Source organism: Glycine max, chromosome 18 (assembly GCF_000004515.6).
Source record: "Glycine max cultivar Williams 82 chromosome 18, Glycine_max_v4.0, whole genome shotgun sequence".
In the NCBI taxonomy this organism is placed as follows: Eukaryota; Viridiplantae; Streptophyta; class Magnoliopsida; order Fabales; family Fabaceae; genus Glycine; species Glycine max.
In genome coordinates, this window is record NC_038254.2 from 4259182 (window position 1) to 4387604 (window position 128423).

Here is a 128423-nt window from a genome sequence, read left to right on the forward strand (position 1 = left end):
ATAATCACAAAAACATCTTTTAGCTATTTTGGTTTTTAAAATCTTATTTTGAAAACAGTTTAAAACTTAATAATTTTGGAGAGAAAATGATCCTTAAATAGTCTAAATTTGTTTTAGAAAACTGAAGGGATTCAAACAGGCCATAAAATCCTTTTCATTGTTTGTTAGATAGATACTTACTATCTGTTGTACCTTAAGAGTATGTTCAATTTGCTTGCTTAGTGTGGACAAACTAGCAAAGTTTTCTACTTTGAATTGAAAACTATTACTATCTGTCGTACCTTAAGAGTATGTTTTGAATTGAAAACTATTACTGTTTGCTTGGCCAACAACTAGCAAAGTTTTCTACTTTGAATTCGCTCTACCATGCAGAGCTTAATTGGTTCATGGGACAAGGTATTATATATAACAAGACAAAATTTGCAAATTTAAGTTTTTTTTTCTTCGTGGCACAATATACACCGTTTTAGATTTTGCTAGAATTAAATTTTCAAAGATTAGCATTAGAATATTGTAATTATTTTTGAAAGTAACATTTTAAAAGTACGTTAAAAAACCATCTTTATTTAATTGATAAAATAAGCTCTTCAAATGTAAATAAAATATAATTGAAGTCACCAGAATCATTTCTTTACAATCAAACACTTTTCATTTCTTCCAGCTGAATCATTTCAATTCATCACAAAATTCATTTTGAAAAGTCTAAAATTTAACCAAACATGTAATAATAATGTGCAAACGTCTTTACTTCCCATAGCCAAGATTCTTGAGCTATCCAAAGACTATTAAATGTGAGCTCATGTAATCGTAAAAATTACCCCTTATTTCATGAATGTCCCACATCACACATTAAATGAGATTCAAAAGCTAATTAAACTCCATAATAAATACGTACCATTCTGAGTAGTTTCATAGAAAAATAGAGTCTTCGAGCAGCTAACTGCACACCAGACAGAAAATATAATTGTAGTGATTTCCACCTCAGTTTTGGCAACAGATAAAGTCCGAAGTTATACCCTTTATTAATCACCAATTAACGACAAAAAGTTATTCTGTTATTGTCTATCACCAATCAAAGTTTCTCTGGTCCCTCCAATCCAACATTAATAAAAGATTAGACACTATACTTAGTTCAGCAATAATGACAAGGACAGCTAAACCACCTGTTGAAGTATCCGGTTTTTAGCACATAAAAAATCAATTATATATAAAGTTGGACAAGCCCTATCGCAACGATTGAAGTGCGTCTTGGTGACTAAATGATTCATGGATTTGAATTCAGAAACAACCTCTTGACAACTGCATACAATGACCCCTGCCCGTATCTTCGGTCTATGCTTAATGAGAAGTCTTCTAACACTACATACCTTAGTTAAATTTACATATGAAACAGGCCAAAAAAATATTATTTTATTTTATTACTTCATATTTTTAAAATTTTATATCATTAGTTTTGATTAGTTAAGTAATAACATGAAAAACTAACAATGTCACATCATAGGTTAAGTGATGATGTGACAAGTTAATAAAATGTCATATTATTACTTAATAGACTTAAACTAATGATAAATATCAAAAATAAAAATTTAAAAATATCAGATAATAAAATAAATAAAATTTTTAGATAATAAACTGAAGAATGAGTATATTATATATGTATGAAAAATATATTTAAATTTTTTTTCTATGGGAGTTTTAGTTTAAGTAAATATTACAAAAAATGTGACATGTGCTTGCATTTAACTATAGCCCAAGAGTAATCACCATCCACCAACTATATTTCTTCGTGTGAATAGAAGATATAACTATAGTTCCATCTTTGATTCATCAAATAATTACATATCACATATCAACCACAAAATGAGATTATATGAGATCGTCAATAAAATCAGACAAAATAGTTTAAAAAAAAAGCCCACGACACCCAAAAACTAGCACTTTCTTGAAGTTGACTCAGTTATGTTCGAACCGGTTAAACTTACAAGATTCTATAATTTAAAGCAAGGTAAATAAATTCCTTTACAATTTCTCATTTTAAAAGGGTTGAGGATATAGAAAAACCCTTTGCATATTGAAAGAGAATGGTGAACCTACCATTACCAAAGACATCACCATATATAGAAACAAAACACAAGACATGTATAGGCTAGCCCCTACATAAGGAGAAGGGAGAATAGTATGTAGAGTCGTTTTCCAATCCAACACTGTACTACTCCACCGCATGTTATGGAGCGTGCTATTGGCGCTTACAAGAAACCATGAATGCTCAATTGGGAACTAACAAATATAGGCCATACAATGGGAGGCACATGTAGTGTCATTTTTAAATGGATTCTTTTTTTTTTTTCCCCATCTTTTTCTTCAAACATAAATATATTTATTGCTTTCATTTGTCCTTGCTCCATTGGTGTTTGCCCTATATACGAAATAAAGAATCCTTCATCTGCCTAAGTTATTGGCTCTTGATATTCAGCTCTCTCAGATAACTCATGGTGCTTGCTTGTGTCTTCAGAGACCACTTCTAGCACACCCCACTTGCATATGTACCAGAAAAAATGGGGTCACCATATCAAAATTATTAGATATGCATGCATGCATTCATATGACGAGGATTCAACCTCACTTAGCACGCACATTCAAATTTACATGGGACCACGAACGATGGTGAGACGTATGCATACACTCGTTATTTAAGATGCATTGAGATAAATAGCTTGAATAAACATTTAAATATTTGACAACAGTAAGTAATAAGTTAGCCCAAAACTGGAAATTTAGCCGGCATCTGAAAGTTATTAGGTGAAAACTGAGAGCTATTATCAAGTTCATTTATTGAATCATAAATACTTAATAAAATAATCAAATAAAGTAACATAAATGTATATTGACAAAAATAAACATATATAATATTTTTATATAAATTCTATTTCATTAATAAATAAAAATAGCACACTTCAATAGACAACTTACCTTTCATTGTTGATTAATATGGTATCATTGTATACTTTTGAATACTATTGCATATGTATATTGTGATACTAAGTCCATATAAATATCTTTAAGTATAATTCTAAAATAATAATGTAAGGGTTAAAATAAACATTGCCAAAAACACTTAACATATAAAAGGAATGAGCAACCAGTAAAAAGACTGAGCGAGAAGAGCTGCAGTCAAAGGTGTTCGTAAACATATCCTATCTAATAATGTGAACCAAAAAAAGCAATGTAGAAAACCGATAACTGGATAAATAAAAAATTGAACGATCAAAAGATTAAAAAATTGACTTTTTTTATTGGTTGAGATCGGATTTGAGTTTAAAAATCAATCTAATCTTATTCAAACCAACTTATATACATCCATATATTTTTATTCATAAATTTATAATATCACTCATTTTTATTTTTATTTTCTATATATCTATAAAATTATCATATAACTTACATTTATTTTTAAAAATATATTTAGTTAAAGAAATTATTTTACTACCTATTTGAGTTAAGATGAATAAATATACTATTATTAATTATATAGGGACATATAAATGAAATATTTGATTTTTTAAATTATTTTATATTATATTTATCATATATATTTTATTTCAATATTTTAAAAAAATAAAAGTAAAAATAAAATCAAAAATTGATCCAATTCAAATTTCTTTAAATTTGATCAAATTGGACTGGATTAAAATTATAAACTACACTAATTGGATGATAAATCAATAAAACTAAAATAATTGAATCAAATATTTTTCTTTTTAAAACTGATGATTTTTCTTTTTTAAACTGATTCAATCTAAAGCGAACACCCTAGCTACCCAATGGGTAAGTGCATGGGACCACGTGTAGATAAGTGGAAGTAAAGAAATTAAGAAACTCAAAAGGAACAACAAAATCCTCCAGTTTAAAAGGACTAAAAAATAAATTACATAAAAGGTAAAAAAAGAAATAAAATATAAGATTAGAAGTTAAACATAGTAGTTGAAGTAGCATCTCCTGAAACAAGACAGACATAAATTAACTCCGCGGTGAAATAAAACGTTACCTCAGCTAAAGTGTAGTTGGAAGAAAAAGTTATATAAAAAATCCAAATCTTATTCTAATTGCAAGACAAAATAATTATTTTAAAATCAAAGGATAAATTTTATTATAGAATACATAAACATATACACCCAAAATTAAAAAAACATATAAAAAATCTAAAAAAATTATTAAACGCATTTCTGTAAGTTTTACATATAACATAATTATATGCATCACCCTTTAAATACATGATTAGTTGAGAGATAAAAACAATGCTTATGTTTTAAATGTTTTTATTATAAAAAGAACTGACAAAAATAAACACATTTCTCTAAAATAAGCTCCATCAACATGCAATAAAATGTTATTCTATAAAATAAATTACACACCTATCAATTTAGAAGAACCCAAAACCAGCATGCTAACCAAGCAAACCAAAAGTAGTGGTCCGGCACTAGACTGACATCAACATTCAACAAAGTTAAAATACTAGCAGATTCTAACAAATAGAAACGAAGGAGGAGGTTAGGGCAAAATACTCTTCAGATTTACGAGAACTTTTTTATAATTGACACTAAAAAGGCCCAACAACATACCGGCCATTTCTTGAATCGTCCAGAATTAAATAATTAAATAATAAGTAAAATGTTAAAAATCCAGTTCAAGTGTACTTGCATCTCGAACTCCTCAGAGAACCGACTTAATTTTTAAGTTAGTTCGGTTAAACACATGCAAACTACTTAAATAAATAATATCCTATATTGGAAGTATTGCCTCAAGAAAAGTACTTTTGCCAAAACCTTTTTAAACCCCAAAAATATTCATATCTTAAAATGCCAAAAAATGGTACCCTAATCAACATGTGCCGGGTTTGAGAATAGACATAAATACAAACTCTAAACCCCATATTGATTCATAAAATATAAATATCAGTTAGTATAATAGACATAAATACAAGCTCTAAACTCCATATTGATTCATAAAATATAAATATCAGTTAGTTTAATCCCTTACTTCATAGTATTATCATTTTGGCCCTTAACTTTACAAAATATCATTCCCTATTAATCTTTAACACAATTATTGAAAAACTACAGTTAGAAAAGACTAAAATATTTTATAAAATTAAAGACAAAATATACAAGTTTTTTGTGAGTAAACAAGAGTATACCCCCATTTTTATGATATTTTGGAAGGAATAGGCAAAAAATATAATGAATAGCTCTAATAATTATCAACAAATTAGTAGAACAATATAGCTCCAAGTTCCAACCTCTGGCTAGGCCCCAGCAGAGTAATGGACAAGAATGCAGCGTTTCTGACGCCAATTGCACGTCTAATATTTAAATTCTTCAGGCTCTGCAAAACTAGAAGATTCATCAGTAACTATTTATATATAACAAATTTTTCATGTCTAGTAAAGTTTTTTTTTTTCTTTTCATAAAAGGAAAAGACAATGACAATGGACACTTTACAACCAACCACCTTTTGCTTCTCAAGCATGTTCTTAATTTCTTATATTCAAAATATATATAATGCTATGCTTTTTTGTTATTATTTGTTATCAACTGAGTCCAGGGTTGCTTCTCAATCTCATCAACATCTTTTATGAAGATTGTTCTGGCAACAACACGTACCTGATATTGACACAACACAATGACATGTGTTCCAATCACCGGTAATATGACCCTATATGCTGGTATTTGAGCTCCTCCAGTATATCCAACTCAGAACGCAACGTTTGTGTTTAAACTGACCAAGGTTTGCTTTTGTTTGTGTTTTGGAATAAAGTGATCCAACACACACTACACTGCAATCAATGCAGTGTATGTAGTATATTTTCTGAGGCATCTATGACAGAGTTTAGAGCCAGCTAGCCACCAAATATGAATATCAATGAATCAAATAATGAATACCTCAGTGTCCCAAAACCCTTTGTGCTGTATTCCATCAACATCAATGATGCGCATTTGAAAATGTTTATGAAAAGTTGTTTAAAGAGAAATAATCCTTCTACAACAAATGTAGAACAATGCATTTATAATTTATAATTTCATACAACTAGAAAAAGTAAAGAGAGAAAATTTGAAGACTTAATAAATGATATAATAAAAAACGAAAAAATAACACTATACAAATTGTTGTATCTTTTTAATAAAATCTTAGTGTGTAACTAGTGTATGCCCTACTAGGGAAAAAAATAACATCACTATCTAATTTCAAATAATCATATATAATAAACTTATTAACTTAAAAATAATTACTTTTAAAATCATACAGACAATGATGTCGTATTATTTGACAATATATAATATTTTAACTTAACATACAAAACTTAAATTCATAAAAAAAAATAATAAGTTACATTAATAAATCACATGAGCAAAAACTAACAATTAACAAAAAAAAAATTATCATAGGAATTTGTTCCATAAATAATTGATCTCAATATACATGCATACCTTATATTAAATTATAATATACTTGGGTAAGGGATCAATTTGCATATACTAAAATATAGACTGCCCATGCATGTAAATTGTACTTTTAAAAATTATGCAACAACATTGGGCCCACATTACCATTTACGATAATGACAATATAATGTGGATGTACAAAATCTGAACTACTAAAAACACTACACATAATACAGAATCTTGTGACCACTGGCATCGACCTAGTAGTGAAAGTTTAGAGTAATATGCATTAGGTCTTAAATTCAAAGCTCAACGAGAACATTGTAAAAAAAATACAGAATATTATGCGTGGCAAATCATATGAAAGTATGGTTAGTACCACAATAGCTTACACCGGGGGAAAACAGGCTAATAACATAATTCCATTTCCACCCCCTATACAGTAAAATCGATGCAAAACATTTTTCAAACATAAACCATACATGACGAAATGAGTGACCATAAATTTCAGCAATTCATTCATATACCATGTCAGAGGATTTTCTATCAGAAATATTAATGTAATGTCTGTTTGTACATTTCATTTTTCTATTTAATATTTTTTTCCCAAAATGAAACTAATCATATTGTCAGCTGCGACTGCTACATTTAGAGTAAACAAACATATTTTCCTGAACGAAAATTTCACAAATTGATACAAATGCACAGCCACTTTTTTTTTTTTTGCTTACACCGTGTGAACTAGTAGTATTTTAATAACGGAGGCATGATCAGGGGAAAATTTAAAAGGTACGTGGTGAAAAACGATATTGGTGCCATTAACATGGCGAAAAAAAATCTGGAAATTGAATTTTCCTAGTACCAACTTGTATGTATGCTGTGAACTGAAGTTACCGAAAACAGCTTTCCGCATATATATCCATAAAATTTGACAACCAAAATCAAGGGAGAAAAAACAGCCAAAATTCAAGGTGACAAATTGACAAAAAATACAAACCTTACCAGTTGTTTCTTAATTACCACACTTACATATAAATTGGTCCCACAAATTTTATGGAAATCCAACACATACTAGACTTTTGAATTAACCATAACAGGGTGGAGCAAGCCATTTTTGCTTGAGGGGGCTAAAGAAAGAAATAAAATTTGAGGAAGCCAAACCCAAAGAAAAACATTAAAAATCAATTAAGAGTTACTAGTAAGGCTTTGAAAAATATTATAAATAAACAAACAGTTTTCTTAAAAATTATGAAAATAAAATAAAAATATGTATAGTATAAAAGATTTTGTTTTCCTTTTAAGTTAGCCAATACTATCCCATGAATATAAAAGGAAACGCCCTGAATAATGAGTTCTTCCAATGCAAGAACTAAATCGGGGAAAATTGAATAGCAGAATAAATTTAACAAGAATTTGTAACTATAATTTAAGAATGTGTTATAAGAAGATGAAAATTAACAATAGAATAACAAAATATGCTGTTTAACAATGATTTGCAACTAAAATTAAGATTAATTATTACATGGAAATGAAATGATTAAAACATTAGGTTCAGAGCAGTGATGGATTAAGCATCATTTGATGGAATGCACACAAAAGAATTTATTGAAATGGAAAGGGGGACATTAAGTAAAACATCCAGTACACTATAGATGTAAAAACGGGGAAGAATTAAAAGGTAAACATAATAAAATTGGGAAAACTATCATATAAAAATAATGATAAAAACAGTAAAAGGGAGCTCCCTTCAGTCCAAGCACAGACAAGAAAAGGATGAACTTTACCTCCTGCATCATTCAGGCATTCACAATAGCATACCATGACACCCGTTCTATTGTGTTTGAATGAATGAGTCAGCAGCTAATTCAAACCCTCTATCCATCCATGAGTGGACTGAAGGAAGCTCTCTTAAACTATTCCTCATATTGAAAGGGAAATTGGATAGTATAGCAAGAATTGTCACAAGTCATAATAATTTTGGATTTAAAAGGACAGGAGAATCTTTACTCTAAGCATTTCATTCATGAACACCACATGCAATTAATTAAGTCAAAAACCAAGCGAAAATGCTGCAAACAAAAAAAATATTAAACGTATATAGCTGATTTCATAGTCTATTCAAGAAGGTAAATTTATGGAATTCATACCAACAAAAGGAAATTATAAGAACAACAACAATTAGTACTCCCTGTAGGCACTAAATGAAATCATTAACAATGACGCAAGATTGAGGGGCCTGATCCAATTCATATTACCACTGGCAAACAAAGACGAACATTATACAGATATATTGAATTAGAGCACTGGCATGTGACACTTATTCTTCATAGCTAGGTAAGACTAAACCTGACTTTTCAGGAAGAAGGAATCATATTCCGCTAAGCAGTCAAATTCTTAACAATGTTGATAAATTAAGGGCCAACATTTTACAACTATCTTTACATAGCATGCTGTGTAACTAATACTGGCAGAAATTAAACGACATTATATAACAACTTCAGTGAAATTTGTTTCTAAAATATTGGAAAAACAATTATTTACAAGAACCCTAACCCTAGGACTTAAAGCTATCAAAGGGCACCACTAGAGAAAATGCATGTACGATTCTGATAAACATTTTTCCTTCGTTAAAAAATAGAATGTGCCCTTTCTTCTAACCCTTTGATTATCATGCACAACATATAGATGAACAACGCAAACACTAGCATATAATTTCACGAACATGCCCCAACAAAGACAAAAATCCAATATAATTTCAGTGGTCAAATCACACAGGAGTAGTACCGTAATGTGATATTGATGAGCAAAAAACCAAAGAGTCAACTTTGCTATGTAACATAATGCAACAACAACAATCAAAATCAAACTAGCTACATCTTGAACTTACTACTTCAGCGGTTCTTTCATTGAAGCGAACCTAAAAATCAAAAGTCTTCAACCAAAGAACAATATCAGAGCCACCACTGTCCAAAACGACAGAGAAAGGGGAAACAAAAATATGACTTAGAAGACCGAAGGAGTTCCATATAAGTTAAACTAAAAAAATAACAAGCGAAAGAAAATTGAAAAGAAAAACAAAACAAAAAAGAGTAAAGAGTCAGAAGCAGAAATCACGGAAGAGAAACCGTGTTAAAGAAGTAGCAAAGAGTAGTCAATGTCTTCATGAGAGTCAGAGAAGGGAAAACGATTGAAGATCTCACATCCACACAAATCTGGCAAAGCAGTAAAAGCACTATTTCCAAAAACAAAAAATGAAACAAAGGGCAAGCAAAGATAATCTTTTTCTTTTCCTTTTCCCAGCAAGGGAAAAAATTCTGAGAGGATTTTAAGATTTTCCTCAACCTCACAAACCAGATATACAAAAACCAGAACTAGTAAGAAGGGAGATTTTCCTTCATGTTTCTTCTTCTTCTTCTCATTTTTTTCTTTCTTTTCTGAAACTGATGAAAGAAATTAAGACCCTTATCTCACTCTCTCTCACACACACACACAAACCGACATAAAATGTACTGTGTAAGTACAGTGAATAAAGGGTAAAAAACAGGAAAGTCAGAATGGAAAAGTGGGGTTCCCCTTACTTCTTTTAAGTCTCTCTATGTGCCAGTCACTTCACTCCACTGTTGTGCACTATTCTCTATTAGACTTGGTGAGTGACACTACAATCTAGTAATCTACGCGCTCTCTCTCACTCTCTCTCTCTCTCCTTTTATAGTGGCTACTACTACTGCTATTTCCTCGATCTGGTTTTTGTACATAGAAAAAGCGATGAACATGGTGCGTATATATAGGGTTTGAGCTCACTAATGAGTCTGGCGGAGAAAATCATGAACCAAGGTACTTGTAATTACATAGTTTACAAAAAAGATGACTCACCTGCCATTGACAGGCTTCCATGTCCACGTTTAATAGAGAATATCGCACATTTCTAACTAATAAACAATAGTACTTCTAATATCTTGCTTTTTTCTTGATTATTTCTTAAGTAACATGTAAGTTATTATGAATATTATTTTAAAGTAAAAACAAAATTATAAAACTTTCAAGATACCTCACGCATATATATTTAATTAAATTTCTTAAACAATTAACTTTAAGATATTGGTCAATAAACTAAAAAAATAAATATTTATTATGAAAATTATAAAAAAAAATTATAAATAATATAATTTTTATGCATTTTAATAAATAAAAAATTATTTCTCAACCAATATTTTAAAGATATTGATTAAATTTTCTTTTAATTATATGTTTAATTAGTTTTTAGATATTAGAATTATGTGATTTTATCTCATCAATAATGCTAGCAGGGTTATGAAAATTATCCTAATCATCAACCCGATTTAAGCCCTAGATTAATGAGTTCATAGTCGAATTGGTGAGTTAGTTATTAAATCGGCTAATCTAATATATATTAAAAATTTATATAACAAAATATAATCAACCCATAATCTATACTTCAAAATTAAAATTATTTTCATAATCAAGCTATAAATATTACATATAATTTATCACTATAAATTACTTTGTAGGATATTATCTTAAATTATTAAGTAAACTCTTATTATTTTCCACCACTAAATATAACAGTTGTCCAAGAATCATCAACAACTCTAATAAAAATATATTAAATATATCAGGATCCTTGTCCTTCACACTTCTTAAGTTTTATTGTCCTTTGTAACGCACCACTCAATTTTGAATTACCATTATTTAAATTTTTAATTAAATAAAGTGCTGATTTTCAACTATCATTATTTTAATTTGTTATTATTTTATTTTATTATATAATTCTAAAATATTATGGTGATTTTAAATCGTCATTGTTTATAATTTTATTTATTTAAAATATTATTTTATTTTAAATGTTAAAATAATAATAAAAGTTAAAAACCGTGATCATTCATAAACGAAAATCATTAAAATTTGTTATTTAACGGCATCAAATTTAATTTGACGGAAAAAGGAAATCATATTTAGGCCTTTAACCAAATTTTTGTTGGACATTTAACCAGCTGGTCGCAATTATTATTTATAACACTTATCAGAACTCCATCTAAGAGCTTTTCAATTCTAATAGTACAATCACGTAAAGTTGCTTAACTTATATGTGATAGCCCTACAAAGATTTAAAAGATTTAACATTTTTTTTTCTAACTGTGGAATCTTTAATAAATATAAATAAATTTATTTCATAATTCTTAAGAATGTCATATTATATTACTCTAACATAAATAAAAACTAATTCTTAAATTTCAGAACCCTATAATTTTAGGGAATTAGGGGAACCCGTATATATAATGAACTTTGTATCAATACTTGTCAAAATTTCTTTATAAAAAATTAAAATACTGATTTTTTGTCTAAATACACTTGCTGACATGGAATTTGAGGTCTCGAGATCAACAGATAACTGTTCTACGCGCACAATTATCTGCCATATATTTTATAGGATAAGGCTATATGCATGCATTTCATTTCTCTCTTGTTTATAGCTTCATTATTTTATGAAGTACACTTGCATTATCGTGTTATATTTTTTATTAGATTTAATCATCAATTGCACATAATTACCAAATTTTATAAATTTGTTGTCATTGTATGTCAAGAAATGATCAAACAAATGGAAGTGATTGTGTCTGCTGGTGCCTGGTCACTATTTTTTGGGGAATAAAATCATGATGAACATATAAGCACTAAGAAGAGTATAAGACAGTAGCAATCTAATGAAAGTTTGTTGTTATATGTTATTTATGATTATTGAAAATTAATCACTTTTTTTTCATTTTGATTCCCAATTATACATTTTATTATCACTATTTATTAAATTTTAAAAAATGAATATCAAATATAATATTAATATATCAATATATAACTAATCGTTGGTTTGAGTGCAACTAAACTTATATATATTTCTTGAGTTATGCTTGAGTTATGTTTAAATTGATGGAAGAAAATTGAATAAAATGAAACGAAATATAATAGAATGAAGTGGATTGGAACAAACTGAAATAAAAATATCATTATATATTGGTTGGATATTTTATAATGGAATAAGAGTTACAAAACAAGTATTCCATTTCATTATTTGAAAAGAGACGGAACAAAATAAGTTAAAACTATTTAATTCTCATATTATTATTATTTTAAGTATATTCTAATTAGTATTATTATTTTAAGTATATTTTAATTAGGAGGTTGTGATTAGGGTGAATTTTGTAAAGGTAAAATAGTTGGTCATCTTATAATTTAAAGGTTTTATTTCATTAGTGCATCCCAAACTTAGGAGGATAGGAGAAAATTAAAATAAGAAAGGAAATAGAATGGATCATGATATATATATATATATATATATATATATATATATATATATATATATATATATATATATATATATATTCTTTAATTATGTTGATGACATAAGCTACCGTATGATAATTTGTGTATGGTACACAAATTCTTTTAGTTCTTGAATTTATCAAGGTGTATACTGTTATCATGAACCTCCCCTCAATAGAACATTTATTCTATAGTGTTTTCTTCCCTCATATCTTTCATGATGTCTTCGACAATTGTGCCTCTAACAACTGACCTAGCTTTGTTGTCGCAAATCCATCTTTGTCATGACTTCATTATCATCGCATATCTATATATCTCCATCATGATAAGAAAGAGAAAACATTATACCACTCACGACCTTCCACTCCAATCCCCTCTCAACCTCGAATTGAAATACAAAATCCTTGGCGGCTCCTCCTTGCCCACAACCTTCAAAACTTGTAACTTCATCATGAATTGTGATACCATCATTGCAATCTTTAGGTCCCTCTCGGCGTGGGCCCACCACCGTCATGTGCAACCAAAGGGTCAGCCCACATGGTAGGACCATCACCCCCTTGTCTCAAAACTCCACCTTGAAGACCGACAATCGAATTTGACTTTAATTTTTGTGAAGCTCTTCACTTTTTTGTTCTCTATTTACCCCAGAGCTTCTCCTCCGCAACCCATGCTTATCACGCCACCTTGTGCAGCTTTAAACCCTCCGAGAAACTCTCATTGAACCTCAAGGTGTATGTCTCTACGCTTTTGGGTTGTGCTTAAGTTTTCGATGAAGGTTTCAAAAGTGGCAGAAATGATAGTTGTTGGAGGTGTCTGTGATAGCAACAGAGTCATGATGTAGATGGATATGTAGGTCATTAGAGGCGTCGTTGTTGGAGACATCATGGAAGATACCGGAGAAGGAGACATTGTGGAAGAAATGTTATGATGAGGGAAAGGTTCATGACAATATTATTCACCTTGGTGAATTCAAGGACTACAAAAATTTGTATATCATGCACAAATTATCATATTAGACCATAGTAGCTTGCGCAATGTTTGATGCGTACTTTACAAATAAAATAATGAAAACAATTTTTTCTTATAATTTATCCCTCTATTTTATCTATTGTCATCCATCCAACCATAAGTATAAGTAAGGTCTCAAATTTAATGAAAAAAATAATTAAGAAAAGAGATTATATTAAAAATATATGATTTTTCATGAAAATTAATCATTAATAAAATTAACTGATATGAATTAATTATCTCAAATTATTAATTATATATCAATTGAAAGAGTTATCTTTAATTAATAGGGACATACTTTCTCAAAATAAATTTATTAAAGTGTCAAATAAGTAAATAATAAAGTAAAAGCCTAAAGGGTTAGATTGTTTAAACATTTTTAAATATAAATCTGAGTCTTTATTTTATATAAAAAAAGATTTAACTTTTATATTTATCATCTTTTTTATATATCTTTTATTTTTGACACATGAGCTTTATTATCATATCCAATGACAGTTATTTGTATTAATATAACAAGGTTGGATCCATGAAAAAAGTTAGTCTCTTACGACATCAGCATTAAATTTCAAAACTTAATTTAGAGAGGCGTTCAATGTCTCAAACAAGATTATTTTTGAATGTGTGTGTAAATTTGTTAATTTACATTTAATTTGTGATTTAGAAGGATTAAATTAACAATTTAAAATTATAATTATTCTAAAATACATTTAACGTGTAGTTTATTAATATACTCATTTTAAACATAAGTGAATGCATATTAATAAATACGTATGAGATTTACTAAATTACATCAACTTATTTTTTATGTAATGAAGTCAGTTAGCTAGCTATCACTACATATTTCATAATCTCAAGGTATAGGAATGATTTATTTAAACTTAAAAAAGTTAAAATAAATATTTTTTTTAAAATTAGATAAGATTTTTTCTCCAAATAAGCAGAAAATAATTTATTTTAAGCAGATATACTAAAAAAAGAAAATATTTATTTTAATAAAATAAATATTTTAAAAAATAAATAAATTTAAATAAATTCACTCAAAATTTATTAACTATGTATTTGTGTGTGTTGGATTTGAAAAAGTACAAATATTTCCCCCAATTTATGCCATAAAGTAAACTTCAGTTCTTTTTTAAGACCGAGCATTACTAAAGTAATATTTTTATAGCAAAAAGTCATTGCTAAAGTAGTATATAAGACCAAAAGTTGATGATTTTGACATCATAAAATATGCATTAAAGCATGACAAAGTAATTATAAAAGTTCAATCCATACATTAATTAATTCCTAATTAAGGATCTAAACTCACGGCTAGAAACTTTCTCTCTTGAAAAGAGATGGAATATAACAAGAAAGAGTAGGGACATCGCGCATATGCAGCTAACCTTTGTGCCATACATTAATTTAATTTTCTTTAAACTTTCATAATATCCGTGTACTTTCGAGATTATCTTGTTTATAAGTTTATATGCATTTTCTCTTTTTTAAAATTATGAATACGGTTTGATTAGTTAAAAATTCTAATACTAAATAGAATAAATATTTGTGTTTCAAATTTGATATAAAAAATACCAATCAAGCAAATCAAAGACATGATATAATGTTTAATTTTTGCTCCCCAGAAAATCATGAGATAATATTTTGTCTCACGTATAAAATATTAATATATATATATATATATATATATATATATATATATATATATATATATATATATATATATATATATATATATATATATATATTCTTAAAAAACTGAAAAATAATAACTACCAAACATAAGAAGGAAGTACTGTGAACTTTTTATTTTAATCTCTCTCTATTATTTATTTAGATAAATTCATTAAATTTGATATCAATTATATTCAGATAATTAATATTAGATATTTTAATAAATTTGATATTATTTGTATTATTCACTATTCGTCAAATGATATATGAAATAAAAAATTGTCGTAATTTTTATCCTCTCATATTTTTCTTATCTTATCAAATATCATAATTTTAATGAATCAAACACACTCTATTTAATTTGAAATACCTCTTTCGAGATTCCTTATTGATGCACACTCGAGTCAAGCATGTGATCCTAAGGCATGTTCATGTGCGTTGCGATGCATTTTATTTTTAATTAAGGGCAGCATATATATGTATATATCATATATCTCTCTGTCCCTCTGTGTACATTAGACAAATGTTTACAGTTTTACATCAAATATCATAATATATGAAAAATTTGTTGATTTTTAAAATAATTCAAACAGTAATGTAATTGTATATTTATAATTTGAATTTAAGATTATTATATTATTAAACAGGAACAACATAGAAATGACATAATATATAGTTGATTCACACTTTTTTATTAATAAATGTTAGTTATTAATGGTTAGTTTGTTAGGGTTTTGTTGTTGAAAGAAATTCAAATCCCATAATCTCTTTATTTTTTCCATTCTTCCTTTTAACTATCAAAGTAGTCTTATAACTCCAATTGATACAGCTCATTGGTTATTACATATTGAAATGAAATTTTAATTCTAATTAAAAAAAAACACGTAAAATACCTAAACAATTGTAGGCAAAAGTTGTCTTTAATTTTTGTTGTTTTCATGTGAATTTATAAGTTAATTCCTTAACGGGGATTGCTTGATGCCACTGGCACGAGAGCCAGACCATGTTGGCATGTCTCACAAAGAGGTAGCCACGGCCATGTATCTTTACCTACCAATCCCCAACAACAACCAAGTTTCAATTTCAAATGCACTCATGTCGATCATCATGTAGATTATTTGCGCATAAAGTAGTGTAGACATAATCTTATATTTGGAGCAATACATGGCTTGTAGTGAAAAATAATGTCAAGTTTTGGTGCGCCGGTGCGTGATGTAGTTTGCTTTCCCCTTGTGGCCTTTGAAGTTAATTGGCCTATGAATATAAATATATGAATAAAAGATGATCTCACAGTTTGAATGGTCAATTGATTACCTATAAAAACAAGCAGATTTTAAGCACGAACCACGGGGCTGCTTGTTGGTAATAATGTTCATTTGAATACATATGTTGGTGTACTTAAAAGCTGTAATGAATGAAAAGTGTGATTAAAGAGCAGAAAGGAATTGGAAAAGAAACCAAAGTGCTTAAGAATTCTATTTAGAATTTAATTAATGGAAGCTGCTCATACATGCATGGCTTGACTTTGTTGTCAATTGACAATAAAGTTTTTTCATATTAAGATGGTCTAACTAAGATGATTGAACATGATTTAAATTGTTATAAATCTTTTGATATTTTTCTTTAATTCTTATGAATAAAAAAAACCTCCTCATAAAATTATTTTTATTTATATATTATGTATGTATGAAGAGAAATACACTTTATTATAGTCGATAATCTTGAATAGTACTTTCTTTTTTCCTTTTAGTTACATTTTTTAGACATAGAAGTTCAGAGTGATGAAAGATTATCTTATTTGTTTCATAAATCTAATTAAAAACTTGTAGTGAATTATACACAAATAATTAGTCAACAAAGGACAATTAGGGAAATTATATTTGAAATAATTATTTTATACTAAAAAAAGAGAACCAACAATGCGGTTTGCTTTCTTTATATGTCAAAAATAATTAGATTACAAGATTTAATTTGCTTATGCTTTGTTTGAAACCAATGCAAATGGAGTGAAGGATTCACGGTTGAGGAAAAAAAAGACATCAATTTTAATCACTTTATCGTTTGGAACTAATGGCACTAGCTAGAAAGAATGAATGAAAAAAAAATATACATGAGACTTACAACCATCCTTCCATTTTGGGAGTTTTGGTGTTGTAAAAAGACTAAAATATCCCTAATTTTATTAAAAAAAAATTGATCATGATTTTATTTTATAGCTCAAAATGTGGTTTTCTTTCTTTATATGTGAAAAATAAATAGATTACACAATTTCATTTACTTACTCTATTTGAAACCAATGAAAACATAATAACATATTCAAGGAGGAAAAAAAAAAGGCAATCATTTTAATTATTTCGTCTTTTGGAACCAACGAAAAATGAAAAAAATATGTGAGAGGCACTCATACAACAATCCTTCTACTTTGGGAGGGAGGAAAAAGGAAAAACATTTTAGTGTTGTAAAAAAATTGAAATACTCCTATTTTTTTTTTTATTAGATATGCTTATGCTATAATATATACATATTTTTTTTATATTTTTTTTCACCTTCTACACAATAAAACAAGAGAAAGGAAAATTTTAACCTTTTTTCATTATTTTCTTTATCAAATACCTAATTAATAAAATAATTGAACATTTTAAACTTTTTTTTACACTTTTTTTCTTAAACCAAACATAGAAGTGGTGTATAATTTGTTTTTTGGTTTTAAATCATACTATAGACTAGTAAACTTATTAAGTATAACAGTAGCTAGAACAGTGTGAAATTATATATATATATATATATATATATTTGTGGGCCTTGTTGCTACATTGCAGCCGAAGGAAGCCCAGAATCTTGAGAAAATGGGTCAGTGGTATTGGACAAATTGGAAAGAAAATAGCAAAAAAGTGCCTGGCCCAGAGAGAGCGTGATTGAGATACTTGAGACATTTTGATGACAGAAGTGCATGTTAAGATAGTCAAAATGCTCAATAAAGAATGTGCTTGGACCAACTTGCCAACTGAGTCTTTTAATACTGTTTTCCTTGGAGATTATTTACCTATAATAACATGTCACCAACTTTATCATGGGAGCTTATATTGTGCAGAGAATCAGCATGATATTTATTAAAGTGGAGGTTAGCTTTTAAATTTCATTCAATATGGGTGGTGTGGGGCATCCATGAAATACGGGGTAACTTTTACCAGGCCCAAATGGAAGAAGACCTATAAGCCCTTTTGCTAAAAGATTACGAATGAATTGGGCCCTATTTATTTTGTTGCTTTTTCCCCTAAGGTGTTGGCTATCATCTAGCAGTGAGAATGAAATCAGTTTATTTTCTTTGATCCGTGTGTGAATCTAAGACAATATTAAAAGGAAATTTATAACAATTTAGTATTCTGTTTTCTCAACTAATCGAGCTAAATCCCCTTGATAAATCTGTCTATTAAAAGCTTGTTTTATTTTGTTTTTCTGTATTAGCATAGCCATCAAATTGACACCCCTTTCTCCCCACCCTATAGAAATGGTTCAGTTCTAGGCCACACGTGTAGAACTTGAATTATATTTTATTTACATTTCAAAACCTTATTTATCAATTGAATAAAATTAATTATTTTCACTTACATTCAAAATATTGTTTTTGTGCACAAATAAACTCTTCTAATGTTGATTTTTAAGTTTTAATTCTAAGAAAATCTAAAACAGTGTATTGTACCAAGGGGAAAAAAATTCTTTTGCGCATCTCATCCAAATAAAATCCAATTTGTTCCATCTCATTGACCAATCAAACTGAGAAAACGTTGTAAGTTGTTGAAAGCAAACAGTACTGGTTTCCAATTCAAAACATCATAAGCTATTCCAAACTAACCAACCAAATCAGCATACTCTAAGGTGCAAAAGATAGTATCTATATAAATAACAAAAACTCAAAGGATTTGATTCTTCCTTGCTTTAACAGACCAGTATCATAGATGTACTCTGTTTAGAGGCCAAGATCCAAGTTAGGTAGCTGATCACCCTCCCAAGGAAGCTGTAGAAGAGCCTCTTCTGGCTGCCCTTGTTCTCCATAATGATTTATTGCCCCTCCTAAGACCATTTGTAGAGAAGATGATGGATCTGGTTCTTGTAAAGGAACTGGTCCATCTCCATGAGGCCCCATTTGAGCTTGTGGCAGAACCTGGTCATAACTTGCCAGCATAGGGCAAATGTTATTGTTGAAATGTTGTGCATCAAACATGACTTGAAAGTTCCCTGCATGATCATATGAGGTGCCTAAAACCATACAATGAAGTGTTTGATTCATTAGAAAATTTTGTAGCTAGTGAAGGCAAAACAAATAGTTGAGCCTAAGAGGTTCTTGCCTGGAATTGATTCTCTTTGATTTGATTGAGACAAATGAGGCCATAGGGGATTCTGGCTAGAAATGGAACCTGCAGGCCATGGCTGATGCTGCTGCACAAGAGAATTCCCTGTAAGGATATTGGCAGGCATGTCATACATTGAGGATCTTCGCCTTGTCTGAGACATAAGAGACAGATCAGAGAGGTTAACAGCGCCTTCAGGCCTTGGTTGAGGCCCCGAGATTAGGTGTGTTGGATGCACCATGGAAAACGCATTGCTGGAAGACAGATTGGTGTTAACATTGCCAACATGAGTGTTGACAATTCTGTTTAGCGAGGCTGCAAAACCAGGATTTGTGAGTGGCCTATTAAAAATGGGTTGGGCAAGAGCAAGTGTCTGAACATTGAAAAGTTCTGGCAGTGTTGGTATCTGCGGAGTTTGCTGCTGGATAATTTGTGTCCCAGAAGCATTTTCGGGGAGGTTCTGCAATGTAGTGTCATCATTCAAACGTTGTTGATCTTCAAGTGCTTCTAGTTTTTTCGCTGCAACTCTTTTAGCTGTTGGTCCCAAATGCTCCACGAACCTTAGTAGACTTTCTTTGTAGTTAAGCTGATTTTCATTCAACTGCAATACCAACAAGCATTATGAACAATAATAATTTTTATAGAACAAAATCTAAGATGGGGATTCTTGGTAGGTGATAAAGAATTGAAATGAACAGCTACATGGAAGTAATATTTAGTTGAAGAGTTATGTGGATGCTGTATAAGGAATTAAGAATGAACTATCATGTTTCTCTTTGAAATCTGTATCCATCACCAAATAATTTTTATGCAGTGTGTGAGATCCTCTGATAAGGAAGTTTATGTGCAAATGTTACCTCATGTTGTACTACTTATTATCAGTTTTATGGTTGTTTGTATCACCAATTTGAATAATTGTTTGGCAGAAAAACAGAACTTACTTGAATGTTTGGCTTGTTACCACATAGCACTTCTGCTACCAATGGCTTATTTGGAGGCCAGTACATGTGCCTCTTTTCTGTTTCAGTAGCATTTGTTCTCCCTGCATTAATAGGAAAATACAATTAGGTGTTCTTATTCATTAAAAAAAAGAAGAAAAAAGACGAGAATAACTTAAAACTTAAAACAAATTTGATTTACTATTTATTCACGATTTTTTCGTTAATTAATATGTAATTATGTAAGTAATTTTAATTGTTAAGAAAAAGCTAACCATTGATACTAAGTGCACATGAATAACAAATAATTGATGTGTTGCCGAAGCAAAAAAAAATCATTGATTTGTTGGAATATTACACATTTGTTACCACAACAAAAGGTACAATTGATTCCTCCCTCCATTAAATATTTTCAATCCATATTTTTTTTAATGTAGTGAAAGGAAAAGCTTTTCATTCTAACTAAAAAAACAACTTTTATTTATCGCCATGACAGAATTAAAAAATGAGGATTAGCACTACAAGATGGCAAGCAATATTTTTTTCTAAGATGAAGGCACATATAACATAATGGTTAAGATGGTTAAGACTACAAAAAGGTTATAAAGTGAGGAACAGGTTTCCATACCAGCAGGTTTAGGAGAAACCCTCGGTGAGGTTCTTCGTTGCCCATCTTCTGACTTTTTACTTGGACGCCTCTTGTTTTGGGAAAATTCTTTCAATTCAGAATGTTGAGGCTCTTCTCTTAAAGCCTCAAAAATCTGCTTGGCATATTTACTAATACCTTCAGCCTGAAAGAAAATAATTTCCACAAAGCTTATTCAAAATTTCATAGTGAATAAGCATGGTTTTTTTTTTCTTTTTATAAAATGAATAAGCTTGGTTTAAATATTTTTGTTTTATATGTTCATACCACTTGGTGATATTTTGAGGTTGGGGGATTGACATTTATTGCGTTGGAGCATATTAGGAAGACATCACGCTGTAAAACATTGAGATAGAACGATGAGGGAAAGTGTTTAACAAGTAAGTAATAAATAAAGAGGTGAGATAAATAATATATTTAAAAAAAGCATTTGAGACATGGAGCTATAGCTACCTTACTCATATTATTCTAGACTAGTTGTAGCTAGGCAATTCAAGTACAATGTGTAAGTGGTGAGATTCGGAGTTACAAAACCAAAATAATACAAATGCTTGTTCTCAAAATAATTTGAAGAATGTGTTATTTTTCTCCAATGTAATTATTTAGTTAACATAATAAAGAGTGTTAAATGAGTGTTTATGATATATAGATGTTCAAATATCATTATCCATTTTTTATTTGTAGGCCATATATCATTATCCGTGAAAATAAGAAAAACACTAAATAAATACCCCTTTTTTTTAGTGTACCAGTGAAAAAAAGTGAGATAAAAAAATAAAGATAAAAAGAGAAAATCATAGGTGTGATAAGAAATATGGAAAGAGATAAAAGAAATGAGAGAGAAATGAATCAAAATGATAAAATGAATGTATGATAATAATAACTCTTAAAATAACATAGTTAAGTTAAGTATGATGATTTTCAAACCTTGAAGTGATCGATGTTTGTATACATGCCCTCATGTAATTTGGCCCTCATGGTACCAAAATCCATTGGTTGCTTTACGATGTCATGATAATTATCCACCTTTCAGAGTAGATATTGAATATAACTAAAAAAGTTTAAAGATCTAACAAACAAGAAGTAATTAATTAAATCTTTAAAGTAAAGGTAAACGAACCACATCAAGATTGGCTGGTTCAGCAAATAACTCATATGTATCTTTCCTGCACATTTAAAAAGTATCATAATTAGTTATACATGCATAAATTCCAATGAAATATTATATATTCCATCCATTTATAGGCAATTAAAAATAATCATAAATTAATATGGTTTTCACCTCTGTAGGAAATCAATGATATTGTTAAGAATTTTCTTCAATGGCATACCATTCAAATATGAGCCTGCAAATGAAAAGTTCAACAATTGTTATTATGTCACTATACTAATGAAAAATCAGATGTAATGGCTAAGGATTGACAAGTACAACTGCAAAAACCACTTGTGCTTATCGAAGATAGTTTAGAGTATACCATTTGTTTCCAAAGCACTTGCATTGTGAGTGTCCCTTCCAGATTCCTGTATTAACTTTGAAGTGATAGAAAAAGTGAATACACAAAGGAAATGAAAAACATGTGGTTTTATCAAATGGAAGACTTCGAGCTTGTCATGAGGAAGGGTGCAACCATGCAAGTGAAATATCATTTTTTCACTAAAGCAATCTTAAGCTTGGTATTCCAACAAATTTACTAAAAGAAAAGTTGAGATCGAATTTTACTAAATTAATATTTCTAAGGAAAAAAGTGGATGATGGAGATGGATAAAAAGAAACAAGTAAGAAATGAATCAATACTTCAAGGCATGATCCAGGTTTCTTTAGATAATCCCTTATTCTCACAAGATTTACTTGATCATTGAAGTCGCTGACAATATGTTTGATATCTTTAGTTTAAAAAATAATTTGGTTTTTTTAACAGTAGTATTTGAATTTTGTATTTAACTTTATTCTATGTACAGTGCTAAGAAATAAAAGTTTAATAAGCTTCTCTTGATAATACATTTTCTCTTCTTTTAACAATAGATAGATTCTCTGTGTAAAAAAAACAACAACAACAAAAACATAGGCACACCTATTTTATTTTGAAGAATTCCACACTCTTTTATATTTGTGTTTATGATATATCTTATAAGCTCCAGTAAACCTCATCAAAGTTGCTAAGATATAGTTGTCTTCCACGGAATAGTTATATTATCTAAAATAGGTTGCCTACCTATCATGTACTTAATTAAAAAAAAACAAGTGTTATATCTCAAATTTGTAAATTCTTTCATATATAAAAATGATTTAAGTGTGAAAAAATAGTTTTTTAACAAGAATGTTTTTAAATCCACCAAAATAAGTCCATTGACTATCTATGTACACTAAATTGTGAATAAAATTATAAAGAGATGTTAGTTTTCAAAAAAATAACTATATTAACCAAAAAATGTTATCACTTTATCTAGACCAATTCACATAACTAAAATTTTGACATTAATAAACTACCACAAATTACAATATTGTTTCCAGCAATGAGTTCACATTGTAAAATTCACAAATCATAAATGCTATAAAATCAATGAAATAATCAACAAAAGAAAAGAAAGTAAATATACATTTGCATTCAAGAAGTGACATTTATAATCTTTTTGCTCTGTTAAATGAAAAAAAAAAACCTCAAATTAAAAAAGTTATGGAGACACACCTTAATTGAAGAGATCAATTGATACACTTCTTTGTTCTTGCGCCCCTTATCATCTTTATTAAAATAACTCAAGTCATCTCCTACCTCTATTGTCGCCTTGCCTTTACCTTTATCTTTCATCTCAGGGTTGACTGAGTTGTTTTTCTTTTTCATTTCCATTGCAAGTTTTCTCTCTCTTTCTTGCTTCTTCTTCTTCTCCTCCATGGCAATAATTCTACTACTTTTTCTTCTATCTATACCTTCTATTTCATCTTGATATCTTGTATGTTTTCCTTTATCCCCTGTATGTATCAAAACATGCATTTAAGAAACTAAGCTCTATATAATAAGTTCTATTTAAGTCATTTGCTTAAATATGTTATTTCTTTCTTCAAATTTAGTCAAATTTGATATAAAAAAGTATTTGATCTTTGATTTCATTGAAATGTGTGTATTTAGTCTATCATTAATTTAGTTCTCTTAAGAAATAATAAGGTATAATTATGTGATGTAATGCTTCAATAATTTTATTTGTCATGTCATTACTTACATGAGTAAAACTATAAATAATACGTAATACGGACTAAAAACATTATTTCGAAAGTAAAATGATGCATTTACACCCTATGTTATTTAGAGAGAGATGTATGATAGATAATAAAATGCGATATGAAAAGGGGTAGAGGAAATAGTAAGTGTTAAAAAAAGTGTTAATAGGTTATCATGTATAGGTGTCCATATATCATTATTCATTTCAATAAAATCACCAATTAAATAGAAAAATTAAAGTAAAATTAGTCAAATTATCAGGGATAAAATAAATAAAAAATTATAGAAATTTAAAGTAAAATTAGTCAAATTATGAAAGATAAAAATATATTTAAACAAAATATTTTTTAAAACCATGTAATGTGTTGTGTTGTAGAATAGTGCATCAATAAGATTAAATGACAACAAATACTTATAAAAAAAATATGACAACAAATGTGTTCTAGTGTCAATTGTGCTACACACACTGATGATATTTATGTAACACGTGTTACAAGAATATCTTTTTTTTTTTAGTGAAAAGGGTCTAAAGGCCCAAGAACAAATAATCAAGGATTAACAAGCTTGGGTCTAGACATGCCTATAGCATTCCATGAGCTAGATTAGATAAGGAGTTAGAAATTTTGTTTGTCTCTCTATAAATATGAGAACCTTGTTGGATTAAAATAAAATTGGAAAATAAATAAAGAACTTTAACCTATATACTATGTGATCAATCTATAAAATGATAATCATAACATTTCAATTATATAATCATTAAGAAATAAGGGTGGACATGGGTTAGGTTGCTCGGGTTTAAAAAATATTTAGATTTAACCAAATTAATATTAATCAGAAAAAAATTATATAGAATTAAACAAAAAAATTATATATTATAGAATCATACAACATAAAAAAGTATATTTTTTCTAAAATGGTATAGGCTTATGTTGGTTTGGGTCTCCGTACCTAGATCTGATAATTGAATTGATATTATTAGATTTACAATTTCAAAATATAAGTTGAACCAATGGTCCAAACCGATTTGGGTTTTCCCCTGTTGTTTGGTTTGGATAGATTGGGTCACCAAGTTAACTCAGATTTGTCATCATCCCTATTAAAGGATACAAATGGAAAGACATATAAATTGGGGGATGGTTAAGGTTTGAATGGATTAATGTTAATCCAAATTAGATCATGTATGAAAATCTTGAAATAAGGCAAAGTGAGAAGTCAATTAAACATAATCATCAAGGATACATGTATACAAAGAAAATTCTTTTATGAGGGGAATGATGTTTGAAGGAAATTTGATGCCATCAACAAGTCAAATCAAGCATGAAAGTCATGTAAGGAGGCAAAATGAAAAGGAAAGGAAAAGAACAAAAAGTTTGGTAGGAGAATTAAAAAAATGGCTAGGGTAAATGGTAATAAAAAAAATTGAGCAACCAAAAAATATATATAGTATTCATTCAAAGAGAATTTTTAGTGAAAAATTGCCTAAATGATGTTGAAGACACATACCCATATAGATAGACCGCGTCAACCTGGGTAAAAAGTTGAACAAGAAAGCATCGTCAATACTTCATAAAAAAACATAACATTATTCTCCAAGACACAAGGGAAAGGTAAAAGGTAAGAAATCAACCAAAGCTACTAATCAAACAAAGTAAGAAGAAGAAACCTCTTCTTTTGAAAGCTCAGAATTTTCCAAGGATCACAAATCTCTGTTATTGCCCAACATGCAAGAACTTCACATTTGACTAATAACATGTGAGTCTTGAGATTAACAAGAGTGGTTTTTATAAGATTAAATTTACAGATGCTAGTATCATTGTCGGTGGCAGGTTCATTGATAGTTTGTAACGTAAATTTGACAGCTGGTCAATGAATAAATTCTCCATTTAACATTGTAAAAGACTTCTACAGTTTATTTCTAAAAAATTCTCAATACGACAAACTTTATATATTAATTTTAAATAATTTCAATAAATAAATAAATAAATGATATTAAATGCAAGACGTTTTGTTTATTTTTGTGTTGAAAGTCAAGAATTCTCACGTCACAGGTCAGGTTTAGCAGGGTATAACAGTAAAATGCATGAATTGCTAATAAATGATTATTTGTTTAAACTTAAGCATTTCAAGTAAAGTGCTTCTCACCTTAACAACTAAAACTAAACTTTACCAACAAAATATATGTTTTAGATTTAGTTTAAAAAAAATAGCTTGGGACAAGTTCTCACAACTAAAAATTTACAAATTAGCTAGCAACAAAATTTAAAAATTTTGATTTTTGCAACTAATGCTACTTTATTGTAAAATATGTATCACTAATCATTTTCCACCAAAAAATTGTATTTCAGTGAATGATTTTTTATTTGTTGTTTCTTATTTTTTTTAGTAGTGCTGATAACTGCGAAATTTGAGTTAATTTGATAGTTAATTTTGACTAAGAATGATTATAATTTCTTCACTTTACCATTGTTTTTAATGAAATAATGAATAAATTAATATCATGGTAATTTTTTACCAGCAAGAATCAAAAGAAGAAAATTTCAAGTGCTTTGAAGGAAAATTGACACAAAAACGTGAAGAAAAAGTTAAAGATTGAGACAGCTCACTTAGCGCACAAGACAGACCCAACGTGTCTCTTTGCTTAGCAGTCAGCTCATGCTTAGTGCGAAGAAGACCTATGAAGAACCTTAAAGGCGCGCTTAATGCAAAAGTCTGCGCTAAGTGCGATGTCTCGTGAAAATTAAGCTACCTTAGGCTTATAAAGGAGTAGGAAGCAAAGGAGAAAGACACCCCGAGACACACGGAAACTCAGAGCTCTCTAATGAATACATCCTAAGTCTGAGTATCTTTAATAGGGGAAACTCTCCTTCTATGTCCATTATTCCCTTCTCCTCCTCTATTCATCTCTCTCTTCTTCTATCCACATCAGCCCCTAAAGTGTAAAGTCTCTCATGACATTGAGAGGGTAAATCTCCATTGTTGGGAGCCTAGCAGCCAAATGTCCTTGTAATGTAATCTTTCCTTACTATCTATTTAATGCAATGCTAATTTTTATTGTTTCTTTTTTGTGTTTTATTATTATTGTATGGCCTGATCATCCATGCATTAATTTTAGGGGTTATACATTAGGAAATGATAATTTCTAAAGAACTAGGAAATGGCATCTAAACAATTCATTGCTAGGGATAAAGTGACTTTGTTTTGTCTCTGCATACATCTTCATACTTCATGCAATTTACTATTCTATCTTTACAAAGGGATTTGAGAGATAATAGATAAATTAGGTTCTTCATCGTGAGAGATCATGGTTGAGTGTCTTAGTAGATTGATGAAAATTGAGAATGCATTAAATAGAGAAAAACATTAAAATTGCATCAAGGGTAGTTAGGCATGCTAGGCCTCAACATATTTTAAATTCTAAATGGACCTTTAATCATCATCTATATTTTCTATCTTTATCATCTTTTAATTTAAATCTTTATCTTATATCCCCGTCTTACACACTTGCTATTCATTGTCTATTCTTTGTAATCTTTTGAAGATTGAAACTGAAACTCTACAGGTAAACATAAGTCATAAGGAAGTACACACATTATCTTTTAAATCTCTTAAGTCTCATGATACTTTTCAGGTGATGGGGATATGATTTTCATAGGAGGGTTTTACTTAAGATTGATGTACATTGTAAAAGGATAGAATTTTATATTTGGTTATATAGCAAGTTGGTCGTCTAAACTTGACTACTTGAATAAATAATATATTTAATTTTTTATAACTGCTATGTATAGGTATGTTTTGGGATTAAATTATATAGGAATTAATAATTTTTCTCTTATTTTTTTCTTTTTGTGCAAATAATTGGAATTCTAACATCATTTAAGTTTTTGTGCAGAAAATATTAAAAGTTGATGAATTTATTATGCTTAATGAATAATTTGAGCAGGAAAATAAAGTAAATCCCAAGAAGCAAATTGAAGATGTGAAGCTACTCGCTTAGCACGTCTCAGGCGTTCAGCGCGATGCACAGGCTCAACGGGAAACGCATGATTAGCACCAAGAATATAATTTTGGAAAGTAAAGGCGCACTTAGCGTGAGACACGCACTGAGCACGAATACCGCCATACTCGTTAAGCATGGTCAGTACGCTTAGTGCGAAGGTTGCGTGAAAAGTAAGCTAATCTGCAACTATAAAAGGAGAGAGAAGAAGGAAAAAACACACAGAAATTTCAAGAGAATACAATTTCTTATAGAAGACAAAGGATAGAAGAAGAAGAAGCAATCATTAGAAGTAATTCATTACCTTCATTCCCTTTCTTATCTATCATTCTTTACTAAATATTTTCCTCTTGCAATTATAAAGCCTCTTATGACAATGAGAGGTTAAACCCCCTTTGTTGAGAACTTGTCGGCCAACTACTTTTCATGTAATTTCTCTTCCTATCTATTTAATATTATTACTTTTGTATTATCCTTTCTTGTGTTTATCACCTATTTGCATGATAAGTTTTTGGGGTAGCGTTGGGAAATATTATTTTCTAATAGAAATGAGAAAAAATATCTAAATAAAGTCATCACTAGGGATAAATTGATTTTTTTTAGCCTGTTACACATCTCTATTCTTAATGCAATTGAACTATTTTATCTCTGCAAAGGGATTTGGGAGAGAAAATAGATAAATTAGACTCGTTCACTTGAAGGATCTTGGTTAGAGTATATAAGTAGATGTTGGTGTAAATTGGAATAATTATAAATAGAGAAAAATCATTAATATTACATCAAAGAACAGCTCTGATAGGCTAAGTTCCCAACATTCTCATCTTCTAAATCTAACTTTTATAATATTGGTTTTTCTCATCTTTCTTGTTTTTACATTAGGCTAAGTATTCATTGCACCCTTTTTTAGCCTAATGTAAATTATATAGGCTAATTTCCATACTTGTTAGTGGTGGGGACAAGGAGGGGATGTGAGGGCAGGACATGTACAAGGAACCATATATTGGTCTGCTATGTCTACTTTAGGCTTGCAAAATCTCTCTAAGTTTCACAAAATTTTCATTACACCACTTGAGGAAGTAAGCCTTACCATATTTTTCACTTGACGACCTTTTTGCATATTCAGATAATCATGTGAATAGTAAAATGGGACTTTTAGTGTTAAAATGAATTTATTTTGGATATGATTGTTGATGGTAGGTTCATTTTAAGTTTGTAATATAATATAAAATATGACAACTAATCAATGGTTAAACTCTTCTTTCTAAAAGTGGTAAAAAAATCAGATTTTAGTCAATATAAGAAATCATTATATTTGGCATAATTCCAATAAGTTTGTTAATGTCTTTTTCAAAAAGACAAAGTTAATAGGTGGTATCTCTGGTACATAAATTTTAAATTCGGGTACCAATATACTAAGGGTAAAATTGAAATAATGATAAGATAAAAATAACCCTACAAAATCTCTTAACCCCACCCTAGTGACTGTTAGTGCTCTTCGACAAGTGTACTGATTCGCTCAAGTAGTATAAAACGGTAAGATCGAGTATCGTATTCTCAGGGAATTTATTTCACTCAGCCATTGTACATCCAATATGCAAACATTTGTATGGATTAAAAGCAAAGTAAATATCAAGTTGATTTTTGTACTAAAGTCTATTGGAATATAAACTAAATATCTAGAATTTTGGAAGTGAAAACTATCAAGTAAAAAGCGTTGGGTCGTTCTATTGAATTTCTCTTGATGTTAATGTGTATTTTTCTCTATTTAACGTTATCCTAGTGTTCTTATACTGAGAAGCTACTCAAACCAAGATCCCTTTAGTGAATGAGTCTAACTCTCTTTAAACTTCGTCTTTGATCCCTTAACAAACTTAGTCTAAAAGAGTTGAATTAAGTCTCAGCATAATATGAACTAGATTACTGCACTCTATTCCTAGACATACATATTTCTAGCTTGCTCTACCAAGTTCTAAGGCTTTAAAGCATTTCCCAATGCTAAAAATCCTAACTATACATACAAATGAGTGATCAAGCCACAAGCATGTAAAAAAGCATAGATAGAAGCAATGAACACATAAAAATAACATTAAATAGATAGTGAAAGAGTGTTACATCAAGGTTTCAACAGAACTCCCCAACCAAGAGGCTTAGCCTTCCATTACAAGTAATGCAATCCCTCAATACAAGGAAGGAATAGTTTTGAGTGAAAGAAAATGGAAAAGGATGGTTGAGGATGTCTCCTACAACCTCTAAACTCTAGACTTCACTCCTTCTAACCTAAGCTCTCTCAGTTGCCTTCCTTCTGTCTTCTCAGCTTCCTCTTGTGTGCTTTCTCCAACTCCCTATAACTCTCCAAAAAAAAACTCTCCTATTTCTGCCAACTTCAATGTTTTAAAGGCTTTTGGACCTTTCAGCTTTCGAAGGCTCGCTAAGCGAGAGTAAGTGAATTTTGGCTTAGCGAGCTAGGCACGCTAAGCGCAATAAGGGACAACGACCTCGCTGGGCGGACTGGCTGCGTGCTAGGAGAGCACATCTCTGATCCTCTTCTAGGGTTTCCCAACCCGTTAAGCGAGTTGTATTCCTCGCTTAGCGGATAACACTCGCTGAGCGGATCTGCCTTGCTGAGCGAGTCATCAGCTACTTGAATCTTCTCATCTTTTGGCCTAAAATTGAAGTGGTTTCAACATTAATTCATAAAATAGGAGTATCTATTCTATAAAATCACACTAAACATAAAAATATGTACAATTCCCACACAAAAAACCATAAATTGGAGGTAAAGCACCATTTTCTAGCAAATATTTAATATAAAACTAACTCATAAATAGCGACTAACAGTGACATATCATGAAAGTCCCCAAAAAACACCATTACTATTATCTTTCGTATCATTGTCCATCCACCATCTCTAATAAGTTACACCACTCCTTGAACCTTAGATAATACACCACTAAATCATGTGGAAATATCAAAACCCTCCACTGAGAACCAATGTGTCTTTGTTGACTTTTGTTGCCAACCTAATCCAACATGCAAAAAAAGCAAGTCATTATCAATAAAACATGGTAACACTGTCTCTCTACTACCTCTCATCAACCTTGTGCTTCGAATAAACCAATTGTACGTATTAGAGAGGAAGGGAACATCAATGATAGGGATGCAATAGAAGGAGTAGGAGTGAAGGTTGATGGGGTTTAGGAAAAGAAATGGGTTGTAATAAAGGATAGGTTGGCAATTTTTCCATAGAATTTTTTTAACTCACTGGGGTTGGCCTAATGTGGGATTAGGGTACTATGCATAAGATTATAAGTTCAAACCTTAGTGCAACCATTGTACAGACACACAAAATTATTATTTTTTATTTATAATTATAATAAAAAAAAGGTTCAATTCATTAAAAAATACTTGTTTTCTTAAGTTTGAATATGAAATTTAATAAATTGTTTAGCCATTCCTAATGAATTATCCTTTCTATCATTATCACAAACTCTTATACTATCAAACTTTTAGATGGCTCTAATTGATCCATTAACTCTTAATCATGACATAAATAATGGAAACTCCTCTTATTTATCCTAGTATGTCTATACATGATAAAACAATCCATTCAAGCTTATCCTACCATCACTCCCCTAAAAACATACCATTTTGGCTCATCTCGCCATCAACGCGCTGTAAACGGGGTGAGCTAATTGACCCACTTAGTGTATATGGTGGAAAAGTAAAATCTAAAAAGAACTATAAAATAAAAAACATTATCAAAGAAAATAATTTTAGACTTCTACTAATTAGTATATCTTTTATGTATCCACTTAATATTTTTAACCACCTTATTCCACCTAATTCATTGATAATTTGTAAACTTAAATACACCAAAATGTAATAAAAACTCAAAATCTTTCACTATTTTTTATGATTTGTTACTTAATTAAACAAAATTGTTAATATGAAGGAATCAATGTTATGAGAATTGAACTTATCTATTAGGTCAATGAGTTATTGGTTGAACCAATACATCACTAGTTGAACCACATGAACATTACATGAAAAATATATAAAATATATTATATTTGTATTGTATATTCAAATGTAAATGTAACTTAGCGGTACTTGTTAAGTTAATAAATATTTTATTCTTGCATTAAAAAGTTGTTTTCCGTGTTTCCTGTCCAAAACTTTAAAAATTGGAAACAAATTAAAAATAAGGTGACAATTTTATAATAAAGAGAAAAAACAAAAAATATCATAAAATAAAAGTGCAAGTAAACGCCTTCTCATGAAAATAACTTTGTGAAAAACAGGTAAAAATTATATGGAAATAATATTTTTCAAAATCTTATTTTTTAAATAACAAATCAAACATAAAAAGCAAACATTTTCCACTTTATATTCTTGAGAAACCATATATTTCCCTCATTCCAAACATGTGAAATATTCCCTTAGATGGATGAAAATTACCTTATCACATTGGGTTGTTAAAGTCTCAGAGGTATTATAAGAATAAATAATAATTTTTTTGTCATTTTTTTATTTCTCTTAAATTAAATAATTTTATTTTTACTTTATTTTTGTCATATTTTTAGTCTATGTATTTCTTTTTGATTTTTATCCATCGTGTGTTTTTATCTATTTTTTCCTTCAAATACCAGGAAGAAATGTGAAATTATAAAGTAATAAAATATGTTTTATTCTTAATTATGGTCCCTTTTATAAAAAAATAAATAATTCTATTATTTTGATTCTAATTATAAGAATCTTGAACTCACTTTAAGATATATTATTTGCTAATTTTTTTTACATTTTAAATTTATTGTGAAAGATGTTGATTTATTCTTAGTACAACCCCATATTTATTGACTTATTAATCATCTGGTGAAAAAAAATCAAAGTTAAATTCTTTATAATGTTATCAAATATTATTACTATTTTTTAAGAATATTTTTGAAATAATTTAATATTATTAATTAATTAATAAATTATTATGGAGGCACTAAAAGACAAAAGACAAAGAAAGATGAAGACGCAGACACTATATATCATATATGTGATATCCCATTTTTTATTGCATTTAAAAAATAAATTTAATTCGATTAAACGCTGTCACACCCACGCAGTCACTGTGCTGCGTTTCATCATTCGGCGGTGGTTCGCGATCGGATCGGGATTCGAGGGCGGAACGAAGTAGATTCTGGAGGCACCGACACGGTGGCGCTAGCTCCGTTCGTTCGTTTTGGTGCTTTTTTTTTTTTTTTTTTACAGTGATTCGGTCGATCCAGAAAATCGACGGTGATTGATTGGAACGATGGCGTATCGACGGAGACAGCAGCAAGGGTTTTCGAAGCCTTCTTTTTCGACGTTTGAAGAAGAAACGACTCGGAACCCTAACAACCCCTTTCCGCTGCCGAACGACGACGTTGAAGGTTCCGCTTCGTCGTCGTCTTCGTCTTCGCTTGCTGCGAAAGCTATTAGAGCTTCTTCGGCCCGTCGCGACTCTTCGTTGTCCTCTCTCTACGGCCTCTCCTCTGCTTCTTCTTCTCCGGTTTCTTCTTCTCAACCTACTCCAACTCCTCCTCCTTCTTCCAAGGTATCTCTCTCTCTCTCTAGAAATTTTGAAAATTCGATGGATTTAGAGTGTAATAAACTAATATATTCCCCTGTTCGTGTTTAATTTGTGTGTTGTGTATTGGTTGTGAGGTTTCTATGGGATAGGGTTTATTTAATAAAGTTTCTGTTTCACATTGCAATTGCAACTTGGGCAATGTGAAAATGGTATCAAATCGACTTAAGCAAAATTAGTCCAAAACTGATTTCAAGTGTTGACTTAACATTAACTCTGCCAAGTGTCACTGTCAACTTCACATCCTTAGAATACCTTCATATCAGCAATTTTTGGCCTTTAGGGTTGCAGTGTTTTTGTATAGCTCTGTATTTTACTGAGGATGTCTTCTCGTCTTTTTCATAATTCTCTCTCGTTTGATGAATTCTTTTATTAGATGTTTGCCCAGATGTTAAATCTACTTCTTTTAATTGTTGATATCTGTATAATTCCAGTTCCAAATTTTATTCATACTTAGAAGTAGAAACTGGATGAAATATCTGCTACGTGTATCTGTTATAATTAATGCTGTTTTTTCTTATATGTGTGTGAAGTGCATTGAAGGTTGGAAATGCATTTTCAGATATATGCTTACTTTCTCTCTGTTTCCTTTAATTGGTATTCTTTGGATTTAGCTGAACGTATCATTCTGTTGATTCAAAATGGTGGTGCCATGTTGCTAAATGTGGTGCTTTGTATATGTAGGATTCAAGACCCTATGAATATACATCTATGAAGAACATGAATGAGTCCAAGAATGGATTTTGGGGTGTTCTGGCCAGAAAAGCCAAATCAATTATTGAGGATGATAATGTACCCCAGCAATCTGAAATGTCTGGGACTGGGAGGTCCCAATTTCCTGGTGTAGCATCTAGGAGCAAGGTGAGTGTAGAAATTAGAATTATATCTCAAATTCTCAGCAGAGATGCTGCTTTGTATGTTATGTCTGGAAAATAAAACTAAGTTTGATATGATTTCATTGATTTGAAACTTTTTTGAATGAGGTCATTATTTTGGAAGGCTAATGTAGATTAATCATTGAAAATAATCATATTCTAGTCAAATCTGTAGTTTTTAACTGCGGCCGCTTTTGATTGAAATAATGGTCATCTCTTTTGGTTTAGTGTGCATGAGTAAAAATACCTTTTTTGGTTCTGGAACCATGCTATTTGGTGCTGTTTTATGGGGACAATTTTGGAATTTGCCTCCGCTTTCATATAACCAAATCAAATCAGAAATCCCATTCCCTCCCCTCACTTGCATGCCCTGTCTACTCAGTAAGGAATTCCAACCCTTCTCTCCGACAAAGACCCACATTCTCCAGCAAGATTTCTGACATCACGCAGCATTTTCTGGCCATTTACAGGCAAGCTTGTAACTGTTCTGGCAACCAAAAATCTTTGCCATATGTGGGCTTTTCCTAGTATTTTATTGTTAACTATTGTTATGATGTTTTCGCTTGATTTGTCTATTCATCAAATCAATAATAGTTCTTTTTATAATGTGTATGGTCTTGGACCATAAATAATGATCTTTCTTTAGATCTCAAGTTCAAAATAGTGGTTATCCTGCCATCCACTATTCCACTATGGCACTATGGCATTTTTGCAGTCAGCCACTCTGCCACTGTGTGGGATTGACTGTTATGGACACACTTCTTGCACACTTGCATGTTAAAGGCTAGTCTGCCAGAGAGTCTAATTATTTATTTACTTTTAAATTGAAACAAAAGGTTTGTCCATATCAGATAAAACAGAAGAAGGGGAAGTACAAATAAAAGATGGATAAGGAATCCTACAAAGTACATCAGAGAACCCAAGGAAAAAAAATGCTGCAAAACTGCCCAATCTGTGTTTGAAATGGCAACTCTGTTGAGATAACTGATAACTATTATCAGAACACCAAAGAGGGGAAATATATATACACTTCAATTTTCTGAATTTGAAATGTTGTGATATTCTTTCATTGGACTAGCAATAGCTGCCTGTTCATTATTTTTCGAACTGTAAAATTGGATGCTGTTTTCATTCTTTGTAGTTCCAAAATTCAAATCACTTAGAGGATAGCAATCTCAAAAGGGACGGTCCATCATTTATAAAGGGATTGGATGCTATCACATCTTCTCTTACTCATATTGGTGGTACCATTGGTAAATCCTTGGAGGTGAGCTTTGATACCAGCATTTTTGCTTATGTATGTGTATCTCTCCTGTGTAATTATAATTGTTGTTCTTTACTTAGTGTCTTCCATCTTTGAAAATGTATTTGATATTTAGATCTATATTAGCATTCTTAGTTGTGGTCAGGATGATGTATGTGTCCTTTTATTTCTAGTTTAGATTTTTTTACTTGTGCATTTGCCTTTTGGGCTTGGGCCTTGGGCCTATGTAGATAGGAATGGGAATGTATTGTCGTGGGTTGTTGGTTATATTATTTCTTGTCAGGCTTCAAATACAAATTTCTCTTTCTCTCACCTTCTCCCTCCCCAAAAGGATGTGTTGTGATCTTCTTATCACCTGTGCTAATTCACTTGTGCAGGAAGGTTTAACAATTGTTGAGAATCGGACTTCAGATATCATTCAGGAAACTCGTAAACATATTAAGAAGAAGCCTGGAAACTCTGTAGGACAAAATCAGGAGACAAACCATTCTACTACATTGCATCAATCCCAACTGCGGAACCAGATGTCACCGAAGCAAACAGACCAAGAACTTCAACTGAAGGCATCTCGCGACGTAAGGTGGCAACTGTGTATCACTTTTTTATGTGGTAAAAGTAACTGCATGGTTAAGTTGTGCAGCATCAAAAGTGTTCAACATTCTAACTCTTTAAGTTTTTTTTTTCTTTTTTTTTTTAGATTTTCTGTTCCATTTTTACTTGTGTTCTTAAAATATACTGCATAAATATTTGTTTGTCTATAAATATCTTGCTTTATCAGATTCAGTTGATCAAATAATTGAGATATGATTGGAGAATTTTGAATGTATTCATTTATTGAAGCTTCTATCTTAGGATTCATGGAAATCAACACATGGGGTGTGAAGATACAATTTGATAATGTACATGATGTGGAGACAATCACATCAAAAATACATTTATCGATGAAACTCTTTTTATCCTTTTAAATTCCAAAATTACAAATTGATGTGTTGGTGACTTGGTGTGTTGTGTTAACTGTTGAGTAACCATGTCAATCAAGTGACATTTGAAATTTGAATCTGAAATGTGTCAATTTTTTAAAAATTTTGCAATGATTATTCAGTTTGGACAAAGATTCAGTAGTGCATCAGCTAGTTTTTTCTAAAACAATTATTTTTCACAAACAGTTATGTGTTTCTTACAGATGAACTTGTTTTATGAAATGTCTAGCTAAAAACAAAAAAGAGGGAGAAGATATTTCTATAGAAGGGTACCCTTGATGCTCAAACTTCAAAGGATTGTAAAGTTAGTGTTTTTTAAGTTGTATTATCTCTTTAGTACTCTTCAACTTGCCATGCTTTTATGTTTGTGATTCCATAATGATGCTTATGTCCTTAGTTTCCATTGAATATCTCTTCTCACCTTCTAAATTCTAATCACTAATTCCATCTCCCCCAAAATTAATTTGCAAACCTATAATCATTTATAAAAAAAACTTTGGTGCCCTAAAGCTTGAACATGACCATAATTTTGTTAGGTCAGTCTTATGGACATTACAGCCGAAGCAAAGAGTAATGCCAAACTAATACTTTGGTGTTACTTTTCAGGTTTCTCTCAACTCATTCTTTTGCCTTTACTATTGTATAGCATGTGTTGGATTCTTTCAATAACACATTATTTTTTGTATTTCCTTTTGTGTACTTTTAAAGATAAAATATCATGTTTAGTATTCTTGATTTATATATTTCCCCCTTTCCCCAAAGAAAAAAAGTTGATTTCCAGTATGTTCGTTTCATAATCAGAAAATGTCAAACCTTATGACAAACTTATTCCTAGCATGGTACCAAGCTGATATCATCTACCTGCTTCTATGATATATCTTAATCTTCTCAATGGGATGCATCGTTTGCATTTTGGTTTATGTCACAGGTTGCAATGGCAATGGCTGCCAAAGCAAAACTACTTCTTCGGGAGTTGAAGACTGTCAAAGCTGATCTGGCTTTTGCAAAGGATCGATGTGCTCAGCTAGAGGAAGAAAATAAAATCCTCCGTGAGAATCGGGAAAGGGGAGATAGCCATGATGATGATGATTTGGTATGGATATTGTCTCCTTTTATTACTTTTTTTTTTTTTTTTTTATTTCATTAGTTCTTGTATGCATCTTTCACTGACATACAGAAGGTTATCACTTATCATCTGATGTTTGTTTCTCATATTTTATGTCTCCCCTATGATAGAAATGCCTCTTTTTTTCCAAACTCATTTTGTAAGCAGAGTTATCAATTACTTATGTTTTGGTTTTGAATTATAGTATGCCTTTTATGACATGGTGCCCAATAAACTCCTCAAATTCTTGGCACATAAGGGTAAAGCTGCTTATTTTTAACTCACTTCAAACGCTGTAATGGTGGGAGCCTTGTGCATTGATTTGATTATGATATTTAACTCACATTGAGACCTCATGGAAAGTGTACTATGAATATACTTTTATTCTCATTTCACCAAAACTCCTATATTTTTTCATGATAGTGTTTCCATTACAGATACGACTTCAACTTGAATCTCTTCTAGCTGAAAAAGCTCGCCTGGCACACGAGAACTCGGTTTATGCCCGTGAGAATCGCTTTCTAAGGGAGGTTGTCGAGTATCACCAACTTACAATGCAGGATGTTGTCTACCTTGACGAGAGCAATGAGGAAGTCACTGAAGTTAACCCTCTTAACCTTCCCCCAGTGCCTAATATGGCCCTGGATTCTATTACTCCATCTGCAACCTCCCTTTTGCATTCTCCTGAACCGAACCTTGGCATGGCTTCAGAATTAACAAGAGGCACCTCATCTACTATATCTGGAAAAGATGCAAAGAGTAATGAGATTACTATAAAGGATTCACGGAGTTCTGAAGCGACTAGATAACTCTTCTGTCACAGGACATGATGCAAAATAACATGAAATTCTTCTGTTACAACTTACAATGGTGATGCACCGCGTTTTGATGCTTCATTTGTTATTATTTGTGTGCTGCTCGTTTCATGTATCGTGGGTGACATTACCTTGATGTAATTGTGTACCGTATATTGTGTAACTCGAGTTTTATTTATTTATTTTTTCCATTATATCAGCATACGTTTATTTGCAAGTGTCTGTATAGCAATACTTGTCAAAAAAAGTTTGTGTATCATTACAGTCACTTGTTGACTATTTCTATTTATTTTATCGTCACTCTTATACCATCAAATTTGTATTTTATCTATCACATTCACACTATTTATTTCATTTTTCTTAGACCGAATCCAAATCTCTATGGCAAAAAATTTACAAGTTTAGCGCAATTTTCTAATTGAAGATATTTTAAGAAGAAAGAAAACAGCGTGAGGCGTGAGAATGGACAAAGCGTTCTTTCGTAAGTCGAATCCATACATTCGTGTGAGCATCATAATGATGTGAAGCATGAGTAACCGAGAGAGTTTCGTTTTTCTTTCTGTTTTGTTTTGTACTGAAGTTTTGTGATCACAGATATTCACGTGTGTGGATATTCTAGACCCTTCCGTTGCAATTTATACAGTTTTACCTTTATTTTTACACAAGACTCAGTGATTAAAGCCTGTGACTCATTTACCTTCATTTTTCCGGTGTCAAATGACTTTTGTGACAAAAGTTATTCTACCGAAGCATCATTTGTTGAATCTGTATTGAAATGTGTATTACAGTAATTTCAATTACAAATTAAATATACACATAAAGATGTACCTAAATGTTAAAAGTGTATTTTTAATTTAACTTATTTAAATTTGATAATATATTAATAGTTATTTATTTTTGTGGAAAAAACTTAGTTTAAAAGAAATTTTTTCTTTACTAAGATATATATTCTTTTCTGGACTTACAAATAAATTAAATTAATTTATATGCTAATTAAAGAATAATTAATATTATTTAATTTATTAATCATATTTAAAAATAATCTTCTTCTTAAACTGTCGTTCATTAGAGCTTGACATCTATAATAAAACATGTTAAATGGAAGTGGAATCTTAATTTAATGAATATTTAGGAGATAATATAATTAGATAGAATAAAATTAGTTACGATTTATTTATATTTTGATCAATCATTTATGATATTTTTTTGTTTATAATTGAGTCCGAAAAGAATTTATGTTTTTTTAGTTACTATTTCGTGTGCTGATGATCCATCAATTTTTATTTTTTTTTTGGTTTTCTTAGCAATATGAGATAATTCTTATCTATACATCAATTCTGGAAATTATAGTAAACAGTAAAATATTTAATAATTCATTCAGATTCTGGTATTTACTATTTATTTTAAATAAAAAATTACGTATCACAACAGTATTGAAAGATACCTATTACAGTATTATAGATTCTAGACGCAACTTTAAGGCTCTCGAGATATTCTTGACTTGTCTTAGTTCTATACGGAGATTGAAAACTGTATCTGGTGCTTGATTATGTATGTCAATCATTCATTTTTTTTATAGTGCCTTTTCTAAAATCTAAATCAAAATCCTTGTCAATTTTCAAGTGTTGAACACTTAAAGGAGAAGTCCAATCAGCAACCACGAACCAATAAACTCTGAAAAAAACAACAGAAAAGAAAAAAAAAATATGTCCAATTGTTTGAAGAATAAAGTTGAAGGAAAAGATAATTTCAGGAGGACCAGCACTGTATGACACAGGTTTATGATCGCTGTCAGCTCTTAAAAATTTAATTCCATATTAAGTTTTTATTAATGTTCAATACTTGTTGATCCAATTGCTTAACTTTGTCACATCCGTTTTTTTTCCTATTTAGGCAGTTGAAGAAAGCCACCAAGACAGGAAGTTAGTTGTGGCATTGACTATTATATGTGTGCCATAATGCCATTAAATCACAGTTGCAATTACCAGCTATTTGCACCTCTACCAATGTAACAAGTTCACATGCTTTGTACCTTCTTGATTTGACACCCCCAATTTGCAATGCTTTTCACCTTTTCCCCTCACTTTTCCTTCAAGGATTTTATTGTATCCATTTTTTTAACCACCATTATTAAAAAATTTGCCTCTTCCATGAGATTTCTCAAATATTTTTACAACTTTTAATCTTTAAAAAACAAAAATCCTTAGTTAAAAAATAAAAAGTATAAAAATTAAAAATCCTAAGTTCTAATGTCTTTGGATTAAATCAATCTTAAGTTTAAAACTTAATCACAGTTATGGTTTTGACATCCAGTCTGGATTGCCCGGTTCAATTCAGAACCACTTGTTCAACTTTTTTCTAAAAATCAATATATCCTTTAAAATTGTTTTTTCTTTAAAAAACTTTCAAAATACTGTTGTTTTAGTTTAAAAAATATATTATAACTAGTGACATTTTTAAGTGAAATTTACTTTTTATTATTAATAATTTATCATTTATGTATATTATGTTATTTTTTGTTTAATATTACTAAGATATTATATTAAAATATTGAATAAAATTATTTTATTAAAACTGGTTTAGTCTGATTGAACCATTGATGACCGATTCGATTATGTGAACATTGATCACAACTAATTCATAATGTTTAAGAAAACAAAAATCTAAGCTATATAATTATGGAAAATATTAAATAGTGAAAAGACTAGAACTACAATTTTTTTAAACAATAAATATATCTAGAGAACAGATAAAGGCTAAGATGTCTGAATAAAAAAATATATATATGACTGAATCAAAAGATAAAGATGTACCAAAACATATACATAAACAGAAAAGCAATCCAGGTAAATTGTAAAATAAGGTAAGTTAGGGGTCCCCATAAAGCTCAAAACAAAACAAAATAGCAGAAGGGAGGAATGTGCATGCATTAACATGTATATTACTGTGAGCATTCCCCTTCCCAATCTCAAACGGCAAAGGTGCCCCCTACATTTCCTTATTCTCACATGATATTTTTCCAATTTGTTAATCTTGCTTTCTTTTCTCTACCCATTTTTTTTTTCTTTCCCCCCCCTCATTTTTTCCTTCTTCAACCAGATTCTAGAAGAAAGATGTGCCCATTTCTGCTTACTTAAATCTCAAACACAAAACCGAATCTTTGACAACAATTTCAAGATTTTCCCACCAACCCACCCCAGCAAAGCACCTGGTCGCTTCAAAGATTTTATTTTTAGTTCTTGGGGTGGGGTTTCCACCGTTTTTCCCTTTCACCATTGGCATCTGCAGCATCACTCAATTGCACAAACAGAATGGTCAACACTTTATGGTCTTTTTGTGTGGTTTGAACTGTAAAGTCTCTCTCTTTCTCTCACTCACTTTTTTCTCTCTCTATGTTGCATTCTTTTGTGTGGCTTAGTCTCTGGCTGTGTCTTTCAGTGTTAGATTCTTGGTGGGTTTAGTTTAATTTTGACTGAACGAATGAGATCTTGATGAGGGTTGGAACCAGTTTCCTTGCACTGCTCTCATTGTTGCCATTGCTTCTTTCTCCGCAATTTTCAAGTGCTCAGCTTCCACCTGACACTGGCATCTCATCACGCACCCTTGATGCCATTCTCCAAGATTGTGCCTTTAAGGCATTTTTGAGGCCAAAAACTGGGGTACCCTATGGTGGCCAAGTTCCCAGAAGCCTAAATGGAATTAGAGTTTCAGCAATGAGGCTTAGGAGTGGTAGTTTGAGGACCAGAGGTGTTGAAAGATACAAAGAGTTTCAGATCCCAATTGGGGTTGTTGAGCAACCTTATGTGGAGAGGCTTGTTTTGGTGTACCATAACTTAGGCAATTGGTCTGAGAAGTTTTACCCTTTGCCTGGTTACACATATTTGGCTCCTGTTTTAGGTCTAATGCCATATAGTGGTGCCAATTTGTCTGCTTCTGAGTTACCTGAATTGGACATAAGAGCTTCTGATAAGCCAATTTTGATCAACTTCCCTCATGTGAAATCAGCACCATTAGGGTCAGTGCCCAAGTGTGTGTACTTTGATCTACATGGTTCAGTGCAATTTGACATCCTATTACATGGGAATGTTTGTTCAACAGTCCAACAAGGGCACTTCTCAATTGTTGTGGAGTCTAATGCCCCTTCCCCAGCACCTGCTGCTGCGGCTGTGGCTGCGGCTGCGGCTGCTGATGTTAGGAAAAGTGGTAGTGGGAGGAACAAGTCCAAGGTGTGGGTAATTGTTGCATCTTTGGTTGGTGGATGCCTCTTGTTGATCATGTTGAGTCTTTTGGTTGCTAAAGTGAGGAGAACAAAAAAAGGGATGAAGATTCAGCAATTGGAATGGGCAGCTGAGAGCAATGAAACTTTGCAGATAGCATCTATTGGGGGCACCAAAGCACCATTGGCAGTAGGGACTCGCACAAGACCAACAATTGAAAATGATTACATACCTTAGATTTGAGGGATTCTTGTAGGACCAATTTTTTTCACTTTTTTGTTTTCTTGTTTGGTGTTGTAATTTTTGTGTTCATAATGAGTTAAAAAAAATGCTTTCCTTGTCTAATTGTCTTGTTCAGAAATTCAGTTTCATTGGTTTAGTTTGGTATGATTTCAATGAACCTAAAAAGACAAGGTTTTATAGAGCCCTCATTTCTCTCATCTTTGATCTGTTTGTCAGCTATGAATTCCATTGTGTTGATTTAGCCGTTTGTGGACTCACTAAAATAGTAGAATCCAGAAAGTTAAATAATTGTGATCGATGTATGCAAAAATATTCTCGCATATGCGTAAGAATATCTCCTATGTTGTTGTCTCCTAAGCACTCAGTTGATGTCGTAAGCTTTTTTATTTTAAAAAGAAGTGAAATTCATGCGTCTTGGCCAAACTATCTTCATTGAAAGCTTGCACCTCAAAACCTGGCCCCAATATACATCACAAAGAATTGAGATAAGACAAAATTCGCGTGGTTCTCATATAAGAATGGTATTAATTTTTTTTTTTTTTATAAAACATAAAACTTAAGGGTCGGACTCTATGCCTCCATGTCAAAAGATTTGCCCCACCTGAAAATCTACCGCTTTTTTTGTTCGAGCGTTTGTTTTATTGAATTTTAATGGAAGACAGAAAATATATATTCTGATTTTTGTTCTAAGTTTTTTTTAAAAAAATTGGGGATTATTGATTCTTGAGAATGGTATAATTTTTTTTATCATGTTTTCTTACACTTATATTCCCATCATGAGAGTGGAAAAGAATGTGAAAATTTATTGGTTAATACACATGTAACTTTTTTATTTAAATTAATTTTAATTTTAATTTTAAAAACTATACCCATATTATAATGTAATCAAATATTTTTTTAAAATACCTGATAATTGTATTTCCATCTTATATTCTTGGGAATAATGTTTTTAGAAATGTAAAAAGATTTCATAAAACAAATGTTTCCTTGTACAAAAGAGAGGAGTTAACCTTAATCATACAATTATACATCAACAATTAATATTGTTTTAATTAATTTTAATAATTTTTAAGAGAATTAATTTTTATCTTAATAACAATTTAGATTCACTCTTACAAATTACAATACTCTTGTCTCTCACATGACACGCTTTCTCTTTTTCTTTCTCTCTATATATCCTTATGTGATGTACAACATATACTCATCTGATTTATTCTTTAGTGAAGCTTCTATCTGTCTTTTTTTATGCATGCTCAAATCACTTCAATTGAGATTTTACTATTTTTTTTAATAATAGATGTTATAGCAACTTTTTATCGAATCCAACATTTCTATCCCTAAGTGCTTAGTGCATTTTCCTTTTCATATTTTTTTTCCATAATGCCCTTTTATTGTAGAAAATTGAAACAACTGCAAAATGTTTCCACTCCCCCCTAATTGCCAATTTATCGTCCAAGAACTCTCACCCTTTAATTCCTCCTGAAACTCTTGGTGATTGAAAGAGAGGGTGGTGTTGTAATTTCCAATATTATGACACCTATTTTATTTTTTCGCATCATCAAACTGCACTTAACACTGCCGTTCTCTTCTCATCCTCTCTCTCACACACACAAGTTAGTCTCGGTTGCATCTATGCACACATTATCGTTCCTTTCTCTCATCTTCAGTTTCTAAATCTATATTCCAATGCAAAACCATCATTCAGTTTCTAAATCTATATTCCCATTTTTCCCAAATTTCACTTTCAAACTTGTCTGCACACCACCGTTAAGTTGGGCTTCAGCTCCATCATTGCCTCCGATTACATAGAACTTGTATGCAACACATTTAGTTTTTGCATGAAAATGCAATTAAATTAGCAAAAATTAACCTAAAATAGAAAAACAAAGTGCCCAGGCACGCTAGGGTCGCCACTCCTAAAAACATTGTAACCAATGAAGACCCAATTACATCATGAGGGCAGCGTTGGAGGGGGTTGTGCTACCGACAATGAACTGGCCAACGAGGAGATTCTATCAAATCTGATAAGAACATTTAGCGTCCACCGTGGAACCAAAGGAAAACTTCTCCTTTGACCACTACATCAACAATGGTTGCAAACAACGACAACACCAACACCAATACCAACACCAACACTATCATTCAAGGAAATCGACCATGCGAGCAGGAATCCACCGTAAAGGGGATACCTATTGTGGGTGCCTCTGAAAAGGGGAACCCAACAAACATGACGAGTCCCTCACGTTAAGAGCTTGATGATTACTCGTTGATCATCGTCTTGCAAAGAGAGATGCACTCCTTGAAGAAAAAAAATGCTTACGAGTTGTAAAATCTTCGAAAGGAGAATGTCACTCCTAGAGAGCAATATTTGAGGATTCAAGAGGACCAGAACACAAACTCAGTTGCGACAGTGGCAACCCACCAGACCCATCCGACTAGAACATATGCGACTGATACAACGTGGAGAGAATGAACCTTTTTTGTCATGCAACCAGTCTAGAGAGCAGCAAACATTGACACTCGTTAATTTGCATCCTTTCGTCGATGGAATTATGGAGGCCTAACTCCCACTTGGATGGAAATCGCTGAACATTGATCGTTACGATGGACACTTGGACTCGGATGAACATGTGGATTCATTCGTCACATAGATGAGTTTGTTCACGAATGAATACGCAATCATGTGCCGAGTGTTTCCTACAACGTCGAAGGGTGTAACACTCCATTGGTATACTTGACTGTTGAAAAACTCCATTGATTCATTCGCAAAGCTTATGACGCATTTTGGAGAACAATACGTGACAAGCAGACCACATCATCTGACGGTTGTGGCACTCACTAACATTATACAAGAGAAGATGAATTGCTTTACGAATTCATGGAGAGGTTTTCATCTGTCTCTGGTCAGATTTAGAACTTAAGCCCCGAAGTCGTGCTCACTTCAATGATTATGGCACTAAAATTTGGTCCCTTCTCAAATAGCCTATGCAAGAAATCGTTGACAACATTGGACGAGTTGATAGAAAGGTTGTCGGATTCATTCAAATGGAAGAGATGATTGAGTTTAGAGAGAAAGTGTGGGGAAAATCCTTAAGGAAGCCGCCTAACTAGGAAGTGAAGATTGAAAGCATCTATAGTCGAGGAAAATTCAAGACAAATAGCCCCCCCCCCCCCCCTTAATCCAAATTCATTCACTACACTCCACTGATGAAAAGTTGAGGTCAATTACTAGAGGAACCTTACAGTACAGAGTTGATTCAGTTGCCAGCTAAAAATCGTCCTTCACCAGGAGCTGACAAGTCCAACTACTGCTGATATCATCAAGTCCTTGGTCACAACACTGAAGATTTCACTACTCTTAAGGATAAAATAGAAAGATTGATCCAAAAGAGGCACATGCAGAAGTTTGTCAAAGATTTATCACGTGATAAGGAATGCAAAAGGGAGTGAGATTGAAGCCGAGAATGCAATAGGAATTATGTGGCAGTGGAAACACAACTTTAGGGTGAGAATCCCCCACCCGAAACTCAGTTGTAATAAACACAATAGTTGGAGGATTCACGAAGGGAGGAAGTTCAAACTCGACACACAAGCACTATATTGCAACCTTAAGTCTATTAACTCGGTCGCAGTCGAAAAGAGACCCACAAGGAGCCTACCCCCATCACTTTCTCAAATGAAGATTTCGAGGGGATAGACCGATGTCACAACGATCCCATGGTAGTCAAGATAGAGGTTGCTAACTTTTTAGTATGCAAAGTCCTACTTGAAAATGGAAGCTCGACTGATGTCTTGTATTGGACGATCTTTAAACAACTAGGCATATCAAAAAGCTTGATTGAGCCATTCCTAGAGCAATTCATAGGTTTTGCAAGAGAGACAACAGACACGATAGGATATGTGCACTTGGTAACTACATTGGAGATGAAAGGGGTTAAAGTCCATCATGATCAAGTACCTCCTAATTGATGCCTTGACTTCTTACAATATATTGATAGGACATCCTTTGTTCAACGAGTTAAGGGCCATCATTTCAACTCCTCATTTGGTGATGAAGTTCCTAAGTGAGGATGGGAAAATTATCACTATCAAAGTGTTTTTGGAAGTACACTTCACCACCGTTCGTAGATAAGCCAAATCTGGTAAGAACAATAATTAAAAGTATAAAGTACTAAAAGTATATTTTAGCCTAAAAATAACATATAAAACCTATTTTTATTTAAGTATATTCATGTATGACCTTAATTTTTATATATGTAAGAATTAAAAACATGTATCAAATAGTTTATAACAACTCACACACGTACTAAATCAACTTAGTTAGCTCCATTAATTTTTTACCTTAATCTTTAAACTACATCCTCTTATGTTGTAATTTCATGTCAATGCATTTTTAAGTATGTTAGTTCTAGATTGATATAAATTTTACTGAGTCTCATGTTTTAAGTTTTTATATAATTATTGTGCTTTACATTAAAAAATAAGTTTCAATTAAAAAGAATAAAAAAGTTAAAATAAATATTTATTTTTTAAGAAAATAAAGACTGATTCAATTCAAATTAATTCAAATTAAATTCATTTTTAAAACTAAACCAATTAGATAATACATAAAATTTAAAAAAAAAAGTGATGGAACTAACAAATGACAATCCTCATCTAAAAAAAACAAAAACAAATGATAACCCTCCTTAATATAGTAGTCTAATTTGTAAACATCCCTAGCCTTTATGCTATAAGGAGAAAATCAAAATTGAAACCCATTCAAGGATTAACACTAAAAGTTTTAAAAAAAATTAATTGTTCGGTAAGGTAGTATTAGTAGCTCAAGAATTGGCTACCTCGTAGAAAGAAAAAATTCATGATCAACGTCGATCAATTTTAAGTCAAGATTAATGTGATGATGAAAGTCTAACAATATTTCGGTTTGACTTATGTTTATCCGTTAAAAAAACATGCGAAAAGTAAAGGTAATACCGTAATGGTTGATTTTGGTAAGTTTTCAGGTATTGGCATCATTTTAATTTTTTAAAAACTGATTTTAATTAGAACAGAATAAAGCGGAGTAAACTTTTTTAACTAAGCACAAAAATTATGCTTATTACTTTTAGTCACATATACCTATGTATATTTTCCATAGTTGAACGCAATCACACACATAAAAGTCAAATAAATTAAATGTGGAATCTTAATTTCATTTTTATATGTGTATTGATTATTGTCACTTATATTTAACTTCTCAATAATTTATTATATTTAATTTTTTTTAATAAATGTAATATATTTAATGAATATAATATTTATCCGATATGATAAATCTGATAATATGTTATTATATTTAATAAATATTTATATTTAAATTTTTTATTATTATTAAAATTAAAATTTTAAAATATATAATATATTTAATAAAACATAAAAATATTACAATTAATAAATATAAAATTCAAAAACTTTAATCATTTTATTTAATTTGATTATATATTATAATTAGTAAATGATTTGATATTATTTGACAAAGAAATTTACTTATATTATATTATCTCCCTGTTGCTTTTTATAAGAAATAAGTTATAGTGTAAAATACACTAACTTATTTCTTATAAATAAGAAACACAGGTAGTATTAATCACAATATATTTTATTTTGAATATAAAATAAAATTAATTTAAATGATATTATTATATATAATGTTTTTATTATTTACACAATATATTTATTAAACATGTACTTATTCAAAAAGTTAATGTGCGTGCTACAATATCCATTAAAATTTTATTAATTGTATTATTGTTCAAAAATTAGCTTATAAACATATTTAAAAATAAAATATATAAATATAATATAATATAATATTAATTAATTGATAAATATATAAAATATGTACAAGAATTTGTCTCTTGATTTTTATATTTAACAATTTGACTACCTATTATATTTTAAAGATTTTGAGCAATCAATTATATTCATATTATATTGATTATGATATTTATTGAATTTAATATATTGCATTTGCAATATAAATTTTGTTCTTATATTATTATTTAATCACAAATTACCAAAAATGCACACCTTACCAATAAATTATCATCTTGTAATGTATAATAAGTTTGTTACTTTTTGTAAGAACTAATCTTAAAAGTCATAAGGAGAATGATTTTTAATTGGTTAATAATGCAATAAATTTTATGTTGATAGTTTATGTCTATTTTTTAACCACAATAAATAGGACTTATGGCTTTTGGATGGAATCCTAAGGTAAGTTTGACCTTTTGGATGTGAACTAACTAATCCTTCATATGAAATTTAGTCACACTTAAAAAGGATGTTCATTAAAAATTTTATTTTTAAATTTGTTTTATCTTTTAATAGATTAAGAATTTTGTTATTTTATATATTTAATAAATTGATTATATATTGTATTTAATGTTATTGGATAGTAAATTTTTCTTATAAATAATATATTACATATGATATTTCTAAATAAATATATTCAATAAATTTAATATATATATATATATATATATTAAAAAGTTTACTTTTTAATTTTAAAAAATAATTATTTGATAGAAACATATTTGAAAATAAAAATTGAAAAAATATATATAGTAATTTATTCCTTAATTTTTATTTTCAATAATTGACTACATATCATATATAATAAATATAATATTTAATGTTATTATACAGTTAATTTTAGTTATAATATATTACTTGAGATATTTATTAAATTTAAATAAATTTAATTATTATAATAATTAAAACCTACAAACACATTAAAAATATATTACCTTATTATTGTTTATAATCAATAATTAATAAAACATATTTTAAAATAAAAATCTAACATATATATGTATATAATATTAATAAATTGACAAACATAAACAATAATTTGAATCGTAATTTATTGACTTAATAATTGAATATGCATTATTTTTAATAAATATAGTAGTTAGAGTTATTGAGTAGTCAATTTTACTTATAATGTTTTACTTATGATACTTATTAAATATGATATAATTATTAAGTTTTATATATGTTTTTAAATTTGTGATTTTATTATACTAGGATTTATTATTAAATGAAATTTAATTATTAGAAAGTTTAATATATATATATAATTTAAATAATAATTTTGTGACGCATTTTTTTTAAAATTAAAATAGTGTGTATTTTTACTTCTGTTTATTATCTTTTACTAGTTTTTATATAAAACTATATATATTTACCAATTTTGAAGAGTTACATTACTAAGAGCGTTATGATTTTTATATATAAAAGGAGAAATATATAAATTACATTACAAATGTAGTCAAGAATGAAATTTTTAGTAAATGAATTCAACTAAGTATAATATTTGATTTATTTCATTTTTCAATCATAATTGTAATAAAAAAGTTGACAATTCATATTATCAATCTTTTTTTTAAAAAAAATACACATTTTATCTTTAAAATATTATTTACAATGAATCATTTATAATAAGCTATAAGTTAATAGAAGTTTAATATTTTCTTGTATTTTTTTTCTTCATATTTTCTAATATATGTAGATTTTTTATAAGAATATATGCATGATTTATTATACATATACACATAATATTAACCGTTAATAACTTTTATTGCTTATTTTATCATCTAAAGTGAATAGTTGGGTTAAGTATATAATGTTGTAAGATGTCATTATACAAACTCTTGAATGTATTTTAATAAGTGTTGTATACTGGTATATATGAAGGGATCCCTTATTTATCTCTTTTCACAACATATTCGGATCGGATGTGATGCACCCACATTGTGCAAGATTTTTCAACATTACTAACTTGCGAAAAAATAAATACAAAATAGCATTGTAGGGTGTGCATGACCATCATAATTGTCACCTATCTTGTGGCTTATTTGCTCCACACGTTCTTGTCACTGGCCCAACATTGCACATTATCATTTATTTATTTAATTTGTTTTTTGCAAGCACCCCTCGTTGTTCTAGGAATCCTATGCTCCCTCTCCTTCCCTTCTAAGTTCCAGTACATTTTATTTGTATGGTTTTGATTTACTTACACGTGATATGGTAAGCATGCCATCTATCTACACATTGTTAATTTTTTTCTCTCGCATTAAAATAAGGTAAAGAAAGAAGATTTCTTTCTATTTGTGTCATTTTGCAACTCATGCATAGATGACAACAAATAAAGGAATAAAACCCATTAAGGAATCTAACACAATTACACGAGCGTTCAGAGTCTCACCTCCATTCTAATATATATATATATATCCTTTTTCTAATGGTAAGAGTACTTTTGAATTATTTTTATGCCAATTAAATTAAATACCAAATAAACATATTAAGAACTCATTTAATATATGCTATATGGAATAGTATTAGTATAATATTTCAAACTTACATGCATGTGATAAGTTTATTCCAATTTTATATTATTCAGATTCAGATATTATTTATTTTAAACTGACAAGGACCATAATAATAATAATATTCAAAAGAGGGCTATGAAATTATTATTATTTTTGGTTGAGTCCATAGTAATGAGAGGTATGAAATTTCCAATCAAAAGAGAATTGTTTTGGTAGGTGGGTTCGAGTAAGACAAGAATAGGGTGACAGGTGTTTAGAAAACAAATGGCATAACATTAAATACAAACCAGATTTGAAACAAAATGTAAGCAAGTTGATTAGAGTAATCAATAATAGCGGCTATTAAGCTGTCAAAATTAATAGCAGTATAATAATAAATAATAGCCCGATATTTTTTTTCCCTTCTTTATGAGATTTTATATGCTAAGCAGAAAACGAAATTACAATTTTCTGATTGATTTGAAGGCAGTTGGAACATATTTTTCTATGTTTCTGTTGTTGTTGCTGTTAATGACTAAGTAAAACTTCGAGAGACTTCGGAAGAAGAAATATTTGATTTCATTTGATTACTGTTTACAATATATGATATTATTATGCTATAATGTATAAATAAATATATGCTAATATACTAAACTAAATTAACATATATATACCTATGCGTGAAGCATGATAGTGATTGGTTACAATCTACATGCTCATGATCTGGTGACAGAGAACTGGTGACCCACATTGGTCATTGGGGTGGCCTCTTTCTTTGCTTCTTCTTCCCAATTGATTGAAGCAAATCCATCTATCGGAGTCTGCATGATTGCTTTAGCATTTTTTAAAAAAATTCTTCTGCAATCTGCTTAAGAATTCAAGTGAATATCTGAGGAGATTTCTTTTTGTAGTTTTAAGTATATAATCCTTTTATCAATCTCTACAATACTTTGGTTAGAGAGTTTTTCTCTCTTTTTTTCTTTTGTTTTCTAGTAAAACCAAAAAAATCCACATGTTTGTGTTTGTTAAGGAATTAGGAAAACACACAAACATGATAACACAAGCCAACAAAACAACAATTAAAACACACCCAGAGAGAGAGGTACAGAGTGAAAACACCCTTTAAGGCTTTGCTTTAACTACTGAGCTACTACAGAAGTGGCCCTCCTTTTTTTTTTTCATTTCTAGTTTTGTACCTTCCTTTCTTTCTTGTTTCTTCTCCCTAACCATTTTTTCTCTCGTCTCTCAAGCATAATAGGTTATTAGGTGATTGATTCTGTTTTCTTCATAGCAGGATTTTCAATAAACCACCATCCAATACAATCTCACTCAAGCAACTCTTTCTTTCTTTCTTCTTCCTTTGTTGCCTTTGAATTTTCTCTAATCCTTGTGGCCAAACCAAACCATATTACAAATTGATGTCTAATTTGTACAATCAGATTTCCTTACCTTCACCCCAAAGAGCCAATTCACCAAACATAAACATGAGAGGCAATTTTGATGTTGATAGGTATGTAAGGGATAATTCTTCTGACATTTATTGTGCAAGTTTTTAATTTCATTTACCAACATATATATTCACGTTAATTGATTTCTGGGAAAACATGTTCTTATTTACGTTTGTTCTAGTCAGTACTTAACAGAGCTGCTAGCAGAACGACAGAAGCTTGGACCTTTCATGCAAGTTCTACCCTTATGTACGAGACTCATTAATCAAGGTCCGTTTATTCCATATCCGTGTATTTAAGGATTTTGCTATGAATTTTCCACTCTTATTTTTTCATTCATTTTAACTGATCTTCATTGTTTCATTTGAATTAGGCCAAGTCATAACATAAACTTAGTTTTCTGGTTACATGGTAGTTTTTGACAGCTCTTTCTCTTCAAAGGTTTTAAATTGTGGCAGCAGGTTCGTCATATTTGGGACAAATGCAGGTTGATGCAGCCACAATTGTGGTTGCAGAAACTCTAAAAACCTTGAAGTTGCGGTTCTAATTTGGGTCGTGGACCGTTTTCTAAAACATTAATTTAATCTTCTTTCAAATGCACAGAATGGTCAATTTCTGACCTTCTCACCGGCCTGAACCAGCTAATGGTTAAATCAATCATTGTTACTAAATGCCTAAGGAATTAAAAGTTTAAGCATATATGTTTTGAAATACAATCAACTGAATTCTTAGCTATGGTTCTCTAGGATTCTTATCTGTTGATCAATCATGAAAAGGAAACATCTTAGACTGATACTTTTTGGATGACCCACAAAAAGAATATATGGTGCTAAAAGATGGTGGCAATTTAGTCATTGCTTCCTTTTAGACAAGGCAAATTCTTTCTAACATTGGTTTTAGGCATCCTCTAGTCTAGAAAAAAAAATTAGGCATTGTCTTTTGCATGACTGGACCAAACCTTCAGATGATCAGCTTTATGTTAATGCTACCTTTCTATAACATTCTGTTTTGAAAATTAAGATGTTCATATAGATAGCATCCACTTTATGCATATATATATGTTTGATACTACACTTCCTAGACATAATTTACAGTTGGTTTACTACCTGAAAGGTTGCATTATCAATATTTATGTTCTTTGATTCAGTAGCTTTTGTACAAGTTCTTATATTCACTATTATCTTATTATTATCAGAGATTTTAAGGGTTACCGGAAAGAATGAATCATTGCAGAACCAAGGATTTAGTGACTTTGATAGAATGCGATTCATAAATCCGAGTCATATGACTTCTCCAAACTCAACATCAAACTTCACTGGCTGGAAAAGCCTGTCACATGAAGTAAGTACCTCAGTTTTAATGTTCTATTCAGCGTAAAATTCTCTACCACTTCACAGTCTCCATTTCCTACTTTTCCTTGTCCCCCCAACATAAAATGTATATTTCATTTTGAATTTTTGTAAAAAAAAAAAAGAAAAAAAAATCTGATTCTTAACCTATCCAGTTCTGGTACTTAATTCCCTCTTCTCCATTTTGTTTAAAGTGGAAATATTGCCACTATTTGTGAAATGTGTATGCTTAAAACTTTGTTATATAACTCACAGTAACTACAACTTGATTTTTTCCTATCATGTACCACTATACCAGCATTCCTCTTATGCTTCTGTTACATTATAATCTCTAGTTTCTTTTACTGATTGGTTAAACTTGTCATCCATCAGAGGTTAGCTGGTGTACAAGGACTAAGCATGGATTGGCAAACTTCACCGGTTGTTCCAAGTTCTCCCATTGTGAAGAAGATATTGCGCTTGGATATTCCGAAGGATAGCTATCCAAATGTAATATTTGTAACATACTTCATAGCATTTTACTGAAAGCAATAAATCATGCTTATTCTTATCATGTTTTGATAGTTTTATGAGTTTAATTTCTATGTACAATCAATGTAAAAATTTTACATTGTCAATCAATCAGAAATCATGGTAGATATAAGTATGACTTTTAAGAAAATTATTGCAAAAGTCAACAAACTTATCATATATGATGATTTGTGATTGGATGACAATATAATTGATATTTACTCTAGTTTTATATCCTGTTTGACCTTTGAGTTACTAAGGCTACTTGAATTTTCAGTTTAATTTTGTTGGCCGGCTTCTTGGCCCTAGGGGTAATTCACTGAAGCGAGTGGAAGCTACTACAGGTTGCCGTGTATTTATCAGAGGGAAAGGTTCAATTAAAGACTTAGACAAGGTATCATCTCTAGCTTATTGCATTGTCCTTTAATTCCATTGAGTTGTTTGTAACCTCTAAATTTGCTTTACCTTTTTCACACTAAAGGAAGAATTGCTACGAGGAAGGCCTGGCTATGAGCACCTGAATGATCCACTTCACATTCTAATTGAAGCTGAACTACCTGCCAGTGTTGTTGATGTAAGATTGATGCAAGCTCAAGAAATCATACAAGAGCTACTTAAACCAGTGGTATCTCTCTACCTTTCTAACTCTGTTGTAGAGCTAAGAATATATTCACTAATGAGATTTTCCCCCTTGCTTCTCTCCCTTATCATATGGTTCACTCTCTATCTACTATTACTACTTAGAAAAAACCATTCCCCACTAGTCCATATTTTATGGTTTTGAAATAACATATCAATAACATAAAAGTTAGGAGAAAACTATAATTTTGGTTATAGTTTGGTCTCCTAAATTTAAAAAGTTTCATTTTGGTTTCTTAAACTATGTTAGACCAAATTGGTCTTTCTTCCAATTTTTTATACTAATGATGTTAATCTTAGTTGACGTGCCAAATGCTCATATGGTGTGGTATCTCCCACAAATTGTCATGTGTCACCAAATTGATCAAGTTAATTGTAGTAACTTTTTTTCCCCTTGTTAGTTACCTCTTCCACTTACCAGAGTGTGGCTAATGCTGAAAGGCAATATTGTAAGCTTGTTAACTCATGCCCTTTTTTCTGCACTCAATTATGTTGCTTTTCTTTTCCTCGAAGGGAAGCCTGTAACTGGAAAACTGCTACTACTCTTTTGTTGTGACTTTTCTTGAGCCAAATTTTCTATGAGCAAAGCCTTAGTGCAAAATAACATTATGGGGTCTAGTTAAGGAAGTGTTTCTGATTCTTCTCTCTTTTCATGTGCAGGATGAGTCACAGGACTTTTATAAAAGGCAACAACTAAGAGAACTTGCTATGCTTAATTCCAACTTCAGAGAAGAGAGCCCTCAACTGAGTGGTAGTGTCTCTCCATTCACTTCTAATGAAATAAAACGGGCCAAAACTGATCAATAGTGATTATATGTTGAGAATTGTTGCATTGCTTTAATGCTTCCTGTAACTAAATTTTGTAAAGCTGCAATGGAAAGACCTTGCTGATTTGATGCTGCTGCTTTGGAGAACAAAATAAAAGGGAGAAAAACATATTCATTGTCACAATGTCACTAGACAGAAAAACCATTAAACTATATTTTGACCTATTTATTACTCTATTTGTAATGCGTATCAATATGATGTTGTTGGGATTTTTATTATTTATAAACTGTTTATTTATAGTATTGGAAAGATGTGTTTCCATATCAGATGTGTACAATTTACTTTTTTTTAATCCTGATATTCTTTGACCAAAAGTAAGAAATTAATCTTTTGAGCTATTAACATTCATTTAATTCGTTAACCTTTACTAATATATTATTTTTATATGCACAAAGTAGAGAATCAAACTTCTAAGTGTATACTGAAAAGACATGATTATCTTGTAACCATATGTTTGTTAGATGTGTACTTTACTTAGCATCTATTATAACACTTTGTTCTCAATATCATGAGACAAAGTTTGGCCACATGAGCACCTTCCTGAGCATAATATTGCACCACTTTGTTCTCAATATCATAGGCCACTTCTTTGAGACAAAGTTTGGCCATATGAGCACCAAGCAAAAACAATTATGCGAGGTGTACTTTTTAACAAACCCCTCTTGAAGCACAATGCCATGTCTTGGGGGGATAACGTCATATGGTGGGGCCTTAGAATTTATTGTAGATGTTGATGTTATTGACCGTAACTCTGCTGAGAGCCTGAGACAACCTAGCCTTCATTTGCGTTGACTTGTAAATCATTGTCTCTGTAAAGTGGGGATATTCTAGATTTCATTTGTCCACCATGGAGCAATCATGCCACTGCTCATCACTAGCTTTCTTCATCTCTTTATTGGACCTGGTTTCCACCATAAAGATACACTTTTTCTTCGATGGGAATAAAGAGGAGCTTAAAGTTGCTTTATAACAAATTAGGACTCAAGAATTCAGGTAGGCATATCAACCATCACCATTGGATAATATTCTTTTTGTTGTAATTGTGTCTAAGTAAGTTCATCAAATTCATTTATTTCAGGAGTAGATTTTAAATAACCTTTTATTTTTCTTTATATTGATGTTTAACCACCTGGATTAGATTTTAGTTTTAAATAGCATATTTTGCTTAATTTTTTAGACATTGATTTTATTAATTCAACTATAGGATCAAGAATTCTTACTGAATACATTAAATTTACAAGTATAATTTAAAGATTATTTCATACTTCATCAATTAATTTTTTATTAACAATTATTAAACTTTTTAAAATACAAGAAATAAGCTGTAAAATTAGATATTTATAAATAATTAACTCATCTAAAATTTAATATACATGATTGAGATAATATTATCGTTGTTGTGTAAAAATTTAAAGTTAGCTAAAATACCTATTAGTTATCCTTGCTTCAACACGATCCCAAATAATGATAAGTCAATTTGTGTTAAGAATGAGAATATCTTCTTGACTATAGGTTTCTAAGTTGCTCCAAAGAATGATTAGTATAGGTGAACAAAGAAATAGGAAAAAAGTTATGTGAAGATAAAGGTGTTATAAAATGAATATTGTGTGAAGATAAAACTTGCAAAGGAAAGTAGTAAATGAAAGTTAAAGCGATAAAAGATAAAAATCATTAAAGATAAAAATTGAGTAAAATAGACTTGATTTTGAATTGATTGTCCCTTCTGAAAATTAAGTATAAGACCTATTTGTGAACTAGAAATTCATATCCTCTATTGAACCATATTTTATTACTTGCTAATGTCTAAAACATGATTTGGGAGTCATTCAACTAATTTTACATTGATTCAGCTAATTTTGATAGTTGATTTCGAGTTAAAATTCAGTTGATAGGTGTGAATTCTTCTAATTGTGACTTATCCACATTTTGTTGGTAACTACTCTAAAATCTAGGTATGATTTCCTCCTTCCACAAGCCAACTTTTTACATTTTAAATTTTGCAGAAACTAACAATTGCTTCCTATTTTTAAGAGAGAGAAGTACTATCATTGATTAGTTTTAATTGTTGTAAGTCATTTAAAAAACCAAAAAATTGTGAAAATATTTCTTATCTTTATTAAATTAAATCTAACTAAGTTCAACTAGTTTCTTTTATGTGCACTAGGTACCCATTCAGCTAATATTGCAAACAACAAAATTATCAATTATCCTTATCCACATTCAGTCATGTATAACCTAATCATGGAATGCTACGTAGATTGCATTACAATTTAAACCTGAGGACCTTATAGTAAATTTTATATTTTTATTTTTATTTGGTTTTAATTTAATGTTTTATTAATGGTATGTTTGGTTGGATGGAAGAAAATAGGAAAGAATGGAAAATTTTAAAATTTGAATCAGAAAAAAAATGAAAGGAAGAAAAAATTTTAATTTTTGTATTTGCAAAACAACTTTTCCTTCCATCTTCTCTCCAAACAAGCAAATGAAAAATACTTCATTAGTTGTGTTTTTTCCTCTCTCTATTTTGTTCCCTCCCACTTTCTCTCCTACCAAAGATCATAAAAGACTATTTTATCCCAAATCTTTCTAATTCAATCAGATTTCTTATTTTTGAATCTCGTAGTGACCAAACAACCAATCAGGGGCATTTTTTTTTTCAAATTTACCATTTGGGGGTAAAATTTAAATTAATACCCAAAAAGGAACCTGTCACCTCCTTTCCCATTTTCATTTATGTACCCCACCTCCAATATTGCTCACCCCCAAAGCACCTCCCCGCTATTATCCCTTTCCTGGTTACATTTGTGCACCTAGCTGCAATCACCAAAGCTCTCCCCCATGACCATCGTTTTAGGTAAGTTTTGTCTTTTTCCCCCCCACAAATTGCTTAATGTTTGGTTGGTGTCTGAATTAGACATTTTGGAACTTATTTCTTTTGTCCAGCATAAGTGTTCTGAAATGCATACTTGTATTTTAGAAATGTATTCTACCTGTTCCAGAATACATTTATATTTCAGAACAAGTGTTCTAGAATCTAGAATATATTTTGGCAATACAAATACGCATTCCAGAACATCTATTCTAAAGATGGTTATATTTATTAAGAAGATCCAATTTAGGGAGGCCTGTATCCTTTCCCTACGCTGATACAGAGTAGTAGATGGGAGTTCATTGGCTGGGGTGAGGTTGTCCATGTATGAACTTGAAGAAAGGGCAATGTTGGAATATTACAAAATACAGAGGTGCACAAAGCAAAATGTAGGGTGCAGGAAGCAGTGCCTGTCCCAAGGCCTAGCTACTGATTCTCTTTTTTTCTTGTTTTCTTATCTTATGTTACAAGAAAAAAAAGTATCATAGGTTCAATGCCTTAATCCGAAAATTTATGTGCACTATTTTTTAGTTTTTTCTTGTTTGGCATGAAAACTAGAGGGTTCTAGGGTGGGAAACTTCACCAAATTTCCAACCATGAGAAACAAGAGGGAAACAAATATGATGCCATAGATACGTACTCTTTACCATCAATGACTAGGAAAAATGGAGACTATCATAAGTATACATGCATTGAAATATTTTTTTAAAAAGAAAACCACACATATTTTTTTCTTTTTCCCTCTTTCCAATTCTTCTCCCCGTTTCAAACGGCGAGGTAAGGGAACCGTAGAGATGGAGAGTCTTCTCTCAAAATACAATTTTATTTTTGTATTATGTATACAAACTTACACTTTAAAAACAAGAACGGGAATATCTTCTTCATTTGACCGGCGATTAAATCATCATTTAAATTATTTATTATTTTCAATTAAATATACGATTACATTAAATAATTTGTTGGTTTGTTACTTCACGAAAATAAAATACACGAATTCACAATTAACTATAAGTTTCCCCTACTATCTACATCATTGGCACAGTTTCAAAGTTCCGATTTCAAATGGATGAATAATTAATCATTATCAGTGATGAACTATATGGGTAGTAGTCTTTAAAATTAATCATTATCAATGATGCATTATATGGGAAGTAGTCTTTAAACTTGACTTCTGACTTTTTATTGTTAATGTTAATTTTATGTAATGGTTCAAATCATGCTATTAGTGTAATTAAGAAATAGCGCATTATTACACTAACGAAGAGAGAGACCAAAGCTATGATATTAACAATGAAATATATTTAAACTTCTGCTCCAATTATTAATTTGAAATATTTTATCTAATTAATAAATTATATGTATATAAAAATATTTAATTTTAATAGTAATAAAATGCTAAAGGTCCTTTTGACAATTGACCCGACCCTTATATTTTAATGGGTCATAGGCATTTTTTTTAGGACCACAGTATTTTTTCTACTTAAAAGAATTTTATTTCAAGCAAAAATATTAATTTACTACATGATAAAACTAACTCTTTTAATATATATATTTTTATACATCAAGTTTAAATTTAAAATTTTATATAAAAGAAGACAAATATATATTACCTAACGGCCAACAGTTGGTATACAATCTTTAAGATCACCAATATGTTCATCACACATGTTTATTTTTTATTAGTGAGATATGAAGAAAAACATATGTAAGGTCAGGTTACTGATAATATACTGACACTACTTTAGCTAACATCTACAGCCTTGTTTTATTTATACATTAAAAGGACATTTTTTAATTAGTAATTAGAGATTTTTTTAGGATATAAAAAGTATTTTAAAAGTGTTTTCTTTTCTTTTTTATGAATGAATTTTTTATATGTCTAAAACTCAGATCTGTATCAAAATATTTAAAGAAGTTAAATTTAGAGCTGACTTCCTTCTCACTCGGGTCACTGTCCTGCTCTCTCATCTCAATATCCCATGCTTTCTAGTGCATATCATCTCAATAATAATTTATGCTTTGTTTTTTTTATAATAAATAAAAAACAAAGTAGGCAGTTTTTATAAAAGCATAAATTATTATTGAAGTATTTTATATAATGAAAACATTTAATTTTTTTTTTTACAATCTCCTCCAAAACTAGTCCCCCCCCAATGCAACTTCGTTTTCATACACCTGTTTTTTCCCCATACAACACCATCAACAATAATGCACCCAATTTACTACACATGATATTCTTGTCAAATATGCACCACCAAAACAATATGAATAAAATATGCTTTCAATATGATTAAAAATGTTTTCATTTTTCAAAATTCATCCCGTTCCTCCATTTGTCACCATTAGGCCAAATCAACGATATTATATACGACATAAGCTCTTTTCCCTTTACACGACATTAGGCCAAATCAACTCACCATTCAGTTCTGATCCTTTTAAATGAAAAAAAAAAATAGCGTTAACAAAATAACATACCTATTTTGAAATAAGTTGTAGAGCAATGATAAGTAAGCATCCATTATAATACAAAAGCAGTATATCGAATTCATGAATAAATATATGCAAGATTTTTTTTAATTTAAATATATAATTACATTAAATATTTAAAGAATTTTTTTATTGTTTATAACAGTTTTATTTCACTTAAACGTGATTCCTATAAAAGAATCCAAACATGATTGTGACATTATTATTTATTTTCATATCTCTCCTCTTATTAAATTTTACTACCAACATGATTAACACAATTTTTTTTTATCTCTCTTCTTATCATATTTTGACACGTGTTATCAAGTTAATCAAATTACTCTAATAAACTAATAGAAGTACCATGGAGTATATATAATATAAGCAATTTGAAAGATTTAAATATTTTTAAAAATTAAAAAGTCAAACTAAAACCAAATATATGTTCACATAAAAAAACCAGTAATTAATATTTTGTAACCTCAATTATAACTTTCTTTCTTCCATCACTTTCTCACCACCTAGTACATGGATATTTTTGTAAGTTAGAAACTTCCATCACACAAATAAGTTATCTCGCATTTTAAAAAACCGAAGTGAAAAGAGAATCACTTTCTTGCTATAGAGGTTGTATTGTAGTACATACATACATGGATATTTTTGTTAAAAGTCTAGATCACAAAATTAAAAGAACACGCCTATTATATATTAATGTGAGACGTGACGTGACCTTAGTATCATATTAAAGTCTTGCATGAATATTCAAAGTGAATTAAATTTCAACTTTAGACTATAGTATTATTTTTATCTTTGCATGACGTGTATATCATACGATGCGGGGGGTGTTCCTCCTTTTCAGTATCTCTGTGGGCGTTCTAAGTGTCTTATGATTTTCTTTGTCGTAAATCGATTCTTCAGCAATTATTATCATGGAAGGAAATTCGGGTTCGGATCCTGCGCGTCCTCTTCTGGCTAATCGTGACAATAACTCCGCCGAGAACGGTGGTCAGAGAAGCCGGCTCAGTCGCCGGATATCGGTTAGCTCGCTCAGAGCCTCTTTCACGTCCAAGCTTCCCGACAAGGTCCGTTCTGGCCTTGACTCCGAGTCTCCCTTCGACGTTGATCTCTCCTCCACCACCGCCTTAAGCAAAGGTCTCCCTCTCATTCTCTCTCTCCATATCTAGTTGAATGAATGTTTTTAGCGTGTTTGAATTTGCATCCACATAATCCAATTGAAACAATTTTTAATTGCTTTTTTGTGTATTTTAATTTGAAAATTTGATCATAAATGTTTTTGAATGCATGTTTATGTATCTGTTGAGAACGGACATTGGTGGCAAAATGAAGTTTGTAAAAACATCCTCACCTTCCTTTTGCGTTTAGTTTTCGATGAACCATTGGATTTTGATCTTGGAATTTATGCACAACAAGTTGGACTAGAAATCAAACATGCTCTGATATGATTGGTGTTTAATTTTTTACAGAATAATCATTGTTCATAAGACACATAAGAGAAAATAAAATAAAATATAGGTATAGTAAAATTTATGATGTGATAAAAAGAAAAAAGTAGAGAGAAATTAGAGACATTAATGAGATATTTAAAATAAATAGATGCTTGTTTATTATTGTTGTTAAGAAAATCTATGATTAGATCCCGTGGAGTTTGTGTTGTACTTGTATATAAGTGAAATGTTAATACGGGAACTGTTTAATTAATGCTGTAACCTTATTCTCGAATCGCGTGTTCTTTTTATTAGTTAAATAAATAAATTATTCACTTAGTCACTCTTCTTATATAACAATATGTAATTTATCACGGTCAGGAAGTTTTTGTGGTGATTTTACAAGCTAAAAATTCTTCTTTGGTGTTTCTATGATGGAACAAAACACTTTTTATGTATGTGTAGAGACTAAAACTTATAATTTTGGACTACAACTTAAAATGGAGACAATTATAAGGATTTAACCTTTTTTTTTCTTTGAACTTAAAACGTTTTTGAATTTCATAGGGGAGAAAGAGTACTATGAAAGACAATTTGCTACTCTCAAATCGTTTGATGAAGTGGACTCGGTGGAATCATCTGACTGCATTGAGGAAAGCGATGAGGAGCAAGCTCAGCAAGAAAGAGCAATGAAGATCTCTAATTATGCAAATGTAGCTCTGTTGATATTAAAGGTGATATTTGATTTTGTGTTTCTGTCTAGAATGCATGTTTAGAATCAGAAGTTTCATATAACAAATGATTGTTTGAACTTGTTTAATCATGATTTGGTTCTTAAAACTCACCAAAAAAATGATTAGGTTCTTAAAAGTTTGTTGTTTTATCGTACTTGCTGATGATTCTTCTCTTGAATAACAATATGCACATATCTATGTCTAGATTTATGCCACTGTAAGGAGTGGGTCAATAGCTATTGCAGCATCAACTCTAGATTCTCTACTTGATCTAATGGCTGGTGGTATACTTTGGTTCACTCACCTCTCAATGAAGAACATAAATATTTATAAATACCCAATTGGAAAGCTAAGAGTGCAGCCAGTTGGAATAATTATTTTTGCAGCAATCATGGCAACACTTGGTGAGTCCAACTGACTTAAACTGTTTTTGGTTTCGACACTGTTCATTCTGTTGCTACTTATATGATTATATATAAAAAAATGTTTCCTTCCTCTGGGAGGTGCATGCTACAAAATCTGTTTCATTTAAATTAAACTTACATAAAAAAAACTCCTTTTTGTATGAGTTAATTACTTCTGATTCAGATTTCTGTTTGGATGAACATCTGTACCTTTTGCTCATGCTTAATGTAAACCAACATGAAGGAATCAAATTTGATTTATGGTTTAATCAAATTTCTGTTTGGGAAACTAAAAAGGTATTATTGTTTTGTAAACGAATATCAAACAAAATTTCCTAAAATGAGTAGGCTTTCTTATTTACCAAATTTAAGAAAAGGATTCAGCTTTTGGTTATAGCTGATGACAGGTTATTTGCAGAATTTTGAAATGATGACGGGCAGGTTTAGAAGCATATTTTTTTCATTAAACCATAAATCAAAAGAATGCTGCAGGGGGTTCGTCTGTATCTTCCCCTAGTTTCATACCTCAGAATTGACAACATACAGCTTTTTGTCATACTAGAATCAAAGTACTTTAACTTAACTTTGTTAATGAAGTGATGAATAAAAAGTAAACTTTAAGATATTGAAGTATACATTCAAGTGTTAAATGGTTAGAATCCTACTACTTTTGACATCACATATTTTATAGTACTTTATAGTTTAAGTTTTCACGAACTTGTTCCCTTAGAAGCACTAAAAAGTATTTGTACATTGACATGCAAAAGAGTACATGATACATTGAACTAATCTATTTCGCTGCAGGCTTTCAGGTATTAATCACAGCTGTACAACAACTAATACAAAACAGTCCTGCTGAAATGATGACCACTGAACAGTTAATATGGTTATACTCTATTATGATATTTGCAACAGTGGTGAAACTTATGCTCTGGCTTTACTGTAGAAGCTCAGGAAACAAGATTGTCCGAGCCTATGCAGATGTATGAGTGGTTTTCTTCTGATGTTTGCTTTATGAATGAAGTTAAAATACAATTGAAGCATCTGAAAAATGCCTACTTGCAGGATCACCACTTTGATGTTGTAACAAACATGGTTGGACTAGTTGCCGCTGTTCTTGGTGATAAATATTACTGGTGGATTGACCCAGTTGGAGCTATTTTGCTTGCAATTTACACTATTACAAACTGGTCCCACACTGTCATGGAAAATGCAGGTATATCCTTATCACTATCAGTATTCTGAACAGAAAAATGTTACAAGTATATATGCCCATGAGAGAAAACAATAAACGAGCATTGGTAGCAAATTAGCTATATTTATTATCTAGTGTTTCTGTTGGGGAAATGGGATATTAAATCAGGGTTTTCCAGAAAGCACAAGTCACGTCGATTCTGGAAAGTAGAATTTTTTTCGTCTCTTGCTCACACTGCTTCAACCAGTTTTCTCAAGTCTTGAGGTCTGTGAAAAAAGTTTTTTAAAAAATTTCACTACCATGAAAGAACCTTGTTTTTTGGTCTGCCATGAAAGATTTTATACACTGTTCTTTGTCAGTTTAACTTACTAAACCAGCTGAACTTTGTTTGATAGTTATAGCATCAGTTTTACGGTATTTTACACAATGTGTTAGGAAAAGCAAGGTAGGAGCAAGAGAGGACTCAGAGAGCGAAGGACATGATTTTATGTTTATTTGAACGTAGGTGAAAGTTTAGGACTTCAGGATAGTTGTTTCTATAGAAAGTTCAGCTCTTCATTTCCCATGAAACCCCTCTCTCCCCCAAAAAAAAGGATAAAGAAGGACAAAGTCTGTTCTTTGTAAACAAAACCATGTATATTCTGATTCTGGATAACTTTCTATGCAGTTTCACTGGTTGGACAATCTGCACCTCCCGAAGTTTTGCAGAAGCTGACATACCTCGTTATAAGGCACCCTCGAATCAAGCGCGTTGACACTGTCCGCGCATACACATTTGGGGTCCTATATTTTGTGGAGGTATGTTGTATTAATACAAAGTCAATTTATAAGAGCACTAGCTACAAGGCTAACAGTATTTGCCAAAAATGAAATTATATAAGACCGATCCTATTTTTTAATTTAGCATTTTCTATTAACTTAGCAATCCCTATAACTTGAAACTAAATCCAGGTCTACTGGAATTTATGGAGCACAGGCACTATTAGAAACATTTTTACATCCAGTTTTGCCCCAGAAAATCTTGCAGGTGTCATATGGCATTTAAATTGAATATAGAAATTCAAAAGAAAGAAGGAAAAACTGCTATATTAAAAGTTTAGTATTTGATAGGGTCCAATAATGCCATTTTAAAGTTTAAACTTTATAGTCGATCGCATCTAGAGAGACTTGGTTGTAATTGTTATACAGAAATATGCTTAATGGAACCATTCAGGCTTCTCTTATTCTATGCTAGTTTCTTCTATGTACTTAACACTTAGAACATATTTGTGATGACTGAAGGGCTGGGTTTTATTAGCAGTTATAGTCGGAGTGTTGATACTTGCACATGGTTTATTCTTCCAGACCTTTTTCCTAACGGTTCATATTTGTCCATTTTATAGTTTTTTGAGAGATAAAGTATGTGCATGCATTAGTCTTCACATTGATTAGATTCCAAGTCTCATAATTTGGATTTGATTTGAAACAGGTTGACATTGAACTGCCAGAAGATTTACCCTTAAAAGAAGCACACGCTATTGGAGAGAGCCTACAGATAAAGCTTGAGAAACTTCCAGAAGTTGAGCGGGCATTTGTTCATTTAGACTTCGAATGTGATCATAAACCAGAGCACTCAGTTCTCATCAAACTGCCCAACAATCAGCCTTGAGCACATTATTCAGGTCCCATATATGAAGAATATAACTTTAATTAAAAGAGAAGGATTTATTTAGTTCGGAAGAGTTCTATCCATTGGAATAATAAAGAGTGTGTTTGAAAGAGTGTGTTAGAGAATGAGCAGGTAACATTTCTGAATTGAAAAAGATCTTGAATGGAAATTATTTTCTGTGTTACCTGTGTTGTTCTATAAACTTTAAAGGAAAAGGTGAATTACGCTAAAAAAAACAAAAAAGGGGGTATGTGGACCTACTTTTTTTGGGATAATAACGTGTACTTTTTTACTCCATTTCAAAATGCCAAGGGTAAAAGCGGCCTTACCATAGCTCAGAACAATATACAGTACACAATAAGGACTATGTATATTTATTTCCATTCTGTTCAAACTCTGACAGCATAATGAGATTTAAATACATCAAATGTGCATCTTTCAAGCCCGCAGAACATCTTGAAGACAGATAGATACAAAAATTCAGATATCTTCTAACAAAATACAGTACACAATAAGGACTCTGTATATTTATTTCCATTCTGTTCAAACTCTGACAGAATAATGAGATTTAAATACATCAAATGTGCATCTTTCAAGCCCGCAGAACAACTTGAAGACAGATAGATACAAAAATTCAGATATCTTCTAACAAAATGCAGACAGAGACACAATTTTATTGTTACAGTTGAGACTGTAATCAACAAGAACATACCCATTCACTAGGTGAAAAGAAAACCATGTATTCAATGGATTTGCTATTGCTAAATGGCCTATGCAGTGGCTGGTAAGAAAGCTCTTCCAGGCTCACGATTTCCCAAAGGTCTGTGACACCCAAGAACCTCAAAAGGACACACAAATAAAAAACTTTAATACACTGATCCAAAATATAGTCAAAATCTCCAAGTTCCCTTATAAGCAATGAATTTAACAAAGAACTGTGAATCAAATTGCTGGAACTCTTTTCAAAACCATGTATCATAGTCTAGAGAAAAACCTTGGCATTGACCCCATCTGGCACAATTCTGTTCTCAGACCTCAACTTCAAATACTGACTTCGGCTGAACTTAGTAAATCCCCTGAAAATTGAAAAATAACTATTAAGTGCATGTTTGGTTTGTAGTTGGAATTGTTATTGGATGCATTCCAATATAATTCTAATAGATAAAAACAAAATGAACCCCAAAGCAAAAGTCCTGATTGGTTTGTAAAATTACTTTTGCCTTAAATGTAATTTTGTAACGGATAATTAAACATGCACTAAGTCAACACGCATTGCTACTAAATTCAACCTTATTCAAGCTTCACAGACTTTTGTATTAAAAAGTTGTTACATACTTACATGCTTTCTGTTGAAAAAAAAAAAGGACAAATAATTTTTTAGTACCCGTACAATAGGCGATTTTGATTGTCACCTAAACTATCATTTATTTATTTATTTATTTTAGTACCCACTTTATGCTTGATTTTACTATCCACTATCATTAACTGTTGTTGAAGTGACTAACCGATCGTCATATATCACTTAAAACTTATTGATTAACAATTCAAACAAAAAATAAAGATTAAGTACCAAAATCAAAATTTTCATATTTTATAAGTACCATAAGATTATTTGTCTATAAGAGAAGTAAGATGAGATCTAAGGTGGTCAAACTATCTGCATGGATCACCATGGTCCAGTTTATCTAACTTCCAATAACCGTTTTTTTTTTACCAGTCACCAGTTATTTTAGTTAAAGATGCATTGACCAATATAACCTTAATGAAAGAAGGTGTTCAATGACCGTTTTACCCTTATTCTTCCTTCTCCCTTAAAAAATTTGACCTCATCCTGAACATTAACCTAATTTCCTAATTTACCTCAATTCGCATAGTGTCATTTGTGTAGAACATTCGCTCACGAAGGAAGGTCGTCATTTTTCTCTTTTCAACATGCAAACAACAAAAAGTAAGAACCTTTGTTTTTTTTTTTAGTTTTAAGATGAGCTTGAGACTTGAGAGAGAAGCATTTTTTTCCAACCCTGCAAACAACAAAAAGTAAGAACCCTTTACTTTTAGATGAACTTGAGAGAGAAGCATTCTTTTTTTTTTTTCATCCAATGCTCTACAAAGCTGCTGGAGAAGATATTTTCAGGAGAAAATCCAGTCTCCTATAAGTATTTCCCCACAATTTAAAGTTTCTGAATCCCATGGGCCATTCCATGACCTTTATCATCAATTGGTTCGTCATGGAAGTGAATCGGGTGACTCTTCCGCGTTGATCTTATCGGAAAAAACCCAAGTCTCACGTCTGCCAAAGATAAAGTATATAAGTGAGGAATAATCCTAAAAACTAGTTTTTAGAGTTGAATTAGATCCAAATTCAGATTCTATAACATCTCTCCTCCACCACCTCCTTAAGGGTCATGTCAAATTTTTGAGTTACCCGAATTTGCTTCCATGATGAATCAATTGACGACAAACGTCGTGGCATGGTCTCTCTTCCACATTGATCTCTCCTCTACCACCTCCTTAATCAAAGGTTTTTCTTTTTTTCTCTCTATATATACATCAAGTTGAATGAAGGTACAGAGGAATTTTTTACTTCTGTAACCTGTGTTCTTATTTCTTGAAAGATGTAAGGGTAGTTCTCTCATGATGTTTGCTTTATGAATGAAGTTAAATACAATTGAACCATCTCAGAAATGCCAACTTGCAGGATCACCACTTTGATGTTGTAACAAATGTGGTTGGACTGGTTGCAGATGCTCTTGGTGACAAATTACTGTCGGAATGACCCAGTTGGAGCTATATACTGTGTTTGCAATTTACACTATTACAAACTGGTTCCACACTCATGGAAAATGTAGATATATCCTTATTATTATGAACAGAAAAGTCTTGCAAGTATACATGTTCATCAGAGAGAGAAAAATGAGCATTGGTAGCAAACTAGCTATATTTACTATCTAGTGTTTCTGTTGGGAAATGGGATATTAAATCAGGGTTTTCCAGTAAGTACAAGTCACATCAATTTTGGAAAGTAAATTATTTTTCATCTCTTGCTCTCACTGCTTCCACCAGTTTTCTCGAGTATTGATGTTTGTAAAATTTCCGTACCATAAAAGATTTGTATACTCTGTCCTTTGTCAGTTTAACTTGCTAAACCAGCTGAACTTTATTTTTTAGTTATCTCCTATTAAAACAAAGAACTTTATTTTTTAGTTATCTCCTATCTAGCATCGGTTTTACTGTATTATATTCAATATGTTTTGGAAAAGTGAGGTAGGAGGCTTAGGGCAACATAGAAATTAGAGTGTGAAACACCAGATTTTATCTTTATTTGAACATAGGTGAAAGTTCAGGTCTCCTGGATAGTTGTTTGACTTGTTTCTGTAGGTATGTTGTTTTAATGCAACAAAATCCATTTATAAAAGCACTATCTAGTAGCTACAAGGCTAACCCTGTTTGCCAAAAATGAAATTATATAAAACTAATTCTATTCGTTAATTTAGCATTCTCTATTAGTAATGAATAAATATCCCTAATGTTTTCCGTTTTATTATTGAATGTCAGAAAAGTTATTGTCTAACTCATTTTCCCAATTAGATTCACACTGAGGAATGCATGGCACTCATGGTTATTAGTTTATTGATTCATGCGATACTAGCAAAAGGTTTATTCTTACAAACCTCTCTTACGCATCTATGTTAAATAGCTTTCTTACAAACCTTAATCCTACTGTAACTTTTTTTCTTAATGGTTCATATTAATCTTAGAGTTTGTGAGACATAAAGTATGTGCACGTATTAGTCTTCACAACGATTAGATTATATGCCTCATCGTTTGGATTTGATTTGGAACAGGTTGACATTGAACTGCCAGAAGATTTACCCTTAAAAGAAGCACACACAATTGGAGAGAGCCTACAGATAAAAGCTAGAGAAATTCCAGAAGTTGAGGGAGCATTTGTTCATTTAGACTTTGAATGTGATCATAAAGTTCTCGTCAAACTTCCCAACAATCAGCCTTAGCACATTTTACAGGTCCCTTGAAGAATATAACTTGAAAGAGAAGGGCAACCATTCATTCTCTTGGAAAACTTCTACTCAATTTTAGTTAAATTGTTTTTTAGTTCTGAAGAGTTCTACCCCCTAAAACTGCGTGTTACTAGTATTGTTACAGTGTGTTACTCGAATGAGTTCCGCGAAAGCTTGATGTAAATAAACGAATTTTTGTCCTCTGCATCTTGAATGGAAATTATTTTCCCTTATGTATCGTACTCTATAAACTTAAAAGGAAAAGGTGAAGTACGCTAAAAAAAATAACAGAAGGGAAGTGTAGAAACAATATACACAATAAAGACCATATATATTTATTTCCATTCTGTTCAAACTCTTACAGAATAATGAGATCTAAATACATCGAATGTGCATCTTTCATGCCCCCAGGACATCTTGGAAGACAGATAGATACATAATTCAAATATCTTCTAACAAAACGCAGACAGAAACACATTTTATAGTTACAACATATCCATTCACCAGGTGAAAAGAAAAACCACATATTCAATGAGTATCCTAGTGCTAACTGCTAAATGGCCTAAGCAGTAGCTGGTAAGAAAGCTCTTCCAGGCTCACGATTTGCCAAAGGTCCGTGACACCCAAGAACCTGAAAGGAACAAAAAAAAAAATAGTCAATCCTTTGATCCAAAAATCACATTGCTTGAAATCTGTATCATAGTCTAGAGACAAACCTTGGCATTGACCCCATCCGGCACAATTCTGTTCTCAGACTTCAACTTCAAATACTCACTTCGACTGAACTTTGTAAATCCCCTGAAAATTGAAAGACAAGTATCAACTCAATGGCCATTACTACTAAATTCAACCATATTCAAACTTTACAAACTTCGTATTAAAAGCTGTTACATGCTTGAGTTTAAGAATGTTAATTTTAGATTGCTAGCAATTGTTAAGTTAAATTAAGTTTTAGAAATATGATAAAAATTTGATTTTAGTGTTTTGAACATTAAGAATTTTGAAGTTATCGCGGCCACAAGTGCAAACACATGAGCTGTATTTGTTTGTAATTTCTCTCAACGTTGAAGATAAGGCTGTGCAAAATTTGGAGATTTTTTAAAGATCCGAATGGATCCATTTCCGATCCATCTTATAAAATCGGTTGGATTAACTGAACCGTTTTTATAAAGTGAACCGGTTCAATTTTTCTGAAACAATTTGGATTTTTAGATTCAATTGGGTTATCCATTTTTTTATCCGTCTATAGATTGATTATCCTAAAGAATTTAATTGGATTGATTAACCAAACCATTTTTATAAAGTGATTTCCTTTGACTTTTCTCCGATGAGACATTAAACATGAATGAAATATAAGATTGGTAGATAGAAAACAGAAAAATGTGGTGGATTGGAGCACTAGTGAGAAAAACTAACAATTAAGATATTAAACATTTGAAGTTTGTTGAATATTTAAAGTGAAAGTATGAAACAAACCATTTTCTGCTAAGAATGATCTTCTGGCGGCCGGGGAACTTGAACTTGGCCCTACGAAGAGCCTCCTGAGCATGGTGACTGTTAGCATCCTTACACCTCACCGAGAGCAGCACCTGACCAATGTTAACCCTAGCGCACGTCCCCTGCGGCTTCCCAAAGGCGCCCCTCATGCCGGTCTGGAGCCTGTCGGCCCCGGCGCACGATAGCATCTTGTTGATGCGGAGCACGTGGAAGGGATGCACCCTCACGCGCAGGTGGAAGGCATCTTTTCCGGCGAACTTGGCCATGTACTTGTTGCATGCGATGCGCGCCGCCTCCAAAGCCTCGCTGGAGACGTTCTCCTTCTCCCACGAGACCAGGTGCACGCAGAACGGGAACTCGTCCACGCCTTTCTTCTTCATTCCCACGTCGTAGATTCGGATCTTCGGCTCCGGCACGCCGCGGCAGAAACGGGATTTCGGGTACGGTTTGTTCTTTATCTGCCGGTAACACCTCGCCGGTCCTGAATATACATACACCTTAACCGTTAACAGAAAGATAACACATAATCCATTATAAGATTAACTCAATGGTACTTCCAACAGATATAATAGGGAAATTGAAAGAAGAGAGAGGTTGTTGTGGCTTACTTCTTCCCATTGTGGTGTTGTTGGAATTGACGAAATAGTAGAACGCTTGAAGATGGAGAAGGGAGAAGGTGGTGGTGCTTTTATACCCTTTGGAGGCACACGCTTTGTGTTTGATTGTGTGCGTATGAGCATGCGTCATTTTTTTCTTCAAAGTGGGGCTAGTTTGACTTTTTGACTAGGCCCAAGTCGGCCCAGAATGTTCGAGAAGGGGTTAGTTTGTTGGACCCGCTACTTCGAGGCCTAATAGGCTAATAATACCACCACCGACCCACCCGCTCCATTTGTTAAAGTTAATTTGATGGGAGTTACTATTCACCCCAATTCCATTTGTTATTGGTCTCTACAAACTTGACAAAAGACCTTATTACCCCTTTCTCTTCCCCTTCTCCTTCTTTTCACCGCCCAACCCATCACCATCGCACGAAGACCGCGAGCCACCACCTCTCCACGCGACATTGGTCTCATCACACTACCACCTCCTCAAACGGACCCCCTCACTAGCCAAATCTGAATGCAACATCACCAACGATGTTGTATGTCGTTCCCAACTTCAGATCCACGAGCACGCGACTCCTCACCAGCTCCACCAGCACCTTGCGTCCTCACCATCGTGTCCAACACCATCATGCCGCCGCAACTCCTTGCCTTGGTTCGCGCTCCCCCACCATCATCAGATATGTTCTCGTAGAGGAAGAAGAGGGAAACGAGCAATGAAAGTGTAGTTCCCTTTTTGGGTCCAAAAATAAATAAATAACAGAATCATGATTTTATTTTATTTTTTTCACCCTTTTTGAAAAATAATGAAAACACAATTTTATTATAAAGTGTGCAACTGAATTTTGTTTTCATTGTTTTTTTTTTTTCACCCCCTTAGTCAATAAAGAAAACACGATTCTGTCATACAATTATACAATAGAATCTTATTTTCATGAGAGAAAAAAGGTGCAAGTCCCTTAGTAGGGACAATAACAGATGGAGTTGGGACAAATACTAATCCCCTAATTTGATTTGTAAAATAAAAATGTTGATCAGTAAAAAACACTGCCGATAAAAATTATAGATAAAAAATTACTGGGAGACCGTAATTTTAAGTTAGCCTTCAAAATAAGCATCAACTTTTAAATTCCTTTTAGTTTAGATTTCAGTCCCTATTCTAGAAAACTTGCAGTTTTGGTCAAATCTTCCATTTTCATATTTTGTTTCGTTTATTCTTTATAATTAGTTAAATTATTTTTTATGATATTTTAAGTGCATATGTTAGATTTAAAGTTCAATTAGATCAACAAAAACAAATACTCAACTGATAATTTTACCAAAATGACATATTTTCTAAATTAGAGATTAAAAAAAATAGGAATTCAAATTACAGATTTGAAATTAAAGAGGGATCAAAATTTTAATTTAACTTTTAACTTGTAGTATAAAATATTTGTAATATATAGTATGAATATTTAAACTTTTAATTTATGAACATGGTTCAAGAAAAAAGTCATAGCTTAATTTTAACCATTATTACGATGAAATAATATAAGCATCCTTTAAAAAAAAACACTAGCAATATATATATAAACAACCCGTCAGCTTAAATGGTGACAAAATCGATGTTATTAACCAGCCAGAGCTCTATCAGTGGATCATATTGTACAAAGAAGAGAATGAAAAGTAGTACCATATGGTCACATTATTTAATGCACAGGGTAATGGCAAACTCACATTGGATCTACCATAACTTATGAAGGTAATCATTTTCAACTTCTATAGTTCTATCTTGGCTTGATGCTTGGTATCACTCCACTAACAAGGTCACTACCTGACACATCTCCTGATACAAAAGGTGTCTTCATAATAGAAGCAGAGGCAGAAGATGAAGATGGTGTACTGTGACTGTCTGCTTTGCCAGAATCACTGGACATAAATTCAGCTCTCTTGGTATCTGATTCTGGCATTGTAGACCATATGTTTTCAAGCTCTCTGACCACTTCTGCCATTCTAGGCCGAGCCTCTGGCTCATCTTCGCAACACTTCATGGCCAAAGTCAAAAATTTCTCCACATGCTCAGATGGATAAGAGCCCATTCGTCCATCGATAATTGAAAATATCACGCCAGATTGGTACGCAACGTTAACCTGAAAAAGATTCAGAAAAGTGACAGTGTCAAGAACTTTATTATTTTGGGAAAAATCCAAGGTATTCCCGGCTGAAAGTCAAAGACTAATCCCTCAAAATACTGACATCATTCATTTAAGGGACTGAAAGATTCAGAGAAGTGATGGTGTCAAGCACTCTATTATTTGATATCTTAAGATATAGGAAAAGATTGAAGGAGTATTTACATGAAAAAAGCATACACATTACTTGGAAATTGTTTTTAACTTGATTCAACCTATGATGTTGGCAAATACTTACTCAAGTGTCGTCTATCCAAAACCTTACAATAATGGAAAAATAGTTGGACATCACTAAGAAAAAAATGATCCAGATAAAGATTTGACAACAAAAAACAGGATCAGTGTTGATCAAGAGACAGAAAGAATTGACATTGACAACAAATGGATCTTCATGATCCTATAGGGAGGAGGGTGAGCCTCTATCTCTCTCTATTGAACAACAGATGTACAAAATAAATTGCATAAATTGAACTTTCCAACTGTTGATCACAGTTTGATTCAATCACACTTGATAGGGAATAGGGAGAGAAAATAAGTCCTAAGATAAGCAAATACCTCTCTAACAATATTTTTGCCGTGTGAGATAGGATGCATCCCTGTCAAAAGTTCCAGAAATACGACACCAAGACTATAAACATCACTCTTGTCAGTCAATTTGCGAGTTAGGAAGTACTCTGGATCAAGGTAACCCTGCATGTTCAAAACAGTGAAAAAACAATAAGTAAACACTCATTAAATCAATAAAATCAACCTTCCAAAATCTATACACACTTCCAAGTGGTCATGGTTGGGATACTATTTGTTACACTCAAGCTTAATTGGACCACAACAACTGTTGGGGTGAACATGACATGACATGACCTACAAGGGTAGCCCAACCATTATTCTCCAATTCATCCAATGTAGGACTTGGGGCTACCACACCAATCTCTGAATCTGATACCATTTGAATTTGGGACACTAGACCCAACCGTTCAAGTTTCAACTTGAAACTTGAAAGGTTGGATCTAGGGTCTGAACACCTGTTCTTTTCCTCCCATAGAAACACTCCTAACATTGGCCATTATTATGTCAGCATTCTCTATAGTTTTTTTCAAAATTGATATCCAGGACAGAGATTTAGAGACAAATTTATAGGTAACAAGTGTTGGAATATTGAAGTTAAGAACCTTTTCATGCTAGTGGCATTACAGAGCTGGCTTATCTTAGTAATACAAAACTAGTGCAGTTAATAATGCAACAATATGATTGCTAATCTTGTATTTAGTATACATGCGCACAATTTAGCAAAACCAATCATGAAAGCCTTACCGGGGTCCCCTTTACCACTGTAGATACATGACCAGGCACAACTCCTTCCATATCTGGAACTGGAGCAAGCCGTGAAAGTCCAAAATCAGCCACTTTTGCAGAAAACTTAGAGTCCAATAATATGTTGCTGGCCTTTACATCTCGGTGAAATATTGGAGGATCAGCTTCCGAGTGTAGATACAAAAGACCTTTAGCTGCCCCTAATGCCATCTTCAATCTCATGGCAAAAGTCAGAGGATCTTTAGCTGTAACTGTAAACATTAAGCACACTCTTAAGAGAGATAACATAGAAAGGCACTTAGGCACACAATTACTGTAAAACAAATTATCTGCATCATTGAGCTTAGAGAAATGGAAGATGTACACAGCATCTGTGACTACTAATTCATCAGAACAATGCAATGAAACCAAGAAATTAATTAACAATTTCAGAAGATTGGAAAATAAGAACATAATGTATACCAGAAAGGTGATCCCTCAATGTGCCATTAGACATAAATTCATAAACCAGCATCTGCAAGCATGAAGCAACAAGCGAAATGGAAGAAATTCAATAGTCAGACAAAGAAAGAAACGGAGTTCATAACACCAAAATTTTCTGAAAGGACAACAAGGACTAGGATGACACATCCTCCCAAGGTTAGAAGCTAAAGAAAGTTTGTCATATGAAATATCAAACAAACCCTTGTTTTATGAATGAGTCTTCAAAATCCAAAATTCAAAAGCAGCTGGGTGTGTTGTGACTGCACATAACTTCTTTTTAAAGTCATTCTAGCAAAGCTGTTAAAGTGTTTATATCCTAATTTTGGTAAAATAAATAATATCCTCCTGGAGTTAAAAGGTGGCATCGAGCTATGGGAATAGTGGGATATTAAAACTTCCACAAATGAAATCAAGAATCCAAGATAATCATTAAAATTTCAAAAATAAAATATAGCAAGGGTTAAATTTTCTGAATGTGGAAACAAAAATTACCTGTTCACCTTCTTCATCACAGTATCCAATCAGAGACACAAGATTGCGATGATGTAACCTTGATAGTAATGATATTTCTGTAAGGAACTCCTTCTCACCTTGCAGGGATCCCTCTTGTGCACGTTTTATGGCAACAATTGTGCCATCAGAAAGAACCCCTTTATAAACCTTCCCATAGCCCCCTTGTCCAACTTGAGCAGAGGTGCTGAAATTGTTTGTGGCAGAGGACAATTCTCCATAACTAAAGGCCCTTACACCATCAATTTTTATAGAGATCTTGGATGCTGCAATTTTTATAGAGCACTTGAGACAAGTTAAAGAGAAAAATAGCAATACACTTGTTAATTCATGATATGAAAACTCACCATGACGTCGCCTGGAAACGGCATGATAATCTCTCAATCTTATTCTCAATATAAGAATGGTAACAATTGCAGATAACGTCACTGCAAAGGCAATTGCCCCTATGACTATGCCAACCAGCGCACCCGTACTTATCCCTGATTTTGAACTCCTGCCAATCTCTGCAACAAATGAGCAGTATGAGGATGGTCATATCTCATATGCCAGTTTCCAAATATGAACAACTAAATTAATAGAGATGAGATTTGAAGGGGGGTCAGCGCATCTACACTGTCTATTTTGTGATTCTCTCATCTCTAATCTTGTATTCCATTGATACAGATCAAGAGATAAATATTTCCTGTCAGCGCTGTTTTTCTTTCTATAATATTCTGACCCGTGTTCATCCAGCTAAAGAAAATGCAAAGAAGTTTCTGAGACTTACCATCCTGGTAAGGACCCAAAAGATTAAAACCCATCAGTTCATAAGGCCCAAACAAATCACTGTCTGGAATTAGCCATCCTGTGAACATGCTTGTGAGCCGTAGGAGCTCACTTCTATTGAAAGTATGACTACTACTGTTATCAACATATGCAGGAAAAAACTTCAAGTTCATTCTCAGCCGAGGTCCTACTTGCCAATAAAAATCATATTGTAGCTGATTGGTAGATATTTTAACACCAGAAGCCATGTAGACCTCAAAATCATTCAAATATGGAAGAAAGTTTGAAAATCCAGGACTTTTCAGCCGATAGTCAACAATCAATGGAAGCCCACAGAAACAATTCACAGAGTATTCATAAGGAGGAGGGCATGCTTGAGGGGGACAGGAACTGGAATTTGTTGTAAATGAACCATCTGTTACATTAGCCCCTTCAGATCCACAGAACTGAGTCAGGGTTACATTTGAGCAAAGGGGATTTCCATTAAGCCTGAAATACAGTAATTTACAAATAGTAACATGTGAAGCTCTTTAAAAATGATGGAATATATGCTTAATCTAATGACAAATTCTTGACCTTCAGCAAAATGACACTAATATTCTGAACATGCATAACAAGAAGAAAAAACAAATGAAAATCTTCTGTCTCAACTACAATGATTTCAGTACAAACTGCACAATAGCTTGTAAGTTTAGAACCGTACCCAACTGTGACATTTGGAGGAAGATCAATACTGCCTGATATGGTTGTAAGATTATTATTTTCCAACTCCCTGCAAGATTAGAAACTCATGCTCAACAAACTAAAATACAAAAACCCAGTACTGGGTAGCATCTATGGAGAGGAAATACAGAGGAACCAATGATATTAGCATTGTAAAATTCCTACAATTATGGAATTCATCACTTCAGATCTTACAAGAGAAATGTTTTTGTTCCATTTGAAGTCTTATTCTGCCAAATGGAGGAAGAAACAGTGCCATCCAATGAATTGTTTGCAAGTGACCTGCCCCATAGATGACATTAGTAAAACCATTTATTTTTTAACATGATTGATTAAATAAGAAATATAAAAGTTTAATAATTCAATATAAAACATATCAATAGTAATTCAATACATGGTCTGCAAGTGAGATACGGTGATAGATAGTGGTAACTCTTGTTTGGCTTATAGTATGTAATATAGCTTTACATAGAAAAAAAATAGGTTAAAACAAGAAACAACTTACAGTTTCTGAAGACGTGGAAGATCAGCAAAGTAGGATGGAATATTTCCAGTAAGGCGGTTGCTTGATAAATCACTGCACATATCCCAGGAGGTAACTAATCATATTATCACATTCTTATATATTTAGTTTGACCAATAAACATACAAGGAAAATATTGACAGAATGACATGAGGAATCCAAAAAATTAAATGTAAAATCAATCAATGAAAGATTAAATGATAGAGATTCTCACATGGTTGTGATATGTTCAGAAAGCTTATTGGGAGGAATTGATTCATTCAACTGGTTCAAACTGAGGTCACTGGAATTTCACAAATAGTAGTCAGTTAACACAGTTAAAAACTACACTAGACTTTTTCTTCTCCAGAAATATACATTAAAATATTCACTTTTCTAGGCAACGGTAACTTCTATTAATACAGATAACTGAACTTACAGGTAAAGAAGGTGAGGTATCCTGCTTAAATCAGGAATTGGTCCTTGCAAGCTGCAATTCCTAAGGCTCCTGATAATACCAAGAAACCAATAACAGCATTTAGACAGTCAGCCTTGACACCAAGCCCTTCTCCTTGACCAAATTAAGTTTTCTTTGTTGAGAAATTTTATTAAGCAGAGGATAGGAGAAGAGTATGCAGAGTGATAGGGTGCCATCCTCCAGCTAGGGGTGTTCAAGAACCAATCCAAACCATTCCAAACCGCCAAACCAATCCAAAAAACGAAAATCAGACAAACTCTTAAATGAATAATTGGAAAAACCACATTTTATTATTAAATTAAGTTTGGTTTTCAGTTCTCATGTTCAAAACTGATCACAAACATACTAAACTTATTAGTTTTCATATTCTACTCTTGAATAAACTTGAAATTATTTTGACTTGTGATTTGTAATTTAGACTAAGTTGTGATTTATGATGAGATATGGTACTTTGACACAGATTTTTATAAGAATTTTATTGTGTATTTGATTTTTATCTAATAACTGTTGTCCCATAAGCGAAAAAGTAGCCACTAGAGGAATTCATGTATTGGTTGGGTACTCTACTCTTACTATAGTTTATGAAATTCCATTTGGTTGCTGAGCAAAAAATAGTCTCTTAATTTTTCTATAAAAAAAAAGAGAAAAAAGTAAAATATCCGATCCAATCCAAATGATGAAGATTGGATGGGTAAGTATGGATTGGATATTATTCTAAAACTTATCCAAACCAAGTTGCAAGTTTTCTTTTATGATTAAATCAGATGATTTTTTTGCCACAAAACGGATCCAAACTAATTGAGTCAAAATACTAATACTCTATGTGCACGACAATAAATGGTGTTCTACCAAGTAGTCAACTGTCTAGTCATGATTTCCACAAGCATTTTTTTAAAACATTTTTTTCCCTGTGTTTATATATCCTGGTCAACATTTCTCTCTTGTATGATTTCCTCTCCTACATATAAGAAGTCAATCACAAAGGTTGTAGTATCTCAAATTGCTACACCACACCTAAAATTTAAAATGAAGGCTCAGGCACCTCAGCTTCACTCCTTGCACTTGCAAAACCCACTTAAATAGAAGGAATCACAGAATTCACTTACATCTTCAACAACTTTGACATGTTGGCATATGTATCAGGAATGCTATTTCCCTCAAAGTTGTTGTTATCAAGTTGACTGCAAGAACAAGAAGATAAAGAAACACTTTAAAAATCCAATTACACAAGAAATAATTATTGAAAGTTTGAAACAGTCAACAATTTAAAAGCAGTAAACATCAAAAAATGATTAAAAAGTTCTACGATGACAAAGGTAGCAATTTTCCCATATTGATGTATAAACAAATCTATGAAATAGCTGGCAAAGCACTCAGTCCTACATTTTCCACCACTTGCCTAGAAATTTCACTTCTCACAACCAAAGATTGATCTGGAACTAAACCATCAAATGACATTTCTTAGAATTTGGGCATGAGACCTAATTCAACCCCACAAGATCAGCTTATAAGATAGGGATTGCCCATGATTTATAAGAGCTACATTGCCCATATCTCTAGTGGATATGAGACTAAACACACACCCTCACGCCCAAGGCTATGGGTCTAAAGCATGGCAATGCAGGTGGCCCAACAATGGATCTAGGATAATCTTTGATATATACCATATTAGAATTTACGCTTAGGGTCTAACTCAATACCACATTACCACAAAACCAACTTGTAATGTGAAGATTGCCCAAACTTTATATGGACTATATTGGCAATATCTCTAGTCAATTGGGACTAAACACACTCCTCAGAGCTATGGAATGAAAGTGTTCCAAAGAGACCGCAATTAAGGCAAGCTAGAGATGACCACAATTAAGGCGGTTTTCCAACAGCATTGAAGGAAAAACCACAGCTTTGCAACTTTTCAATCAGTATATATTCTAAACATATAGTAACATAATTGTTGTTGTTGAAATTATTGGGATTTTACATGTATAGAGAGTTGAAGGAGAGAGTAGAGACCAAACACTCCAAAATTGTTATTAACTTAATATGATGTGCTATAATATATACATTAGAGAAGGGTTTTTGTACACATAAACATTAGAAATAGTTTATCTATTTGGGTCAGCCTGTTGTGGTTCTGTTTTAGACTATTATAAGTCTCATTTGGAACCATCTACATGGCCACCCAACCAGCTGTAATTCAGTACCCCTGGTACTCTGTTATTATTATAATATATACCTTTGCTTATCAAAAAAAAAAATATGATGTGCTATATGTGTCACAACATGCAAAACATAAAGTACTAAACCTTATTTGTACTAATAGTAGATCATAATCTTAATTAAACAAGGAAACCAATCCTAAGAGATAATCTAAGATACTCTAAATTATTCTTAAGATATATTCATATATTCTAACAATTGAAATGTTGTAAGTTAGAGAAATCCTTATTTCCTTCTATGTGTTTATGAAGATTGAAAAAGATGACTAGCAGTCCAGCACACATTAATTAATTAGGTGGAAAGCAATTAAATGGAAAGAGACATGACAAGTTCCAATAATTTTAAGAGTAATTTTGAAAAATAATACAAATTGTTAATAAATTTAATGCTACTAACTAAATTTCTTAATAGGTGTGAATTAGTTAACTGAGTCTTACATTTAGGGATGCAGGTAGAACTAAGTAGAACACCATAAAAAAAATTGGTTCTTTTACCTCCATGATTCATTTTATTTTCCACTCCTGCAAGTTCCTGTTGAGATGTTTCTCCAAACTAGCTCTATAGTTTTTTCATCCAAAAATAAATAAAACTATATATGCTCACACTCATATATTACATAAAGAATAGGAAACCTACATGATAAGTAAGCTTGGCATATCAGCCAGCTCACGGGGAAGATATCCTGACAAGTTGTTGTTGTCGAGAAGACTGCAGGGCAAGAGATGCATCTTGTGAACAAGATATAGGCATGATAATTAAGGTTTAAAAAGACACTGAAAAATATGTTAGTAGCTGCAGTTATGTCAATGATAACAAATTACCAACTTACAGGTGAACAAGATTTGGTAATCGGGAAAGCTCTGGTGGGATTTGTCCACTAAGTGAATTATTGTTCATGTGACTGCTCCATTGGAGGGGGAAAAGATAAACATTATTTTCTTTCCACTTTTTTGGTCATAATAAAAATGTTCAGAAATAAATGAGTTCATGTAAAAATAACAAGAGAAGTCATTCTTAAACTACTTTTTCATTGTAAAGAACCTTACAAGTGCTTTGTTTTGTTCAGGTTTGCAAATGACGTAGGTATAGGTCCTGATATTTGGTTCTGATCAATTTGTATTCTGTCCAAGTTTGGAAGATAGCCAATCTCCTCTGGTAGTGAACCTGTTAATTTATTTCCATTCAGAAGCCTGTGAAAAAATATATTTGATGAGAAAGAATGCAGAGATGATGTAACTCTTCTTGTTAATCATCACTCCTTTACTTATACAAGTATACAACCATTTAAATTTATCTTTCTACCCAATAGGAAACAGTATTTAATTCAATTATTTATAAGATCAATTCTGAATTCAGGCAATGACAAGGATGTTTGTGCATTAATAAGTCTAAAAAATGTAAAAAAAATAAATATACCAAGGTAATAAAACAACTGACTTATTAATCATATGAAGACTAACATACATGCCTAACAGGAAGGCTCAACTTACAAGAGTTCCAAAGATGTGATATTGCCAACTTCATTTGGAATACTCCCACTTATGTTGTTCCACATAAAGTTCCTTTAGAATACAAAGAAAACATGTATCAGAGGAAGAAGGTAATTAAAAGCTGCAAAAGGGAGAAAACACTCAAATGAGTGAAATCTACTACAAAAGCGTAAATGGCATCTAATAATGCTAAACTGAAAGTTGTTCAGAATATTTGCCATTTCAAACATCAAAGCAAATGCCGTCTTACAATCTTTTCATATAAGTTAATTTGCCAAGATCTGGTGCCAAAGTTCCCAACAAGTTCAATCTCAGTAATTGCCTACAGACAAGAAAAAACAAACTTAATAAAGGAGTAGCAGTGAAAAAAGAAAGCTCTCAATTCTCAAACAGAGATTGATAGCTCTGCATTAAGTATTGAATTAAAAGGAAATTGATGAACAAGATTGATCAAGACATGCAAACTCATCAAAATATGCTAAAAAGGTCATCATAAAGAAGTACACTTGGCCCACAATTCCCATCCTGTTTAGGTGATTATACTGATTTCCACTATACGTAGTATAAACTATTGAGTAAGAAAGTGCTTGACCCACAACATAAAACTGTTAATCTATTTGTAAGATAAAAGAAGAGAAATTAATAAAAGATAGACAAAGGAAATGGAAGCCTGAAAATGTTAATATGTCATTTATGAAATAGAAATGTCAAGTAGAAGATAGAATTCATACAATTCTTCAACATGCAGATGGCCATCCTCTTTTGTTTCATTGAAGCACAAAACTCCTTTCCACCTTGACGTACATGGGTCTCCATCATTCCAATTGCTCAAATTTCCATTAGGATCAATCAAACGACTCTTAATGGCTCTCAATGCATCAACTGCATGTTAATTCAAATGAGAACATATCATCAGTAGAATCAACAAATACAATACACATTATAAGCAATACTTTACAGCTAGTGCCCATTTTTTTTCTTTTATTGTAGTAATGGGTTCTCTGTTCTCATTTCTCAAATTTTGTAATAAATCTGGATAATGGATATTATTGTTATAAGGGATACATGAATATTGTATTGTATTTGCAGATTTTTTACTTTTAGTAATTTTAATTGTGATCTTTTAGATGATAATTATACATAGGGAGAAATTGTTAATATGCTGGAAACTTTTATTAGGGTCTTGCTAACCAATGCCCTTAGGGGAAAATATTTATTGTATAAATCATAGGAGAGCATAAAAAAGAAAAAGAACATGGACAGCGTAATTTTTTGCCTCCCAATAAAATATTTCTACTTTAAGTTCCTTAATCAATGCCCTTAGAGCACTGGTTAGTATATTCACTTTTATTAATATATGCCATGACATATCAAAGAAAGTGCTCCCCCAGAGTAGAGCTACCACTTCTGCAAACACTTGTATACTATCAAAGAGAAGCTATCATGAACCAAGTATCTCGAAAGCTTAAGTTGTTAGGCAAAAGACACTTGAATGGCTTTTAATAGCACATCCCTAACATGCCCCCTCACATAAGGGTCCTCTGAACTTAAAGCATGGTTAAGGCACAAATCCACCTACCCAGTGCTTAAATTCAACCTTTTAATTCTATTGTATTTAGAGGGATATGGAAGACAAGAATCAAACTCTAAACTAAACAATTTAGTTATAGAGATTCTTATATCATGTTATGAACCAACCGGCCAAAAGCTTAATTTGTTAATTTGTTACAACAATGGTTTTAAATATAAAGTACATGCCTAATAGAAGCAAAGCAACCAGGGAATACCAAAAAAAAAAAAAGGAGAAAATCATACCTTCAACGGGATCAGTGATGTTATTCTGCCCAGCAGCATGTAGCAAATAGCAGCAGAACCACAAGATGAAAACAACTTCATGCTTGAAACACTTTGAAAGATACATCCTAGGAATGCAAAAATCACTAGAACTCTAAAATATCTCTCATGAACTAAGCAGTGTACTTTTCACTCCCTGATAACAACAAAAACCAAGTTATGAAAAATCAAGAGAGAAATCTTTACCCTTCATTGATATATACAAAAGATTCTTGTCAATTAACTCCTAAGTCCTAACAGATTCTTAGAAATTTGCTTCACAATGATGCAGGCAATCAAAGCATATTTGTGCTGAAATCATGCTGATAATATTATCTCATTCCAAGTAAGAAACATTCATTGATATGAATCCAATAACAACCTCATGCATGCATCTAACTCAGTCCAAAAACAATCGCAGCAGCTATATGAAAAACTAAAGCAGAAACCAAATTCAGAAACGACCATTTGAAACTAGAGAACAATACCTGAGACAAGAGAAGTAAAACTGAAGCCAAAATGCAAAAAGGCTCAAACTTTGAAACAAATACTAAGAACTAAGCAGAAAGTAACACATGGGTGTGTGACACAGGTTAAGTACCAAGAGGGTGGTGAGGCATCAATGTGAAAATGAAAAAAAAAAAGGTGTTGTCTTGTCTGTGTGACCAATTGACCAGGTCGCAACAATAAACTGTAGCAGAAAATGTGGGTGTTGATGATGTTGGAAGGCCATTGCTTTCAGAACTGTGGGTTTGAACCAAATGCAATAAAAAAATGGTGAAAGAAAAAACAAAATAAAAGAAGATATGGTGGGCGAATTTGACTTTGTGTGATACATGAATGAGACATTCACTAGTACAGCGAAAATGAACATAAAGAAAGGCTAGTGGGAAGGAATAACGTTCAACTACCACCGTGCCGGAGAGAGAAAGAGAGGAAGAGAGAGTAGTATGATTACTACGAGGTAAAGAGTGTCACTCCGTGCCTAACCGCTTTTTTCATGGTTTTTTTAATAAAAATTAATGGGTAATTTGTGAAGGTGATTATAGAAATAAAATAATAACTTATGAATATAATCATAAACATAAAATGGATATAAAAAATTAAAAATGCATACATCAAAATATTTTATTTTTTATATATATATTAGGCGAAGAGAGGCACCACGTGCCTTCCTAAATTTTTTAAATAATAAAAAAATAAATTTTAAATATATTTAATAAAAAATGACAAAATAAAAAAAACTAATGATATAAAAATAATGGAAAGTTAACGAAAGCTATAAAAAATTAAAATTTTAAAAAAAATTTAAAAGTAAAATTATCTAATGAAATATGTATATCAAATAGGATAATCCTCATTATTTAAATATATTTTATATATATGTATATAATAGATTTAAATAACGAGAGTTTTTATTGTGCTAAAAATTGTAAAGATTTTAGTCTTTTATTTTTTAAGCCAATAAAATTATTTAATTAATGAGAAGATGTGATATGACAATTTTATCGGTTAAAAAAATAGATATATCAAAATCTTTACAATCTTTTGGGACACCTAGAAACTTTCTTTAAATAATAGTAATAATAACATTATTTATTAGGTGTAAAATATTAATTTATTAATTAAAACAATATTTATGTAAAAATATAATACAAATAAATTATAAATGTAAAAATAGTATAAATTAATCACTATGCATAAAATTTTCAAATAATAACGTCTAACAGTTTTACAGTACAAGAAATATTATAGTGATTTTTAGCACGAAAATGTTTAAAGTCAAAGTTATTATTGTCATGCTAACAGGGGTAGAATTAGACTAAAAAGGGTAGAAATAAACTAAATTGATATAAGCGTGTGTTTAGATGGGTAGTGAGTTAAACTCACCGCAATTTTAGAAGGGATTAATAATTGATCTTATAGTAACTTCATCATGCTTTTGCATTCATCATAGTTTTATACCACCAAACCAAATACACTAAACTTTGTTGAGTGTGAGTTTAATCTTTCTTAAAAAATATATTGCTCGATCCTAACTTGTTTACTTCACATAAACATTTTATAAAGGTTTGGAAAACTTATATAAGAGTTTAGTCTCACCTATAAGTCTACTTTAAAGCTTTATTTTGTAATAATTTAAGATCCAGAGAGAGGTTTCATAAAATAAAAAAACATCAGGAGAGAGGAAAAAAATAAGTATGTTAAGTTTTATAAGAATCAATTCTAATTTGTTTATATAATATAGACATCCAACAACTTATTTAAAAATATAAAATATATAGGACATAAATAAATTTATATTTCAATAAAATTTTAAGCTTGAGCTTGACTTTTTTTGTAAGTGAGCATGCTTAATATTTTAAAAGATAACTATATAAGATTTTAATACATTATAATAAATTTAATTCTTTATTCAAATAACAGAATTGATACAATAATACCAACAACAAATATTTATTTAATTAGTTTAGACTTAAAAGACTTTTTAGTGGTGATGAATAACCTTTAATAAAATCTTTGAGCTAGTTTATTTTTTAAAAAAGTGTGACTTGACTTGAGTGTAATGTAGGTTAAGTTAATAGTAAAAAACCGATCAAACTTTTCTTAGAGACTAAAAGTGAAAAACATGAATAACAACAACCCATTATACCACTTTTTATATATAATCACATGTCAATCTTTGTTCTCACATCTTATATAATTTTTCAGGCCAAATTTCATTTTCAATTAAACAAAATATTTATTTTTTAATTTAATTTATTTGATTAATGTTCAAATTTCTTATATTAACATTGATGAAATATTTATAAATTATTAACAAAACATTTTTTATGCATTAAATAGATTTTAAATTAAAGAATTAAGAGCGTACACTTTATATTTTTATACAAAATAATAATTAATTAAATTAATATTCTCCTAAATATTTACAATTAAATATTTTAATATTTGACCACCATTTTATTGTACCTGTATAACATATGAAAATATTGACTAATTGCTATTATTGAAATAAGTACCTTGTCGTAACAAAAGAAGAAGAAAGTAAACGTACATATAAACACAATTTTAATAATGATGAATAAAAAAATGTTCTGCTTAGACTAGGTTTCATTAGTTTTATTCAAAAAAAAAATGTTCTGCTTTTTTCTGTAGAGGAGGTTTTCTTGTTCGGTGTCGCCTACAAAACTTACAATGTAGGTCGGCTTTGTTTTTTCGTGGGAGCTCAACCGAAGCTGTGTTTCGACCGACACTGGCGTGTTCTCATTTACTCGGCTAGAAAAACATCAGTCCACCTCGGTAATTTTAATGTCACACATTAAATTTTTATTTTTAATTTTAAGTTATTAAAGAAAATCACCATCATTTCATGAAGAGTAATCGATCAAAGGCACAAGGCTGCGGTCACCTACAGGAATCATTGAATTAACTTTCCAGATTCCTGGTTGAAAGTGTTCATATTGTTTCACACTTTCGATGACGACCTAATCCTATGAAATAGGTGAAAACTTTGTTTTTTTCTAAAGAGAAAATAAAGTCAATTAGGTGAACCCATAGAAGGAAATTACGCAAATCTAAAATAATTCTACTACTTGTGTTGGAAGCAACTATAACTAATCACAATACGTAGTGTTACATGATTTATAGTAATTAAATTGGGATTGGCCTATCTTTTTTAATCCCTTTAATTTTTTGCGTGAAATATCCAGTTTTGTCAAACGTGTGCGATTGCAGAAAGAGAAAGTACACCAAATACCACCCTGATAGGCATAGCCAATATTGAGAAGTCTTCGCCACAAAAGTCAATAATTCAACTTCAATGAATATCGGGTAGAGTTAATAATATAATCCCAGAAAAGAAAAATTAGAGATTAACTCATAAAAACTTGTTTCTGGAAACCTCTTGCATGTCCTTGGTCTTGGATTGAGTAATTGTGTTTGTTGTCCTGCCTATTTTTAAATGGATTACTTGTAAAGAAATTTATGTAAAATAATATCGTACCATGAATGAGTCTAATTGATTTGTCTCAAGTTGTCGGGTAACCTTTGAAATGTTTGATACTTTGAATCATAGATAAAATTTAACCGAGTATATCATCATTTTAGTTATTGAGAGTGGGATGCTGTTTATATTAGTCTCTAAAATGAACAAACTAACCCACCTCAACTCACTTATGGTTAAAATGAGGATTTTTTTTTTTTTAATAATTCTTTTCAATGGCTAATCAAAGTGGGTCAATGTTCTCAATTTCTAAATATATTTAGATAGAGAATAAAGAAAATAGGAAATTAAAAAATTTGAAATCTTAAAAAATTTCTCTTGTTTGTTTAAAAAGTAAAGAGAAGAAAAAAAGAAGATAAAAGTCTATTTTAAGAAGAAGAAAAAATCTTTTTATTTTTTCTTTTTCTTTAACTATTTGATTTTCTTTCATCTCATCTAAAGAAAGGGTTGTACTTATGCTAGTCAATTAGCCAAAAACCTCACTAATATGTTTGTGTGAACATTATGTATGTTTAATACATGGTACAAGTTTGATCAAATTATAAATCACCAATGAATCATATATCTCAATACGAGTGAGCTGAGTTTACCTAAACTAAACCAATTAGTATGGGTTTGAAAACTTATTTGGACCACATTGAACATATATAGGTTTTCCAGATTAGAATGCACAAACGTAAAAGGAATTTTAAAGGTAGATTGAAGTTACTTTAAATTGAACTGGTTTTCGAACACCCTTAATGATGGACATTCAACTACTCACCTCAACCATAACCATTCGCATAAACCTTTGACACCAACATGATTTAGTCGTAGTGTGAGCAACTCACTAACCATTAGGCATTTATCCTCGATATAAGACTCACTTATAGCATGTTTAATTTGAATTATCTACCAAACATACCTTCATGTGCCAGTATATACGCCACAAATTCTCCTTTTCAGGTTTTTTTTACTCTCTATTAGATATTGTTACTTGTTGGTCTAGGCTTATGCATCTAAATCTCTATAAGTAATCATTATAAAGGCCTTGTCGAGGTGGGTCAATGTTCTCAATTTCTAAAATGAGGGCATCCCACTTGTCATTGTGACATTTGGGCTGTAACTAAATGAAACACCCACAATCAATCTTAAAGAGGCTGCGTACGAGAATACAAAGTTGAACAATGCAATTTAGTGCCAAAAAATTCCCATGTGTTAATATATGTGTGGATCGAGTTATCTTAAAAGAGAACATTATACCTTTACAAGATAGGCAAATTCTATGGTGCACAAGTGTGTTAGGTCTGGTACCATGCACAAGTTATTTTAGGTTGTATGATCTGTGGTTTAAAAAAATAGATGGACTCAATGCAAGGCCTTGTCGTGGGGTTAATGTTGCAAGTTATCCTTTTTGTTTTGTTTTGTTTTTTTATTTAAATAACACCCACCTGGATTTAACAAATAAAAAAGACGTATCTTTTCTCTATTCTTCTGGAAAAAAAAAAAGCCAGAGAGAGAAGCATTGTGTTGTTGGATTCCATTTCCGATTGGAATGTGGTATTTTTTGGTTGCTGATACGAACCAATTCGTGATGTTTAGTGTCCAATGTTTTAGTTTTACATCAATTATTTTTATAGCTTTGCGTATGTAACAAAAAACTCAACTCATCCCCACTATCACCACAGTACTCTTCTGCTTTAAAATAAAATCAACATAACAGTGTGCAAAAAAAAGAGAGAAGAAATAGAGAGGAAAAGCACACACAAAAGAAAAAAACATTAGTCACCGGAAAACTCCATAAAACACCACTATGGTGCTTTCCTTCGCCGTGTACAGCAACGACCTATTATTTGTCTCTCCCCTTTCTTCATTTCCTATTATTCGTTGGCACCACCACTAGTGCAACCACCGTGACCAGATTTGTGACCGTTACTACAAGATTTTCGATTTAAAAATGGTGTCCTCCTCGTCTACTCTCACTTCTCCCCGAACGGACACCACCATAGAGGGCAGTGAGTGTGGTTGGCGGTGACAGAGGAGGTCATGGCATGGTGGTGGTGAAAGTTTCCGGCGGCGATGGGCGATGCGGAGGAGAGTGCGGAGGAAAGGGTTGCATTGGAAGGGATATGAAAAATACAGAGAAACTTACGAAACAAAGAGGAGAGAACTTTGCCATAAAAAGAATTATCAATTAAAATAACTATTATCTCATGCTTTGTTTGCATGGTACAACCACAAGATACTATTTTATTGTTATATCCAAGGGTTTGAAAAACTTGTGCATGGTACCAAACCTAACGAATTTGTGCACGGTAGGACTCGCCTACAAGATAAAGAATACATAACTAAAATAATTGATTATATTTTGCAGGTATATTTCAATATTAACTCACTTCAGTGGCTTGCACCTACATTTTCTGATTAATACTAATTTTAATCCCACTTCAAAAAAAAATCATTTGTTTTACATAAATTATTTCCAAAATAATTTAATTAGTGATGCATTTGTTGGAGTTTTAATAAACTATATAAAATATCAAATGAGTACCAAACACATTACCTTAAATTATCGAGATGAGGGTTTAAACAATACCTGGATCGATTGAGCTTAATCAAACAAATGCAAAAAAAAAAGGCAATGATTACGAATAATTGATTTAACGATCTTCATTTATCAAATCACTTTATTCATTACGGAACCGTCATTTTCTCTTTAAATGAGAAAAGGAGACATTATTTCTTGATTTAATGTGTTGGGGGCCATAACCGTACCTTACGTTTTAAACCTATTATGATTTTCATTATCTCCTGATAGATCAAACCGGTTTCTACTCATTAAGCTCATATCAATTTTTTGTTAGCAGTCTAATGGACTCACTAAATTAGATAACTTATATTAAGCTCACTAAATGTAAATAATTAATATAAATGTTATAATATAATATGTAGCTCATATTAATTAATGAGGAATTATAAAATTCATAATAATCTCCTACTTGGATTTCATATTAACCTTAGATATTTATATTACAAAATTCTTTAGGAGTGCAACCGTATGTTATTTCCTTTCAGACTCCTCTCTAAAAATCTTATCCATCTCATATAACAACAAGAAACCATTGGGGTTTTCATCACAACCTAATGTGACTAAGCCATAATGATCACCATTGTCACTCACCTGATGACATAAATCAAATATGGATAAGCGACAAAAATTATATGCAATGTGATCTTAATCATATTTATTTTCAACTAGTTCAAACTATATTCTTCATAGAGATCGATCCAAATGCAAATAAATATTGCACACAGAACAAGCTCAAAATATAATGATAAACATCAACTTTATTTTTGTAGAAAATCCAAACAATACAAATAACTAGAAAACATAGAATATAGAACATAAATGAGACTCCAACTAAGATACTATAAGAAATTATACCCATATGAGCAATGTGCTCATGAAAAACATTAGATACCAAACCTTAAATAAGTGGATTACCTAGCATGAGATCAGTCTCTATATGCTTTATGGAAATTCTGAACTCTTTCCTTAACAACCAGAAACATGATGTTAATAATTTTGATTTGGTTATAGTCCTATTATTGTTGGAGTATTGAACTACTAAATTATTATCACAATAAATCCTCAATGATCTTTCAATGTCATCGACCACACTCAAGCAATGACAAAGTTTCATGACCATATCCCATGGTTGGATGCCTCAAAACAAGCAATAAACTTTGCAGTCATGGTTGAATAAGTTACGAGAGCCTGTTTAGCAGACTACTAAGAGATAGCTCTTTTAGGCAACATATATATGTATCTAGATGTGGAGAGTTTGGTGTCATGACATCTAGCAAAATTAGAGTCTGAGTATCTAATGATATTTAAATTATTAGACTTCTGATAAGTGAGCGTGTACCTTTTTGTTCTCTTCAAGAAATGCATCACGCATGTTACTATCTTCTAGTGCTACATTCTAGGATCACTCAAGTATTTGTCCAGAACTCCTATCACAAATGCTATGTCGGGACAGGTACAAAATTGAGCGTACATTAGACTTCCCACGACTGACGAATAAGAAATCTTTTGCATTTCAGTTTTTTCAAGGTCATTATTAGGGCATTGTTTGAGACTGAATTTCTTTCTTTTAGCTATTGGGATATCTCCTAGTTTATTATCTTTCATGTTGAATCTATCTACTAAAACCTTATTGATATAGCTCTCTTGTGACAACCTTAGGATATCTTAAAAACAATCTCTTAATATCTTAATACCTAACAAAAATAGGCTTCCCCAAGATCTTTCATTTTGAAATTTTTCGTTAAAAATCTAGTGGTATCATGTAAGGGGAGCTTTTTTCGTTCTACCATGATTTTGGCTATATAATATTCGGTGTTGCTTTAAGAATCACAAAATATCACAAGGTTACATCAAGGGTTGTACGTGATGCAAGAGTCTATGTGAAAACATCTTATGCGATTAGGTTTTAGGTTTATGACCTCCTTTATGTACAAGTCTATGTGTAGGGGTGTGGCACATTAGCATTTGTACCTTAGCTTAGTCCAAGTCTATGTGTAGGGGTGCGGCACATTAATATTTGTACCTTAGCTTAGTCCAACACTGGCATCTAGGATGTATGTGCCACCACATAATACGTAAAAGGATATGGGAATATTATACTCATGTAATATTGTGTTTGTGGGTGACTAGGCTGATTTGTAAATCATGTACTTTTTCCTGGTCTAAAGGAGTTTCAATTAATATATATTATCATGTATTTTCTTCATCTACTCTTCTTCCTTGCCACTTTTGATAGATTAATGATGAATTTCATAAGGCTTAAGTTAATTTGCATAGGTTCATATAAATAATTTTATACGCAATTACAAAAATAAAAAATAACTTTAGTGCATTGCTTAATTTGTTATTTTCTGTTTGGAGAGAAAGTTTGATCAACAAATATATTATTATAATAGATATTTATAATATTTTTATAATTATTTATTTTATATCATATGTTTCTCTATCTTCTCATTTTATATTATGAGATTTTTTTACACATGCACTAGAGACTTTTATTGCATAAGAAAACAAGAAAAAGTTAAATAAATAAAGAGAATTTATTCAATAAATAAAAGAAGAAAATATTATCCACGTATTATATATAAACGCATAATGTGTTATAAATTTATCAAATATTTTAAACATAAAATATTTTTAATTTTTTTATTTAACTCTCATTAGTTTTGTTTAAGTTTTCAACATATTACTTTTATATATACATTTTATGATTTTTAGTTTGCAGATATTTTAAATATTTGAAAAATAAAAATAGTCTTTAAAAGAAAATTTACTTGATAAAGTACTATTTTCCATGTTTAAAATTCAGATGATTTATATAAAATTATCACTTTCTTTAAAATATGCAATGTTACCGGTGTTTAAAATATTTAACTTTAAAATTTTATTTTATTTTTATGAAGATAATTTTTTTTATCTTAAATATAAAGATAAAATGAGCCTAAAAAAGTATATCTATCCTCATAGCCCATATAACAACTTTGAATAACATATTTATTTTTTTCAAATATAAACTTCTAAAAAAATTGAATTATTTTGTAAATATTCATTTTCTCTTTAGATATAATTATTTATATTACTTATTTATATGAATTAATTATATTTTTTAGTATTGAATTATTTAATTTGTATTTTTAATTTTTTACTTAAATTAGAAAAAATATACACAAAACATGTATAGTAAATCAATAAATAGAAAATAAGCGTATATACTATATATAAATGGGCCATTAATATCTTTATTTAGTTTTATTTAACTTTGATTTTTTTTTACAATCAATGTATTACTTTTTTTATTTTATCATTTTAATTTGTTGATATAATTTTAAGTATTTTAAATTAAACCACAAAATATGTGGATCAACTGCAAATTTGGTTTAATATGTAGTCTCAACTCAAATTTGAATCTTGCTTGCTAAGGCAGAATTTTATTGTTGATATTGGTCCTATAAGGACCGAGCAAGATATCCCGTAAAAAATACATGTGATATCTATTAAAAAAAAATCTAATTAATTCACATCCACATTATTATTATTATCATACAAATTTAAATATAAAATAGTATTATATCAAAGTAATTAACTAAATATAAAAGTATTGTTTTTGGATTTTTTTTGTTTCATTTTCTATCATGTTAATTATTTCAAAATTTAAATATATAAGTAAATTTCTTTTATTGTTTGATTTCCATCAAAACGTTTGATTTTCTATCAATTTAAAAAAACAAAAAAAAAACAAGTAGACTTTTCAAATTACTTAGTTATAGCATAAATGATTGGTTCTATCTGATATATTATATTATTTATTTTTTAAAAAAAATAATTATACACATTAATCTTTTTTAAACATATATACAAACAACAAACTTGACCCTGCACATACACACATGATCGACTAGTTATGTATAAAAAAAAAATTCCTCAAAATAGATTAGGGTTCATATAATTAAAAAGATTTAAGTATAATAGAAATTAAAAAAACTTTAAATCCTAATAATCTAGCAATAATGATGATTCTGATTTTACTTGATGAAATTTTAACAAATTATATAAAATATAAAATGAACACACATTATGTTAAATTATTGAGAAAATAATCTAAAAGATATATGAATTCATAGATCTTAATTAAACAAACGCAATAAAATCTTGACAATGATCATGAATTAATAATTGATTTAATAATATTTTTTAACTAAATTATTTTATTCCTTACACAGTCATTATTTATTCTTCGGATGGAAGAGGATAATTTTTTTTCTTAACTTAGAGTGTTTGGAACCATAAATTTCAAGTTTTAATTAAATTTATTAGAGTTATCATTATCTTTTAATAAAATAAATCGATTTTTACTCATTAAATCTATATCAATTTTTTATTAATAATCTAATAAGTTGACTAAATTATATTTATATTGAATCCACTAAATATAAATAACTAATATAAATATTATAATATAATATGTAACACCTATTAATAATTATAAAATTTAGTAACAGTGTTTGTAGCCAACTACTACTTAACTAGGGTTTCGAGATTTAATTATTTTATACCTATATCTATCGACGTGGAAAAAGTGGCGGGTGCATAATTGATATTTGGCAGTTGGCACATGAAAGCACAAAAGTCAAATTTCTATCCAAGAAAATATCATGAAGAAGATACTTCTCTTTGATAAATATCCAAAGTTTTTTTTTTTTAAGAAAACAAATATCCAACTGTTGCATCAAGTTAGGTTTCGACTTAATTAATTAGCCATTCAGATTTGCTAGGGATAAAGAGATTCACCATATAAACCACGGTTTTTTAAACTCTGAATTGCTATCAACTTGCCAAGTGTATATTAAGAAAAAGAAATGTCGATCGGGTCCAGATAGGTTTTATATATAAATAAACTAGTTTTTTTATCCGATCGATTCATCTAGTTTAAAATTTAAATTAAACTAGGTTTCATATAGGTCTATATAGTTAAGTAAAATGTTTTCAAATTTAACGTGAATAAAAATAATAACATAAAAATGTATAATATGTTATAATAATAAAGTGTAAAATAGTTTTACATTTTTATTCAATTAAAAATCACAATTTATGTTATTTTTAAGATAATTTTATAAAAACATATTAACTTTTGACAAATTTTATAACTTTTACGATAACTAGCTATCTTAGGAGTTGTTTCAATTATAATTTCTGGTTGATACAATGTAAAGATAGTATGCAACTTTTTTTTAAAAAAAGACCAGTATATAATTATTAATTTCCTATAAAAAAGTTAATGACTTTTTAAATTTTATACTTGTTTACAAAGAATAATAACTTCTAAAGTTTCTTTATATTATATATTTTGGTCTGTCATAAAAAATATAAATAAAATATTTAGTATTTACACATTGCAAAATTTATAGTAAATGAGATGTCATCCATCTCAATAAATTGATCTTTATACATAAAACAACTTCAAAAAGGATAATTCTTTACAAATAATTTATAATACACTATTAATAATATATATAGGCCCACATATTAAATACACACCTATATGATGTACAATAAAAATTATAACTGGACTTCTACACTAGTACGTACTTCAGCAAAAAGAATTAAATTATATGCTATTGGTTGCCATCACATAATACTTACAATAAACCTGCTCATAGCCGGCTGATCCAGAGAATTCAATATTCCTCATATGAATATCCAATTAAAAGCTAGCTGATAAAAAAAAAAAAACAAATTATATGCAATTGAATGCATGGATTAATGTTCTTTATTCTTAGTACCAATATTTTTTTAATAAACTTAGTTAAAGACTTCTTATTTGACACCTAACTAATTTTTTTTCATCAGAATAATTCATTTGAAGATAAAATGATATCTCCAATTATAACTTTATATGTAAGTTAGGAATAGAAGAATCTCAAACCTTGATTAAGGAATCTAAGTGAATCACTTGTGTTAATAACTTTTAGTTCTAAGTACCAATATTTCCACAAGAAATGAAAAATAGTTTTAAATTATCTTATTTGCAAAGTTTCTGGTTCCCCCATCGGTTACAAGTCACAATTAGACTGATGGCACATTTGAATTTCACAACAAAGAAGTGCTTCTAAATGTGCTCATTAATTTCAAACTCGAATGCAACCAAATACATGCAACTGTCTCCAATTTCGTTCATATGATTGTGTTATATACTCCTTATATTCAAATTTCGTATACTGAATATGGTGGTCCCTTGCAACAGTCACCATTAAAAAGCAATGGTTACATGTCACAAAGTAAATAGGTTTCTATTCGCATTTCCATCATAAGCCAAGAAAAATAAGTGGATAACACGAATACGAAATCGAAAAGATTCGTGGATGGGCCTGGTTTGTATCATGGCTCAACAAAGCCCAGCTGCCATCCCAAATGGAATGTTATTTTAGGATTTATAGAATAGATTTTGATGGACACAAAAAGTAAAAGAATTAATTTTGAATTAGTTTAATTTTAAAACATTTTTGTTATGACAAAAACGAGCTTTTTTGTTTGAGTCGAATAAAATAATTATGGATAACAAAAAAAATTCTTTAAGTATTTAATACAATTATATATTTAAATCTTAAACTTAAAATTATTGGTTAATTTAAAACAACTTTGATAAAAAATTCTTCTAAATCTTGAAATTTTTTTTTTTATGGTGTGAGTTCGAATACCTCAACAAAGGAAATTAAGTTTACTCGAGTCTAAATTTTGATAAAAGTGAATGCAATAATACACAATGTGGCATGATGAGGCATCACAATAGGGGGCATAAAGGTTGAACCTCCACCTCTATTGATCTTTATGCCATACACACATCCGAATTCATTGAAAGACAAAGGATGAACAAGACTTGGGGGTACTCACAAACGTTACCTTCACAGTAAATATGAGAAATTCTAAAATTTCTAGTAAATAAAGAGATAAAATAGTTTAACGATTGATTCTATGCAGAGGCCAAGGAATCAACTGAGAATCATCCACAACTTTAACCAGCAAGAGCTAGAATAAGTTTCCAGCCACAAGTGAGACCAATTATTATCCAACTTTAAAATAACTCACTCTAAGTAACTAAACAACATGGTGAGAAATAAAAGTGGATTGATAAATGATCAAATCAAACATTCGTCAATATAATACTCACATTTAAAATATTTAAATGAGTATTTGAAAACTCATTAGAGAATAAGAAATAATGCCTATCATATAAAAATTATAACTACTAACTTTGCAGTAAATGTAGATAATCACATATGAGATCTGCACCCATACATACTATAAGTTTATGCAATTGAAACAATTTATTTAAATTTTAAATTATTTTATTCAATAAAATGCTCAATTATAATCAATAAAAGAGATAGCCCAGCCAAAACTAAACATCAGTATCAAAGAGGATTCAATAAAAGAGATAGCCCAGCCAAAATTAACATCATTATCAAAGAGGATGCAACTCAGAAAAAAAAAAATCAAAAATTGATTTAGGTCATTTCCTTCTGGTCATATTTTTTTTTCTTCTTTTTTATCAACATGGCCCAACGTTGCCTAGCTGTTAGATTTAGATAGCGAGGACCACATAGTTTTCCATCCTCTCTCTATCCATTGATTTAAATGCTGGGTTTGAAAATTAAGAATGGCCCCAATTACGATGCCAATGAACAAAGATGTATCTGAACTTAGGAACACCACAGAAAATGCACTTGAGGAAGTTTATATTGGGAATTATTTTCATATTGTACACAAATTTTAATATAAAAATTATAATTAAAATAAGTAAAAAAAAAACTATGTAATATAAAAAATTTGATATCATCATTCAATCACAACTCATAATATAAGTTTGTTAACTTTTATAAATAATGTTAAAAATTATATTAATTATGATTTGTAATTAAATAATAATATAAAATAATTTTATATTGTTAGATTAAATTCAATTAAAATTAATTTAGATATATATTTCGGTCACATTAAAAAATTTAAAATTATTTTTATTTAAAACAAAAGAAGCTAAGAGGATAGGAGCAGCATCAGTCAACTCTCCAGTGACCTTTGGGACTCGAAATGATCATTAATGGGATGATACTTAATATCAGTCCATTTTGAATTATGCCGTTTACTTAAATATTTTTTAATAGTACTAGAAATTTAAGGACGGCTTGTTTGTTTCTTTTCTTTCTAGAAAATACTTCAAGTTTTTTGTTTTAAAATATTAAAAACTAAAAAAAAATTAATAAAGATAATTAGTGATAAGTAATCTTCAAAATAAACACCTATTTTTTGTGAACATTTCTAGTTAAGGGTGAATGATTAATCTCTCAAAATACTAAATTTATTTTAAAAGTTAATCTTTAGTAACAAATATTTTTATATACTATTTTTAGTTTTTAAAACAAGAAAAACATAACAACTCATCTTTTTTTTAATCTCATTAAAAAGAATTCTTCTACAATATTCTCATAACCATTGCTCACGTCTTTTTCTTTGAACATTCTCGTGCCTAATATCATTTCCTCTTTAACATTTTCAAGCCCCATGAGGCTTTCTCTTCCTCACCATGTCTTGAAGAATTTCAACATTCTTCGTAACTTCGCTTGCATGTATCCTTGGTGGTGAGCATAAAAGAAAAAGTTGTTGCTCAAATGGAGAGCCCATTTCAAATCCATTAACCAAGTAAAAGATCTAGAAAAGTGAAATTATTGTCCATTAGTTACCAACAAAAGCTGGGTGAAATCAAAAGCAAGATTTAAAGATGAATTTTTTTTATCAATATGATATGTCATGATAGACAAATAATCTTATCTCTATAACATGTGATCAAAGTTTGATTATCAATTCATGCATATATAAAAATATCTATTGGAAGAAATAAACTTTATTTAAAAAATCCTATTACCTTTTGGCATAGAAAAAATTATAAGATATCCCTACCCTACATAGAAGATTTTGACGAAATAAATAAAATTGCTACAAAAGCAACACCTATTCAAATTAACAAATTGTACCTAGACTTTTTTTCTTGGTATAGAAGTATTTTTTATTGGAAGTAATTTTATTGAAGGTAAGATCACTATGTGTGTACGACTAAGTTTTTCCTTGGAGTATTAAAGATAATTGTATACTAAAGACTCAAGCTCGATATTTTTTATTAGGTTAGAATAATCTTATGTTTAGTTGATTGACATACTTGGTGATAATTATGGAATGTAATCAAATAAAATATTATATAATGACACATACATGTTACCTAAACCATGTAATTTGACATGTGTACTCCAAACCTTGAAAGGCACCATAGACTCCACACATGTCATCTAAATTGTTATTGAATTCATAAATTTATTAATAATGATTTAAATTCAAATGTATATAGCAAAACATAATTATTTAAAACTCATTAATTATAAAAGTACGTTTGATTACAAAAATTATAATGATCATAATAATAATTTGTAACACAATCAAATATTTATGAAACACTACATATATAAAAACATGTGTTATATGAACCAACTGTACTTAGAAAATTGAAAAAAAATCAATTAAGAATATTTAGAAAGAGGATAATTAATCTTAACGGATCCCCATTGAGTTGTACCAAAATTAGTCAATAATTATAAACCTTTAAATAAGTATTAAAGTTGATAAAATATTCGGTACCAATAATATATTGAAGTACTTTTGAACAATATGTATGGAATATGATGCCACATATACTTAAAAGTGCTCCTAGTGAATTCTTAAATATTATAAATGAATGGCACACTTAATCAATATATGAAATTCACCCTAGTATTTCTCGATGCTATACTTGTTTTTCTGAAAAGTAATGAGTCGACATACTATAATTAATCACCCTGAATAAATTTAGAGATACTGAGAGAAAATGGTTTAACAGTATAAAAAAATGAAAATCTTTTAAACCAAGGTAATAAGATTTTAGGATATAAAGTCTATATAAATGAACCATAGTCCCCATCCAAGGAACAATAAAGTTTGCTGAAAATTTTCTCAATGAAAATTAAGGATAAAGATACAATTGCAAAGGTTTTTAGACTGGGTAAATTATATGGCAAAATTCATTCCCAATATTGGAATTATCTGTTCACCATTATATATACAAAAGACATAGAAACAATATTGTTAAGAATAGTGTCAAGAAACTCTAGATCTCTTGCTTAGGAATCTGATCTAGAAGCCTCGTTATTTTTAAATAAAGATAAAATAAAATCTCTTTGAATATGTACTATAATATTCATTGAAAACTAAAGATTTATAGTTTTGAATATGTATATATATTTCCTAACCCCAACTCTCCTCGTGAGGTAAATATAACACTGACTTAATATAAGATAGGCAATAGCTGGGATAAGTCATTTTCTATCAGCAGTGAATCAAATAACTAAATAAAATAAGATAAGACTAACTTAATTACCTAACAGACTCTTACTCATTATTGACCTGATTAGTATACAGTTTTAAATATAATCAGTTATGTCATTTTAAAGTTAAGAGGCCTTAGAGATTCTAGGATTTAATATCTTGCTTTACTTAGTTAACTGATTTAGATAATAGACTTACTTCATTGGTTTTGATTAAAACCAATAAAATAGGTTATACCTTTGACATACTTTCTATATTGATTGTTTCTAAATATAAAATGTAATTTCGATATCAATTTTAAAATTAATGTTGAAAATTTTTCACTTTCAACATAGACTGAAAATTAATATTAAAAATCTTTTTTAAACCATGTGGAAAGTTTTTTTTTTTTTTTGTAGTGGTTTATGCCAAAACCTACCCCTGAACTTAAATCCATATTGCATACATCCCTTTATTGCATCTGTACAATGTGACTATAGAAAGTAATTTTAAACCAACTTGTTTTTTTGCCATATTCTCATTCTTTTCTTTTGTTCTAAAAACTATATAAGTATAAAGAGAGGCACAAAAATTAGGAGCCACACATTTCTTTGTAAGAAAATCTGCCTATAACTTGCTAGTTGGGTTGAGAGCCTTGATTGTGTGTTTTCAGTCAAATAAAGGAAAGAAGAAAATTATCTAACTTTGAACTCATTCGAACACAGTGTCCTACACTATGAGACACACCAACCCCACCCAATACGTACTTTTCTGTCTTAATGTTTTAATACATTCTTTGGATATAAGCCTAATTCAAGGCATTGAACTGTTACCATTCTTTGTACCAATGAGATCAATCCAGAAGCCGCTTCTCAGAGGAGTTAACTTCTTATCTTAATGCAACAACCTGTATACACTAATAATTTTCTTTCAGACAATGCAATTCAATACGCGTATGTTGTAAAGTATCTACAAATGTCACTATATGTAGTTACTATACTTAATGCAAAGTAGAGAAAGGGTGTTGGTGGCCGGTGTCCACACAATCAATGCGAGTTTGACCAGCAAAATAGCGTGGTGCCTTTGGAGTTAAAATTTGGGTCGATGTCAGTGATTTTGTCCACAAGAAGACCCACCCTCTACTTGGAACTTAGAAGAAGGGCAGGGACCGTTGAGGATGAGGACCAAGCTAATTTCTTCCTAGTCTAAGGCACTAGGCACCCCACAATTTTACATTGCCCGGTTTCCACGTGAAAAACTTCACTCATTTCACATCATTTGTCCCTTCACCTCTTTGCAATCTGCATCCCAAGGTGGGCTGTTTGCAACATGTTGTTGTAATCAAATAAAACAGTAAGAAAGAAAAAAGCAGATTTATGTCATTCTTATAGTGACAAATCATTGAAAATAAAACTGAAATAATCATTTTTATATAGTTGTGTTTTATTTCATTGGAGTATTAATATAAAATATTTACTGATGATTAATATTTATTAAAAAAATTGATTAAGTTTTTCTCTTCATTAATTACATTTTGTTCATCATCTTTCAAATTTAAATTTAATCTTTACTTAAAGATAGAGATTGAATTCAATAAAACTCGATTTTGTTTGTTATATAGTTGTGTTTATTATCTTTGTTTTTCTCCAACTTTATTTACAATTATTATGTTATAGTATGATAGATATATCCACTTAGTTACATCATTCGCCTCTTTACCAATTATTTAGCTTTCAGTAAGTCTTGTAAGTATCATATCCCTACCCTATTAATTACATCATGTTTTTAAACTTTGCTGGCTCTTGCGTGTTTTGAACTCAGAATTCCAGCGTTTATTTTATTTAATATTGTGTTTGGTAACTGGTTCTATTTGTTTTAGGAAAATAATCAGTTGTTTTTGTTCATCAGTTTTTTTTTTTTACTTTGTTTAGAGAAATAAAAAATATTTCTTAAAAACAACTTATTACAAAAATGGAACAACTCCACGTTGCCGCGCACACTCGAATCTTCAACATACATATGCTTGTTTGATTTTGTTTCAAGGCAAGCAGTGGAAATTTGGGTCCCCTACATTTGACCATGATTTGGGATCCATGAAAAAAAGAAACTGCAGCGAGAAAAATGTAAATAAACATACTTCTATAATAGTCTAGCATATAATGATACAAGTTCACAGTAGTAGATCACTATATTTTAAAAACTTCTAGTTTTGGGTCTTTAACTTTGTTAACTCAATTTAAGCCAGCAGATATTTTTTATGGACATCTGAGTTGTTTCTCGTGTACACTAAAACGTGGAACTTTCTATTTGAGATCAAAATATCTTTGTGTACTATTTTGTTGCTATTGTTAATAGTTATACTCTATACAATTAATGTTGAACTCCATGTTGTATGAGCCTACCTTACTTGCTCTCATAAACTCAACACATTAACAATTTCTAGCTCTCAATATCGTCTCTACTACCAATTTTTATATTAGTAAAACGTGAGATAAAACGAGTGATGTAATAGAAAAAAAATATATAAAAATATCTTATATAAATAATATAACTCATTTTATTATATGCTAATTTTTTTTTAGTCTGGGCACGAGAATTTCCCCATGACTAGTTGTCTTTTCTACTTTTCTCAGTCATTTGAACAATGATAGGTACCTTCACTGTGCGAATGGGATTATCATGTGCACGGGTTCCTGATCTTATGTACCCGCCGAGCATAGCTCAATGTAGGGTAGGGATCAACCATTGTGAACAAATGCACTTGCACAATTAGTAATGTTTGGTGGAAGCTGATGTCCCATCAACACCTTGAGAATTAGAGAGAGAGGTGATACATATAGATATTAATGTATTATATAATGTGACATAAAAAAAAAAAGAGATAAAGAAAAATTATGATAGTTATTTAGGTATTCAAAAAGTGTGGATTATATATATATATATATATATATATATATATATATATATATATATATATATATATATATATATATATATATATATATATATTATTACTTTTTATAAAAATGATTTATATACACTCAATAACTTATTTGATATTTAGTGAAAAAAGAAAAAAAAAATAAATACAATATACAGGTGATATGATATAATAGAAGGAAAAAATTAAAGAAAAATTATGAGTGTTAATTCTATGAATTCTATGCTTTAATCTTGCATGTGTTTCAGTTTTGGGGGAAAAGCTAATTAATTTCAAATATATATTCTTATATATTTCTAACATTATTCATGTCTTAGATATCTAAGCTTTTTTTCAACTATGTGATGGCTTATTGCTTATATAAATAATATTTTTTTACTATTGTTTCCTTAAAAAAGTATTTTTCAGGATAAGAATCAACAAAAAATGAAAAAATTAAATTATTAAGCACCCATTTCAATAACTTCAACATTAAAGTAATTTTTTTTGTTGAATTCATAAATATATCTAACATTTATAAGATTCACAAATTTAAGACAAATAATGTACTTAAATAACTATTTAAATACTATAATTTGAAATAATATAAAAATTGTGACATATCTTCCGTGGGTATTAAATATATCATCACTATCCTCTCAAAAAAAAAATATCATCACTAGATTGTGGTGGCTTTGTTGATAAATCTACTTAGATTGATCATAATTTATTTCGTTCTTTTGTTTATTTTTTATTTTAAAATAGTATTGAATATATGTGAATATTATAGTATATAAAACATATGAGAAAAATGTTATGTATTAATAATGTAAAATAACTACCTTAAATGTCATATCAACAATAATTTATAATTGAATGACTAAATAAACTATTTTATATTGTTAATATATGATCATTAAATTTAATATATATATATATATATATATATATATATATAATATTTGTATGATAAATTTGTACAATTTTTTAAAATATATTTATAAAATAAATATCCTTAAAACATTAGTTAAGAAGTTAACATTAATTTTTTTTATTGTCATTTACAATGCACGTGAAAGAAAATTATTAAACATTTCAATTATTAATTTCTTATTTTATATTTTTTATAACTATGTGTATTTTTTGCAATATATATAGAGAAATTAAAAATAAATTATGTGACAGAAATGATAAAAAAAAAATATTATTGATTTAATTGTATAATTTACTACTCTATTATCATTATTTTGTAAATCTATCATCTAAGTTTTTTTTGTATCTTATTATCATAATTTTCAATACACAAAATTTAGTAAATACAATTGTGAAATGCACAAAAAAAATTAGGGAATATTTTTATAAAATGATGATAGTTGAGGAATAAAATATACAAATAAGTTAATTTTATACAAATAATATATCTCAAAACATTATCTTCCCAATCGGGCCTACCTACTTCATCCAAAAATTATCTAGTAGTGATATGAAATGTTTAGTCTACTTTAGGATGCACTGATGAACAGTAAGGTATGATTTGGTTGAAGGAAGGAAATTACTATCCAAGAAAAAAATAAAAAAAAATAATATAAATCTCACGTCTCTTTCTTTTTATTTTAATTTAATTTTTCTATTTGTTTTAGACAAAATGTGATGTTGTTTAACTGGCATGGGGAAGCTAGCTGCTATGTGGGGCCATCGAAAAACACTTTTGAATTTGGGGATAGAACATATATTCCTTGAAGGTGATTGGACAGTAGGAAAGAATGAGGAACGTGGCAAGGTACGATTGGGTGACGCAGGAGCTGGGAATGTCCGTACGACGTGGCGGATCTTCGACCTAGTTAAGCTGTGAGGTCTACGGCTATCCAACTCGCTGTCTGACGCTGTCTCACCGTCTCCCATACACTTCACGTCCCCTCCCCCCACCTAACTCTGTCCTCTTTCCACTCACTGCTTAGTTACACTGTTTGCAACTTGCATGAATGCAAGAACGTCAAAACTTATGGACAAATATTTGCAGACAAATTGGACTTTTATTTCCATCATTCATCATTGGTATGATAAAGCTTTTTTTTAGCACAGATTAACGTCGATTGTTGAGAAATTTTAATATTAATTAGAAAATAGTATAAAAATATTTAAGAAACTTTACTACTCAAGTTTTTTTTCTTCTGAAATTTAAAAACAAGTTTCTTAATTGTTTTTGACTGTGTTTCAATTAAAATCAAGATTTTGCTATGTTATGTAGCTGTATTTTTTTCTTGAATTGTTAAAATAAAAGTATTTAAGATGTTACAGTTGATTAAATTTTTTCGGACATAATCAATTAATAATCCTAATTAAGCATTTTTTTAATGAATAGTCTTAGTAAGTGTTTGAATATCCATTACAATCGAACATTAAAGGTAAAATAAAGTTTACAGAAACATTTATATCTTTTTTTTCATTCATCTTAAGGTGAATCATTAAATTTGATCTTAGAATTCTTACACAAGTTGAATTGGAAATCAAACATCGTGCTCATAGTAAATCATATTAAACTACTTTTTATAGATTTTGTAGGTTCAGATCCTCTCTAATGATGTGATACTACTCATTAAACTTATTTTACACTAGTAAAAAATATTTAAAAAAATAATGTTTAAAATTCATAAATGGGTGAGCTGATGAATTCAATGAACACTCTCATGCTAAATTTGAATGGGGAGAATTCGTGTACCTATTCCTTCCACTTAATTAACACATCTATGAAGAGATATATTGCTAATTAATAAGCATTAATTCAACAGATATAAAGTGATACGATCACCAAACAAATTCAAAACAGCTGAAAAAGACAATTCTTCAAGTAATGGATACGGTTGTCACTCACAGTAAACGAAAAACATACCTCCCCAAAACATGCGTATGCATACAGATGCACTACATGATCAGAAAACCAAAGAAGATGAGGGAGAAAAGATAAGATACAAAATAGGATATAACAGTAGCTTTTTAATTTTAATGTCTCTACTTAGAGAAAAAGGTAAAGATGTACATGCATGTAAATTAAGGCCACATTGTTCTGCTTGTTGAAATAGAGCCAATGGGCAACTTGTTGTCTGCACTATTGCAAGCAGATTAAAAAGGACAACACTCAGGTGAAAATGACTTGTAAAAAGGAACCGCCTCACATAAAAGATAACAAAAGTAAGATACCGGATCGATTAACATCACAAAACCTGGACCACAATCACAAACTCTCAAGTTCATCCCATGAACATTCAATCATAATAACGAAGTGAGGCTACAGTGTTCAAAATCCCTTTATAATAGCCCCCACCATGGAACCTATAGTTTATCCCAATCTCATCAGTTCCATTCTCTTTGCCTGCCTAGTTTCTGTCCAATTCCCAAAACCAAAACCAGCCACACAAGCTCATGGCAACTCCCAATAACAGACTCTCTCTTGCCATGGAGAGAACTGGGCAATGGTACACATACACAAGACACTCAACAAATTAACTCCATTTTCGAACCCATGCCCCATGCATCCACACTTGCTTATTATATTATACGTACTCTCTAATATCAATCTGTATAATGACCAAATTCTTGGTTTTTTTTTTTGCAGGGTTTTCTCTCAAGACATACCAACTGATGTTATAGTTGAAGTTGGAGAAACCATTTTCTCTCTGCACAAGGTTAGTAATACTGTGAATTTTAATTTGTGAATGATTTTAAATTAATGTGATTATTTGTTCATGCATGTGATTGAAAAAGGGTACGTTTTCTGCAGTTCATGCTAGTGGCAAAGAGCAACTACATAAGAAAACTGATATTGGAATCAAATGAGGGCGAACTCACCAGAATCTACCTCTCTGACATACCAGGAGGCCCTTCAATCTTCGAGAAAACCGCGAAATTCTGTTACGGCGTCAACTTCGAGATAACTGTCCACAACGTCGCCGTTTTGCGATGCGCCGCGGAGTTCCTCCAGATGACGGATCAGTACTGCGAAAACAACCTCGCCGGCCGGACGGAGGAGTTTCTCACGCAGGTCGCGTTCTTCACTCTAACCGGCGCCGTTACGGTGCTCAAGTCCTGCCGCCACCTCCTCCCCTACGCCGATGAAATCAACGTTGTGAAACGCTGCGTCGAGGCCGTCAGCGCCAAGGCCTGCAGCGAGGCCAACTTCCCCAGCCGCTCGCCACCGAACTGGTGGACGGAGGAGCTCGCCGTCCTCGACATCGATTTCTTCGGCAACGTCATCGTCGCCATGAAGCAGCGAGGCGCGAAGCCTCTCACCGTCGCCGCTGCGATCATCACCTACACTGAGCGCGCTCTACGTGATCTCGTCCGCGACCACACCGGCAACGGAATCCGGTACACAGATCCCGGCGATTCCGATTCCAGATCCAAACAACGGAAGCTTCTGGAAGCAATCGTGGATCTATTCCCCTCGGAGAAAGCCGCGTTTCCGATCCACTTCCTCTGCTGCCTCCTCCGCTGCGCGATCTACCTCCGCGCCTCCGCCACCTGCAAAACCGAGCTCGAGAAGCGGATCTCGGAAATTCTCGAGCACGTCACCGTCGACAACCTCCTCGTCCTCTCCTTCACATACGACGGCGAGAGACTCTTCGATCTCGAAAGCGTGAGAAGAATAATATCAGAATTCGTAGAAAAAGAAAAAGGCAACGCGGTTTTCACCACCGCCGAGTTCAAAGAGCCTTGCTCCGCCACGATGCAGCGGGTCGCGAGGACCGTCGACACCTACCTCTCCAAGATCGCCGCCTACGGCGATCTCAGCATCTCGAAGTTCAACGGCATCGCTATTCTGGTTCCTAAGAATGCGCGTAAGGTCGACGACGATCTCTACCGTGCCGTTGATATCTATCTCAAGGTACGTTACGTAATATAGTATTATCATCATTCAGCTAACTTCTACTAAAGGAAAATTGCTTATGGAGAAAACGACGGCGGTTAACGGTTTACCGTGTTTGGTTTGTTTTCTTCAGGCGCATCCGAAGCTGGATGAGATAGAGAGAGAGAAGGTGTGCAGCGTGATGGATCCGTTGAAGCTTTCATACGAGGCGCGTGTGCACGCGTCGCAGAACAAGCGGTTGCCGGTGCAGATTGTGCTGCACGCGCTTTACTACGACCAGTTGCGGCTGAGGAGCGGGGCGGAGGAGCGTGACGTGGAGCCGGAGAAGAATCAGCTTCAGATGGACGTGTCCTTGGTGAGGGAGAACGAAGAGTTAAGAACTGAACTAATGAAGATGAAGATGTACATTTCGGATTTGCAGAATAAGAACACTAATAATGACGCGAACCCTCAGGTACATGGAACGACGTCGTCTGCCACCCCCAAGAAGGCCACGTTCTTCTCTTCCGTGTCTAAGACGCTGGGGAAGTTGAACCCCTTCAGAAACGGGTCCAAGGATACGACCCATTTGGAAGATGCTAGCGTGGATTTGACCAAGCCCAGAAGGAGAAGGTTCTCTATGTCTTAGACCAAGTTAGAATTGAATTAAATTATGAGCATATATTATGCGAGGTTCATCATGGTTTCCTTTTTCAGAATATGCAATTTGTGTTGTGTATGTACAGAATTCATATAGTTTTCACGGTACGTTTCTTAGGGATCATGGATCATGCCAATATTCATGATATTGGGTGCTCTGATTCTTGCGATCTTCTCATCATAGTGTGTGAATTAATTGTTTAATACACTGTGTATATGTTATTAAGGAAAAAACTTTTGCAGTCACTTCATACATTTCTTATGCTTTCAGTCTCTGGTGCTTGTGTAAGAGGAAAGAAAGAGAGAGATTTAATGAATATGGTAACCTCGTCATATACCAGATCGATCCCTTTTTTCATATGTTGTATACCCTCTAGATTAGGTCTTATGCCAACCGATCCCGTGAGGGTTGACGCTTTGGCTTTATTCCAAAGCATGTCAACGTTACGGTGGAATTGTTTATCCGGTCGAAGATCTTGGGATAATGGTCAGTTATGAAAAATTGTTCATGAAATATCTTGATCCGAAAGTGCGGTTAAGTTACAGGATATAAGTGACCCACAATCTTGTTATTTTATGAATTAATTTTTGGGGTTAAATTAATTTTAAATTCACATTCTAAAAATCTACCATGCTAAGATTTATTTAAAAGTTACCCACCATATTAATCACACATCAATTTCAAAAGAATTAGACTTGAGGAGATATATTAAAAAAACTCAAATTTAAATTAAAACTAAACTCATATTTTAAAAATATAAGATGATATTAGAGTATATTCAATATTCATTTAAATGATGACTCACCGTTTTATTTACACATCAAGTCTATCAAATTTCAAAGTGATGATTATCCCTGTGATGTTAAATTGCTAATATTCAATTCAAGTAATATATTACATCCTTTCAGGCTAACATTTCACACTTTAATTTTATACCTAACTATTTTTTTTTATTCTCTTATCACGTCTATTTTGATCTATAATTTTCTCTCATATTTTTTTGAAGTCTCTTTTCTTACTTGATGTATTTTAAAGATGAGTAATATTACACAAATATTCCTTATTTCAAACAACATTAGATTTTGTTTACTAGTGTGATACACAATATAAAAAGAGAATTCGAGCATTTTTATTTAAATTTTATTCATTTAATTAATTAATAAATTGAGCCTAGACATCTGTTAAAAAAATATGATAATTTTTATTGATTTTTTTTACCATGATTAAATGTTCAAATTTATATGTCTAGAAGCAAAACTTCATGAGCACATCTAAAATTTTGTCACATTTTTTAGGATTTTTTTTCATCCATGGATATAAGAATACTTTCTTGACTTTCAGAAACTTATGATTATAAAAAAGAATGATCACTCAAATCGATTAGTTGTAATATGGTTATTCTCATGGTTATCAAACTCTAGAGTTAACTCGCTAACTTTTACGAGTTTACAAGTCCATTTGTCCTTTGCGAGTTGACTCTTGAGTAAATTCTTTTTTTAGTAAACTCTGGATAAACTTTGTGAACTCTAAGTAAACTCGGTAAACTCTCAAGTTTACTACCAATTCAACAAGTTAACAAGTTAAAAAAATTAGACCAAATGTAAGTCATTTTTTATTATTTTCTGTTTAGCATTCAACATACCTTCATTTAGCGTGTTATTCTCAAATACAAAATTCTTATCTTTAATAATATCAAACCCTTGTTTTCTAATAACATCAAATCCTCGATGAGAATGATCTACCACTACTATAACCTCTACAAGTTATTGTCTAGTAATGATATATTATTACTATACTTGATTATTTAAATATTTTGAACTTTATAATTTATTGTTTTGCTTTATTATATTGTTGAAATATTTAATTAGTATGTTATTTATAAATATTTTGTTATTGCTTTTATACGAAATAAACTCTTACAAGTCTACGAGTTGAATCTACGATTCGAGTCTATAAAACTCTCACAAGTCCACGTAAACTCTCGAGTTTAATCTTGGTTACTCTAGCAATGCACGAATATAAATATGAATTAGCATAATATAAATAGAATATATAATAGTTGAAAAATATAGTTTTTTACATGTCAAATTAAATAAAAATATTTGGATATAAAAAATAAATTTAAACATCATTATATAAAAGTTGCACATGTTAAAAATATATAAATATTTAATAGTTTCCTCACAAAAAAAAATCAATTATTATAAAAAAAAATCACCCAAATGGATTTGTTCTAGATGAATACTCATGAAAAAGATAAATATGAATATATAAATTAGTACAACTTAAATAAAATATATAAATTTATGAATATTCACGTATCGTTGTTGCCATGGAGAAAGAGAAATGGCAAAGCACGGAAACAATATTGAAGCATATTCCTTTAAATCCTTTTGTACATCAATTTCTATTTATATACACAATCTGTCAATTTATATGATAAAAGAAAAGGAGAATGGAAAAAATAATCAAATGAGAATATGAAATTAAAACTGTGATTTGGTTGCTTACTAGACTTTAATCGTTTAAGTATCAAATATCAATTTTAACATGTCATTCAATTAATTTAGCAAAACTAATCCCTTTTGTTTTACAGCAGCAAAAGTAATCCTTTGCAACTTAGTCAATTGTTGTTCCACATCATGTTTCGTCTCCAATGTGCTAGGTATCAACGTATGAGCAGCACATGACTTTTTAATAGGGATTTTAATCTCATTTATTAATATTTAATTTTTGATTATAATCTAAGGATTAAGATTAATTATTCTTATTATAAAAGTTTTTTCATTTAAAATATCTTTTATATATGATAAATTATATGATCTTTTCGTCAGCTATGATCTAACCAATGTTAACATGACATGTGGCAAGGTAAGACAGTCAACTCTCAGTCCAACAAGTGTTAACGGATTCATGATGTAACCGCGAAGGAACAAAGTAAGTCGTGTTGGGAAATTAAAGATATCAATAAATTTAAAATCTCATAATCATATTTCTACAAATTTAAAATCTGAAATAAATAATTTTTTTTCCAGGTGTCTTGAATTATATATTCTCAAATTTCTCTTAATTAGAATATATGGATAAGGGTACTGTATTTTCTAATTTTTAAATAATACATAAAAACTCATACATAATGTATTTATCGTTTGATATCTTGTTTGTGTTTAAACTGTTTACGTCTCATTTGTCATTAATAGGGAAAGCCATATTCATTGAAAATCACGAAGAGCAATGTGATACTCAGGCCAATTGTTTCTAGTGAAGAGGAAGCTTATATAATGCAAATGCATAAATCATTGGTTTTAGTATCTGGAAGGCCAAGCCTAGATATTATGCTGGAACACCATATCTATGAAGCACGAACACTCCAGCCATTTATCGTGTCTGGTGTCCGACACGCGTCTGTGTTAGTGTCTGACACCGATATGACATCCACACTACGTTCTATATTTTGGATATTACAGGTGTTCACGTGTTTATATCCGTGTCGTGTCCAGTGTTCATATCGATGCTGGTGTTTCATAGCATCAGATATTCAATTAAAAGATTGTTGTTGCTCTTGGGAAGACTTCAAGGATGCAAAAGATCCCTTGAATAAAGATGCCCAATTCAAAAAGTTAGATGTAAGGAATAGTTGTGAAGCAATGATTAGATTTCAAGTGAAAATAGCCAATGACAGGTCATTAAGCACCTGACAGAGCATAATCATTGTCTTGCACTTCAATATGAGAGACATTTGTTCAAGAGATCACAAAGGATAAGACAAATTACGTTATTGATATGGTTAATTCAAGCCTTAGTGTAATTGATACTTTCAACTACATGTCACAAGAAGTAAGAGGTCGTAAGATGGTTGGATTCATAGGATGAGATTGCTACAATCATGTGAACGATTGAAGTTGGAGATGCTTAGAGTTTAATAAACCTTTTCAAGCTTAAGCAAAAGGAAGATCCTATGTTTTTCTACACAAAACAAGTGGACCAAGAAGGTAGATTAACTAATTTCTTTTGGAGAGATGGAAGATCAAGACTTGATTATGATGCATTTGGAGATGTTGCACTTATCGAACCAACAAATATAATTTGATATGCGCACCTTTTGCAGGAGTAAACCATCATTGGAAAAATATGATGTTTGGGTGTGCTTTCTTATTGGATGAGAAAATAGAATCCTTTGAGTAGTTGCTCAAGTCCTTTTTAGATGCAATGAGTGATCAAGCTCTTAAATCCATCTTCACATATCAAGATCAAGCAATGTCAAAGGCAATTGAAAAGGTATTCCCCTACACTTCTCATCGATTATGTTTGTGGCACATAAGTAAAAATGTTGTTGATCAAACTCTTTTTTTTTTTTTTGGCAATTGCTATATTCACTCACCCTCTTTACTAAGATACTCCCCTATTCTTTTTAGTTTCCTAAATTATCTTTGTAAATAGCAATTGCCTTTTTTGTTAGTTGACTAATGCATACTGCACAGTCTAAGGCCCAAGTCCAATACAATCCATCATGAATACAAGGATTTCTTCGCTAACACGCCAACAAGGTCGATTTGGTCATTCCATCCCTTCGATTAAAATAAAATAAAATAAAATAAAAAACTGAACAGAAAAAAAGATCAGCAGCAACTTCATTCCATTCCCAATTCCCACTCAACCACCAAACCCTATTCAGCATTTCCCCCAAATCACCGTCACACCATGGGCTCCTCCGCGATGGTGTTGGACCCGAAACCCTCATCGGAGCCTCCGCCGTTCCTCCCGTCGACGAAATCGGACTACCTTCAAGGCAGCTTCGGCGGCGACGCCACCGCCTCCGACGAGGACGACCTCTACAGCCGCCTGAAATCCCTCCAGCGCCAGCTGGAGTTCATCGACATCCAGGAGGAGTACGTGAAGGATGAGCAGAAGAATCTCAAGCGCGAGCTGCTCCGAGCGCAGGAGGAGGTGAAGCGGATACAGTCGGTGCCGCTCGTCATTGGCCAGTTCATGGAGATGGTTGACCAGAACAACGGCATCGTCGGATCCACCACCGGATCCAACTACTACGTCAGGATCCTCAGTACCATCAACCGCGAGCTTCTCAAGCCCTCCGCCTCCGTCGCACTCCACCGCCACTCCAACGCGCTCGTCGACGTTCTTCCGCCGGAGGCCGACTCCAGCATCTCGCTCCTCAGCCAGTCCGAGAAGCCTGACGTCACTTATAATGTCAGTTTCGTTACCGTGGCGAAAGATCATTTCTAGGGTTTTATTTCCCACAATCATGTCTAGTGCTGGTTTAGTTTCTTTTAGTGTTGATTGGCAATTGCGGTTTGGTTAGGGTTTGTTGTGGCTGGAATGAGGGTTTGGCTTGATTGGAGTTTCTTTGAAATGGTTCTTTTGTTGGAGTTCGATAGGGCCTTGTTTAAGGAAAATGAAAACTTAGGTTTTGGTAAATTCAAATGGAGAGGGAAGTGTTTTACTTAGAAGCTAATCAAGGTTTGTGTCGGTTTCTCGATATTGTGGGTAGTTTCTTGATTGTGGGAAATTGGGGGTAGTTTCTTGATATTGTGCGAAAATGCAGCCACAATTTACAGTCGTGGGCACCCCTAAAGTGCTGATGTTTTGGCCGAAATTGCAGTTTTAAAACCTTGAAGATAATTTTATGTTTCATGATGGATGGTTTGCTGATGAGAACAGGAGTTGGATTTGTGCTTTGGTTTTTATGTTTTTCAGGGAGGTTGATTTTTGTATGATGCGATATTAATTGGTGCTGTTCTTGATTGACTGTGATTTAAAATGGGTTGGTTGGAGCATATGGTTTTAGTTGCAACAGTTAGTACTTCAGTGTCTTATGGTATGAATCCTAGACGTATGGTCACAAGATGATGGCTTTCCTTGGTTTCTGGGAGTGAGTCTTGCTCTACTTTTAAACCTCTAAAAACCCTACTTGGTCTCTTCAGGGATGCTGTAGAATGTTTTAACTAGATATTTATGAAGTGAATCGGCATTGCACCAGGTCTTTAGCCTTAACATTTGACAAAGAAAAGTGTGGAGTTTTTTAAGAGGAACTGAAATGTCTTAGTTTAATAATTTATTTTGAGATTTAAAAAAATGTTCTGACTTCAAGAATCAAGAGTTAGTGGGACCCATAAATAAGCTTGGGATGTTTCTTTTAGTTCTTTATATGCAGTACGTGGATTCCCGGATTCTGATGCTATATGTTAAAAATGTCGATAATTAGATGTTTATTAAAATATGTGCTGTATTGAGTCTAGGAGGTTGCTAGGTTGGAAACATTGACACTGAAAGTTTTGGTCCATCATTCTGTATGGGTGAGAACTTGGAGCTTCCCAGGATTGAGATGGATTCTAATGAGGAAGATGAGAGTGATGATGATTTGTGATATATTTGTTAGGTCAATGACATTCATGCTAACAAGCATTAGCAATTGCTTTTGTGGTATATTTGTTAGGCCTATGTTTAGTATATTGTCAAAAATGTTGTCTTGAGGGTTTTGTTTTTTTATTTATGGCATGTTCTTATCCCCTTTTCATGTATTTGATATTTTTTAGGACATTGGAGGATGTGATATACAGAAACAGGAAATCCGTGAGGCTGTGGAGCTACCCCTTACACATCATGAACTATACAAACAAATTGGTATTGATCCTCCCCGTGGTGTTTTACTGTATGGACCCCCTGGCACTGGCAAAACAATGCTTGCCAAAGCTGTTGCGAATCATACCACTGCTGCTTTCATCAGGGTTGTGGGATCTGAGTTTGTGCAGAAGTATCTTGGTGAGGTATCATTTTTATATCATCTGCATATGGATGTGATGTTGACAATGTTGTAGCTTACTCTGCTATCTTTGTTTCTTTTTGAAAATTATGGGTTTCCAATTCATAATTACTGATGCTATTCATATTCAGTATCAAAATTGGGGATTGTATATTTTATCAGGATTTCATTGGTTTTTTGTTTCAAGTCAATGATTTTAATTAATGTTGCTCCTAAAGTTTCCTGGGGGTTTCAAATTCATTGATTGTATATGTTCTTATCAATGGTTTAGAGCAACATCTTCAAATCTTCCCTGCCATTTATATTTCAGGGTCCACGAATGGTCCGTGATGTATTTCGTCTTGCTAAAGAGAATGCCCCTGCAATTATATTTATTGATGAGGTTGATGCAATAGCCACTGCTAGATTTGATGCCCAAACTGGAGCTGATAGAGAAGTACAGCGTATCCTTATGGAACTTTTGAATCAGGTGTCTATGAAATGATATTTCTGTTAGCTTCTGTGATTATGTTTTGTGCTACTATTAGTACTTACTAATATCTCCCGAGCTGCAGTGAATCAGTTTTCACTTATCTCTTAATCTCTGGTTATTTGGTTTAATTACCTGTTCTTTTCTACAGATGGATGGTTTTGACCAAACGGTAAATGTTAAAGTTATAATGGCAACTAACAGAGCAGACACCTTGGACCCTGCTCTGTTGCGTCCTGGAAGGCTTGATCGTAAAATTGAGTTCCCTTTGCCTGATAGACGCCAAAAGAGGCTCGTATTTCAGGCAAGTCTTTTGGCTATTTTATTTGGTTTACTGGACATCTTATATTCTGAGTGACAAATTTCGGTTTGTTTTGAAGACCTTTTCAGTGTCTTTTATGTTGAAAAATTTAAGTAGTTTATTTTCAGCTGATTGCTAACCTATTGTTTGATGGTTTGATCAGGTTTGCACAGCCAAAATGAACTTGAGTGATGAGGTAGACCTAGAGGATTATGTTTCTCGTCCTGACAAAATCAGTGCTGCTGAGGTTTGTTTATATCTTATTCTATGATATTGTGCCTATAATTTATGTAGGGATGCTTATTTGTTTCATGATCATTTGTCTAACTATAGGAATTTTTTGAAGTTTATTGTTTTTTCACATCCATCATCTTGGTTATAGAAGGATTGAAGCAATGTTGAAAAACATAGGGAGTGGGTTGACAGCTTCTTTGAAAATCATATCTGTTAAAATGTTTATTTCAAAACAATTAGTTTCTTTACCTAATGTTATTTACATTAATTGATTAGCAAGATGACATTATTCCCTGGGGAAATTGTGGAACAGAGTTGAAGCTATTAGCTTGGTATGAATTTTCAAAATTAAAAAAAAAGTGTAAATAAGTAGAAATGAGAGAACGAATTGTTATTGTGAGAAAGATCATGCTTGTTATGAAAAGGGAATTTAGAATTTAGTTTACCTGGATATTCTTTTGGCAAAGCTTCTCACTGGCTGTCCCGAATAAAAAGAAGAGGGTGGTATACATGGAGCATTTTTGCATCAATAGCAGATGTGGGTAAAAATAAAGCAAAAGACACAACTGTTTGATTCAAGAATAAACCTGTTGTATATATGTATATGATGTCGGCATAAGATGTCTTACACCCCGTAAATGACATCATACATGATAAAAAAAAGAGTCAACCTTCCTCCTTTTTCAATCTTCCAGTCCCCGTGGTCTCTAAAGTTGCACTTAGGTGTTATATACACATACATAAATTTTAAGGTTTTATTACTTGAAGAGGTAGCCGTGATAAATAAGTTAAATGTCAATAAATGTGATATATATATATATAAAAACAGGTCTTTGTAATATATAAACAGTTTTATTATTTGGTGATTGTTGGTGCCTGCAGATAGCAGCCATTTGTCAAGAAGCTGGAATGCATGCTGTTCGCAAGAATAGATATGTCATACTGCCGAAGGACTTCGAGAAGGGTTACAGGACAAACGTGAAGAAGCCTGATACTGACTTTGAATTTTACAAGTGATGATGTTGTAGCTTTGAGATTGGTGTGTGTACTCGCGAAGTTAAATATACAGTGAAGGGGGTACATTTCTAGAGGAATCACGATCATGAGAAATGATGCAATGTTTCTGTTTCTTGTTGACCTTTCATCTTATTTTGTAATTTAGATTATTTAATTTACTAAATATATTAATTGTGGAAGCTTAATGTTGAGTTCGTACTGCATGTCTGATTTTCAAAACTAATATGGGTGACTTGCTTCCGTCTTCAATTTGCCTTGATGCTCATCTGATTGCCTGAGCGCAAATGGTTCTGATAAAAACAAGATGGCTTAGATGTTTTTAGTCTATAAAATGAGTATGCTTTGATTTTGGTCCTTACAATTTTTGTTTTTGTTTTTTATCCCTTTAAAATTTTAATTATTGATTTTAGTCTTATTAAAATGACTGAGTAATAGTTTTTTTCCCTGTAAAATCCGATTGTTATTTTTGTATATTAAAGTTCATTTTAAAGTAGATAAATAACATTTAAGTGATTTGGATTTTTTTTAAGGTATCACAAGTGTTACTTAAGCCGTAAGAATTAAAACGATGTCAGAAATTTTATAATAATTTATCTTGTTCAACCAACTAACATGGGCACTTGGGCACTTGATCTTTTGTTAAACACATTTGTTTATTCGTGTCACATAATTATAGAGAGATCAAAAACTAAATTTCAACTTTTTTGAGGGATGAAAGTAAAAAATATATTATTATAAAGACTCAAATCAAAACTCACTAATTTTATGGGACTAAAAAGTCAATTGTCTCAGAAATCACAGGAAATTTGGAAGGGTATGCAGGAGTGCCAATGAGCTGGGCCTCAAGTGAACTTTGTTGGACCAAATTAACTGGACACAAACTTCAACAGATGACAAATTGAGACTTACCACTTTCGGCCTTTGGACCAGCAAGTACATACATGACTCATGATCATTTATTAGGCCGTTATCATAGAATGATGCTGTGCATTTTGATTGTTTGGTCCCCAACAGGGTAAGAAACAAAAATCCAGAGACTTGCCCTTCCTTTCCAAACAAACTCTTAGCATTAAGCTAAGTGATAAATACATATCCATTGGCCATTGGGGACCATGAATGGATTTGATAAACAATAACCTGAACCTGTGGCTTTAACTTTTTGCTAACACGTGAGACTCCTTAAAATTCCATTAGGCGTTAGAAAACAAAGGCAGGGAATTGTCTCTATTTGGCTAGTGCCCCCATTCTCTCTCTAACATTGCATGAAATTGAAAATTGAAATGGATAGCTCTATGCAGCTAGTTTGGACGATTAAATTCTGGACAGGAACCAGAGCAAATTCAAGAATTGCTATGTCTAGAAAACAATTGGTCGTTGAGAACTACAATGTTTGACTGCACCTACACTACTACTACAAGGGACCATTTTATTGCCAATCATATTAGGGTCCAAAGCTGGCTCTGTACTCTATTAAATAATTGTGGACGTTTGAATTGGTGGTTTGGAATACAGGGAGTTGATCATCTCACCATCATCATTACAATTATTATTATTATTATTGTTATTGTTCCAAAGCATTGTTTACTTACTAGTTGGTTGATAACAGCTAGAGATAGTGAATGTATGGGATCATTTTCTGAAACATTTGCTTGCAGATTAAGGGAGTATAATCTGACAAATATAGTATTGTACTATAATTTGATTAATTTCAATAACCCAACATAGAGTGTGGCCAATAAAAAAATGGAACTCTTCTTCTAACTTTGTTGAGGTCGAAGATGAGTTTCGTACGACCAATGGCGGAGCTTCAACAAAAACATTAGGGAGTCAACGAAATTAACTAAAATAAAACTTTAGTCACTTATTTATATTTTTTAGGATTTAATTTATTCTTTTATATTTAAATGTTTATTTTCGTCCCTTGAAGTTTATTCGTGATACCAAATTAAAATTTTTTTTGCACAAATTTAATTAATTTAATGATAGATGATAAACTATAAAAAGATGTTACGTCAATCAAAATTGATACTGTTAGTATATGCTCCTAACAGTATAAGAAATAATTTTCTGTTTCCTTATGCATTCCACCTCTTCCATATACATATAATAATTAATATGCATAAATGTATCTTCAAAAAAAAAATTGGGGGAGGGGGGGATGTATTTTTTAAAAGCTCTCGAAATTTCATGTTCTAGTCAAAGTCATTAGATATTAGATCGATTTTACTATTTTAAACTTTTTCTACTTAAAATTTACTAAAATATAACATTTCACCCAAGATAATGTAAAAAAAACTTAACTTCTCTCTCATCAAATTCTAATTTTGCATATTATAAAATCCTTTAAATTTATCAAATTTTCGCTGAAATTTTAACTTCTAACTGTTAAAATTATTTCATATTGCAAATCCGTCATAAAACTTTTAAATATTCAAATAAAAATGAGAATTTGAGAGATTTCGATATACATGTAATTATAAAATATCAGACAACATCTTTAATTATAATGAATTTGTCATGATGCTTAAAATTTTAGTCTTGTAACAAGTCCCTTATTTTTCTAATAATAACTGAAACAAGAGCATCAAGTGCACAGAACTGTCTTATGAGTTACGATGATGACGATCTAATATAATAAAAAAGATACAATTATTTCAGCGAAGCAAAGTTTCTTTAGTTATAAAATAAGGTCAAAAAAAGATAAATACTTCAGAACGAGAGAGATATACAACATTTTTTTTCTTTCTCTTTTAACAAATTAAATTAGGCAAAACAAGTTCTACCGATTAAATTGCACTGACATAATATTTGATTCACATGCTCGTCCACAACCAGCATATACATATATGCTTTTAAGTTTAATTTGTTATCATTATCACCAAACTATTTTATTTTCAGTGGACAATTTTAGTTGATCAGCTTTACCAGTCATGTGTGTCACTTACATTAACTGTGACTTTATTTATCGAAACTATATCGAGTCAATCATTAATTTGAGTGTGGTTAATCTCTCAACTAAACTCATGAATTTATTGAGATCATGTACATGCATGTATCTAAATAAATGATAATACCATCCTATGACAATTATATAACAACATATTTTGTTTGAATATAATAGCAAATATTTAAGTTAACCATTTGCTCGATTCCTGTTATATATGGGAAAAGAAATAAAGAAATATTTTGTTTGTCATACTAATAAATAGTGTGTTTGGGAATCTATTGCTAAGTATTTCTCAATTCAGAAACTAGACCCGAATTTTTATAAAATCAAGTGTAAATGTAAGTTATTAAGAAGAAGATCATTCATATGCGCATGCTGATGGATTATACTACCATTCAAATTTATCATCATGATAACAGATGCCATTATATATACACCATTCAAATTCATCATCATGATGTTCGAGTACTAGATATGGATGTAAACAAATTTCCGCACGCTACTTTGAAATTTTTTTCCTTGCTTTACAACCTAGATGACTTTGGGATAGAGGGAGTAGTTCATGTATTTGGTAAATTACAATTTATTGTCTCGATTTACAGAATAGGGAAAGAAAACATGTTCCACTAGGGAGCTCTTAAAGTGAACAAGGTGTATTCACCCTTAAAATTTAGTAAATTTAAGATCAAGATGCATTTTACTGGATAATATTAATACTAAATACATACTGCTATATAACATTTACTTATTTTAGGGATAATTTTGCTTTTAAAGAATCTTATTTGTCAAAATAACAGCAGATTCTAAATGTGTTTATAATTTTTCACAAATTATATTCAACTTTGATTTTCTTACGTACTTTTGTTTTACATATGCTTTTGATCATCTCCCTTTCTATTTTTTTCCATGCATATCACATTCTCTCTCTCTCTCTCTCTCTTTCTTTTTTACACTCATTTCATACTTCAAGAAGAGGTACAGACATTCATTATTCAATTATATCTCACCTCTTTTTGTATTTTGATCAACAGATGTCATGAAACCAATAAGTATTTAAAAAGTACAACTTTTTATGAATTACATTTTTAATTTCTAGCATAAAACTTGAAGTATTTGACTTCAGCGTTTTTATTAATAAGCTTAGTATATCTTATTTTGATTTATAATTAAGATAAAAGTTAATCACTTCAATAAAATCTTATAAACTATATATTAGTTTTTTTTGGCTAATATATCATGCCTATGCATCTGCGCACTGCGCACACACTACCTTTCGAAATTTTTTTATTAACATATTTTTTTTTAGAAATAAGTCTATTGGAGGTGCCGTGAAATAAATATTAACATTACTTATTAAGATTCAAAACCATAAATTTTCACGTTTTGAAAGATTGACACCTTTGCTAAACTTAATCTTTATTGATCTCTTGGTTTAAATCTTGGTGCAAGGATATCCTCTGAACTTATTTTATGAACTTCAAATATCTGACTTTAAACAAGTTGTTTTTACGTTAAAAAAATAAGCAAAAATTTGATTAAAATTAAATTGGTAACAACTCTAGAGGATTCTCATCATAAATCTTCCTTGGACGAGACCAAGTGTAACTTTTATTAGAGGCATAATTTTGTTAGAGTAGAATGAGATTTATATGAAGACTAAAATTCAAAATCATTAATTAAATTGAAATAGTTTTATATAAATCTGATTCACGTTGGTTAGGCATATACAATAATGTTAATTGTTGACTTTTATAATTAATAATTATTTTAATAAAAGTCATATTTAAAATATATTTATTATTATTGGACTGTATAAAATATCAAAATTAATTTTGAATTTTTTTATAGTTTTGAAAATTAGAAACAAAAACCTTAAAATTATAATGTAAAGATGAATGATTTCATGATTTGGTCGTGGTTCAATTCCCCTCCAAATACGGGGTGAATTGACCTGCATGTGCACAACCAACATTGATTACATTAAACTGTTTGACTCAAATATTTCAATTTTTCTTTTCCTTTTCAAAACAGAACTAACTTGAAAGAAAGTTCTCACTCTTAGGATTCTTGGATGTGTTTGAATTTTCGATTGAAAAGTTTGTTTGAGAATAAAATAAATTTGAAATTGTATTTGATTATTTCTCAAAACTATAAGTATGTGTTTGAAGATAAATTTTTGTCTAAAAACTCAATTTGAGAAAAGTAAAGTTTATGATACTTTTATGAACTTAAGTTTAAGTTTAATTTAAATTTAAATTTCCAACTTTCAACCCCAACACTTAGATATGTTAAAAATAAGATTCCTTAAATAGATCATCAGTTTAGCCAACTAGCATGTAATTAATAATCTCAATCACGTGCCTTGTTTATAGCACTTGAGCCTGTCAAGAATAGTATAATACTATGGTATCTCCCTATAAATTCGATCTATAAGTACTACAAACTAGCCAATATGGTTTTAAAAATAATTACTTGTCTATAAACTTTTTGATTGCTACAAAAATTCTACTTCTCTGCCAAGCTGACAGAGTGATAGTATATGAAATCAATACCACATTGTAATCAAGTACATACATGGGTATGGGGGTTTTTTTTTTAGGGCATGTAACGATTATTGTTAATATTTAACTTACTCGTACTTTTAACAACTTGGTTATTAAAAATGAAAAATGAATTATTGTACGTACTCATTTTTTAATAATGAAGATTCGTTCTGAAATTAATATATATTTGCAATGAGTACTGTAGAGTCGCCATAACAAGAAAGCTTGGAAAGTCAGTGTAAGAAATGAGATTGTCACAGAAAAAAAAAAGAGTTTTTAACGGATAACAAAGGTAATTTTAACCAAATGACAAACTTTACACAATGTAAAATTAAATGACGAAATCGAAACCCCAAAAAAAATTGAAGACCAAATTAAAACATAAGTTAATGTTCAAGGGCTAAAATACTAATTTTGTCCCAATGATTTTCTTAGATTTTAAGAAAATTTTAATTTCTTTAATTTTTTTTGTAACACTCTAAAACAACACTTCTTTCATAATGGAAGAGTGGGATAATCAAATGACAGTAACACTTTTGGGTTTTTTTTTTCCTAGTTAGTATTGTGTGTGAGACACAATATTAACTACCCCCATGTAATCCTTTCAAAAAAATAAAAACTGTCCCTATAATGCTTTAATATATATATATATATATATATATATATATATTAAAATTATTGTGTACTTTATTTTTTCCATTAAGTCTCATAGCCATAGTAAATACTTTTATGCAATTCAATTAATTTTTTTAGCAAATCGAACCGATCTTAAAAATTTTAATGTCAGGAAAATTCCAAACATTCTACAATATGCCTACTTTTATAAGACGGATGAAGAATGTGTTTCTATTATTTGATCATAATGTCAAGTATAATTAAATATGTGGTCCCTTCTTTATTGTTTCGTATAAAAATTAATGGTCAGCTATGTGACAAGGTTCTACAAATTAAAGCACGCACGCATCTTTATGCAAGTTACCAAATTTGTAAAGCTTCTCCTATCACTAATACGTATATATAAATGTTAAACACGGAATTAGAAAATGTATTATAAACATATATCTTTAATTTTAAATTTTTTTTTCCATGGCTCTTTTAAATTACTCTCTCTTATCATGGCGATGAAATGTTAAAATTTTGGATCACAACCTCCACAAATTTGGTGTCCCCCCTCTATAAACGGAAGTCCTAGACTTGTAATAATGTGCTTTTTGGCTAAAGTTGAGACACAATGATACATAGAGTTGAAGCTTCTCATTCAATAGATTCATTGTTTAGTGGCCAAGTAGTTCCATAATTCACTTCATAGAGAATTTGAAACAAAATTACCGAAAATTTATGGTTGTTTCCCTATTCCACCATCATTGTTGCTTGCCATTCGAATACTTAATTAGCTAGAATTTCTGTCTGTTCCTGGTCTCTCCATTTCACCATTTTCTTTTGTTTTTTATATCACATATATTTTGTTCCTATTATCTTTTTCTCTTTTTTGAAAAATCACAATGGGTTTATTTGGTTAGCAATATTCCATTGCAATATTTGTAAACTGGTTCGTGGGTATTCTTGTTTTTTATCGTGGTTTTAATAGTCTATAGTCTATAGCATAATTGAGTTATTTTTTGCATACCCCATTTGTGCTTTCTTTTATCTATCTCTTAGTTGGAATTTGTTTGAGAAGTTTCTATTTTATATTAAGGACATTCAGATCCAGCAAAAATTAAAAGTGGTTGGAAAATAGAAAGGCAGAGTAGTTGGATGTGGATTTGCTAGTCATGCTCTCTCCCTTAACACGTCATGAATATCATTATGAAAGTTCTAATTGTGTTTCACTAACCCTATGACACCAGCTCCCTTCAAAGGTAAATATTGCATTTGCCTGATGTTAATATCACCAGGTTGCATATGCTCATGAGCTGCTTTAGATCATGAGTTTTCATCCATTCAATTTTTTTTTAACGACACATCTATCTTTTGTTGGAGCTAACAATTTTATTTAAGTTAGATACAACTTTTATAAATAGTAAAAATTTTCATTCAATTATTTAATATAATTATATATTTAAATTCCAGATTTAAACTTAAAACTACTAATTTAACTGAAACAATTTTACGGTTTATACTAATTAATCTATACATTTGATTTGATATTTTGTTTTTTTTTTCAACAAAATATAACATTCATCAATTCGGTATTTGTGATCACTAATTTTTACCATACTGACGTAATTTGTGTACATCATAAATATATTTGACACCTAATAAAAAAAAAGAGAAAAGAAGACAATTCGTTAAAGTCATTTTCCTTTTTCTCTCTATTTTATCTAATGACAGATTTTAAAACGAATTTAGTGGAAGGTGCTTACTGATGCGGTTAAATTTTATTTTTTTTTTTGAACCTTTTTGCCCCCCCCAAAAAACTAGGGGGGGGGGGGTACCCCCCCCGGGGTTTTTAAAAAAAAGAGGGGGGGGGGGAAAAAAAAAAACCCCCCCCCCCCCCCCCAAATGTGGGGGGGGGGGATTTTTTTTTTTTTTTT

General features: G+C 31.1%; 9 protein-coding genes, 1 long non-coding RNA gene and 2 other non-coding genes across 13 annotated transcripts; 7 read left to right on the forward strand and 5 right to left on the reverse strand.

Annotated features, from left to right (window-relative positions):
* Window positions 1-3884: 3884 nt before the first annotated feature.
* On the reverse strand, window positions 3885-10298 carry LOC121174027 (uncharacterized). The gene is made up of 2 exons (XR_005889696.1): window positions 5661-10298; window positions 3885-5382 (listed from the first exon to the last, which is right to left on the reverse strand). It is a non-coding gene; the product is annotated as an uncharacterized lncRNA (long non-coding RNA).
* MIR319M (microRNA MIR319m) lies at window positions 8168-8357 on the reverse strand. Its single transcript, NR_048894.1, has one exon. It is a non-coding gene; the product is annotated as a microRNA MIR319m (primary transcript).
* Window positions 10299-19250: 8952 nt separating the features above from the next.
* Window positions 19251-26354, reverse strand: LOC102669261 (uncharacterized). Its single transcript, XM_006601985.4, has 12 exons — window positions 26270-26354; window positions 26110-26132; window positions 24079-24359; window positions 22867-22921; window positions 22674-22737; window positions 22512-22557; window positions 22319-22417; window positions 21659-21727; window positions 21374-21536; window positions 20749-20849; window positions 19805-20408; window positions 19251-19715 (listed from the first exon to the last, which is right to left on the reverse strand). Exons 2-12 carry the CDS (start codon window positions 26111-26113, stop codon window positions 19426-19428), a joined length of 1776 nt encoding a protein of 591 aa, XP_006602048.3. The 5' UTR covers window positions 26114-26132; window positions 26270-26354; the 3' UTR covers window positions 19251-19425.
* A 7307-nt stretch (window positions 26355-33661) lies between these two features.
* On the forward strand, window positions 33662-39450 carry LOC100814303 (uncharacterized). Its single transcript, XM_014770929.2, has 6 exons — window positions 33662-34184; window positions 34902-35078; window positions 36234-36359; window positions 36734-36931; window positions 38265-38429; window positions 38879-39450. Exons 1-6 carry the CDS (start codon window positions 33903-33905, stop codon window positions 39248-39250), a joined length of 1320 nt encoding a protein of 439 aa, XP_014626415.1. The 5' UTR covers window positions 33662-33902; the 3' UTR covers window positions 39251-39450.
* Window positions 39451-42128: 2678 nt separating this feature from the next.
* LOC100818023 (uncharacterized) lies at window positions 42129-43863 on the forward strand. Its single transcript, XM_003553132.5, has 2 exons — window positions 42129-42606; window positions 42695-43863. Exon 2 carries the CDS (start codon window positions 42748-42750, stop codon window positions 43708-43710), a length of 963 nt encoding a protein of 320 aa, XP_003553180.1. The 5' UTR covers window positions 42129-42606; window positions 42695-42747; the 3' UTR covers window positions 43711-43863.
* An 8904-nt stretch (window positions 43864-52767) lies between these two features.
* LOC100815901 (KH domain-containing protein SPIN1) lies at window positions 52768-57067 on the forward strand. Of its 2 annotated transcripts, none has more exons than XM_003553130.5 (7): window positions 52768-53577; window positions 53697-53785; window positions 54711-54856; window positions 55237-55353; window positions 55652-55768; window positions 55856-55999; window positions 56674-57067. In XM_003553130.5, the coding sequence occupies exons 1-7, from the start codon at window positions 53486-53488 to the stop codon at window positions 56818-56820; spliced, it is 852 nt and encodes a 283-aa protein (XP_003553178.1). In that variant the 5' UTR covers window positions 52768-53485; the 3' UTR covers window positions 56821-57067. The 2 variants fall into 2 exon arrangements, with proteins under 2 accessions (XP_003553178.1, XP_014626702.1); XM_014771216.3 differs by having other exon boundaries at window positions 53701-53785.
* A 5978-nt stretch (window positions 57068-63045) lies between these two features.
* On the forward strand, window positions 63046-67874 carry LOC100785952 (cation efflux family protein). The gene is made up of 7 exons (NM_001255074.2): window positions 63046-63331; window positions 64192-64358; window positions 64564-64762; window positions 65567-65745; window positions 65828-65978; window positions 66625-66755; window positions 67426-67874. The coding sequence occupies exons 1-7, from the start codon at window positions 63109-63111 to the stop codon at window positions 67603-67605; spliced, it is 1230 nt and encodes a 409-aa protein (NP_001242003.2). The 5' UTR covers window positions 63046-63108; the 3' UTR covers window positions 67606-67874.
* A 1950-nt stretch (window positions 67875-69824) lies between these two features.
* MIR5671B (microRNA MIR5671b) lies at window positions 69825-70054 on the forward strand. The gene has a single exon (NR_126765.1). It is a non-coding gene; the product is annotated as a microRNA MIR5671b (primary transcript).
* A 1883-nt stretch (window positions 70055-71937) lies between these two features.
* Window positions 71938-73761, reverse strand: LOC100779884 (60S ribosomal protein L10). Its single transcript, NM_001378774.1, has 4 exons — window positions 73730-73761; window positions 73101-73602; window positions 72341-72422; window positions 71938-72255 (listed from the first exon to the last, which is right to left on the reverse strand). The coding sequence occupies exons 1-4, from the start codon at window positions 73737-73739 to the stop codon at window positions 72187-72189; spliced, it is 663 nt and encodes a 220-aa protein (NP_001365703.1). The 5' UTR covers window positions 73740-73761; the 3' UTR covers window positions 71938-72186.
* A 1555-nt stretch (window positions 73762-75316) lies between these two features.
* Window positions 75317-87146, reverse strand: LOC100786467 (probable LRR receptor-like serine/threonine-protein kinase At1g06840). Its single transcript, XM_003552857.5, has 21 exons — window positions 86704-87146; window positions 86198-86372; window positions 85114-85264; window positions 84633-84704; window positions 84383-84454; window positions 83939-84082; window positions 83722-83793; window positions 83529-83600; window positions 81779-81853; window positions 80634-80702; window positions 80430-80498; window positions 80198-80269; window positions 79888-79974; window positions 79673-79741; window positions 78971-79458; window positions 78549-78707; window positions 78184-78467; window positions 77671-77722; window positions 77209-77459; window positions 76453-76587; window positions 75317-75855 (listed from the first exon to the last, which is right to left on the reverse strand). The coding sequence occupies exons 2-21, from the start codon at window positions 86301-86303 to the stop codon at window positions 75493-75495; spliced, it is 2862 nt and encodes a 953-aa protein (XP_003552905.1). The 5' UTR covers window positions 86304-86372; window positions 86704-87146; the 3' UTR covers window positions 75317-75492.
* Window positions 87147-109280: 22134 nt separating this feature from the next.
* LOC100782043 (root phototropism protein 2) lies at window positions 109281-111963 on the forward strand. The gene is made up of 4 exons (XM_003553141.5): window positions 109281-109566; window positions 109707-109776; window positions 109872-110975; window positions 111091-111963. Exons 1-4 carry the CDS (start codon window positions 109514-109516, stop codon window positions 111583-111585), a joined length of 1722 nt encoding a protein of 573 aa, XP_003553189.1. The 5' UTR covers window positions 109281-109513; the 3' UTR covers window positions 111586-111963.
* Window positions 111964-116001: 4038 nt separating this feature from the next.
* LOC100783650 (26S proteasome regulatory subunit 6B homolog) lies at window positions 116002-120584 on the forward strand. The gene is made up of 6 exons (XM_003553142.5): window positions 116002-116805; window positions 118152-118382; window positions 118689-118847; window positions 118999-119151; window positions 119312-119395; window positions 120265-120584. Exons 1-6 carry the CDS (start codon window positions 116299-116301, stop codon window positions 120397-120399), a joined length of 1269 nt encoding a protein of 422 aa, XP_003553190.1. The 5' UTR covers window positions 116002-116298; the 3' UTR covers window positions 120400-120584.
* The last annotated feature ends 7839 nt before the right edge of the window (window positions 120585-128423 follow it).

Bases quoted from the DNA above. Each gene is read 5' to 3' on its own strand.
- LOC102669261 (XM_006601985.4), bottom strand. The intron at 22,922-24,078 runs GTGTGTCTCCAT...ATCACTTCAAAG, and splicing joins AATTGATCTCTTCAATTAAG to TTAATACAGGAATCTGGAAG. The intron at 19,716-19,804 runs GCAAGAACCTCT...GTATGGTTTTAG, and splicing joins TCAAAGAGAATCAATTCCAG to GCACCTCATATGATCATGCA.
- LOC100814303 (XM_014770929.2), top strand. From the start codon at position 33,903: ATGGCGTATCGACGGAGACAGCAGCAAGGGTTTTCGAAGCCTTCTTTT. The intron at 34,185-34,901 runs GTATCTCTCTCT...TTGTATATGTAG, and splicing joins CTCCTCCTCCTTCTTCCAAG to GATTCAAGACCCTATGAATA. The intron at 36,360-36,733 runs GTGAGCTTTGAT...TCACTTGTGCAG, and splicing joins CCATTGGTAAATCCTTGGAG to GAAGGTTTAACAATTGTTGA.
- LOC100818023 (XM_003553132.5), top strand. From the start codon at position 42,748: ATGAGGGTTGGAACCAGTTTCCTTGCACTGCTCTCATTGTTGCCATTG.
- LOC100815901 (XM_003553130.5), top strand. From the start codon at position 53,486: ATGTCTAATTTGTACAATCAGATTTCCTTACCTTCACCCCAAAGAGCC. The intron at 55,354-55,651 runs GTAATATTTGTA...TTGAATTTTCAG, and splicing joins CGAAGGATAGCTATCCAAAT to TTTAATTTTGTTGGCCGGCT. The intron at 55,769-55,855 runs GTATCATCTCTA...TTCACACTAAAG, and splicing joins CAATTAAAGACTTAGACAAG to GAAGAATTGCTACGAGGAAG.
- LOC100785952 (NM_001255074.2), top strand. From the start codon at position 63,109: ATGGAAGGAAATTCGGGTTCGGATCCTGCGCGTCCTCTTCTGGCTAAT. The intron at 64,359-64,563 runs GTGATATTTGAT...ATCTATGTCTAG, and splicing joins TAGCTCTGTTGATATTAAAG to ATTTATGCCACTGTAAGGAG. The intron at 64,763-65,566 runs GTGAGTCCAACT...ATTTCGCTGCAG, and splicing joins AGCAATCATGGCAACACTTG to GCTTTCAGGTATTAATCACA.
- LOC100779884 (NM_001378774.1), bottom strand. The intron at 72,423-73,100 runs GTTTGTTTCATA...TTCAATTTTCAG, and splicing joins ATCATTCTTAGCAGAAAATG to GGGATTTACAAAGTTCAGTC. The intron at 72,256-72,340 runs GTTTGTCTCTAG...TGTTCCTTTCAG, and splicing joins CGGATGGGGTCAATGCCAAG to GTTCTTGGGTGTCACGGACC.
- LOC100786467 (XM_003552857.5), bottom strand. From the start codon at position 86,303: ATGTATCTTTCAAAGTGTTTCAAGCATGAAGTTGTTTTCATCTTGTGG. The intron at 79,975-80,197 runs GTAAGTTGTTTC...TCTATGGGGCAG, and splicing joins CTTCCACGTCTTCAGAAACT to GTCACTTGCAAACAATTCAT. The intron at 79,742-79,887 runs GTAAGATCTGAA...CTAATCTTGCAG, and splicing joins GGAACAAAAACATTTCTCTT to GGAGTTGGAAAATAATAATC.
- LOC100782043 (XM_003553141.5), top strand. From the start codon at position 109,514: ATGGCAACTCCCAATAACAGACTCTCTCTTGCCATGGAGAGAACTGGG. The intron at 109,567-109,706 runs GTACACATACAC...TTTTTTTTGCAG, and splicing joins ATGGAGAGAACTGGGCAATG to GGTTTTCTCTCAAGACATAC. The intron at 109,777-109,871 runs GTTAGTAATACT...CGTTTTCTGCAG, and splicing joins CCATTTTCTCTCTGCACAAG to TTCATGCTAGTGGCAAAGAG.
- LOC100783650 (XM_003553142.5), top strand. From the start codon at position 116,299: ATGGGCTCCTCCGCGATGGTGTTGGACCCGAAACCCTCATCGGAGCCT. The intron at 118,383-118,688 runs GTATCATTTTTA...TTTATATTTCAG, and splicing joins TGCAGAAGTATCTTGGTGAG to GGTCCACGAATGGTCCGTGA. The intron at 118,848-118,998 runs GTGTCTATGAAA...TCTTTTCTACAG, and splicing joins TTATGGAACTTTTGAATCAG to ATGGATGGTTTTGACCAAAC.